This window comes from Ursus maritimus, unplaced genomic scaffold (genome assembly GCF_017311325.1).
Source record: "Ursus maritimus isolate PB19 unplaced genomic scaffold, ASM1731132v1 scaffold_26, whole genome shotgun sequence".
In the NCBI taxonomy this organism is placed as follows: domain Eukaryota; kingdom Metazoa; phylum Chordata; class Mammalia; order Carnivora; family Ursidae; genus Ursus; species Ursus maritimus.
Genome location: NW_024425119.1, coordinates 24780410 through 24899420, shown reverse-complemented (window position 1 = coordinate 24899420; position 119011 = coordinate 24780410). Strand labels below are relative to the sequence as shown.

The window sequence follows — 119011 nt, the reverse complement described above, 5'->3', positions numbered from 1 at the left end:
GTTTGTCCAACCGAAGACAAGTAAAAAGTAGTAGTATTACCTCAAGTGTTTTAGTTCTGATTAACCTGTTACGGGTTAGCTACCAGGTTGCCAAACCACAGCAGCTAACTAGTGCTGTGGACCAGTAGAGTTCTGTAGAAGGTTGGGATGAAAAATTGATTCTACCGAGGAAATTGCTAGACTGTTAGACCAGGTACAGACCTTAGAGATCATGTGATCTGACCCCTTACTTTATAACTGAGGAAATTCTTGATGACAGAGTCAATTATATGAAGTCACTATTATCAATAATGGTGCCCAGATCAAAATTTGGGATACCTGACTTCGCATCCAAGTGTGCTTTACGCTGTATCATAATGGAAATGTAAATCATTATTTTCAATTTTCTTCTGCTGGTGAATTGGTGACAACACAGTGAGACGGCAGCCTTCTGCAGGCAGAGAGGCGTCAGTGGAAACCCATCTCGATCTGGGACTTCCAGCCTCCAGAATGGTGAGAAAATAAATTTCTGTTGTTTAAGCCATCCCGTGTGCGGTATTTTATGGCAGCCCTAGCTAGAAACTAACATACTTTAGGAATCATTTTACCCTGATTGTTGATTGAAAGACTTCTGGGCAATGTGACCAGTGCGTTTGCAAGGACCACTCTATGCAAGGGAGGTAGAGACGGGCTCAAGCTAGCGGAAACTTGGACTGACCCAGGGACTACCACATAACCATTACACTGGGGAGGTTGGCAGGTCTGGATCAGGCTATATCAGCAGAAGAGGCAAACAACAACAAAACCCCCCCACATACAACCCCCCCCCCATACTTGGATCTCATCTTTACTCATTACATAAATCTGTGTTGAGTTCCTAAGTGCCAGGCTGTGCCTTGGGTACTAGGAAGAAGATGGTAACCTATACTGGCAAGGCCCCCGCTTCAGGGTTTAGAGTGCGACAGGACGGATACAGGGTAGTTAGAGGAGGTGCTGTACACGATGAAATTTAAAATGGACGAGGGCATGGAAGCCGGGATGCCAGGGAAGAATTCCCTGAAATGACACTTAAGCTGAGACTTGGAAGATGAGTAGGAGTAACCGAACCACAAGGAGGCTGAGTGCGTTCCATGTAGTGGGGTTGAAAGCCTACGGAGAAGCTTTGAGGCCTTCCCTTTTCTGTGGAGATCCCCCAGTGGAGTCTCCCCCGTGTGCCCTGCCAGTCCTTGCAGCCCTTCACTTCGGTGCTTGATGGGGTTAGTGAACCGATTCTCAGCTTTTCACGTTTTGATCCAGAAAGGATGTTGTTAGTTTTTTAAAAATTGAGATGTTGGGGCGTCTGGGTGGCTCAGTTGTTAAGCATCTGCCTTCGGCTCAGGTCATGATTCCAGGGTCCTGGGATCGAGCCCCGCATCGGGCTCCCTGCTCCGCTGGGACCCTGCTTCTTCCTCTCCCACTCCCCCTGCTTGTGTTCCCTCTCTCGCTGGCTGTCTCTCTCTCTCTCAAATAAATAAAATCTTTAAAAATAAATAAAAATAAATAAAAATTGAGATGTATTGACCTGCAACACTATGTAAGTTTAAGGTGTACAGTATGTTGATTTGATATTTATATATTACAGTATGATTACCATAGAGTGAGCTAATGCCTCTGTCGTGTCACATAATTATCATGCTTTTTGTGAAAACAGGATCTAGTCTCTTGGCAACCTTGAAGTTTATAACATAGTATTGTTGACCATAATTCCTAGTGCATTTGAGCTCCAGATTTTATCTACTAATTGTGAGTTCATTCCTTCCTTAGATAACATTTCCCCAATTCTCCCACCTCCAGCTGCTGGTAATCACCATTCCACTTTCTGTTACTAGGAATTTGGGTTTTTTAGATTCCAACATAGACGTGATATCATCCAGTGTTTGTCTTTCTCTTGACTTCTCTCACTTGGCATAATGCCCTCAAGGTCTATCCATGTTTTTGGAAATGGCAGGATTTCTTTCTTTCTCATGGCTGAATAATATTCAAATATAATTTATGTATATATATAATATATTCATTATATATATATTCATTATATATATATATTCACTATATATATATAATGAATGCCACATCTTTATCCATTCATCCATTGATGGACACTTAGGATGTTTCCCTGTCTTGGCTATTGTGAGTAATACTGCAGTAAACATGGGAATTAGCCATTTTTTTCAAGGTCTCGCTTTTCATTTCCTTTGGCTATATACCCAGAAGTGGGATTAATAGATCATATGGTTGTTCTGTTTTATTGTCTGTCTTCCTCATTAAATTTAATCTGTACTGTAAAACTACTCCGAGCATACCTTGTCTTTTTATTTACCTTTCTTTTTCATTTCCTCCCAAGCTCCTAGAATTTAGCAATTGTGCCCTGGCAGGTGGGTCAGAACACTTGAGTGATCCACAAGCTGTGGTCCTCAAATTCTTTCCTTCTGTTCCAGAGTATACAAGTATAATATACAAGCATATTCTACACAAGTAAACAAGTATACTCTATGCAAGTATAACATATCTGACTGTTGCCCCCAGGGTGAATTCCTTCCCTTGGAAGGAGGTAAAAGGATGGCCACAATAACCTTTTTACTTTGACGTTCTTAGGAGCTAGAAGGCTTATTCACCTGGCTCCTCCTGCTAATGGTATCTCTGTTGTCCGGACTGGTTTGCATGTTCTCTGGCCTGCCTGAACTTGTGGTGGGTGCACTGGGCAGGGCATGGATGCCTGTGTCTGGGAGCTTTAAGGAAGGGGGTGGAAGATCAGAGAATGATGCAGGTGGAAGAAATAGTTGAAACACATTAGGTGTGCCTTTGCTCTCCAATTCTCCAGTGTTTTCAGCAATTGAACTGGACCTCAATGATTTTGGTTTTTTAAAATTTATTTTGGGCGATGAGTGCATGAGCAGGGGGAAGGGCAGAGGGAGAAGGAAAGAATCCCAAGCAGACTCCACGCTGAGTGCTGAGCCTGGCGCGGGACTCAGTTTCATGACCCTGAGATCATGACTTGAGCTGAAACCAAGAGTCAGACACTTAACCAGCTGAGCCACGCAGGCACCCCAACACCTTTTTAAAATAAACTAGCTGCCTCATTTGGAGGAGACCATCTATCAAATTGCTTAAAACTGAAATATATGTATTTCGAGGGCTGGGCCTAGGGTTCTAGAGGACTACTCTCATGGACAGAATTAAAGGCTTTTCTCTGAAAAAAAAAAAAAAAAACAAAACCCAAAAACAAAAACAAAACCCAACTCATCTTGCTTATTGATGCCTGAAAGTTTTGGGGTGCCTAAGTGGCTCAGTTGGTGAAGTGTCTGCCTTCGGCTCAGGTCATGATCCCAGGGTCCTGGGATGGAGCCCCACGTCGGGCTCCCTGCTCAGCGGGGAGTCTGTTTCTCCCTTTGTCCATGCTCTCTTTCTCTCAAATAATTAAAATCTTTTAAAAAATGCCTGAAAGTTTTTCAACACAGGACAGTCTTCCATTTTACAAGTAGAGCTACTCTTCTTCCAAACCAGCTCTCCCTCCTGAATTCCTGTACCAGTGATTCTCTACTGAATTTTCTCCTGAATGATGTTCTTAAACCTCTTATATTCTATAGGTCTAGAGTCTGCATGACCAGGAATAAAAATCCTTATATAGAGTTTTTATTTAAATTTCAGTTAGAGATAGGTCTTAAAATGAACATATTCCAGAAGTTAACATTTGAGAAATTCATTCACTTGATCTCATCTTGCATCAACCTGTGATTTGATAGCACTGAGTACTTGACCACTGAGTGGTGCTGAAATTTGGGATGAAGCTGATAAATCCTTGGCATTTTAAAGTAGCCAAGGGCTAGCCCTATTCATCTTGAACTGTGTATACACACAGAAGCAATGTGCTGAGGCTTGAGGTTATCCACTTGACAGGGACAAGCTCTTGTAACACCGATTCTAACCAGCTTTCTTCTTCGTTTTATAGAAAGCCCAAATGTAGCTTTCCTAGCAATGTCTGACACCCAAGAAGTATATATCCTTTGCTTCAAGATCAGGATGTTTTTACTCTGGGTCCAGTTCTACCTACTGATACTGATTTCAATACAGTGAATTTTCTGAAGGCTTTAGTTATTCCAAAGCTGTGGGTTTATGCTTTTCCTTTTATGTAGGTTTACTCCTTTTGTCCTCACATGGAAAAAAAAAACTTGCAACGGATATCATTAACTGAAAAAAAAATTGATGAACCAAGGTGTATTTGAGATTCCAATTTTGTGTGTGTGTGTGTGTGCGCGCACATGTTTAAAAGCATTTATAGATTAAGTTTTTCTGATTCACAAGAAACTTGTAATTACCTCCGGGAATACATAGGTTGTAGGAAGATACTGGCCTTGAACTGTAATATTTTCTGTATGCTGGATTTTTAACAATGTACATTTATTTTTTCCTTTATGTAAAAGATGAATTGTAACAAAAAGGAACATAACCTAACAAACTTTTGAGAATTTATACACCAAAAATAGGTACAGTACATAAAATATGTACATAGATGTTAAAGGAAGCATTGTTTTATGTTAGCAAAAATTACAGTCTGAATATCAGTAGGAGAAATAGTTGAATAAATTATGACATCTATACAAAGAGAGTTTCTGTTGCCTGCAAACCAAAGATTTTTGTAACTGGCTAGTGTATGTAAAACAACAGACTTAGTTGGAAGTATACTGATGTTATTTGCTTCTGGACATTTCCCCCTATGCATTTGATTTTTACATAGTTGTAATTATATGTGCAATTTAGTATTAAGGTTTTTGTTATGTAAATTTAGGTACATATTTTTGTTCCTGTTGCTAAAATCTTTAAGCTGTAGTATATAATAAACTGTACTGGGTAGATACTGAGAGTAAATTAATGATCTGGACATAAACTATTTCCCTGTTGTATGATATTTAGGTTGAATCTAATTTGTTCACTGTAGCACCTATCATAATGTGGCTTTAACCTGGGGAAGCAGTGGAGACGGTGAGAAATGGTAGGATTCTGATCTATTTAGAAGAGGGGGTCAATAGGATTTGCTGATGATTTGGGTGTGTGATAGGAAGTAGAGTCAAAGATGCCACCAAGGTTTTTGGCCTTAGCGGCTGAAAAGATGGAGTTGTCATCAGCTGAGATAGCTGGAGAGTAAGACTGCTTTGAGCATGTTGAGTCTGAGATCTCTCTTTGATAGAGTTGAAGGAGTCTGGAGTCAATGAGAGGTTTAATGAGAGCTGTAAATTTGGGAGTCATCAGCATTACAGGTGGTATTTAAAGTCATGCGACTGGATGAGATCACCAAGGAAGTCAGTAGGAATACAGAATAGAAATAAGGACTGAGCCCTGGGGCTCTCTAATTTTAAGTCAGAAGAAAGAACAAAAGCAGCCACTGAGGTAAAAAGAGAGCCCCTTCAAATTCCAATTAGAAGTTATACTTCATTGATGTTTCACTGAAAAATGCACTCCTATTTTACTCTGACCATAAGAAAATACCGGTAGAGATCACCAAAAATTGAGTTATGGATCTATGATCTTCCAATCATTGAGACAGTTTAGAAATAAAAAATTTTGGAAGTCACCTTTATATTAAAGAATATCAATTTGAGCAGATAACAATAACACTTTATCTGTGAGGTTGTATGTAATTGGTTTTTTAGAATTGTATTTCCGATATAAAATAAAAAGTATAGTGGATAGATGATAGATACTCGTTTTCCAGGGCTGTCATAACAAATCACCACAGGCTGGGTGGCTTAGCAGAAATTTATTCTCTCACAGTTCTGAAAAATCAAGACCAGAAGTCTGAAATCAAGCAGGGTTGGCCCCTTCTGCAGGCTCTGAGGGACAATGCATTCCATACCCTTCTCCTGACTTCTGGTGGTACCATAGGGCCCTGAGGCTTGCATAACTCTCTGCCTCTGTCTTCACATGGCTTTCTCCTCATGCCTCTGTTTCAAATATCCTTCTCTCTTCTAAGGATACCAGTCACTGGAGATAGATAGGGCCCATCCTGGACTTAGGGTAATCGTATCCCAAGATCCTTAAATCTGCAAAAACTTAAAATATGGTCACATTCATAGGTGCAGGAGGTTAGAACCTGGACATACCTTTGCGGGGACACTCTCAAACCCACCACATATAATAAAAAGGCTTGCAGGATCAGGAATAAGTTGCTGGCCAATTCCTAAGAAATACAGATAGAAGTTGTTGCTAAGTACTAGTTCTATGGTAAGAGAGAAAATGCCATAAAGATAAACTATATGTAAGAATAAATATAGGCGTTGTTCTCAAATTAACTTGGAGACCATATCAATTTCAGCCATTCATCTTTATTGATAAAATAGGCTCCCATGCAGTACACACTCTCTGACATAAATTTAAGGTTTTGCTTTAAAAAAAAAAAAGTATGGATGGAAAACAGTTGCTATATAACAAAGTAAATGTCTTTAAACACCAAGATCTTAAAATTATATCCAAGTAAGACCAAGAATAAATTAACTTGGTTTATAAAAATAATTATCAAGTAACAAGTAACATTTTGAAATAGAGCTGCCTCAATGAATTGCCTCAGACTTAATCTCAACTGTGTAGCTTATTTTCTTTAATTCTGATTTGGGATTAAAACTATATGAATGAATTAACAGATACTTCCCCCAAAACCAATAGAAAAGTTTAAAAATAAAAACTGTCATTTATAAAATATCAATTAAGGCCTCTGAGGAAAGAAATCTATTCAGTGTTTGGGCCAGTAGCCCTTTGCAGTCAGCCCCATCGACCCCACTTACCCCAAACTTAAGATAGAAAAATTCCAAAGTGAAAAGCAGTTTTGAATTTTACCAATATATGAAATTATACACAAAAATTACCATGTGAATATTTCTTTAACAAATTACATACCCAAAAGCGGAATTTGCTACTGTGCTAATTTTAATATAAATCAGTATATTTATCATATGTGACATTTTTCTTTTATCCTTTTATTCTATAATCACAAAATAAATAAGAAAAATTTAGATTTCAATTGATGTTAAAGTACATTTCTATTTCTAGTGGCTTTTAAAAATTTACATACTGGATATTATTTTGTAAAAAATAAAACAAATACTTATAAATCCATAGATTCCCCCCCCATTCCCCTTTTGACTGAGAGGTTATAAGAAAAATCTTACAGGTTATGAGGGCGAGATAGAGCTTAAGAATAGATCCAGAAAACAATTTTTTTTTGAAATTTTAACTTACTTCCTGTATCTCTTAAGAATACTTTTAAAAAAGGGTTCAATGAGGCAGAGCAATTCTCAATTTACTTTGAAATGACCATACCTAGCTTGCTATATCAAACGTTTCACCTCTGTTAGCTAAAAGAGCTACATAATATCCTTAAAGATCAACCAGAGAAGAGAAAAATCTCATCTTCATTATTGATTTAGAACCAAAACTTAATCTTCCAAAGGAGTAGTTTAACCTACTAATATGTCTCTTATAAGATCTTCTTTCTTAGAAAGTAATATTCTTTCTCTTTCATTCCTGAAATGATTATTTCATATACTTAAACAACTTATGGACAATTGTTCGCTGACTATTTTAATTATGGTAAATTAGCTAAAATTAAATTACCTCTTTTGTTTATGGTGCATATAAAACATCCTTACAGCCTTGCTAACTGAATTTTCTTTGACAAAATTTATATTTATGGGAAAGTAGACAGGCAATCATTAAAGCTGAAGTCTCATTGTACATAAAGCTGTTGTTAACTCTGACACGATACAGTGAGGAGAAATAAAATTTAGTATGACAATCTTCCATTCACAAAACTGTGGCAAAATGTGTATTTTAAAATTTGGATAATTTTATGAATCCCCAAACATTTACTGGGGATATTCATGCTTATCCAGGTATCATCCAGAATGCCAACTGCACTGCTGAAAGCTCTTGACAGTTCAGCAGTCACTCAGAAAATCTTTAGTTTGTTCATCAATTAACAAAGTTTCTATTTTAAATTTATTTTGGAATAAAGTCTATGACCATTAACTATGCATTTTTTTTGTTGCTATCTCAAGAATGTCATTGCCAGTGCACTGTACATACTATAGAAAAAAATAAAGCAAAGGGTAGCTTGAAACAGATTATTCTGTTAATTCATTCACTTTAGTAGGCCAGTCCCAGTGACCATTTGGAGCCTTGTAAGAAGCTCACAGACTTACAGGCTCTTCAGCTCTTCCTCAGACTCAGGTCACTATTGGTCACTAATGCTGACAAAGATGAACTTTCAGACATATCATCCTTCCTAAGGTTCAGAAATGATTCTCGAGTTATTTGAAGGATCTCTCTCAAGCCTTTGTTTTCTTGCTAAAAGAGGGCAAAAACAAAGATGTAGTCAGCAAGATAGCCCCAAGAATACGAACATATCTTAAGCCAAACAAAGGAAGGTGTGTCAGAAGGTTCTAGCATTCAAAAACAACAACAACAACAACAAAGTTCTATCATTAGCAGACATATACTAAATCATATATGCAGTTGAAGTTGACAACTTGAATCCAGAGAATACTTCTTTTTAAAGAGATGGGAACTGTGCTCAGTGTTTTGCACCAGTGCAAAGCCTTCTTATTTATGCAGCTGTGACTGTCGATGGAACCTCCGAAACGACCTTATTTTACACTCACAGTACAGATGAAAAAGATAACATCTAGATTTATGTTTCTATAAACTCAGCAAAGCCTGAGAATAGTACCCTGGGACTAGAATGTCTTAGTACTTTAGTACTTGTACTCCTTTCCACAAGAGCATGGAATGCAGGACAAGCCATCTGGTTTGGTTTGTTGTCTTCACTGGAATTTGAAAGCAACAGGGCTGGCTGAGTGAATCGTGGTATTTTTCAAGAAGGGAAGTGACTAGATCTAGCACTGATAAACAACTTTTTTTTTTCTAAATTAGTTACTATAAGAAATTAGACATTTAAAAATAACTTTTGTAATTCTCAACCACTTTGTCTTTAGTCTTACTTTCTAAGTTTCATTGGTACAAAGCAGGGATCAGCAAACTACATACAACCTGGCTTGAGGTCTGTTGTTTGTAAATTACACGTTACAGGACTATAGGTAAGCTCAATCTTTTTTGTGTAATTGGCTGCTTTGTGTTACAATGGCAGAGTTGTGTAGTTGCAACAGAGAATGTCCGGTTTGCAAAGACTAAAATATTTTCTCTCTGGTCCTCTACTGAAAAAAGTTTGCTTACCCCTGTTGTAAAGAACGCTCAGAGACAGAAATCACTTCTGGCCCTCTATAACCAATAATATCGCCACCATGATTTCAAAATGGAGCTTTTAAAGTATAAAAGTCTATTCTACTGATTTGAATTATTCAACAATGACTTATGCTTTTGCTACCACAAAATAAAGGACGGAAAAGCTTTTACACCCCCTAGAAAAATACGAGTGCCCAAGAAATCTGTAGATTAAAAAAGTTTTTCCTGCATCATCATGATCTCCAACAGAATGGAGAAATTTTTTAAATTACTAAATTAAAAAGCATATTCACCCAATAAGAGGAAGCAACGTAGGATCAAAACATTAATTTTCTCAAATATTGCTGTAAGTTACTAATGATCCTGGACTCTTCTATTACTATGGAAATGGTCTTGCATTATATACCTGTATAACCAGTATCCAGGTTAAGAAAGAGAACATTGCCAGTTTTTCAGAGAAGTGTATACATATATTTTTCAGTAGGATGTATTTTCTGGCATAAATCTTTTTGTATGGGCAGTTTTCACGCACATTTGCAATTTAAAACTTACTTCAAGTTGAAATATTCGCTCCTGTTCCTTGCAACCCTGTTGCTCGTCAATTTCAATGGCTTTCCTCATTACTGCTGCCATTTCCGTTATCTGATCAACATGTGCTTGTAATTCCTGAAAAAAAAAGAGATGAGAGTTGCAAATCAGTGAAATACTTTATTTTTATTTTTGGATCATCTCCTTTTAAAAAAATCTGCATTGCCACTTAACATGAATGTAATATTCTCACATTGCCATTTAACATGAAACTACTACGTCAAACATATTTACAAGAAAGTTGACTGACCATGAATGTGCTTTTGAAGTCAGATTTCTGTTAGGATTACAAGTAAGGATAAGCAGCACAGTATAACTAAACCCACTAGCAAGAAGATTACTCATATTTCACATTCTTCTCACCACAAATGATCAACACTTTTTCCTTTTTTATACCTACATATACTAATCAAAGTAATGGGGACAAAAATTATTGACACATTTGATCTTTTTACCCCTAACATCTTCATGATTTACAAATCTTTTCTGTATTATCCATGCCTAAAAATTGATCTCAAACCAACCTAGAAACTTTTCCAGATTATAATCTTCCTTGAGAGCAGGAACTGTATCTTTATATTTGCCTGTGTCTGATACATAATGGATAATAAATATTGAATAAAATGAACAGAAGCCTGCTTTTGAGTATTAAAATATTAAATGGCCTTCTTTGCAAACTGTTCAAAATATCACTTACGTATAAAACAGCCATATTTATTTGGTGCAGCAGGTAGCATAAATTTCTTCCAATCTCATGCTATTATCCTTTTTTGCACACCTATGATATGTCAGGCACCATGCCAGGCAAACGGGAATATGAAACCTATCAAGACATGTTCCCTGATTTCAAGGAGCTTAGAGTCAAGTGAAAGAGACAGATAGGAGGTATAAAAACCAACAGAAACTTGAGAATAATCATTTTTTCAACAAACAGCTTCTAAGACCATTGTTCACTGGCAGTTGAGGGTGATTTTATTAAGGTCAAAACTCAAAAGCTAAAAACTCCCCCAATAAACTTGTCTCTTAAGTAATTGCATTTATCTGATTTGTAAAAATCAGAGGACCTCCAAAACCTTCAAAACTAGTAAACTGTGGAAGAAATATGTAGAACAAATAGTATCTTTAGCAAACCACACATTTAGTACGTTCTAACCAACAAAAATGCAGGTCCCTATATTATTTTAATGGGGACACCTATACAATGCCAGTATGCAGAAAGAAGGCAAAACAGAAGGACTAATCTACACCATCCAATATGATGCTATATAAATGTCAACTAAATAAAATTAAACACTTCTTAAAAAGTGAATTCAGTCCCTGAGTTGCACTAGTGACACTTCAAGCGCTCAGTAGCCACGTGGGGCTGGTGGCTTCTATGTTGAACAGCACAGATAAAGAACATTTCCATCATTTCAGGAAGTGCTATTGGACAGTCCTGGATTAGATTATGGTAGCAAGAATAACATCAAGACAAACATCTGTCATATTCTGAAATAGTTCTTTAAAAATAATTAAAATTCCTCCCCCTGGAAAGGGAGCAAATGTCTAAAAACAAGTACAGACAACTGCAGCAACAGACTGAGGATGATGAGTAAAAATTCTGAATACCAACATTTTCTTCAGTTTTTCATTTAGTGTCCTCTTAGGGTAAAAGGCTGTACAAGAAGCAAATAATTCTTTGCCTTTAAAACAGAAGAAAACGAGATTCCACTAACTTTTTCAGGACAGAGTCTGTTCTAATTAAATCATAAGAAAAAAATATCCCAAGACTTCAACACAGAATAGTATTTTTATGGCCCAGTTCATGGATGGTTCATTTATTACAATAAAATCTTTAGGGAAGTATCCTAGGTCTTTTAATGAACACAAGAGGCCAAGAGCTGTGCTTTCAAAACTGTTTGAAAGGCAAGAAGTGTCAGTAACATAATCCTTGAACTGTCAGTAATATAATCCTTGAACTTTCTTTAAGTGCCTTTCATTTGTAAATTTTGTTTAGGGTTATTTCAAATTTGCTCGATAAAGACCTGCTGCAATAATAATAACAAAAAAAAGAAAATATAGCATATATTACTAACATATACATATAGTATAAAACCTAAACAAAGGCATTTTTAAGTTATTGAGAACTCAAACTGAAGAACTACAAACTATCAAAAATCTGAATTAAAATTGTTCCTTTAGAGATGCCTGGATGGTTCAGTTGGTGAAGCGTCTGCCTTTGGCTCAGGTCAGGATCCCAGGGTCCTGGGATAGAGTCCCGCATTGCGCTCCTTGCTCAGTGGGGAGCCTGTTTCTCCCTCTGCCTGCTGTTCCCCCTGCTTGTGCTGTCTCCCCTGCTCTCTGACAGATACATAAAATTTTTAAAAAACAAAAACAAAACCAAAAACTGTTCCTTTAATAGTTCAAACAAAGTTTTTATGAAATCAGATTAAAATCGCTTCCAAGAGAACACTTTGATGTCCACAAAGAGGATAGCTGTTCATAAAATTCTGCAGCAACAAAATGAAAATCTGGCTTGAACAACCTTTAAAGCCTGCAATTATCTAACAGGCTGTGTGTGATACAATACACAGAGAATTAATGACAGATTTAAAGTTTCTACACTGAATTATTTCTGCATGGCTATCAAAAGCACAGTATATTTTTTAAAAGCAATTTCATTTATTTGCTGATTTAAACTGGCAGGAAAATTCAATGTCAAAAAATGTTTTAAATGGACCTCCCCCCCTTCCATCCACACCCCAAAAGTTGACTGTCTTATTTAGTGTACATTCTGATTTGCTTCCAAGTGCCTCCTCTCCAGTCCATGTTGAGATGCTTCAAAGATGTGTCGAGATGCATCAAGGAAGAATCCTTCGGAGCTGTTACGATGTACCAAGTCAATCTGTAGTACAGAGTCATTATAATGTTAATACGGATATTATCCGTAATTTAAAAACTGAATGAGTGTTAGTTCATGCGTGTTAGCCAACTGTTTGAAATGTTTGTTTTTTTAAGATTTCCAAAAAGGCATCTGGTCAAAAATAATGTAAAAATGAGTACTTGGACAAAAATGAGTTCTTCTCAAACTTTCTATTGATTTTTCAATCTGTGCTCAAAACCTTCTAAGTGAGGGTGAAATTCTGTACTACAGTGGTCTCAAAATGATCTCTTATGCCAAAATGCTGTTATGTGAAACTGCTTGTTACCCTTAAATGTGTTATTAGATTTTTTTGTGTTCAGGCTCATCAGAGTGTCAATACTAAACACGTCCTGGAATCTCATATTTCTGCACCTTTAGCATACTAGTTTCTCTGCTCACCCACTTCTGCTTATTGACCCTCCCCCCCCATAATTAATTCAAGGCTAGATTTAGATGACTTTGTCTTTCTTTCCTGATACTTGCCCAGATTCTCCTCATGAGAACTCATCTTGCTTCCACTAGTATTCCCGTATTAAATCATATCTCTATTTTAAGGATTCATTACATTTTACCCTATATATTATGTTCCTATTTCCCTTTATACTATAAGCTCTTATGGCAGAGTAATGGAACTTATTATTTCTTCATCTTATTATTAATAAACTAAGCCAGTGCGAGTGTTAATAAATGTTTGTTTAACTGAGTTGAAGTGTCTCCTTTTTGGGAAAAATCAAAATCACAAACATTAATATGTATTAGTTGGAATTAACAACAAGTAACTGAACAGTCATTTTATGGAAGGATCAGCACTTAGATGAATTCAGTCTACATAATAAAGGATGGTTTACAGCTACCTTAAGAAACGTTTAACTTTGCTAATTAATGAAACTGCTCTAGTGAATGGTAAAATCTGATGTGTTCTAGAAAATACTTGCTTTTGGCATAGCTGCTACCCAGTGGAACTAGCAACCCACAGTATCTTACACTAAACATTTTTTGGTAGAGCAATCTCTTTAGATCTTAACAAATTTATTTCTTAGGTTTTAAACATAAAGGCCTTTTGAAATTTCTCAAGATTATATTTATTTTACCAATAATTTAAGTCAATTCATCTTTGTATCTTTAAAAGAAACACTCAAGTTATACATTTAAATTTATGTTTTTATAATGATATCTCATTAATGATAGATAAATTTATATTCAAAAGGCCGCTACTTAAACATCCAAGGTTATTCCTTTCGGTTAGAAGATGAATAGTATAATTAGATAACATTAAACCCATATTTATTAATTATTATATAACCGACACAAGAGGTATCTATTAATAATTCTCTTAATATGTAAACTTGTCACACAAAGACCTATTTACTAGATATTTAATTTTAATAGAATAATTAATACCTTAAAAATACTTACAAGCACCAAGATGGAAGAATTATTTTAAGGACTCTAAGATGTGTTTCAGTAATTGAGAATGATAAAAACTTGTCTTAAAACAGTATTTCTTAAATAATGTTAGTTTTAACCAATAATAGTTAGCTCCCCATTATCCAATGCAAGTAATAGCTAGAAATCACAATATTCTAATATTTTTATTTCACACCAGCAGTTAAAATTCAGCTTAAAATGTAAATAGGAAAGGATTATTCTACTTGTCTTCATAGCAGTTGCTAACGAACACGGGGACAAACAAAAAGCAAACAGACACAGCGATGGTAATAAGTAAAATGAACAGAGGAAAAAACACTAATTTCTACCCAGTTCAGCTCCGTCTCTAAAAATGGTGTTAAGTGATATGTGATCGGAGAGTGGGGTGGGGTCAAATCTTAATATGTTGGTTCTTTTCCTTCCCGCCCCTCATGGTTTTTCCATCATAATCAGTATTATTTACAGTCTGGATTAATTAGCCTCATTCAGAAAACAGTCTTAAGAAAAATAAATCTACCTTTAGCTGGTTTCAGATTTCTGAAAACATTTTTCAGCATTTCAATTTTTGTTTTTGCAACAAATGTCAACACACAAATTTATTAGAAGAAATATTTCTTAAAAGCAGATAACCTTATAAAATGATTTTGAATTGAATATACTTACCTTTACTTCCCAAATAAAGTTTATTTTTGAGAATATGTTAAAGCTACTAGGGAACAACAGGAGTTAAGAGAGTAAATCAAACAAAATATGTAACAAGAAATGACAAAAATAAGGAAAAGCAGAAAATGCCAGAAAGATGAAATATTCAGTATCATGTTAGATACCTGTGATTTAAAAAAAACCCTCAACACAAGTTAACCAATTGTGCTTCTTTTTCATTTTAAATTATATTTATAAAATGGATTACCTTGGAGTGCTGCTCTTTTAACTTCGTTATTATACCTGGATCATCTTTTTTGCTAGCCATTAGTAGTCTAAACATTTGCTCTCGATACTTGCTCATAATAAGTTCCAAGGCAGACTGATGTTCTTCCAGGGATGTACGCAATTCTATCAAGAATCACAAGGATAACAGTATATTTTACTCAAACTTGAGTTAAAGATGTACAAAATATTCTCTTCCCTATTGTATTTACCAAAAAGCAACTTACAAAGAGGGTGTTTTGAAAAGAAAGCGTGTAAATCTCTTGCCATAAAGAAAGAAAGCACACCAAATGGAGTCTTTTTAAGTTTTTTAAATGACCATTTAAAGCTCATTTTAAAAAAAATCATTTCAACAAACATTTACTGAATAATTAAGTACCAGATAATGCTCTATATTAGGAATACCCAAAAGGCCAAGAAGCTCAGAGTCTAGTGGAGAAAGCAAATACACTCTAATTATATTACAATATGTAAAGTACAGAGCTCTACCTAAATATATATATAAACAAAGTCTGTGAGGAGAAACTGGTGCAAGTTTCACATTATTGAGATGAACTTGCACTCAAGCTGAAAAATAAAGGAAAGGGCATTCTACACAGGGAGGCATGAAAGCAGATGCTGTGTTCAGGAACTGGTTCAGGAGGGCAAGAACAAAGGTTTCATGAAGAGAGATACGGGAAGAAGACAGAGTAAAAGGCCTCGAGTTGATTTTGAAAGACTGGATAAGGAAGTTAAGTACACAATGAAGGTTCTAAAGCAAAAGAGTAACACGACCAGATATGTCTAGGAAAAAGGAATCTGATGCCTGTGTTGGAGACAGACTGAAGGGGGAAAAGAGACTAAAATCACAGAAGCCAATTAGGACAGATCAGGCAAGAGACTATGAAAACCAAAGCAAGGGACCAAAGCCCTGGTTCTGCAGAGAAGGAAAGTGTTACTTCACAGGTAACAACAATGGCACAAACTGGATATTGAGGGTAAGAATCTAAGATGACTCCAAGCAAGGCAGACATTCATAAGTAGGAAAGGATAACGACTAGTGCATATGATTTGGGCATATGGATCAGAAATGAGAATACCAAAAAGGAAATTTAGTTGGCCATTTCCCCATTTTTGAAAATACTAATTGGTCCTAAGTTAAGAGTCCAATTGTATATTACAGGTCTTTTAATTTTAACTAAATTCAATTTTAATTAAAATCCAATGAACTATGTCCTTCAAAAGGGTATACTTTATGGTATGTGAATTATATCTCAATAACGGTAATAAAAGATCACGGGCAAAAGAAATGAAAAATGTTTTTAAATAAATGCGAATCTAACTTTAAAGCCCACTCCTTTATTCCCAAGGCATTCTGTTGAGCCACTGAGTAACATAATTCATTATAACATTCCTGGTTCTTAATTTTAGTTGTCAAACTCCTTTGTTTTTTACAATGACATGTTCTTACATATAATCTTAAGATTATATGTCTTACCTTTGTTCTCTTGTTGCAGTTCTCGGATTTGCCTGTTTTCTTGCTGGATTCCCATAACTAATGTGGCCCGTGGTCGATGCCTTGCAACTTCATTAAGTTCTTGAATTTCTTCCTGATACTAATAGAAAGAACATGGGGGGAGAAAATACTTGAAAGTATATATCTCAGATATATATCTGATAACGGTCTAATATCCAGAATATATAAAGAATTCTTACAACTCTTAATAATAATAATAATCCTAACTTAATAATAATACATTTAATACATTAAAAAATGGGCACACACGATGGGTAAGTTCTGGGGAATCTAATGTACAGCATGGTGACTATAGTTAACAAGATTGTATTATTGCTTATAAGTTAGTAAGAGATTTTAAATGTTTTCATCACAGTAATTATGTGAGGTGATACAGGTGTTAACTACTGTGGTAATCACTTTGCAATATATATATATATGTATCAAATCATCTTGCACACCTTAAGCTTACACAATGTTATATATCAATTCTATCTCAATAGAGCTGGAAAAAAGTGGGCAAGGGTTTTGAAGAGACATTTCTTCTCTAGAGAAGGTATACAAATGGCCAGTAAGCACATAAAAAGATGTTTAATATTACTAGTCATTAGGGAAATGCAATTCAATACAGTAGTAAGATACCACTTCACAACCACTAGAATCCAGAATGTATTTTATTTTATTTATTTATTTTTTGGCTTTTTAAAAAATTAATACATAATATATTGTTTCAGGTGTACAGGTCTATGATTCATCACTCTTGCACAATACACAGCGCTCCCTACAACACATACCCTCCCCAGTGTCCATCACCAGCCACCCCATCCCTCCTACCTTCCTCCACTCCAGCAACCCTGAGATTGAGAGTTTCTTATGGTTTGTCTCCCTCTCTAGTTTCATCTTGTTCATTTTTTTCCCTCCCTTCCCCTATGATCCTCTGCCTCGTTTCTCAAATTCCACATTACTCAGCGAGATTATATGATAACTGTCTTTCTCTGATTGACTTATTTCACTTAGCATAATACCCACGTCATTGCAAATGGCAAGATTTCATTTTTGATGGCTGCATAATAATTTCATTGTATATGTGTGTATATATATACACACATCATCTTTATCCATTCATCTGTCAATGGACATCTGGGCTCTTTCCATAGTTTGGCTATTGTGGACATTGTTCCTTTGAACATTGGGGTGCAGGTGCCCCTTCAGATCACAACACTTGTATCTTTGGTGTAAATCCCTAGTAGTGCAATTGCTGGATTGTAGGGTAGATCTGTTTATAACTTTTTGAGGAACCTCCATACTATTTTTCAGAGTGGCTGCACCGACTTGCATTCCCACCAGCAGTGTAAACGGGTTCCCCTTTCTCTGTATCCTAGCCAACATCTGTCATTTCCTGACTTGTTAATTTTAGCCATTCTGACTGGTGTGAGGTGATATCTCATTGTGGTTTTGATTTGTATTTCCCTGATGCCAAGCAATGTAGAGCACTTTTTCATGTGTCTGTTGGCCATTTGGATGTCTTCTTTGCAGAAATGTCTGTTCATGTCTTCTGCCCATTTCTTGAATGCATTATTTGTTCCTTGGGTGTTGAGTTTGATAAGTTCTTTATAGATTCTGGATACTAGCCCTTTAACTGATAAGACATTTGCAAATATCTTCTCCCGTTCTGTCAGTTGTCTTTTGGTTTTGTTGACTGTTTCCTTTGCTGTGCAAAAGCTTTTTATCCTGATGAAGTTCCCAATAATTCGTTTTTGCCCTTGCTTCCCTTGCCTTTGGTGATATGTCTAGAAGTTGCTGTGGCCAAGGTCGAAGGGGTTGCTGCCTGTGTTCTCCTCAAGGATTTTGATGGATTCCTGTCTCACATTTAGGTCTTTCATCCATTTTGAGTCTATTTTTGTGTGTGGTGTAAGGAAATGGTCCAGTTTCATTCTTCTGCATGTGGCTGTCCAATTTTCCCAACACCATTTGTTGAAGAGACTGTCTTTTTCCATTGGATATTCCTTTCTGCTTTGTCGAAGATTAGCTGATCATGGAGTTGAGAGTCCATTTTCTGAGTTCTCTATTCTGTTCCATTGGTCTATGTGTCTCTTTTTGTGCCCCACTAGGATGACCTTAATCAAAAAGTCAAATAGTAAGTGTTGGACAGAATGTGGAGAAATTGTACTGTTGACTGGAATGTAAAATGGTGTAGCTGCTTTGGAAAACAGTCTGGCAGATCCTCAAAAAGTTACACACAGAGCCGATGACCCATTCATTCTACTCCCAAGTATGTGTATGTATGTAGGTATGTATGTGTATATATATATATATATATATATATATATATACACACACACACACACACACACCCAAGATAACTGAAAATATGTCTACACAGAAACTTGTACACAAATATTCATAGCAGTATTATTTATAATCGCTCCCAAATAGAGACAATCCAAATGTCTATCAACTGATGGAGAGACACAATGCACTATATCCTTATGATGGAATATTATTCAGCAATAAAAAGGAATAAAAAACTTATTAACATGCTACAACATGGATGAACCTCAAAAACATTACGTTAAAAAAATAGTTACAAAAAGCCACATACTGTATGATTCCATTCATATGAAATGTTCCAAAGAGATACATCCACAGAGATAGAAAGATTAGTTGCCAGGGGCTGAGGGAAGGGAGAGCTAGGGAACAGCTGCTAATTGGAGGTGAGCATTTGGAGTGATAAGACTGTTCCGGAATTAGATAGTGCGTATGGTTGCACAACCTGTGAATGTACTAAAATCCAATGAACTATGCCCTTCAAAAGGGCTAATTTTATCGGTATTGTGAATTATATCTCAATAACAATAGTAAAAGAACATGTGCAAGAGAAATGGAAAAAAAACTATAAATAAATGTGAATCTAACTTTAAAATTGTACTCCTTCATTTTCAAGGCATTTTGATGTGCCATTTAGTAATGTATTCATTATAACATTTCTTGTTCTTTAGTTGTCAAACACCTTTGGTTTTACAACTCAATACCATATATATGTTCCTTGGAATGCATGAGTCAAGCTGGAGAGTTAGGGAGATATATAATCTGTTTAGGGCAACAAAACAAGTAAACTTGCTCCATTATTTCCAGCAGCTTTGTTAAAAGCGATATCCCAGGGTTGCTTCCTTTTACAAAATGGATGAATTTCACAAGAGTAGGCTATGAATATACATTTCCCCCAACTGATTTCCATCATAATATAAGAAATTGTATAATTCTCTTTGAGTTGAAAATTTTTATCCTAAGAAGGTTTTTAAAATGGTAGCTAAACTCCATGGACCACTGGAAAGTTCTTAAATACAAGGTCTTATATGAGAAAGTTCTTATATATATTATAAGGATAATTAGAAGTGAAGCCCTTTTCATTTTTTAACTGGTAGCATTAAATGAAAATTAAGGTAGGAAGTACAAATTCAACAACTGTATAATGTATAAACCAGATATCGCCTTACATCGCTTTTGAAAACTACTTTGTTGTTAAATAACATCACCTAAGTACTTTTATAAAGAAAAACATAAACATTTCTACATTATAAAACTTGAGACAGAGCAAAATATGTCACTATTAGTAAAAGATATTATTTGATCTTTGTCAAATATCTCTGAACATAATATATTCATATAATTTCTAAACAATATACAACTTTGTCAGAAAAACAAGTAATCAAATAAACAGTTTTCAGAATATACATACATATATATATCACCTGGACATGACAAAATGATATGATAATCTAAAGTAAAATTAAAACCTACAGATCAAACTACTTTTCAAGTTTTATAGAACATTAAAAAATGACTAATTAAGAAGTTTATGACTCAAGCAATACATAAATGTCTGACTGCTTTTTTCAAAATGGAATCAACAAGAAAGAAAAATCAAACCTGCTTCATCGCTTCTACTCGCTTATTGAGAGCTGTGGTTTGCTCAATCAGAGATTCTGCTGCATCGTCATGATCTCTCAATCTTTCAACAAGAGCTTTAGCATCAGCAAGTGCCTTCTCAATTGTGCAACTCATTTCTAAAGGAATGCCTGTAAAATTAAGGTACATTCAGGATTGTTCACTACACAGAAAAACATGTAAGACACTTGCGGTTTTGCTTCTGTTAGGATGGCAAAAGCTTGAGAGTGAATTTATAATATTAAAAAAAAAATTAGAGCATATATAAATGATTTGCAGACATAATCAGAGTGTATTTAAAGCACCCTGAATTTATGATGGGGAAAAAAAATACAAATCAAGTGAATACATTTTATATTATATAGAAATTATACTCTTCATGAGAGCATTCCCTTATCTTGTTATTTGTGAAAAAGGTCACTTTACTAAGTCTGTACTCTGTGGTCCATGACTGTGAGCTGCTAACTATGAGATCCTTCCTAGCCTCTGCTTGGTCAGGTGACCTGAGACACCATTCACAACACACACTTACTGACCAGCCAGAGTGGTCTCTGTGTCATGCTATGTCAAAGTGTCCTTCTTTTGGAGGAACTGCTTCTTATATGAAGTACTATAATCCTAACGCCTGTGCTTCCTTAGTAAATGGTTAAAAAAAATATGACTTAGAACACCAGCCATTATGGGAAATTTTTGATATGTTAAAATCAATAAATGTTTAAGAGGAGCTCAAAAAATTAGCAGACAAAATATGAAACACTCAACAGTTAGCTTCTTTCTTCACTTAGTATGCAGAGACCTCAAAACAAAATCGTAATTTTAAAATAATCTCTCTCAAACACTTTAACCTTCTGAAATTTACTATCTTTGAATTTTTCTCTTTATACTAAGTTTTACTTTACCTTCTATATGAGCCATCCTTTCTTCAGGGCTTTCTCAAAAAGTAAAGTCACACTGTAAAATTACGAGGCCAGAACTTCTATAGAAGTTAAATTAAAACTCTGGTATAGATTCAAGCTAAGGGCTATCATTAAGGATTTCATCAACTTTAGGAAGACAGAAATTTGCTACAGAATGCAAGACAGATTCTACTGTGCTAGTTTAAACCTGCATAAGAGGATTTAATCAGAATAAATTAAAACTGCCAATTTAGAAAATACTCAATATACGACATTTCCAGAGAGCTTTAAAAATTAAACAAGCTGGAAATTAATACAATTTCTGGCTCTCCAGATAAAACAATAAAGAGATTTGTCTTCCAAGATTTGAGAGACTTAGAAAAAGGTACTTGAAAAAACGATAAGCAAAGGGGTCATTAAAGTTACAACTGTCCCGTACTGGCTAAAACACAAAAGGACGATTATCTAATATCTGTCCAAGATGCTGCTCCAAGGAAGACATTGGCATCCAACAATGCCCTGTCCTTTTTCTAAACTTCCAAGGAGAATTATCTAAAATGATAGATGAATAATATAGCCACCGTATCTCTCATTAACCCCACTAGTATGAAACACCAGATCCTTCAGAGTAAAATTTTAAAGTTATTTAAAGCCCTCTCACCAAAAGGAAACAAAAACAAAAACAAAAAAACAAAACTGGGAGGGGGAAGAGGGGGCAAACTGACTTGTAATGAGTAAAAAAGAAAAAAAATTAAAAATAAGACATATATGTCTTACTAGATAATTGGTTGTACCAGATAGTCAAAGAAAATAATAAAAAAAAATTTTTTGAAAGTCTAGAGAAAATTGTAAAAGACTTTAGAGACATGAAATTTATCTTGGCTTAATAGAACAACTCAAGTACTAAGAACCTCTAACAATCCCAGGTCCCAACCTGTAAATAATATTATTGGGACCACTATTTGAAGAATACTTCTGTATGGTCTGTAACACAACATCTACAAATATAATACACGGGATCTGTTTCCAAACAGAATACACTAAGGCTCCTACATACGATTAGATGATAGGTGATGTAGACATTAAAAAAACTATACTGTGTATATAATTCAGTAAGTTCCCCCCCCACCCCAAATAAAAGGGGGAGAAGAAAAAAAAAACAAACTAAGCTCTTAGGTTCCTCTAGGCAAAAGAATCCACAGAGACTGACAGATTAACTGGAAGACAGCCCTGAATCTAAACGAGTCTTTCTTTTTAAAATATGAAAAAGTTATGCTGTATTCTGGGGATATTAACTTCACAACATGGCACCAAAGAGCCACTGATTATTAAATCCTATGCCTTAATTGAGTAGCTAAGATATCCTTCTTCCCTCAGAGCAATCACAGGCCTAACTAAATTGGTTAAAGCATCTTCCGGACTTAAACTAGGTCTTTAAACCTAATGTTGCCATGTCGCAAATCCCTATTGCTAAAGGAAATCACTCTACATTTTCTACTAATTGAGTAATTATGAAATATTGTTACTTTCTCCTTTTCATATTACCATCCACTAGTGACATTCTTACCCCAACAACCAACCTACTGAACGAAAATCTCATGATTGTGTCTCCATTCCATAAATCAAGAAGTGTCCAAGACCCAAATAAAACTTTTGAATTCTCTAGGAACAAATCTTGACTTTACTGCTTGTTAATGGGCTTTATAGTAAGCACAAAAAGTGACAATACCAGGCATGATATACAATAGGTATATTTGATACCTATTCTGATAAAATTAATTTTCTTACTGGGAGCCAAACTGATCAAATGACTTAACTGTGGCTGTTTAAGATAGAGCAACTTGCTTAAAAAAAAAAAAAAAAAAAGTAAACTTATATAGTAATAGCTGGATCATTTTTGGGATAATTCACTTCTTTGAAATACTGCAAAAAAAAAAAGTTTCTCAGATATCCCTTAATAAACAATGACTACATTAACTATTTGATGGCTTGATACTACCTAAAATAACAGAGACAAACAATAATAAAAAAAAAAATACCATACAAGCTAGGATGCTAAGTATGTACTAGCATACATAGTATAATTAAGGAACTACCCTTGCTACAAACAGATTTCTTTGACTCAAAGTCCTTATGCAAGGACCTCACATAAAACAATAAAATCATAAATCTATGGAGAAGTTAAAGATTCCATCATAGACACGCAAAATCTGGCCTGACAAATTCCAAAAAGAAACATGAGATGATCAAGTTGTAAAATCCACAAGGATAAGAGCTGCCACAATCAGAATGGTGTCTTCACAGCACCAGATGAAACCTCAAATGGACACTAGAAACTCCAGGAAACATCTCATTCCAGTAGGAAAAAAAAATTGGCCACAATATTAGAAACACTGATGGGAAAATTTTTTGGATGGCCCAGTGCAAACTTTATTTGTATATAAATTAATCTGGAAAAATTTAAAAGATGAAGTGAGGACTAAAACCATTCCTAAAGATGTTTTTAACATCTCCCAGTGGATTTTATAGGGCTGTCTCTCTATGCTCTAGCAATAGGTAACATTCCTTAATATACTAGTATGTTTATAATATGGACAGGCTGAAAAAGTCCCCTGTTGAAAAGCCATAATAATTGCAGTAGTTAAAATACTACTGTAGTTTGTATTTCCTACCAATGACATTCTAACTTCTCAATCAAGTAATATGGAAACATACTTAACTGGCACAATTATTTATGAATTTAAATTATGAAACACTGTCTCTTCCTCAGAAATCTTCCTGTCTTCATCATTCTCAGTCCTCAGCAAAACTCAAACAGAATAAACCCAAGAAGGTCTAAACTCATACACACCATAATCAAATTTCTGAAAACTAAACACAGAGAAAAATTCTTAAAAACAGAAAGACACAAATGACACTTATGAAGAACCAACAATTTGAAGGACAGCCAGAAGCCAAACTGATTGAAATAGAAAGTAGAACACTTAAAATGCAGAAAGAACAGAACTGTCACACCAGAATTCTATATCCAGCAAAAATACTCTTTATATATGAAGGTGAAATAAAAATCACTCCCAGAAGAAAAAGAATTCATTTTTTTTTTTAAAGATTTTATGTATTTATTCGACAGAGATAGAGACAGCCAGAGAGAGAGGGAACACAAGCAGGGGGAGTGGGAGAGGAAGAAGCAGGCTCATAGCGGAGGAGCCTGATGTGGGGCTCGATCCCAGAACGCCGGGATCACACCCTGAGCCGAAGTCAGATGCTTAACTGCTGTGCCACCCAGGCGCCCCAAGAATTCATTTCTAACAGATGTTTTCTAAAGGTATCAGAAGGAAACTTAGAGCATTAGGAATAAAGGAAGCATGACATAAATAAGTAGGCATATACCATAAACTATTCTTGAATGCTTTAAAATGTCTGACATTTGAAAACAAGAACTATAACTTCCGTCTGACAGAATTTTCAGTTTATGTATATGTAATATATAACTATGACATAAAGGTGGGAGGATAAATGGACCTATATAGTGATAAGGTTTCAACATGTCCCCTGAAACTATTAAATGTCAACTGTAAGTAAAAGTTTTATATAAGTGTATATATATGTATACACACACACACACACACACACACACACACACACACATTCCTAAAGAAACTCCTAAAGAGCCTGTACAGAGATAATAGTCAAAACCACAATAGATGAATTAAAATAAAGTGAAAAGTGTTCAATAACCCAAAAGAACGAAAAGGGGGAAATAAAGGAACAAAATGTTGAAGGAACAAATTACGAGATGTTGGACCTAAATCCAAATAGATTAATAATTACACTAAATGTAAATGTTCTAAACACACTAATTAAAAGATATATTATCAGAATGAATTAAAAAACAGGACCCAGGGAGGGGCTAAGATGGTGGAGTAGGAGGATCTTCAGCTTACCCTGTCCCACAGACACACAAAAAGACAACAGTTACATCTGTACAAATAACTCTAAAAACGACCCAAAGACTGGCAGAACACACCTTCCACAGTTAATGGCAGAGATGAGGCCACATTAGAAAAGGAGAGGTAGAGACTCCTTGGGAACCAAACCCCTGGTGAGACAAACCACAAAGGGGAGGGATACCATAAGCACAGAGAATCAAGAGTATCAGGCCCCACCCCAGACACCCCAGGTACCTCAAGCCCTGGGGACTTTCACTATGAAGACAAATCCTTGTAACATTGGCTATGGAAACCAATGGGGCTTAACTTCTGGAGCTTTAAAAATCAGTGGACTTAACAAAAGAGGGGGGAGGTAATAGGAAACTGAGATCCTGACCTTAAAGAGCCAGGATAACAAATAATTCGGGCACAGAAACAGCAGTTTGAAAAGTGCCTGGGGTGTATGTGAAGCAGATTTATTTCCTAGTCTCAGAACATATGCTGGAGGAGCAGGGATCTTCAGAAGATTTCTCTAAGAAAAAAGTGATGGTGGGGGCCATTTCTCTTCCCCTCCCCTAGCCTGGATAGCCGGACAGCTGCAGGAACTAGCACTAAAATTCTCCACACTTAGCACTGCATGCCCTGCCCCCACATTCCCCTGCCACATGCCTGTTCCAACCCTGCTTGCCCACCTTGGTAGGCATCCTTCTAAAGAGGCTCCTGCTCCTCCACATCCTGCAAGCAGCCCTGGCAGGGAATGGTGCTATTCCAAAGGAACTCCTGCCTTGGGGAGGAGGCAGATAATTCTACACACCAGCTTGCCCACGGTTCCAGGAGTCAAGTCTTTTAGCAGACTGTACAGGAAGAAAGCTCTACCATAGGGTGTGCCTGCAGCTGCAGCCAGAGGCGGACTATAAATATGTAGTGTGACTGCCAGTACTGGCCCTCAACAAAAGCCTCTGTGGGCTCTGCAGGGAGAAAGCCCTTCCTTTCGATGTACCAAGAGAGAGGCTAATTGCAGACAGCTAGCCTGACTGCTGACCCTGCCCACCTCTCAGCCAACCGAGATCTCATATAGGTTCCTCAACAACTCAGGGACTAAACCCTGCCAGTGCACCCACAGGAGGCAAGGCAGGTTATGCAGCCACATGTGGGCTGAAGGCAAACATGGCTCAGCCACAACAGGAGGGCACATACAGCCCACACAGGGGATATTGCTTGAATACCTGAGCCTGGTGACCAGGAAACACTGTGCTATAGGGCACCATAGAACTCTTCTGCATAAAGTCATGAAGATACTCACTGAACTTGAGAAAAAAGTGAATGAACTCATGAGAACTTCAACAAAGAGAAAATATAAAACAGAACCAGCAAGAAATGAAGAACTCAATAACTGAAACAAAAAACACACTAGAGGGAATCAACAGAGGATTAGGGGAAGCAGAAGAATTGGTCAGCGGTCTGGAAGCCAGGGTAAGGGAAAGCAACCAAGCTGAACATCAAAAAGAAAAAAGAATTAAAAATGAGATTATTGATTAAGGGAACTCAGTGATATCATCAAGCATAATAACCTCTGCAATACAGAGATCCCAAAAGGAGGGAAAAAAAGGACAGAAAACCTGTTTGAAGAACTAATAGCTGAACACTTCTCTAATCTAGAGAAGGAAACAGACATCTGGATCCAGGAAGCACTGAGGAGCCCCCACAAGATTAGCTCAAGGAGGTGTACACGAAGACACATAATGATTAAAATAGCTAAAAGTAATGACAGAGAATTTTAAAAGGAGCAAAAGAAAAGAAAGCAATTCATACAAGGGAAACCCTACAAGGCTATGAGCTGATTTTTCAGCAGAGACTTTGCAGACCAGAAGAGAGTGACATGATATATTCAAAGTGCTGAAAGGAGAAACTAGCAAGTTATCATTGAGAATAAAAAGAAAGGTAAAGTTTCCCAGACAAAAAAAGTTCAAGGAATTCATCACCACTAAACTAGCCTTACAAGGTATGCTAAAGGGAATTCTTTGAGTAGAAAGAAAAGGCCCTTATGAAAGGAAAAAAATTCACAGGTAAAATCAAATCTATAATAAAAGTAGTAGGATATCCACTCTCACCACTTTTATTCAACACAGTACAAGAAGCTCTAGATACAACAATTAGATGAGAAAAATAAAAGGCATCCAAACTGCTAAGGAAGAAGTAAAACCATCACTATGCACAGATGACATGACACTATACATAGAAAACCCTAATGATGCCACCAAAAAACCATTAGAATAAATGAATTCAGTAAAAGTTGCAGGACACAAAATTAATATGTAGAAATCTGTTGCATTACTATACATTGATAATGGGGTAACAGAAAGAGAAATTAAAAAAATCACATTTACAATTGCACTAAAAATAATAAAATACCTAGGAATAAAGTTAACCAAGGAGGTGAAAGATATACTCTCTAACCTATAAAACATGGTGAAAGAAATTTAAGATGACACAAACAAATGAAAAGATATTCCATGCTTATGGATTGGAAGAATTAATATCATTAAAATGTCCATACTACTAAAGCAATATACAGATTCAATGCAATCCCTATCAAAATACTAACAGCATTTGTCACAGAACTAGAATAAATCCACAATTTGAATGGAACCACAAAAGACACTGAATAGCCAAAGCAATTGTGAAAAAGAAGAACAAAGTAGGAGGTATCAAAATCCCAGATTTCAAGATGTAGTAGAGAGCTGTACTAACCAAAACAGTATGGTATGGCACGCACACACACACACACACAAGACACAGAGATCAACAGAACAAAATAGAGAGCCCAGAAACAAACCCATTATTTATATGATCAATTAATCTATGGCAAAGGAGGCAAGAATACAGAATGCGGAAAAGAAAGTCTCTTCTGTAAATGGTGCTGGGAAAACTGGATAGCTACATGCAAAAGAATGAAACTGGACCATTTTCTTACACCATACATAAAAATAATATGGATTAGTGTCTTAAACATGAGACCTGAAACCATAAAACTCCTAGAAGAAAACATAGGCAGTAATCTCTTTCACATCAGCCACAGCAACATTTTTCTAGATTGGTCTCTTCAGACAAGGTAAACAAAAGCAAAAGCTATTAGGATTACACCAAACTAAAAAGCTTTTGCACACTGAAGGAAACCATTAATGAAACAAAAACCCAACCTACTAAATGGGAGAAGATATCTGTAAATGATACACCTGATAGGGGGTTAATATATCCACTATATAAAGAACTAACACAACTCAACACCAAAAAATGGCAGAGGATCCGAATAGACACTTCTCCAAAGAACATATACAGATGGCCAACAGACCCATGAAAAAGTGCTCAACACCACCAATCATCAGGACAATGCAAATCAAAGCCACAATGAGGTATCACGTGCCACGTGCCACAATGACTAGAATAAAAAAAGACAAGAAATAACAAATGTTGGCAAGAATATGGAGGAAAAGGAACCATCAGGCACTGTTGGTGGGACTGTAAATTGGTGTAGCCACTGTGGAAAATAGTTTAGAGGTTCCTCAAAAAATTAAAAATAGAACTACCACATGATCCATTAATCTCACTACTGGGTATTTACCCAAAGAAAACAAAAACACTAATTCAAAAAGATATATGCACCCCTATGTTTATAGTAGTATTGTTTTTAATAGCCAGGATATGGAGGAACCTAAGTGTCCATCAATACAGGAATGGGTAAAGATGTGGTATATACATAGAATGGAATATTACTCAGCCATAAGAATGAGATCTTGCCATTTGTGAACATCGGTGGACATACAGAATATTATGCTAAGTGAAATAAGTCAGACAGAGAATGACAAATACCATATGATTTCACTTACATGTGGAATCCCAAAAAAAAAAAAAAAAAAAAGAAAGAAAGACACAAGCAAAACAAAACAAACCCAAAACCAGATTTTAAAATACAGAGAACAAACTGGTACGGTGCCAGAGGGATGGTGGGTTGGGTGGGGGATGGGTAAATAGATAAAGGGGATTATGAGGTACAAGCTCCCAGTTATAAAATAAGTAAGTCATGAAGATGAAAAGTACAGAATAGGGAATACAGTCAATAATGCTGTAATAATATATGGTGACAGATGGTGACTATACTTTTCATGGTAAGCAATAAGTAATGTTGGAATTGCTGAACCAATCTGCTGTATACCTGAAACTAATAATATTGTAAGTTAATTATAATTCAATAAAAAGAAAAAGGGAAAAGAAAAAGCATAGAATAGAAATTTAAAAAATAGGGGTGCCTGGGTGGCTCAGTCGTTACGCGTCTGCCTTTGGCTCAGGTCATGATCTCAGCGTTCTGGGATCGAGCCCCGCATCGGGCTCCCCGCTCAGCGGGAAGCCTGCTTCTCCCTCTCTCACTCCCCCTGCTTGTGTTCCCTCTCTTGCTGCCTCTCTCTCTGTCAAATAAATAAGTAAAATCTTAAAAAATAAAAATTAAAAAAATAAAACAAGATCCATCTATAAATAATCTATGTGAAACTCCCTTCAAATATGACATAGGTAGGTTAAAAGTAAAACGATGGAAAAAGATATAGTATACAGACACTAATCAAAATAAAGTCGGAGTGTTAATAAGCATGGGAAAAGATACTCAACATGATTAGCTATCAAAACCACAATGAGATGCTTCACACCCACTAGTATGGCTATAACAGAGAAGACAGATAATAAGAACTGATTAGAATGCAGAGAATTTCTTTCTCAGGAATTGATAGAATTTGTACCCAGAAAATCAACAAGGATACAGGTGGCATGAACAAACATCTAGATGGACTGAATATCAACAACAGAATACACATTAAGTGTGGATAGGACATTCACTAGGATAGATCTTATCCTAGACAACAAAATAAACCTTAACACATTTAAAAGAATTGCAATCATACAAATTATGTCCTGTAATGACATTAAACTAAAATAGGTAACAGATAAGAAAATCTCCAAACATTTGGAAAGTAAAAAACACACAAGTAATCCGGAAGTAAAAAAAAAAGTCTTTTTGGAAATCAGAAAATATTTTCATCTAAACAAACATGAAAATACAAGATATCAAAATTTTGATATGCATATATAGCAGTACTTTGAAGAAAATTTGTAGCATTAAATTCTTTTATTAGAAAATTAAAAAGATCTTAAATCAATTACCTAAGCCTCAAACTTATGAAACCAGGAAAAGAGCAAATCAACTCCAATGTAAATAGAAAGAAGGAAATAATAAAAGAGCAGAAATCAATGAAACTGAGAACAGGAAAACAACAGAGGAAAACAAGTGAAACCAAAACCTAATTCTTTGAAAAAGCAAATGAAGTGGATAAACCTCCAGCAAAACTGATCAAGGGGGAAAAAAAAGAGAGAGAAGATATAAATTACCAATGTCAGGAATGAAAGATGGGACATCACTTCAGTCTCCTAATTCATTAAAAGAATAAGTGAATACAGTAATAAATTTCATACACAGTAATTGGATAATTTAGATGAAATGGACTAATTCTCTAAAAATCATAAACTACATAGTCACACAAGAGGAAATAATTAATAATAGACCTATAATCACTAGGTATAGTAATTATAGTTATAACTACTAATATCCTATAACTATTCCATAATAGTCCTATTAACTATTAAAGAAATTAAATTTGTAGTTAAAAATCTTCCACAAAAAATCTCTATTTGGATGATTTCAATGGCAAATTCTACCGAATACATACAGAATACCAATCTTGTACAATCTCTTTAAGAAAATAGAAGAAAATACTTCCAAACTCATAAAATGATACAAGCATTACTCTAAAACCAAAACCAGACACATTCCAGAGAGAGAGAACCACAGTCCAATATCCCTCATTAACATAAATGTAAAAATCCTCAAGAAAATATTAGCAACTCAAATTCAGCAACATATAGAAAGAATAATACACCATGACCAAGTAGGGTTTATCCCAGAACTCAAGGCTGTTTCTATTTTTAAATATCAATCAATGTAACCCACCATAAAAACAACAACAACAAACACCTCATCATACTAATTGGTGCATTTGAAAAAAAACATCCTTTCATAATAACAATTCTCTGCAAATAGCAGGCAATTGCCTCAAAACGAGAAAGGGCATCTTCAATATAGCCAATATCATACTTAAGTGAAAGACTGTATTAAAAAAAAAATGAAATTTTGGGGTATAAATCTAACAAAACATATGTAGGATATGCACACTGATAACTACAAAGTGCTAATGAAAGAAACCAAAGAGGGTTTAAATAAATGGAGACACACCGTGTTCATAAATTGGAAGACTCAACATAGTAGGGATGTCAAACATCTACAACTCATCTATAGACTTAATGCAACTTCCAATCAAAATCACAGGCCTTGTTGTAGAAATTGACCAGCCAATTCTAAGATTTCTATGAAAATGCAAAGAGACTAGAATAGCCAAAAGAATTTTGAAAACAAAGTTGGAGAAATCACACCACCAAATTTTAGGACTTACTACAAAGTTACAGCAATCAAGACAGCATGGTATTGGCAGAGACAGAAGACAATAGAGGTCAGAAATAAGCCCACAGAAACATGGTCAACTGTTTTTTGAAAAAGGTGCACAGACACTTCACAGCGGAAAAGGCAGTCTTTTTTTTTTTTTTTTTTTTTAAGATTTTTTATTTATTCATTTGAGACAGAGAGAGAGAGAGGCAGAGGGAAGGGGAGAAGCAGACTCCTCGCTGAGCCAGGAGCCCAATTCGACTCGGGGCTCCATCCTAGGACCCAGAGATCATGACCTGATCCCAAGGCAGAAGCTTAACCATCTGAGCCAACCCAGGCGCCCCAGCAAGGACAGTCTTGTCAACAAATGGTTACATGACAAAAAATTAACCCCAACATAATTCTTACACTTTATACAAAAATTAATTCAAAGTAGACCATAGATCTAAATGTAAAACGAAAAGTGAAGAAAATCCTTGTGACTTGGGATTAGGCAAAAAATTTTTTAGACATGATATCAGAAGCTTGATTCACTAAAAAATATTAATAAACTAGACTTCATCAAAACTAGAAACTTTTGCTCTGGGAAAGGTACTTTAAGACAATTTGAAAAGAAAAGCTACAGACTGGAAGGCAAAATATGCAAAACGCAGATCTGACAAAGAACTTTATTTAGAATATATAAAAAACTCTCAGAAATAACAGTAAGAAAATCATCCAATTTTTAAAATAAGCAAAAGACTTTAACACTTAACCAAAAAGATATAAAGATGGCAAATAAGCACACGAAAGTATGTTCAAAACTATTAGCTATTAGAGAAATGCAGTTAGAACAATGAGATCCACTATACCCCTATTAAGATGGCTAAAAAAAAGAAAGTCCTGACATTCCAAGCGCTGCAAGGATACAGTGTGACTGGAACTGTCATACAACGCTGGTGACAATGCAAAATGATATGGCTATTTCAGAAAATGGTTTGGCAGCTTCTTACTAAGTTAAACATCTAGCTACCATATGACCTCACAATACTACTTCTGGGCATTTACTGTAGAGAAACAAGTGGATAAGCAAACTGTAGTACAGCAATAATATGGAATGAAGTACTGATACGACAACAATATAGATGAATCTCAAGGGCATTAATGCTAAGTGAAAGAAGATAGTTTTTGGCATTGCCAAAAAGACAAAACTACAGTGCACTTCCTGTCCCCAAGGTTTTGCCTTTGTCATTAATTCATCTGCTTGCACGTATGGTATAAGGAAGCTATCTACTTGTATTTCCCTTGTCTTATTTGGACAACTAGTTTCCCCAGTCTCATTTATTGCACAGTACATTTTTCCAGCACTGAATTTTTTTCTATTGAAATATATTTGACATATAACATTATGTAAGTTTAAGGTGGACAGCATACTGATTTAGTATTTATATACTGTAATATGACTGCCATTGTAATGATAATTGGCATCTCTATCATGTCACATTATTTCTTTCTTATGGTTGGAATACCCCCCTCATTTTAATGCCACACCTGTTTTTTCAATAAATTTATGTATGGGTATGTTTTTGAGCTCTCTATTCTACCTCTGGGTCTTTTTATCTACATCAACACTATGCTGCTTCAACTGTTATAGTTGTAAAATACACCCTTACTATCTGGCATGGCAAGTAACCCTTTTCTCTTTAAAAATTGTTTACTTATTCTTAGTTTTCTCTTCAACCTAATGCAATCCAAATGGAACTCCAGGGGCACCTGGAGTTTTGGCTCAGATCATGATCTCAGGGTTTTGAGACTGAGCCCTGCGTCAGGCTTGGAGTGAAGTCTGCTTAAGAGTCTTTCTCTCCTTCATCCTCTGCCCCTCCCCTCCTCTAAAAAATAATTTAAAAACAAAAACAACAAAACAAATGGACCTCCAAAGCACTCTAGATCAAACTGCTAGGTATTAATTTTAATTAATTCAAATGTTAGTAGACTTCTGAACCCAAGGAATACTACCTTATATTCTCTTGGTCAATAGGACAAGTGTTATTCCCATTTTATCCATAAGGAAATAGACTCAGGGTTCCCAAATGTAAGGAGCTGAATGACAGTACCATGCAGTAAGGAAGGAGCCAAGCTAGTACCAGAAATAGAATTTCTGATCCTGAGTCTAGTGCTCTACTGAGAAGCCAAGGTGGATCCTCAGGACCATTTGCTTTTAGCAATGTAAAAACCGTCTGTCTCCTTGAGTGAAAGAACAAAGCAAATTCCCTGAACCAATGGGATTTCCAAGATATTAGAAAAACTGTATATCAATCCAGCAACAGAAAATGAATGGAGGTGTAAATGAAGAAAAAATTAAAAAAACCCAAATTCCAAATATTTTCCCTTATAATAAAAACCTACCCATCCACTTTAATTAGGCATCACAGTTAATTATAAAACCAATTAATGTTATTAATGTTTACTGACAGGTTTTTTGAAATTACAATTAACATCCACTTTAAAAAACCTTCTCTAGATGGCATAATGAAATACTGTCAAAATGAACTATATTTAAAATTTGCTTTGTAACTATAAAAATATACCTATTCAGAAAAAAGAATAATAAACATCAGGTAATTGAAAGCATAATTTTGTTAACACTTCAGAAAGATAGTGACACAGTTTCTAAGAATCTGCATGTTCATTTCCTATATGTGAAACAACAGAAAAGTTTAAAATATTTTATAACATGCATTTACTTTGCCACCTTTTTTGAAAATCATTGTTTTCTCCCCCTTTTTTGGCTAGTAAGTGGAGTGGGAAGAAGACTGTTTTCCTAACTCTCTAACAATTGTTAAGTATTTAAAAATAGACTCCTGTAAAAAAAGGGAGTATTTTCCATTATCTGCCTATTTTTACAGTGCCTGTCGTAACTGGTCACGGTGCACTTACATTATTTTCTATAGGTAGGCCCAAATTATAGGTGAAATTTTTCCAAAAGTTTTCCCCGGCCTGCATTAGCCACATTCTGCCCACTTTGCCACCCAAAGATATCTGCAGACTCCTGGCAGAGGATTCAGAACATTCTGCTGCTCATAAAAGAGAAACCACTACCCACTCAAGATAGCAACTGCCAGCTGTTTAGTTTTACATTTTGGTCAAGAAAAATTTAAAGACATTCAAGTCACTCTTCTTTCTCTTTTATCCACAAATCCACTATCCCATAACTGGACATACACAGAAACACTGTGACTATTGATATACCATGAGTCTGTCTTTAAATATGAAAAACCTAGTTCAGTTAAAAATTTTTATTGGATTGTTCAGGCAGGTGCCACAAATATTAATTAGTGGATAATATTAACAGATACATATGGAGGGGCGCCTGGGTGGCTCAGTCAGTTAAGCATCTGCCTTCAGCTCAGGTTGTGATCCTGAGGTCCTGGAATGGAGCCTGGCATCGGGCTCTCTGCTCAGTGGGGAGTCCGCTTCTCCTTCTCACTCTCCCTCTCTCACTCTAATAAATAAATAAATAAATAAATAAATAACATCTCAAAAAAAAAAAAAGAGATACATATGGAAACAGAAAAATAAAAAGGCATAGTTATGGCTTTCTTAGAAACTTTTAATCTAAAGAAATCAAGAATGTATGTAAATTACATATATAAGCATCTTATACAGACAATATATTACTGTATTTGAAAGCACAGAAAATTTTCACGATCTTTGAAAATGATGGAAACAACACGTTTGGAGCTTTATGAAGAGGCTTTATGAAGAAGATACATTTTTAAAGTTTGAAGGAACAGAATTTAAAAGGACACAGGAGAATTTTTTTTTTACCTTAGAATTGTAGCTAAATATAAGTTGCATATACATATAGATTCAAACGGGTATGACAGGTCAAGGAATTAACCTAATCTAAACCAGTTATTTATAACCTATGGGCCAAGGAGTCATTGGAAGAGTTACATGGATGTACACACAGCAAGTATGATCTTTAGTCTAAAATATTTTTCTTACACATTTAAATATTTCTCTACTTTTCAAATACAGATACTAGTATAATAAAATATAAAATCATTTAAAAGCACAGCAGTTTTTTCCATTATGCATAAACTCAATCAATGGATACTAAAAATACAATTACTTGTGTGTTGGGGTACAGAGTTTCTCATATTCAAAACAGGTCAGGGCCTTTAGCTAACGTACAAGGTTCCTTCTGGCTCTAAAATTCTGTGATTTTAAGAGCACTAAGGACTCCTACTATGAATCTTTAGAACTATTACATTATAAATATGTATACATATTTACAAATGTATATACAAATGATGCCTACTATGTTTATACAAATAATGCCTACTATGCCCCCAAGCACTGGACTAGCTTTTGTTACAAAGATGAACAAGCCAGAATTCCAGACTTAACCTCAAATTGACATAAGAGACAGATACATGAACAAATAAGTGCTCTGGGAGCACAACGTTATTAATATCACCTGGGGGGGGGGGTCTGAGAAGACAAGGCTCTATGAACTGGGTCTTGATAGGTGGGAAGTGGGGTAGAGAGAAAGAGTAAGTATTCTAGACAGAGGGTAAAGCACATATAAAGGCACAGAGTTGTGAAAGTGAACGACATATTTGGGCAGCCAATTCTGGTATGGCTGGATATTAAGGTATCTGGAGGAAAAGCAAGAGGGGACTAAAATATAAAATGGCCTGGAACAAGATAGTTAAAGGTCCTGAATGATATTCTTAACAATTAAGACTTAATTCCATTAGGAATAGGGTTGCTGAAAAAGTTTAAGGAAAGGAGTGATATAAACAGATTTTAGGATGATAACTCTGGAAGGATGATGGTGGAGAAACTAGTGTGTGGGGCGGGGTTGGGCAACTGCAATAATTTTGGTGAAAGAAGAAGGAATAATTTAGAGCAGAGGAAGTGGAAATGCAGAATCAAGGATAAAGGTTTCCACTTGGACAACAGGATGGATACTGGTACCATTATCAGATATGGGATACAGAAGAAAGGCAGGAAAAAAACCAGTAAGAGTAGTATTCCTTGGAGGGCAGTTTCAAGACAGAGGGAATAGTTATATACATGTAATATGCTGCAAAGCTGAAAACTGAAAACTGAAGGGTCCCTCTTTCCTCCTCTCAGTGGTAAGCTCCCAAGTGGGTTTAGGCAGGAAGAAAAGAGAAACGGAAGATGTGTCCAGACAAGGTTAGGGCCAAGGCTTCAAGAAACTTTCCGCACCTCAGACCCGGAAAGAGGAGCACACAGCTGGGGCCGTGGAAAAGGATACCGCTCCAAGGAGCGGGTAAGCAGCACAGGGAAACGGCTAGTGCCAGGCGGGCGACCAGCAGTTCGAGAGATGCAAAGCACCACAGCGGCCCAGGGAAAGGAAACTTCCAACTCCCTACGCCCGCTCTTGTCCCTCGATTTATTTCCACTTACTCTGGTCTCAATCCCTCGCAGCCGTCTGATGTGGCGTTAGGACTCAAAGCCTCTGCTAACAGGGACCTACACACCCAAGGGAAGAGACTCCTCTCGCCTGTTAAGCTTCTTCAGCTAGCAGACGCAGAACCCAGCAGAGACAGTCAGTGGTGGGGCTGCTGCAGAGGTCAGCGGAGCTCAGCCCCATCACTGGCCCGAGGAAAACCTCCACTGGTCGACTCGGACCAGAGCGCTCAGAACGCTCAAACCTCGCGAGATTTCCTGCCTCACGTTACCGTGGGGGGCAGAGCCGGGAGGTATTGGCGGCTTCTCGCAGACATGCGCGAGAGGTGGGGGCGTTCCATTCTACGTCCCTCCCCACTGATCTACTCAGGTTTTTGCTTGGCTTCTCGCAAAGTGTCGCGAGTTTTGCCGGGGGAAGCCGACCTGGGTGGAGAGACCAAGAAGGGGAGGCCGGGTGGGAGGGTCTTGCACTTAAGGGGCCGTGGCTGGTTTAGTTGGTGCTGTGGTTGGTACTTCGCTGTTGGGGAGGCTCTGAGGTCGCCCGGATCAATCTTCCCAATGGGTTATTGGGAAAATTAGCGGGTAGAAAGTCTTGAGGGTCGGAGGCATTTTTTCTTGGCTCCGCCCTCTTCCTGTTCTGCGAGCTGGGCGTCTGGCCCACCGAGGGGGAAGGGCCGCTTGGCGGGGCTGAGGAAGAGGGCTTTGCGCACGCGCGAGTCAGAGTGTGTGAGTGTTTGTGTTCACGCGCACGCGCGCGCGCTCCTGCATTTAGGAAGCCTGGGAAGGACCGGTGTGCTAGGAGATGAGCGGGGAAAGCATAGTTCCCTGTCTTTGGTACCAGACACTCCTGACTGTGCGCTGACCCTCCCCACCCAGCCAGCAGCCTTTTCCAGAGAGGCTGTGGTCCATAGCCTCTGTTCGTTTTCACTGCAGGACCAGGCACGAAAGTAAGCGAACCTCGATCCTGAGGTCTTCCCTATCCACTCACCTTGTACTTTCCACCCCCCACCCTCCAGCAGAGTGTGTTTAGGTTTCTCAAAGAAGAGTTTGCATGAAGGGGAAATGCGTTTGAAAGCAGAAGAAAATAGCTAGATCGTAAAAAGTCAGTTCGTTTTGATGAACACTTTTGCTCTGCTTACCATGTGCTTTTTGAATGTGGATTGTCTATAAAGTATAGGTTTTATTAGCGAAGCAAGGGAGTTTTTATAAGAAAAAGTTTAAAAGTTTCTCCTCCCCAGCAATGTGAATGGTAGCAACTAAGTTTTTCTATTCTACATGATAAATTACTTTGGCGTTACAAAAGCTAAGGGGGAGAGTGTGGATTTGGGGTCGTTATCCTAAAGCGAAGACCCGATATGTGTTAGGAGATGTTTATTATATTTGGGGCTTTCCTTTTGCTGTCACTCCTCTTTTCCTGTTAATTCTGGCCCACCTTAACCTTTCTCAGAAGTCTTGAGACTTTGGAGGGAAGTCCAAATTGCTTACTTGGGTTAGTGTGGGGGTTTATATGTGATTAATGTCAGTTAGCAAGAATCATCAGAAGTGTATTTTAAGAATATTTGTCATTTATTATGTTTGGTATTATGTAAGGGAATCAAGTACAATTATTTGTAAACATTTTTTTCTGACAATTTTAAGTTCATTCAAAAAGCAAAAAATATATATGGACTGTAATTTTGCCTGTAACTGATAGAGTGACAGCTTAATATGGTGTGGCTTATCCCTCCAATTGATAGTTACTTTCTGGTCATGACCTCATTAAATCTTGTCCTTTGTTGGATAAATTTCTTTGAATGCTGATTATTCATGTTCCCTACCAAATCTTTTTGAGGAAAAGACATTAATTAGGGACAATTTAAAGATATTAAATATCATGTATGAGACATTTGGCTAATATATTTTATCCCTTACAGGTTAAAAAAAATGAAGATTTTTTCTGAATCTCATAAAACAGTATTTGTTGTAGATCACTGCCCTTACATGGCAGAATCATGCAGACAGCATGTCGAATTTGATATGCTGGTGAAGAATAGGACCCAAGGAATCATCCCTTTGGCCCCCATATCTAAATCATTGTGGACTTGCTCAGTAGAATCTTCCATGGAATATTGTAGAATAATGTATGATATATTTCCTTTCAAAAAGCTGGTGAGTGTGAAGTACAAGCAAAATGACTTTGGGGGATGAACTTAAGTGCCTGGTACAGTTTTTACATAAGAATTTACTATAGATTTGACTTACAACTGTTTACTACTTTAAAAATGTGGTATGTAGAACTCTTTTTCAGAATTAACATTCTGTGTATATTTAATTGGGGCCAACAACAATAATAACAGCTAACAGTTATGGAGCATTTACACATGCCAGTTATTTCCAAAGTGCTTCATATATATTAACTTCTTTAATTCTCACAACAATTCTATAAGGTAGCTACTGTAATTACTGGGAGAATATTCAAAGTATATAATAACCAGAATAGAATAGGCACTGACCATTGAGAACTGTTACCGGCCTAAACAGAAGAGATGTTGGGTGTAAGCAATGTCAGATTATGTTGGTCTGTATCCTCTGAATATCAGCTTTGCTTATTATTGCCATGTTGGAGATCTAGAAATTGAGGTAAAGAGAAGAAACTTGTCCTGAGTCACACAGCTAGTTAGAGGCAGAGCCAGCATTTGAACCTAAGCAGCGTGGCTGCTTATAGATTTAGTGAATGCACACTAAACTGCTGCAGGATTTGGCCTTATTAGAAAGAAAAGCTCTTAAGAATGCTAAGTGGAAATTTTTTTTTTTTCACACGAAGAGAGATTGAAGATTTATAGATTCCAAATATGAAAATTATCTTCAGGTTTCATTATCTCAGCTGTTTTATTTTGGGAGTCATTTGGTTAGCCACAAGTGGATGATTTGCTTTGTCTCATTTGGAGCAGCCTAGGCTGGGACCTAGCCAGTTCTTAGACTAGCACAGGCAGGGCAGTAATAGTAAGGCTGAACATAGAGAATCTAGTACATTTAGATATATTCCAAATTAAAATGTAAGTTGTTTTTAGTCCCTCCGTGAATTGTGCATTATGTGGGGTAAAAGAACATGAAGGGGAGGATAAGTAGTAATTTGGGATGCAGGCTTTGGTTCAAATTCTGGCATCATTAGGGACCACAGTGTGACCTTGATCATATTGCTTAATTTCTTCAAGCCTCAGTTTCCTCCCATGTAAGCATAACGTCTCTTTCTATGATGTAAGATTTCAATAAGATAATATAACTGAAGTGTCTAGTAGACTATGTCCCTGTCAGAGAAGCCTTAGGAGAGAAAACTACTTATCAGATTTTTTAGGAATGCAAAACTCATATTTCATGAACAGTAGGAAAAAAGATCATGGGTTAGATCATATAGTCCAGGGGAAAGAAAGAATCTCACCCTCCTTCAAAAGGGAGTGATCATCATTTTATGTATTTTCTAATATATCCTTCCTAGCATTATCATCTTTCTCGATAGTATTTTTTTGTTTGCATATTACTTTAGAATAAAGTCCAAATGCACTATTTTGACTTTCAGTGCTTTTTGTGATATGGCTACTACCTATTTCTCTGAGCTTATCTCCCACCCCTTTGCCTGCTCTGACCTTTTCACCCTTTTGAGGGTACACATTTAGAGGCCTTCGCATTTGCTGTTTGTTGTACCAGGAATTCCCTATCCCCTGCTCCATTTATGGCTGGTCTCTTGGTCATTTGAATTCCAATCAATTGCCAGTTCTATAGAGAGCCCTTCCCTGACCACCCAACCTAAAGCAGCTAACCAATTTCGTTTTCATAGCATTTATCACTCACTGAAATTATCTTGTGCATTTGTTTGTATTCTTCCTATACTGCCCATTATCTTACCACTACCCCCAAACCCTTGACTTTCCCCGCATTGTGAGTAATATAACTTTTATTCATTGCTGTATTTCCAAATCCCCAGTGCCAAGGATAGCACCTGGCATATACTAGCATTCTTTAACTATAAAGTGAATGAATGAATCAGCAAGCCAGTGCTAGAGACTGCATATTATTTTAAATATGATGTGATTAAGTGGAATTGGATGTGAATACTAATTATGTCTTTGAAATCTATCAGGTGAATTTCATTGTGAGTGACTCTGGAGCACATGTTTTAAATTCTTGGACTCAAGAAGACCAAAATTTGCAGGAGGTATGGTTAGGTTTTGAGCTGTGGCCCTTTCTGAAAATTATCTGAATGTGGTAATACTTTCTTGAAAAATGATTTAAAGATTTTTTATCAGTATAGTATTTGCACATAGTTTTAAAACAACTAATACTAAATGAAAAACGGCTATCTTCATTACAGTCTTTTCCCACTTCTTAGAAGCAAACTTTCAACTCTAGCTCATCTAGTCTGTATTTCCATATTTCTAAGTAACAGTTTTTACTGCTATTGATAGAGTTCTCAGTTAATCTTTATTTTTTATCTTTATTAATGAAGATTTAACTTCTTTCTGTCACCCATGCCCTTATGCCTACCCTCTTACCTTCCCTCATTTTCTCGGTGTTGTTATATCAGAATTTTATTAATTTAAAATCGCATATTTGCATTATGATATCTATATAAAGTGTTGTTCATTGCTAAGCTAAGTAGTATATGTGGTTATTTCCTTTCTCTTTTTTTTTAGGTTTTATTGAGATATCATTGACATACAGCCCTGTATAAGTTTAAGGTGTACAACATAATGATTTGACTTACATAGTCTTTCCTTTTTTGTGTAACTTTTTGTTCATTCCTGCAATTTATCATTACTTTTTTTGTTAATTTGCTTAATTTTGTGTGTATCTGTTGCTGCTTTTCCTCATGTCTCCATAAAACTTGCCAATATTTTATCATAAATGTGTGAGAAATTTAGCAGCTTGTTTTTTTTTTTTTCCTTGAAAAACTTCTTGGAGCACAGTCTTCTGCACTAGTTGCTTTCAGTGAACTAGCTGCTTTCTAGGTCTGGTGCTTTTTAAACATTATCTATCTAAGGATATTGAGATTTGTGATAGATTATGTTCTTTGCTGTTGAGTGGATGGAAGACTTCAATTCACTGGGTTATTTACTGATGAATATGAATATGAGAGACAGGCATTAGTGAAGTATTTGAATACATTTTTTGAATGATTTCATGTTAAAATTTTTTTTGTTGGTGGATATCCTTCAGTGGAAATAATTTCATCTAAATGTGTTTTAAATGGAACATTTTTAAAGAAAATGTGTTTATCATAGTGTTTGGTCTTAAAATGTTGTGATTAGCGTTTTAATGTGTAAACATATCTAATCTTTTATTCTTTTGAGGTAACTTGAGCAGTAGGCTTTTATTGGTTTAGCTTTGCATTAATATTACTCCAGAGTGTTCTTTATTCTTTCTTTACTTTAAAAAATAATGTTAAGGATTCTGTACATTCTCTCTGCATTGTCTTTTTGAAAGGGCATGTATTTTGCTCTACGTCTTTTATGAGGTGCTGTGAAGGAAGCTTGAAGCCTGTCTAGTTGTGTATAAATAAAAATCAGTACAAATTTGTATAGATTGTCCTTACTTCACCTCTGCAGTGCAGTAAAAGTTGTGCATTTGATAATGGTACATGCACTAATGATAAGAGAATTGCTATTTCCCTCTGCTTTCTGAATGTGAAGGCACATCCTATCAGGCTTATTGCTTTTAAATTGTGAACAGAGGAGAAACTCTATTTGGAAGGCAACTATATAGCAGATCACTGGTTTTTAAGATTATAAAAAATAATTGGCATTTTGTATAAATTATGTGTAATCTTGTTTGGGTTAACACATTTAATGTTTAGCTTTGGTTATCCATGTCACACCTTTCCCTAGTTACTGTGAACAATCATGAGTAACAAGTGAAGTAGATTGAAGACGAATTTTTGGGCTAGAAGGATTGTAGACATCCTTTCCTTTGACTCCTTCAATGTGCAGATGAAGGAATGGAGGCCTGCTGGGGCCAGAGGTTGTTTGACTTATACCTGGGTCCTGGGTTCTTTCTGTTACAGCACATAACTCTATCCTATACATCTTAAATTTTGTCACCAAAAATTGTTGGAGTTCAGAAGTTTCGTTCTGGTTTTTGTAGGCTTAATTAAGTAAAGTTTGAAAGTATTGCACTAATGTGGGGCAGGTTATATTATTTTCACTTTCAGGTTAGGAGAGATTGACCAGGGTTACATAGTATTAAAAGGCCTAGCCAGAATTTCATTCCATCTCTTTCTGACTCCGAAAGTTAAGCTTGCTTTCTGCTACTTTCCCCAGGACCACAACATCCCTAAAAAGCTACTTTTTATTAAGTTTCTCCTATGTACCAGGGACTTTGTATGATCATTTATGCACAGTCTTTTTTTTCTTTGTTTTCTGATTACTTTTTATTAATAGGTAATACCTATGTAGTTTAGAAATTAAATTTACATATATACATACACATGTACATATGTACACTTATGCGTATGTGTAGTAAAAGGTAAACCTTAAAAACTTTACAGTTCATCCCCTGACCTAGTTAGTGGTGTGCTAGGCCCTGCTTATACCAGTTTCGGAGAGGTGAGTGTGTTCAAGTCCTACCAACTTAGTGTTCAGTGAAGCTTGAAACCTGCCGTGGTGGGAGTATTTTATTTAACCATAGATATTGGCAAACACAAATTAGGGCTCCCCTCCCCGCCCCCCCCCCACAGCCTCCGACTTTGGAGAGCTGATTTACCAGCAAATCACTGTTTATCCCCACCACTGTTAATTTTTTGTGGCTCATTCCAGGGTGTCTTTATGCATATACAAAGCAAAGTCCTTCCAGTTTGTTCTCTTTCAAGATTGTTTCAGCTATTCTCTGACCCTTGTAATTCAATATGAATTTTAGAATCACTTTGTCAGTTTCTACAAAGAAATCAGCTGTAATTCTGCATGGATTAAGTTTACTCTGTAGTTCATTTTAACAATATTAAGTCTTCCAACCCATGAATATGGGATGATTTACATTCATTTAGATCTTTAATTTCTTTCAACAATGTTTCATAGTTCTCAGAGTATAACATTTGCATTTCTTTTGTTGATTTTATTCCAAAGATTTTATTCTTTTTGGTGCTATTATAAATGGAATTGTTTTCTCCATTTTCAGATTTTTCATTGCAAGTGTGTAGCAGTACAATTTGGTTTTTTTGGTATTGATTATGTATCCGGCAAATTGCTGAACTTGCTTATCATTTTTAATAGTTACTTAGTGGATTCCTTATGATTTTCTACATACAAGATCACGTAGGGGCACCTGGGTAGCTCAGTTGGTTAAGCATCTGCCTTCATCTTGGGTCATGACCCTGGGGTCCTGGGATTGAGCCCTGCATCGGGCTCCCTGCTCTACAAGGAGTCTGCTTCTCCATCTCCCTCTGCAGCTGCCCGTTTGTGCTCTCTTTTTCAAATAAATAAAAATCTTAAAAAAAAAAAAAAAAAGCTCCAAGAAAATTAAAAAAAAAAAAAATCGCATCATCTCCAACATAGAGGTAATTTTACTTCTTCCTTTCCAATCTGGATTCCTTTTATTTCTTTTTCTTAATTACCCTGGCCAGGACCTTCAGTACAGTGTGGAATAGAAGTGATGAGACAAGACATCCTTCTTCTGTTCCTGATTTTAGTGGGAACATGTCCAGTCTTCACTATTAAGCATAATGTCATCTGTAGGTTTTTCGTAGGTACTATGTTCTGCTTGAGGAAGTTCCATTCTGCATCTAGTTTGTTGAGTGTTTTTATCATGAAAGGTCCTGGATTTCATGAAATCCTTTTTCTGTGTTTATGAAGATGATCATGTGATTTTTGAAATATTCTATTGGTATTTACGTTAATTGATTTTCAGATGTTAAATCAACTTCACGTTCCTGGGATATAAGTCCCATTTGTCATGGTGTATAATTCTTTTTGTATGTTGCTGGATTCAGTTTGCTAGTATTTTGTTGAGGATATTTGTGTCCATATTTGTAAGGTATAGTGGCTGTAGTTTTCTTGTGATGTCTTTGTCTGACTTGTACATACTCTTGTCAACATAATTATTTTCTCATTTACTTTAGCTAATGGCAGCATTAGCTGCTGTTGGGCCTCCTAATCCACGAGCAGATCCAGAATGCTGCAGCATTTTGCATGGTCTCGTTGCAGCAGTGGAAACCCTGTGTAAAATTACAGAATACCAACATGAGGCTCGAACTCTCCTAATGGAAAATGCAGAACGTGTTGGTAATAGAGGCCGAATAATTTGCATTACTAATGCAAAAAGGTGAGACATTAATCACAGTAATTCTTTCTCTGAGGGAATTTTAATGTCTTATTACAGTTTTTATTTTAAAAAACAGGGGCAGCATGTTAGCATTTAAAGTATATCTCAAGTAGCCTTTTTAATACTGAAGCCGTATTTATCCAATTCTAAAATAAAGACTCACTTCAGTGAAAGCTGTTTAGATTGTCATCATATAGGTTAATTTGACTTTTTTCTCATTAGGTTTTCAGCTGATTCTTTGATATTATGAGTGAACATGCTTAAGACAGTTCTTATTGAAGTAATTTTAACTGCCTGTAACAGGATACTACAGCTGAATAGCATGTTTGGTTTTTTTTACTGTTTATTCACATTGTTTTTAATGCCGTAGTGATAGCCATGTGCGAATGCTTGAGGACTGTGTCCAGGAAACAATTCATGAGCATAACAAGCTTGCTGCAAATTCAGATCAGTGAGTATAATCATAAGTGAAATAAATATTCCATTTTATAGTCATGTATTTCATTATAATTATTCCAGTATAGTAATAGTAATTGATGGCATTCCCTTGAATTCTCCACTGACTCTACAAATTAACCAGAAAATGTATGCTTGATCAGAAAATTTTTCCATTTTCTCTTTCACTTTAAAATTTTACTTTTTTTTTGATAGGAAAAGTGATCAGAAGGATAAAATAATACATACATTTATAAAACATTTGTTTTGATGGCTTGGTCTCATACTCTGTGTTACAAATTTGTAAAATGAACAGATTGTTGCTAGCGTTATTTAATATGTACCAAATCAAAACACAACAACTAATTGCATTGTATGAATTTTTTTAAAAGAATAAAGCTGGGGTGCCTGGGTGGCTCAAGCTCAGTTGGTTGAGTGTCTGATTCTGGATTTTGGCTCTGGTCATAATCTCAGGGTCATGAGATCAAGCCTCGTGTTGGGCTTGGTGCTGAGCGTGGAGCCTGCTTGGGATTCTGGGTTCTCTCTCTCCCTCTGCCCCTTTCTCCACCCCCCCATCTGCTCTCATAAATAAATAAATAAATAAATAAATAAATAAATAAAGCTATTAAAGACAGGTTTAGGGCAGTTGCAATGTGGAGTTTGTACTAGACTGAGCTATTACTGATTTTCTTAAGTGGAGTACTGGTATTACTGTTAATGAGTAGGATTATTTTCAATTATTATTTCCTGATTTTGTCCTTAAAAATCATTAGTAAAAGGGAAACCAATATACAATATATTTATTTTCTCTGTGGTATTTATCTATTGAAAATTATTCCTGATTACAAGACATTTTCCTTTATTTTTCAGACACACAAAGTATCATTTTTGCATTTGAACTAAATTCTTATATTCATTAAATGTTCATACTAGTATAGCAGTTATACAGTTTTTCTGAATATTTAGCTTTTGTGTTAACAGTAACATCTGATAATAGAGATACACTGTTTTGGTATAGTAAACTTTTAATAGTTTACCTATCTGGATTCTTTACAAACTATGTATTCTTATATGCTAAGTAAAAAGTTTCTCTTTAAGTCTCATGCAGATTCAGAAGTGTGAACTGGTCTTGATCCATACTTATGCAGTTGGTGAAGACAGCCTTGTATCTGATCGTCCTAAAAAGGAAGTAAGTGCAGAAGTAATAGAAGGAAAGATCACTTATATATAAAGAATAAGTGCTGAGAAGGGTTAGCATAACAATGATCATATTGCTGACATTTTTCTGCCAAGAACGTGTTTAGAGTTTTCAAAGCAATCTCTATGGCAAAACACCTAGGATGATTCTTTATAATTGTAGATGTTAAAATGTTTTCTGTTTTACTTGCCGGGTGAAGTTTAACTAAATGTGTTGCAAAACCATACATAGTCTGTATTGTTCCTAAAATTTCAATTACTGTAATGGTTTCAGTTGCTTTAATGACTTTTTATTGTATAAAAATCTTTTTTTCATTATTAGAAGGACAACACACTTTATAACAAAAATAGACTCCAGTAACAATTAATTTTACCTGTCCAGAGGACGAAAGGCTAAACCTAATTTCTAATCTTGGTTTTACTTTTTAAATATAAATTCAAACAATTTAAAGGAAAAGATGAGTCTGTTGATTTTTAAATGGATTTGCATCACATAATATTCTCCATCAGTGTGTTTAGAAATACAGATGTATGTATTTATATAATTATATTAAATGTGTATGTTGTTATGTTCTGGTTTTTCATTTAGCCTTAGTTCATATAAACATGTCTTAGTCTGAGTGTTTTATAGTTAAGTGGTATTTCTAGGTCATTAGCTCTATCACTGTGTTTTTAGGTAGTTTCCAGTGTAAGCCTTTTTTTTTTGTTAACTTTTTTCTGCCTCTTTTGATAATGTGGCTGCATGTTGGCTCTATTTTATGATAACTAAAAATTTATTTACACTAAATAGTATACCTTGGACTGAGTGAAGGTTTATGTTATCTTGTTGTAAGTAACTTTTGGCTGCTTAGTCTCATTTATTGGTGAAGAAATATGGTGTTGTGGCAATTTCCACATTCTTTATTATAATAAATTGTTTTATCTACGGGGGTTTTTCCTCTCCACAAAATTAGTTATTTTCTACAGTATTTCTGTGGGCCATTTCAAATCCACTTTGCATATAGATAAATAGAAGTAAAAATTATAAATTAAAAAATATTTAAATCAAAGACTATTCCACTGTGAGTTTGAAGAGGACAAAGACTTTGCCTATTTACTGCTATATCTTCTAATAGCTCACGTTTCTGGCACATAATATGAATGAATGGGTGTATGAAAATTTTTTGCTAAAATAACGATCATAAAGGCGCCTGGGTGGCTCAGTCGTTAAGTGTCTGCCTTTGGCTCAGGGCATGGTCCCAGAGTCCTGGGATCGAGCCCCACATCAGGCTCCTCCGCTGAGAGCCTGCTTCTTCCTCTCCCACTCCCTCTGCTTGTGTTCCCTCTCTCGCTGGCTGTCTCTCTCTCTAATAAATAAATAAAATCTTTAAAAAATAAATAAATAAAATAAAATAACAATCATAGTTAATTTATGGGCCTTTTTATTTTTCTAAATTCTAAAAAGTAAAAGTACTTATATTTTACTTCAATCTATAAATATTTTGGCACTAGGTCACACTATATTAATGTTTTATGGGGTTTTTTTTTAATACTTTTTTGTAGTTATCTCCTGTTTTAACCAGTGAAGTTCATAGTGTTCGTGCAGGACGGCATCTTGCTACCAAATTAAATATTTTAGTGCAGCAACATTTTGACTTGGCTTCAACTACTATTACAAATATTCCAATGAAGGTAGGCAGCTCTTTTTCTTGCTATTTTGAGAGCTCTGCTTTGCTTTTTAAATATTTGTTTGACATGTATTATTTATTTTAATTGAACCTTAACTTTTTCTCCCCATATCATATTTTCTATTTTGCTAGCCCACATTCAGTGTCTTTGACCAGGTCAGTACATAGTGAAAAGCAACAAGAAAGGATCACAGAACAAAATTCTGTATTTTTTTTTTTTTTTAGTAGGAGCACTGTATATCAACTTTTTTGTTTTTAACTATATTCTCATTATTTTCATCAAAATATAATCTGTATCTTAAATGATGACTTTTTCTGTGATTCTTTTTCTGACAATTATTAGATTTTACTTTGTGCATCCTAGTGGATCTTTTATTTCCTATATTTTTGTTCTTGCTCATCTAGTATGAAGGTGTTTGTAACTAATAGGTCTGACAAGGGAAAATAGCTCCTAGTTTTAAAAAGTTTATTATATGCTAGCTGAGAAACCAAAGATATAAGCCATATGATTTTACTAATGGATTTTCTTAGGAATCTATTGGTATCTGTTCATTTCCATTATTTTATCATTAAGTTGCCTAGGACCAGCACAATGCCTGGCCTATGATAAGCTTCACGTGAATTTTTATTGAGTGGCGTTGAATTTTTTATCAGTTATGTTTGCAAATATAAAGTGATCACCATCTCTAAAAATTCAAATTGGCTTTAAATTCAGTTTCATTGTTTTGCCACCACATGATCAACACTAAATTTCATGAGAAATATGATCTGTTCATTATTAATTTCCTCCTATACCAATGTCTGGCTCTTTAGTAGAAATTGTAGCCTTATCCAATAGAATGATTTGGATGCAGAAGCAATTATCAAGTAAATTAGTGTAATATATTTTAATATTTGTAATTTCATGAAGTACAAGAAAAATACTCTGAAGGTGACAGATACCTTGCTTTTTAAATTTGACCACATTTGTGTGCAACTGGTGTGACTCTTCAATCTTTGTCTTTTTCTTATAAATAGATAGTATTGAAGGTCTTATTTAATAATTAGTGCAAACAAGTTACTAAACTTGTTTATTAGTCTGTATTTGCTATTTTATATAACTGGTGTTTGCTAATTTCCTATAGGTATTTAAAGATGCTGTTTCCTCCTTTTAACAACTGTTTCACTTTTAATTTGTATGAACTATTTCAATTACATTATATTTATGTATAAAATGTATTGGCAAGACAATGCACTTGGAGTAAAAAATCTAAAGTTTTTGAGGAGTCATTTATGTTAATTCTGATATAATGTAAGAAAAATCATTAAATACTTTATTACTTACATATAGCTAGTAGTTTTTAAATAGAGTTCATATTACCTTGGAAAACTATTGCATCTTTAAATAGATCAATTACTGAGCAAACTGTCCCATTACAGCTAATTATTGTTGGGTGTATTTTACCTCAATTTAAGCAAAAAGCAAAATGAATAATAACTTAATTATTTTGAAAATAAAACCAAGTTATTTTAAATTTTGCTTTAAGGAAGAACAACATGCTAACACGTCTGCCAATTACGATGTGGAGCTGCTTCATCACAAAGATGCACATGTGGATTTCCTGAAAAGTGGTAAGTAAGAGATGCTGGAAACTAGCATTTTCTAAGATCTAACATATGAAAGCATACTAACAACTTTGAGAAGTTTGTCAGTAAACAAACCTAATGGACAGTAATTCATTTCTTTCCAGACTTGTTCCACAGTATTGTCTATGAATGACCATGGAACTGGCGTTCTGTAAAATTTTCCTCTGGGAAACACTAGGCTACTGGAATAAATACTGAGAAAGACAGCCATAACAGTCATGTCATAGTTTCTCTTTTGCAAGCAAACTACTTTGGGAAAGCAAAGACAGCAAGAACTGACTTGAAAAAGTGATAGACTTCCAGCTTGCCTGCATAAAAACCAGTTGTTTTGAAATTTAAATTTGTTTTCTTTCCTCTAAAAATTATTTGAATCAGTAGGTCTCGTTGCCAAAATCATGATTTCTGTAACTGTATCAGCATGGTTTTGGGGGGAAAGACTCTGGAGATAATAGATAAAAGTCTTAGCTAAATCTTTGCCACCAGCTAGCAAGACCCATGTTTCTGGACTTCATGTTGCACACTTTACTGAATTAAAGATGCTGATTAGATGAACTGTAGTATTCCATCCATTCCTGAAATTCAGTGACATTGCCTTTAAGTTTTGACATTTGGTTAAACCCTTTAGAATGTTTTCTGTGTAATTTGATGCTATCAGAAAATTAAATGGTTGACTTCGATCACGTTGTATGCATCTTTTCTGAAGTTAATACCTTCAACCAGTCATAACAGTTGTTACGTGTATAAGGAATCTTGAAATTAACCTAATACAAATTTCTAACATGAGAAAACCTAAGATAAATGGATATATTAATGTTTAACAAAGGAATGTAGAGAACTTGTTTTTATAGTATGTGGAAATTATTAAGAATCTGTGAGGTAATATCAACTTTTAAAATATTTATTTTTAAAACAAAAAATGTTAAGAGTGTTCTTTGTGATACAAAATATTTCTCTAAGAGTTATTGCTTGACCTGTGGTTGTATGCGTGACACATGGGCACCATGTGTAAATGCTAGAGTGGCCATAGAAACAGGGTGCTGTGGGAACACGGGTTGCGTGTGATTATGCCTCCATGAGTTAGGCAAGCTTTACAGAGATGATATCAGAGCTGGATTTTGATGAGTAAGCTTACACTTTAGCCCACATGCCTTACCTGAACTCCAGATCTACAAGATTCTGCTGGCTAGTAATATCTATTAAATGTCTCTCAGGCACCTAAAACTCAACATTCCCCAAACAACTGAGGAGCTCCCTGAATTGTTCAGGTCTTCTTCTTCTTCTTCTTTTTTTTTAAGATTTCTTTTTTAAGTAAATCATTTTTAAAGATTTATTTATTTACTAGAGAGAGAAAGAGAGAGAATGAGCATGAGTGGGGGGAGGGGCTAACGAAGAGGGAGAAGCAGTCCCGGGACTCTGAGATCATGTCCTGAGTCGAAGGCACATGCTTAACCAACTGAGCCACCCAGGTGCCCCTTGGTCTTCCAATGTTCCCTCTCTAAGTGAATGACCCTATTGTCTGTCCAGCTATTTAAGGCAGAAACCTCAGTCATCTTTGAGACAGCTTTCTGACATTCTTCATATCTAGTCCATCATCATATTTTCTTGATTTTATCTACTAAGTATCTCTAAAATACATCCATACAACTGCATCTCTACTACCATTACCATCTCTCTGATCTAGCCCATTATTTTCTTACCTAGTATCCCATAGTAGCCTGCTAAATGGTTTGTCTACTCTTGACCTGCTAGCTAGAATAGCTTTCAGAATGCTAATCCTGACCATGTTCCCCTTAGTTTACAATCCTTTATTGCTTTTCTGTTACCCTTAGGATAAAGACTCAACTGTTTAAATGTCTTACCAGGCCTTGCATTGCCTGGTCCGTCCTCCTTTCTATTCTTCTCACAATGTACTCCTCTCCTCTGTTTCAGCCACACGGACCTAAACTTTTCATGCTCCTTCCTTTCACAGTATCTTGGCATCTGCTGTTTTTCTTTCTTGCTCAAATATTCCTCATTTCCTTCACTTTATTTCTTTAGTTAATTTCTACTTATCCTTTTAGACTGAAACTAGTTTTCACTTCTCAAAGAAACCTTCCCCTAATCTCTTAGATTAGGTCAGATCTCTGTATAGATGCTCATGGTACTGTATACATCGTCTTCAAAGCTTTGTCAGCTTTATAGTTTGTGTTTGTTCAATATTACTGTTTTTTTTCATGGAGGAATACTTTATTTCAATTAATATATTGGCTTAGGAAATTAAAAATACCATCCTTTAAAGCTGGACAAAATTATTTCAGCATTTCTCCGAAATAATAGACAGTTGAGAATAGTTAGGACATTTTGACAGAAAAGATGATTTAAGGAGGATTTGCCTTACCAGATACCAAAACCAATTTAAAGACATGTTAATTAAAACACACGGTACTGACATGAGAATAAATAAACAGATCAATGGAATAGAAAAAAATGATTATAAAATGAGCCTTCGAATATTTAAGACATTTGGGTATCATATTTACTTCTTATTTTTTTACGTTTGTTTTTTAAATCACAGATCAATGAGGAAGGGATGGAGTGTGTGACAAATAGTGTTTAAGAAAAATGACTAATTATTTGGGGGGAAATCCTCCTTACCTCTTAAACAGCAAAATAAATCCCAAATGCATTAAAGAATTTAAAGTGAAAGCATTAACAGGAACTAGAAGAATATAATGGTGACTGTTTAAACACACTGAAGATAGGAAAGGGTTTTCTAGGTATAAAATGTAGGAAAAGAAACAACGGAATAAAATACTGATCAATTTTGACCCCACGAAATTTTAAGTTCCTGAATTTAAAAAATAGAACAAACAAAATTAAAAGGAAAAGAGGAAATTGAACAATATTTGTAATGTATATGTTCATTATTATTTTATTAGCATCTGTGCACTCTATTTTACTGTAGACCCCCTTAAGGCAAAACATGTTCACTGTTCCATCTTTTTATATATTTATTTTCTAGACCTCTCATTTTATGTTTCTTACAAATTCATTAGGATTCAGTATGATCAGTTGTGAATTTTAGATTCCTGAACCTTTCTTTCAGTATTTAACCATATTAATACTTATTTAATGTTGTCAGAGGGGAGCAGTTGTAGATTCTTAAATTTTTAAAGAATTTTTGCTCTTGATTTTCATTGCAGTGACTGAAATGATTAATTAATGGGAAATTTGGAGGATAATATTTTAATCAGAGCTAATATCCAAATCCACTTGGTATTTTTCTAGGAGACTTGTATAAAAATGATGTTCTCCCAGAGGTATTTTCTCTTCTAGAGTTTAAACTGTTTTTGGAAGACTTGGGTAAACAATTTTAAGTTTGTGACCTATTTAATAATGTTTTTCTGGCTTATTCTTAAAGGTGATACCCACATAGGTGGCAGCAGTAGAGAAGGCTCATTTAAAGAAACGATAACATTAAAGTGGTGCACACCCAGGACAAATAACATTGGTAGGTATTTTAAAGAAATTGGAAGAGAAGAGAATATTAGTCTTTCTTTTTGAATTTTTGTTTTTCATTGTTTTAGGGGCTCAGTGAACACTTTTTTTCCTCTTTTAATTATGGACATATTCCATTATATTCTTTCAAATCAGTGTTTTCTTCCATTTCAGAATTACACTATTGCACTGGCGCTTACCGAATTTCACCTGTAGACGTAAATAGTAGACCTTCCTCCTGCCTTACTAATTTTCTTCTAAATGGTAATTTTCAACATTTAGTTGTTTTGTCTGAGAATATTACAAGTGAAATTATTAGTAAGAAATGTGAAAATCTGAACTCTAGAAAGCTCTTTTCTTTAAGATAGTCTAAACATATTTTACCTCCCAAAAGTTATGTAATCGTAAGTACCCTTTTAGCAGTTTTACTGATGTTTAAAAATAAGATGACTTTATGCTTTTCAGATTGTTATATCTAAAAATGTTGCGTAATATATTTTTAAAGTATTTTTAATTTAAAGATTTGGTTGTTAGAGTCTAAGTTGATTTTTTTGGTAGAATAATACAGACCATTTATTTTGGCCTGTTGTATTTTAAATTGCAAAGTATACATTGACTTCTTTTTTGCACAGTTTACCTTAATCATAAGTAAACATATTTTCAATATTATGCCATATGATTCTTAACACATATGACTTTAAATTCATGGTTTCCTTGTGTGAAAATTTAAAAAAAAAATTAGAGTCCATTTACTAGATTTATTTATTTATTTTAAAGATTTTATTTATTTATTAGAGAGGCAGTGAGAGAGGGAACACAAGCAGGGGGAGTGGGAGAGGGAGAAGCAGGCTTCCCGCCAAGCAGGGAGCCCGATGCGGGGCTCGATCCCAGGACCCTGGGACCGTGACCTGAGCCCAAGGCAGATGCTTAACGACTGAGCCATTCAGGCGCCCCAGTTTACTAGATTTAAATTCTTAATAGCTTCTCCAGTGATTCTTGTGATCAACTAGGTTCGAAACCACTGATGTGGCAGGTCAAAATTAAGCAAAATTTGATTATCAGACTGTATAAAGTCCAGATTAAATAACCTTTGGTCATGTGAAATAGAAAGTAGTTATCATAGCCATGCTGATATATAGGAGGTATTGTGGAAGTGAATAGAGACTTGGCTTTCTCCCCCAAATATTGTGTAGCTTTGATAACTAGAGAGTTAGCTAACAGTTATCTCAGTTTTCTTTTCTTTTTTTTTTTATTTTATTTTATTTTATTTTATTTTTTTTTAATTTTATTTATTTATTCGACAGAGATAGAGACAGCCAGCGAGAGAGGGAACACAAGCAGGGGGAGTGGGAGAGGAAGAAGCAGGCTCATAGCAGAGGAGCCTGACATGGGGCTCGATCCCATAAAGCCGAGATCACGCCCTGAGCCGAAGGCAGACGCTTAACCGCTGTGCCACCCAGGTGCCCCTCACTTTTCTTTTTGATGTCCAGGAGAAAAATTTTATGTACTTGTAATGTATGAAGAATGTAACCAAACATTATACCAGAAACCACTATCCTTATTTTGAAAATGTAAGCTTGGAGTGACCAAGAGAAAGCTAAGACTAGAATTCAGACTTTTAGGACTGGAAATGCAGATATACTGAATTAGCCAATGCTGCTTAAAATATGAGGTTTAAGGGGCGCCTGGGTGGCACAGCGGTTAAGCGACTGCCTTCGGCTCACGGTGTGATCCCGGCATTATGGGATCGAGCCCCGCATCAGGCTCTTCCGCTATGAGCCTGCTTCTTCCTCTCCCACTCCCCCTGCTTGTGTTCCCTCTCTCGCTGGCTGTCTCTATCTATGTCGAATAAATAAATAACATCTTTAAAAAAAAATTTAAAAAAATATGAGGTTTAATGAAATGAAAAATCTAGACATAAATTTTAAGGGAAAAAATAAGAGGCTATTTTAACTTTATCACTGATAGCATAATCTTGCTTTTGACAGGTCGTTCTGTTTTGTTGGAACAACCACGAAAGTCAGGTTCCAAAGTCATTAGTCATATGCTTAGTAGCCACGGAGGAGAGATTTTTTTGCATGTCCTTAGCAGTTCTCGATCCATTCTAGAAGATCCGCCTTCAATTAGTGAAGGATGTGGAGGCAGAGTTACAGACTACCGGATCACAGTAAGATTCTAATATTTATAAATTGTGTGTTTTGACTATGTCACATTCAGCAAGTAGTTATTGAATGCCTATTACATGCTGAGACCTGTGACAAAATGGGGTTTGGAGAAGTTGATGATATATTATTATTTTGATTAGGTGACTTTTCTATAATACTTACTCACAAGAGCTATTTATCACTATATAGTCTTCCTTATGTATTCAGTGTATATCTAGAAGTATATGGATAGCAATGACACCTATAAGGAAACAATGGAAATTGATTTAAACTAGTATTTCAAGTGGAAGTTTATTTTCTAGTAACTTAATGACAAATAAAAACATTTCAATATTTGGCTGCTGCTACTTTGAAATGATACTAAATTTTGTTATTTAAAGGTATATACAAAGAAGTTGTGTCTGTTTTTGGTAGAAATTCTGTTCTGATTTTAATTTTTCAGTCCCCCTCCCCTCTTTTATGTTCGGTACTTCATGGTTGTTTACTTTGAGGTGGTTGTGAAAATTAAATGTGATTAATGTGTAGGAATGTACTTTGTAAATCATGAAATGTTACATACTGATCAGAATTTTCTTTATTATTTTTATATCTTTTTTTTAATAAGGAGAAAATAAAGTATTTGTTGTAGAAAATTTAGGGAATATAGATATCTTTTTGATCAGAGTTTTCTTTTTTATTTTTATATCTTTTTTTTAATAAGGAGAAAACAAAATATTTGTTGTAGAAAATTTAGGGAATATAGATATCTTTTTAAATCAAAAACAAGGACTAAATCACCTATAATTCCATCATTCAAAAATCACCACTGTTAACATTTTTTTGATGTTATGTCAAGGAATTTTTAAGTAAGCATTGGTATTCTAATATGATTAATCCCTTCCTTTATCTGTGTATGATATAAAAGAGTTAAATTATAGAAGTGAAGAAATATGAGTGTTCCTTGGTTTTTAAAAAGTAGAAAGAACCATGAATGCATTTGTGTTTGAGCCTTTCTTCATCTCCACTGTAATAAAGGCTGATAGGCTTCATGTTCAAAAAGAAGGGAAAAAATTAGTAAGGGGACTGTTAGAGGAAATACTTTGTTGCATATCACAGGACAGAAGACATCAGGGAAACAGACTATTACATGTAATCCATACTGAAACATTAGAAAATAGTTTCTAATTTTATTTTATTTGGTTATCATTAGGATTTTGGTGAATTTATGAGGGAAAACAGATTAACTCCTTTTCTAGACCCCAGATATAAAATCGATGGAAGTCTTGAGATCCCTTTGGAGCGAGCAAAAGATCAGTTAGAAAAACACACCCGTTACTGGCCTATGATTATTTCACAAACCACCATTTTTAACATGCAAGCGGTAAGTATTAAATAGTTTTCAACCTTTCTTCTAGATTAGTTATATGTTCTTTACAGATATCATTTCGTGAGCAAAGAATCAAATATATGAGTTTGCTACAGATAAAGAATTACTAATAGAAAATTGAAATGGTGGTTATGGGTTATCTCACCATGGTGATGTTTAAAATCAATTGAGGTTCTCCCTAGATGCTTTGATATTTGTTTTTCAAGACAGATTTTCTTTTTATTTCTTAAAAAAATTCTAACAGGTAGTTCCATTAGCCAGTGTTATTGTGAAAGAATCTTTGACAGAAGAAGATGTGTTAAACTGTCAAAAAACAATATACAACTTAGTTGATATGGAAAGGAAGAATGATCCTCTGCCTATTTCCACAGTTGGTACAAGAGGAAAAGGCCCTAAGAGGTAGTTTTTCTTACTTTCTCTCTATATCACATTACTTGATACATACTGTTTTTTAAGCTAACGCATTTCATATGTAAATTATATGGTTGGAGGTGTATATAGGTACATATATATGATTGAGATGAAATGATATAAAATACAGAATAGCAGAAATGGATATTATAACTTAGAATTACACCATGAACTAGCTAGGAAGAAAAAGTCCATGTTTAATGATTCCTTTTATTTTATTTTACCAGTAGCAAGTGACACTTCAATATTATTTAAAGAGTATTTCTAAGAACCTTATTTTAAATCTTTACTTCAGAGATGAACAATACCGTATCATGTGGAATGAATTAGAAACCCTTGTCAGAGCTCATATCAACAACTCGGAGAAACATCAGAGAGTCTTGGAATGTCTGATGGCATGTAGGAGCAAACCCCCAGAAGAAGAAGAACGAAAGAAACGAGGAAGAAAGAGGGAGGACAAAGAGGACAAATCAGAGAAAGCAGTGAAAGATTATGAACAGGAGAAATCTTGGCAAGATTCAGAAAGGTGACTTGTTGCTAATGTAGTGCCATGGTCCCTTTTGGCGTATCACATTCTGTGTATAGCACATTCGTACATTCATTTAGTATGTATTTATTTCACTTTATAACTATAATTTTATCATTTTTAAAATCTAAGATGTCTTGTTGGGGTTAAGAGTTGTAGGGACACCTGGGTGGCTCAGTTGGTTAAGCGTTTGATTTGGTTTCAGCTCAGATCATGTGATCTCAGCGTTGTGAGATGGAGCCCCAAGTCTGGCTCCTTGCTAGGCATGGAGCCTGCTTAAGATTCTCTCCCTCTCCCTCTGCCCCTACCATGCTACCCCTGTGTGTATACGCATTTGCGCGTGTTCTCTCTCTCTCTCCTCTCTCTCTCAAAAAAAAAAATGTAATTTTTTTTTACTGTTGGGGCAAAGGTAGTGTTTAATTTTTTCCTAATGAACTTCTGAAAATCATAATATACCGTGTTTGGTATCAGTCTTTGCTTTATGCATTATGAATATCAAAGATGTGGTTTTATTTCTTTGTTCGGTAAATACTAAATGCCTTGGATATGTCAGGCATTTGGTGTCAGATTTCTTGCCCTGGAAGAACATACAGTGTTGTGGTAGAGAGAGGCATGTAAGTCACTGATTATAGCAAAGTATGGAAAATGCAGTTATAAAAGTAGGCACAGGATGTCCTTGGGAGCATAGAGGAAGAGCAGTCTTTTTTTTTTTTTTTTTTTTAAAGATTTTTTATTTATTTATTCAACAGAGATAGAGACAGCCAGCGAGAGAGGGAACACAAGCAGGGGGAGTGGGAGAGGAAGAAGCAGGCTCATAGCGGAGGAGCCCGATGTGGGGCTCGATCCCATAACGCTGGGATCACGCCCTGAGCCGAAGGCAGACGCTTAACCGCTGTGCCACCCAGGCGCCCCAGAGGAAGAGCAGTCTTATTTCTGAAAACCTTCTGCAATAATGCACTCTTTTTCCTTAGTTTGTGATTTATATGATAACATCAAGGTTAAATTTAAAAAAAACATAGAAAGTAATAAAGGCTTCTAAATAAAAGTATCATAACATTTCAGCTGGCTTTGTCTTCTGCCTCCTAGCCAGAAATCAGGCAAAGAATCAGGTAAATACTATAATGGCGATGTTAGTTAAGGCCCTTAAAAACAAAATGGAACCTACTATGGAAAATTTCAAACATCTACAACAATAGAACAAATAGTTACTCATTTATTCTTAACAATTCATGGCAGATCTCATTTCATATATATCCACAGTCACTCACCTCACCACCACCACCACTATTCCTCCCACATGGGAATATTTTGAAACTAATTCTAAGAAATCATATCATTTCATCCAAAAATAAGTAGAACATTTTATTCTCTTTGACCATAGAAGTTCATTTCTTTCTTAGGCCTATTGAACTTCTGAAACAGAATTAGCTCACTTTAAGAAGAGGGGGAAAAACGTATTCTCGTTCAGACACACTGATCTTTATATATTTTGAGGTGTTTCTGTTCTCTGATGAAACTCAAAATGAGCTTAGAGGTTAGTTCTTAATTTGCGGACTGTAAATACATTTCTACAGCACATAAACTAGGACACAAGTGATGATAGATTTCTTAATCTTATTTGTAATTTGAAATAGTATTTTGTCCATATTTGTAAAAATTAAAATTGTGACATTTCTTCTAAAGATTACATTTCTGACATTTTTAACTTCTTAAATTTTCCTCCGATGTTTTCTTATTTTACAGTGAACTATATTACTGAATTATTACATTATTGTGGGAGGAAAAGGGAAATATGTTTAATTCATTAAGTTTTCTTACCCGATTCTAGGTTGAAGTTTATCTTTTGATTAGTTTCTGGGTTTCCTCTGTGAGAGCAGCTTTTATTAAAACCAATTTGCAAAGTTTAGTTTAATTATTGAACCAGTTAGGTTTTTAAAAATTTAAACTTTAAATTTTATTGTTTGTCCCTCTAAAAGATTAAAAGGAATCTTAGAACGTGGAAAGGAGGAGTTGGCTGAAGCTGAGATTATAAAAGATTCGCCTGATTCCCCAGAACCTCCAAACAAAAAGCCCCTTGTTGAGATGGATGAAACTCCACCAGTAGAAAAATCAAAAGGTAGGGTAAGAATTGTGTTGGTAACTATGTTTGTAAAAAGTTTTCTAATTTAGTTCGTTTTCTGCAGTGTCATTTAATATTGTTGTATATATGAGGAAGAGCTACTAACTGTTCCTGGATGTCCTTTGGGAGATTCTTTTTACAGCCTTGGAAAATACAGGCAGAAAATGTATTTGTGGCACTAAAGAAAAAGTAGTGTCATACCTTCATTAATGAAGCCTTTGGAAAATAAGCACTTTTATTATAAAGTCTGTGTTTTAAGAAATTTTAATTATGTAAACTTGACTTCATTTACATTACTGATTCTATACTAAGTATGCTAGGTTTATTGAAGACAAACTCTTTTCCTTAAACTCCTACTGAACTTAGGAATAGATCTAATATTACCCATCTCCAGTGTGGTGTGAATGAGTTTCAGTAAAGGAATTATAAGTAATGTTTTCATTGTAAAAAAAAAAAGCCACAATGTTTTAATTTCATTTTATCTCTTATTTATAGACTGAAATGCTTAATTCCTTCTTGAAGGAATTCTGGGTATCAGAGATATGAGTTGGGTTTGGGGGCTCCTGAAATTGTAGGCTTTAGTTGTCTTGAAGATAAATTAGATTTAGTCCTTTTGGGATAAATGGCAAGGTAATAAGACCTGGGGGCTGGCCATTATGATTTTTGGGAGCTCATCCTAGGGAGAAGCCTTGTTTGTGTTCTTATATACTTCTCCTTAGTGTATATATAATGTGATACCTGTAAATATTCTCCATTCACTGATTTCTTTGAAGTCAGAGATAAAGGTGATCTTACAATATTTGCCTTTCAGGCATTAACCAGAGTGCCTGGAAAATAAATAAATGTCTGATAAATTATTCTAGTTCTTACAGGCCAAAATATGCCGATTGATTAGGATGAGAAATTTAGGCTTAATCTAAACAATGCTTCGATGTTGCTTGGAAAATAGAACTCCAAAAATTATTTGTTAGTGACAGAATTACAAGCAACCAAACCCTATTAGTAAAAAAATAATTAAATAACAGTGTGTCTGTAGGGTGGAATTTATATAATAAGCCCAAGAATAATGATTACTGTTCCCTCTTGCTAATGTGTGTCATTCAGATCTCAACTTTAAGTCCTTTTTCAGGAATGACTTCCTGACCTCCATTCCTAATTAAGTTAGGTGCTTCCATTGCACCCCAGGATTACACTGGGGTAGCACTTAGAGTCCTGCATTGACACTGCTTATTGACTTCATGCCTCTACTACTAATCTGAAACATTTTAAAATATTGGGCTTTTTATTTTTTTAAGTAGGCTCCATGCCCAATGTGGGGCTTGAACTCGCGGCCTGGTGACTAAGAGTCTCATGTTCTACCAGCTGAGCCAGCCGGGTACCCAAAATGCTGGGACTTTTAAGAATTTATTGTTATGGGACACCTAAGTGGCTCAGTCAGTTAAGTGTCTGCCTTTGGCTCAGGTCGTGATCCCAGGGTTCTGGGATCAAGTCCCACATCAGGCTCCCTGCTCAGTGGGGAGCCTGCATCTACCTCTGCCTGCTTCGTCCTCAGCCGGTCACTCCTGCTGCTAAATAAATAAAATCTTTAGAAAGTACTAATAAGAAGAAAAAATAATAAAATAAAATTTACTCTTATATCACTACCACTCAATTTCCTGGCCCATAGTAGAAGTTCAGCTATTACTTGTTGAATGAGTGAATGAATGAATATATAAGGTAAAGAGAAAAAAAGCAGGCTACAAAACCATATACACCATGATCTCCATTTTATTTTTAAAAAGAAGTTTGTATACACACATAAACCGGCTTGTCACTTTATTTATTTATTTTTTTGTCACTTTAAATTAAATAGATCCCTGATGCTTCACACATTGGAAGCACTAAATGTAGTGGCCCATATGAGAAGCAGCTTAGTTGCAAATCGCTGTCTTCAACTCTTATAACTTTCCTTTCAAGGCTAGTACTTGAAATTTGTTTCTTCTTCCATTACAACCTAAGTCACATGTCTCTTCTAATCAGCAACTTATATGGACCTTTTATTATAGACTGTAGTTTCATCTGTTTTGGGAAATGACTTCCCAAGACTCTCCAAAGTGAATTTTGTGCCTGAGATATACTCTGCCTACAAGGTTGGGCTATTCCAAATAGGCCCTCTAGATTTGGTGAAAATCTCTTCAGCTCTCTTTGTATGATGAAATAACAGAAAAGCCAAAATGTCATTTTCTTGGCATTGAAGAAAGACCAGAATATTTATAGCTGTTAGAGCCAGGGGTATTATGATTTCATTTCTTCCTTTGTATGTTGTTTTCTAAATTTTATCTAATGAACATGTATTAGTTTTATAATAAGAAAAAGAAAAGACTTTTGTTAATTTAGTTTTGGAAAAGGTATATGCAGTAATTTTAACTTGTTTTGGTGTGCATTCTGTGAGTTAAACAGTTCCATCACCCAAAAGATTCTCTAGGACTGCCCCTTTGTAATCATCCTACACTGTTCTTACTCCCGGTCGTGTATAACCATTTATATGTTTTCTTCTCCTATAATTGTGCCTTTTTCAGAATACCATATAAATGAAATCCTAAAGTATAGTGCCTTTTGAGGTTGGCCTACTTGATATAGCATAATGCATCTGAGATTCATCTGTGTTGTGTGTTTGTCAGGTTTTTTTTTTAACCTATTGTATATAACTAGCTTTATTAGAATCCGCCAACTCATTTTTCCAAACTGGGTGTATCATTGTGCATTCCCACCAGCAGTTAATGAGAGTTCAGGTGGTTCTGCATCCTCAAGAGCACTTGTTAGATTTCTTTCTTTTTCCTCCTCTGCTAGGTATGTAGTAGTATTTCATGATGGTTTTCATTTTCTATTTCCCTCATGACTGATGATGGTGAGCCTCTTTTCATTTGCTTATTTTCCATCTGTATATATTTCTTTAATAAAGGGCTTATTCAGATATTGTGGTTATATTTAAATTGGGTTGTCAGAGTTTTTTGTTGGATTTTGAGAATTCTTTATTTATTCTGGATACACATGCTTTGTTGGATATGTGATTTGCAAATATTTTCTCCCAGTCTGGTTTGTCTTTCTCCTAACATTAGGTGACTTTTGCAGAGCTGAAATTTCTAATTTTGATGAAGTCCAGTATATCAGAAAATTTTTTATGGTTATCCTTTTGGTGTTAATCTATAAGAAATCTTTGCATTGCCCAAAGTCACAGAGGTTTATTCTAACCTACATGTTTTTTTAGGAGTTCTGTAGTTTTAGATTTTACATTCAGGCCATGATCCATTTTGAGTTTGGTTTTTTTATTTTTTCCATATGGTGTAAGATATGAGTCAGTGTTCTTTTTTTTTTTTTTAATGTAATATCCTAATTGTTCCAGCAGCATTTGTTGAAAAGACTATTTTTTTCTTCATTGAATTGCCTTTGTACCTTTATCAGATATCAGTTGATTTTATATGTGGGAGTCTATTTCTGGGTTTTCTCTTCTGTTCCATTGGTCCACGTATCTGTCCTTTTGCCAGTACAATACTGTCATGATCACTATAAGCAGAGTTTTAAAATCAGGTAGTGAGTCTTCTTTTTTCTACTTTTCAGAATTGTTTTGGCTGTGCTAGTGCTTTGCCTTTTTTTATATTGTGCAGGAAAGAGAGAACATAGTAAGCTTGAAACTATTATCATTAAGAAAGCCTCCTTACAAGTTTGGCCCATGGTTGGCATCTGGGAACTTGGCTTTTAAAACATTCCCTATATGATGAAGTTATTTTGTCTTACATCTGAACTGAACACTTGCCTTCCACCTTAGAGTCTGGACTTTTGGTAATTGTAGTTTGGCAGAGAATGCCTTTGTGTCCAGCTCTTAATAATCCAGGATTCTGAGTCTTACACAGGCTTCCTGGCAGAAATTTTGTACACACATGGCTACATTTTTGCTGCTGGAGGGACTATGCACTTGGTGTGACCCCCTCACTGCAGGGAGAGAGCATGGAAAGCCTACAGGTGGATTCTTCCGTCCTTTGCTTAGTGTATCTTTTGCTCTTACTGATCTGGCTGTGTATCCTTACTCTGTTGCTGCAGTGATTCTTAGCCTCAGATTATAACTTCATGTTTAGTTACTTGAATCCATCCAACAAATCACCAAACTAGTAGCTGGTCTTGGGAACCCCTGAACATTTGGAATAAGGAAAGATGATATTCTTTAATTATATAAAATTAACAATGGAATTAAAAGTGAATTTTTTAAATTTGAAAAATTTGAAGTAATAAATTGTTCTACCTTTTCCTCTTCTTTCACATGTAACACCAGGGCCGGTGTCCTTATTATCCCTGTGGAGTAATAGAATCAATACTGCCAATTCCAGAAAACATCAGGAGTTTGCTGGACGTTTGAACTCTGTTAATAACAGAGCTGAATTATATCAACATCTTAAAGAGGAAAATGGGTCTGTATTATTTATTGTAGAAATTGGTTTTCCTAATTGCTTTATTATAAGTTAAAGTAATAAACACTGCTTGTTTGTTGTGTTCAGCAATTTTTTTATTACTAATATAATGAGCTGATACATGTTACCTATAAAGAGAAAGAATTAACTGCTTTGATTCTTGGTACTTAAAAAAGATTTGATTATATTGATCGTAACCCTGAAAGTACTCCTTAGAGGGTGTCATTGCTCAGTAAACATCACAGAGGGAAAAATCGGGGAACAACTTAATATACAATACTGAATCTTATAAAAAATGGGGGAGAAATACTTTTCTATTAAGCAATACAGTATTAGCAATGTTGATTTTAATTGAATTAAGTCTCAGGTCTGGTTATTTTAATATCCCTTTTGGAAGACCTCTTGAAAATGTATTGGTAAAGGAGTTTCTTTAGTGGAAAAGGAAATAAATTTTTGACTAAATGGTAGAGATTTTTTTCCTTAGTTTTCAAGCTTGAGCAGGTAACATGAAAAAAGTGACTTTTGAAATGAAACCTTGGGAAAGTGACTATTTCTCTGCGCTTCAGTTTTCACTCTTATCTGTGAAAAAAGGAAGGTAGAGTAACCTGAGGGACCCTAACTGTAGTCCTTTTCTAAAGGACTGATGTTCTTTTGTCTTATGAATATATAGAGTTTAATTTCGTTTGAAAGTTGGAGAAAAAATCTGGGTAGTTACTGAATGACTTATTTTACCACTCATCTTTTCCTTCTGTTTTTCAGAATGGAGACAACAGAAAATGGCAAAGCCAGCCGGCAGTGAGCAATGACTTGAGGAACTAAAATTTACTATATTGCATACGTATTTTGGGCAGAATTTGTTATAAGTACTTTTACAGCAAGATTGTACAGTTATGTTGCCTGGACTGGTTTTTACATTTTTAAAATATTTCAACTAACTTTATCTTTTTTGTATTAATTGTAAAATTGGCACATATATCAAAAAATATACATTTGAAATTTGTCCTTCCAAATCACACAAATTTATTTTATGGTAAAAGGATGTTCCCTCTGGAAATGTTTTTTAAAAAATTCTTAGGCTTCTCTTTGCCAAATAAAACTATTAAAATTTCTGAATGCAAAATATTAGAGTGTTCTTTTAGAAGAAAGATAATTCATTTGTTGACTAACAATTTTTAAACATTAAAAAAACTATCAGGATTTAGGTGAGATTTGTAATATTTAATATAAAATCTTTTCTATTAGTCCGCATCATATACAGTGCTTTTCCAAATAAGAATGTTGTTTTGTTTATTTTATATCTTACTTTAAATTATTTTGTGTACATGTTGGCCATTTAAAAGCAGAATTTATATTTACCCATTTGAATAATGTTGCATTTTTTTTCCTGCTAAAACTGTACTGTCCATTCACTTTTCATATTGAAAAGAAGCGTGAAGTTTACTTCATAGACTTAGAAGAAAGGAAGTTACTAGGTGGTTTGTTTTTAGCCTAGAACAGAATCTTGGTCTCTTTACCTCTCAGAAATGTCATGGTTGTATGCCGTGTATTTGGTGAGACTTCTTCATCTGGAGGCTCATAACATGCTACAAGAAACATGCTGTTTCAGTGTTAAATGCGAATTCTAGGCTTGTCATTTTTCCTTGAGTGTTCATAGAGGAGGACAAAAGCTTTGCTTAAACATAGAGTCAGTATTTTCTATTAAAACTACTGGTGTTTCAACAAGGGTTTGCTGGGCTCCCTTGTCAAGCCAGTGAAATTAATATTGCTCTTTTATCAACTCCTATCTTGGTCCCAGCCCTTGCATCTGTCCTCTCCCCTAAGCTAGAGCCATTTTATTCCTTACCACCGTGTGTAAATATTCACCTACGCACAAGAATGACCAGGCCTCGTTAGTGCCTTGAAGATTTAGGGAGCTATAATCCAGTCCTGAATTATTGCATTATATATAATTCTGTTTGGGTTCTGATGTTTGTGTCTTATTCTAGATACCCAGTTTTCAACTTGTGCCCACTTGGGGTTCCTGGTTTATTTCTTCATCCAAAATGTTTCTTGCACAATGCATCTTCAAAGACTGGGATCCCTTTGTACTCTTGACTTATGCTTCTCCCTTTCCAGTGTGCTAGGACCATGCTGCCTGTTTACAGTCTTGTCTTATCTACATCACAGTCTGCATTTTTAGGTACTATTTATGAACTGTTGTTACTGTGCTCTACCAAGGGGGAGAGGAGATATTTTTATGGCTTCATTCAGAACTACTGTGCCAGTAGCCTTCTGTATTATTCCCTGTTGGTTGTCAACATCTAGCTGACTCATTCAGCTTGCTTAACTACATGTCTTTTGAGCATCTCCCAGTTCACCACCCCCACAGAGGATCAGGCTTTACTTGGCCTTATCTTGAGATACATTCCAGCCTTTTGATGAAAGCAACCATTTTAGGATGAACATAGAAGAATGACTATTAGTTGTTGGTTCTTTTGAAACAGGAACCATATTAAGGACTTACTAGTCAAGAGAAGTAGAATTTAAATTTTAAAAAGTTACCCATTCAAAACTGGAATCTAAGCTTAAGTCCAGACATTATGATTGCAGGAATCAAAGTTACCCTAGAGAGAACAGGTGCACTTTAAATTAAAAGATTCTGACAAAGCATCATGGTAGCAAAAGATGTCCCATGTTTTTGTCTCTTCCCACCCTCCAAAACAAAAATTTGGCATTCACCTAAGACAAAAGTGCCTTTGAGGGAACTGCAGAATCCAGCATCTATCATATGCCAAAGAACCTGGGAGGAGTCTCACCTACCTGTGTGTCAGGTAATAGGGAGACAAATCTTCGTTCCATCTATGGACCATGCACTAGTTTGTGAACTGGATCCAGTCCCTCTTCAGCCATGTTCCAGGAGCCCCTAGAATATACTACCTGAGACAATTACCCATGGACAAAAGAGCCTTTGTGGAAGTCCAGATTTCTAGAGAAGTTTCAACACACCACTGGAACAAAAAACAAAACAAAAAATACAAGTCTGGACACACTGAAGTGGGTACAAGAAACAGCTTGACTTTACCTGCATCACACTTTCTCCAAGGCAGCACAGCCTAAGGCCAAGAGAGACCTCAGCCCATTATTTGTCCCATGGGTGAAAGGGAGAATGTGTGTGTACCTGGCTTCCCCAGCTGTGCAGGACACTGCCAACAGGTCTCCTTTCTCTACCCATCCAGAGTACTGAATCTTGAGCTACATGAATGGGAGGCGGGAAAAGGCTGGGAGAACAACAGATAGGACTCTTGGAAGGCATTGAAGGAATGTGGATCCTACTGACTGCATTCAGATGCTTGGAAGAAACACTTACAACCTGTTGGGAATGTCTTACCCATGGCTTTCTCCAACTAGCCCATGGGCAACCTCCAGCACTCCACATGACTCAATCACACCCCCGCCACTCTGGCCACCTTGCTGTGCACATTCCTGAAGGCAGTGGTGAGAAATCAGATAGATAGCTAGTGAACACATGCAGAAAGCTGGCTCAAATCTGCAGGCCAAGTGAGATCACAAACTTCAGTACCACCTTTGGGAAAATGAGAGAGGCTGACAGCACTCTGCCTGGTGCATTGCAGGATCCAGAGAAGGCATACAAAGCTTAAAATGTTGCCACAAGGGGGAGCAAGAAGTGTGGAACAGATGTACCCAAAGATTGTCTGAGATAGTCTCAGAACCTAGGAGAGCTGATAGTATCTATCGCTCCCAAAGGCAGTTAGTATTGGAAGAGTTGACTGCTACTTGAAGAGCGAAGTCAACTATGCAAACTTCAAGGCCAAGAAAAATCAAAGTAATGACCTCACCAAGGTATCCCAGTCTTTCTGTAACTGAACCCAAAGACGTGGAGACCTATGACTTACCCAATGAAGAATTCAAAATAGCTGTTATAAGAAAACTCCATGAGCTATAACACAAGAAGACAATTCAACAATATCAGAAAAGCAATACATGAACAAAATGAAAAGTAGAACAGAAAAACCATAAAGAATGAAAAATTCTGGAGAAATGGATGAAGTGAAAAGGAAAATGCAATAGAGAGCATCAACAATAGGAGATCAATCGAAAGAATCTGTGAGATAGAAGACCGGGATTTTGAAATTATCCAGTCAGAGGAGAGCAAAGAAAAAGAATGAAAGAGTGAAGAAAGCCTAGGTGTTCTATGAAATGCCATCTAAAGAACCAATTTGTGAATTATTGGAATTTCAGAAAGACAAGAGCAGAAGGAGCAGAAAGCTTATTTAAAGAAATAATGGATGAGAACTTCCCAAATCTGGATATCTAAATTTATGAAGCTCATAAGTGACCAAGCAAAATTAAAGAGATCTTCTTCAAGATACATTATACTAAAACTCTAAAAAAAAAAAAAAGAAAGAAAGAAAGAAACTTAAAAGCAGCAAGAGAAGAAAAAGCTTCTAATTTTCAAGTTAATCCCCATAAAGCTATTAGCAGATTTCTCAGAAGAAACCTTACAGGCCAGAAGAGAGTGAGATCTAGCAGGAGTGCTAAAAGAAAAGAAAACAAAACAAAACCAAAAAAACCCTGACAAATGGGAACACTTTGTGGCTAAGCTGCCCTTCAGAAATGAAGGAGAGGTAAAGAATTTTCCCAGACAAAAGCTGAGGGAATTCATCACCACTAGAGTTGCCTTACGAGAAATGCTGAGGAAGGGGGCTAGCAAGATGGCGGAGGAGTAGGAGACCTAAATTTTGTCTGGTCCCAGGAATTCAGCTAGATAGCTACCAAAGCATTCTGAACACCTACGAACTCAACAGGAGATCGAAGAAAAGAATAGCAGCAACTCTATGAACAGAAAAGCTACCACTTTCTGGAAGGTAGGAGGTGCGGAGAAGTCAATCAGGTGATATATGGGAAGATAGACCGCGGTGGGGAGGGAGCTGCGTTAGCCCACTACGGGAAAGTGATAGAAATGCGGAGCACAAAATCAAACCTTTTAGAAACCTGCTCTGGTGAGGGATGTTGCTCCAGTATAAGCCAGGGGGTGGGACCCTCGCTGGGACAGTGTGGTCTCAGGACCCTCAGGGTCACAGAAAGACTGGGGGTGCCTGAGTGTGGCAGAGCTCCCAGGTATCGGACCGGGGAAGCCGCTGCAAAGAGTGAGCCGAGGAGTGGGCTCTCAGCTCGGGATGGTCATAAACCGGGATCCGTGGCACAGTTGGGCCCCTGCTCTTCGAGCTAGGGCCCAAAAAGCGGCAGATCTGGGGAGAACCCTCTTCCTCCCCCGGGGGAGAAGCGGCACTGAGCGTGCTGCAGGAATCTACTGGGTTTGGAGACTCTAAACAGGGTTGTGTGCCAGAGATAGAAATGCTCGGACACAGGCCAGGTGAGCACAGAGTGCGGCCAGAGACCAGGGAGACAGGAGTGATTGACTGCTTTTCTCTGAGGGCGCACTGAGGAGTGGGGTCCTGAGATCTTGCCTCCTTTGGGGCCAGAGATTGGGAGGCCGCCATTTTTATTCTCGTCCTCTAAAGCTGTACGGAAAGCCTTCAGGGAACAAAAGCTACTGAGAGCAAACCCGAGCTGTTGATTTAGCCTGCCCCTGGCAGGGGCAGTGCAATTCCACCTGGGGCAAAGACGCTGGAGAACACTGCAACAGGCTCCTCCTACAGAAGATCAGCAAGACCATCCAGCCAAGAACAAGATTACTAATCAATGAGAACTGCAAAATTCCGGCATTAGGGGAATACAGCACATAGCATTTTCCCGTGATTCTTTAGTCTTTCAAAGTTAATTTTTAAAATTTTGTATGACTTTGTTTTATTCACCCGCCTGATCGATCACATTCCCTCCTTTTTTTTTTTTTAATTTTCTTCTTTCTGTTTTCAACCAACTTCTTATATATCAATTACTTTTTAAAAATCTTTTTTAATTTTCATTTTTACAGTCATATACCATCCCTTCATTGTATTTACCCTTATTTTTGTGTGTGTGTATATATATATAAACTCTTCTTTCTTTAAAATTTTGGGAGGCAGTTTCTAATAACAGACCAAAATACACCGAAAATCTAGTGTGTGGCTCTGTTCTATTCACCAGCCTGACCATATTCTTTTTTTTTTTTTTCTCCCCCACCCCGGGTTTTGGGTCTATTCTAATTTCTTTAGTGTATATTTTTCTAGGGTCGTTGTTACCCTTTTAGCATTTTGTTCTCTCATTCATCTATTCTTCTCTAGACAAAATGACAAAACGGAAAAACTCACCTCAAAAAAAAAAAAAAAAGAGCAAGAGGCAGTACCAACTGCCAGGGACCTAATCAACACGGACATTAGTAAGATGTCAGAACTAGAGTTCAGAATGATGATTATAAAGATACTAGCTGGGCTTGAAAAAAGCATAGAAGATATTAGAGGATCCCTTTCCGGAGAAATAAAATCTAACCAAGTCAAAATCAAAAAGGCTATTAATGAGGTGCAATAGAAAATGGCCACCCTAACTGCTAGGATAAACGAGGCAGAAGAGCAGATGATACAGAAGACCAAATGATGGAGAATAAAGAAGCTGAGAAAAAGAGAGATAAACAACTACTGGATTGCAAGGGGAGAATTTGAGAGATAAGTGATACCATAAGGTGAAACAATATTAGAATAATTGGGATCCCAGAAGAAGGAGAGAGAGGGGCAGAAGGTATATTGGACTAAATTATAGCGGAGAATTTCCCTAATTTGGGGAAGGAAATAGGCATCAAAATCCAGGAGGCACAGAGAACCCTCCTCAAAATCAATAAAATAGGTCAACACTCCAACATCTAATAGTAAAACTTACAAATCTCAGAGACAAAGAGAAAATCCTGAAAGCAGCGGGGGACAAGAGATCTGTAACCTACAATGGTAGAAACATTAGATTGGCAGCAGACCTATCCACAGAGACCTGGCGGGCCAGAAAGGACTGGCATGATATATTCAGGGCACTAAATGAGAAAAATATGCAGCTGAAAATACTATATCCAGCTAGGCTGTCATTGAATATAGAAGGAGAGATAAAAAGCTTCAAGGCCAAACAAAAACTAAAAGAATTTGTGATCACCAAACCAGCCCTACAAGAAATATTGAAAGGGGTCCTCTAAGCAGAGAGAGCCTAAAAGTAACATAGACCAGAAAGGAACAGAGACAATATACAGTAACAGTAACCTTACAGGCAATACAGTGGCACTAAATTCATATCTTTCAATAGTTACCCTGAATGTAAATGGGCTAAATGCCCCAATCAAAAGACACAGGGTATCAGATTGGATAAAAAAAATAAAAAAAAAAAAACAAGACCTATCTACATGCTGTCTGCAAGAGACTCATTTTAGACCCAAAGACACCTCCAGATTGAGAGTGAGGGGGTGGAAAACCATTTACCATGCTAATGGACATCAAAAGAAAGCTGGGTGGCAATCCCTATATCAGGCAAATTAGATTTTAAACCAAAGACTCTGATTAGAGATGAGGAAGGACACTATAACATACTTAAAGTCTCTAACAAGAAGATATAACAGCTGTAAATATTTATGCCCCTAACGTGGGAGCAGCCAGTTATATAAGCCAATTAATAACAAAATCAAAGAAACACATTGACAATAATACAATAATAGTAGGCGACTTTAACACACCCCTCACTGAAATGGACAGATCATCTAACCAAAAGATCAACAAGGAAATAAGGGCTTTAAATGACACACTGGACCAGATGGACTTCACAAATATTTTCAGAACATTCCATCCCAAAGCAACAGAACACTCATTCTTCTCTAGTGCACATGGAACATACAGGAATTCAGTAAAGTGGCAGGATATAAAATCAATGCACAGAAATCAGTTGTATTTCTATACAACAATAAGACAGAAGAAAGAGAAATTAAGCAGTCTATTCCATTTAAATTGCACCCAAAACCAGAAGATACCTAGTAATAAATCTAACCAAAGAGGCAAAGAATCTGTACTTAGAAAACTATAGAATACTCATGAAAGAAATTGAGGAAGACACAAAGAAATGGAAAAATGTTCCATACTCATGGATTGGAAGAACAAATATTATGAAAATGACTATGCTACCTGGAGCAATCTATATATTTAATGCAATCCCTATCAAAATACCATCAACTTTTTTCACAGAAATGGAACGGATAATCCTAAAATTTGTATGGAACCAGAAAAGACCTCAAATAGCCAGAGGAATGTTGAAAAAGAAAAGTAAAGTTGGTGCATCACAATTCCAGACTTCAAGCTCTACTACAAAGAGGTAATCATCCAGACAGTATGGTACTGGCACAACAACAGACACATAGATCAATGGAACAGAATAGAGAACCCAGAAATGGACCCTCAACGATATAGTCAACTGATCTTAGACAAAACAGGAAAGAATATCCAATGGAAAAAAGACAGTCTCTCCAATAAATGGTGTTGGGAAAATTGGACAAGCACATGCAGAAGAATGAAAATGGATGAAAGACCTAAATGTGAGACAGGAATCCATCGAAATCCTAGAGGAGAACACAGGCAGCAACGTCTTCGACCTCGGCCACAGAAACTTCTTCCTAGACACATTGCCAAAAACAAGGGGAGAAAGGGCAAAAATGAACTATTGGGACTTCATCAAGATAAAAAGCTCTTGCACAGCAAAGGAAACAGTCAACAAAACCAAAAGACAACTTACAGAATGGGAGAAGATACCTGCAAGTGACATATCACATAAAGGGCTAGTATCCAAAATCTATAAAGAACTTATCAAACTCAACACCCAAAGAACAAATAATCCAATCAAGAAATGGGCAGAAGACGTGAACAGACATTTCTGCAAAGAAGACATCCAAATGGCCAACAGACACATGAAAATGTGCTCAACATCACTCGGCATCAGGGAAATACAAATCAAAACCACAATGAGATGCTACCTGACACCAGTCAGAATAGCTAAAATTAACAAGTCAGGAAACAGCAGATGTTGGTGAGGATGGTGAGAAAGGGGAACCCTCCTACACTGTGGGTGGGAATGCAAGCTGGTGCAGCCACTCTGGAAAAACAGTATGGAGGTTCCTCAAAAAGTTGAAAATGGAGCTACCCTATGACCCAGCAATTGCACCCCTGGGTATTTACCCCAAAGATACAAATGTAGTAATCCAAAGGGGCACCTGTACCCATGTTTATAGCAGCAATGTCCACAATAGCCAAACTATGGAAAGAGCCCAGATGTCCATCGACAGATGAATGGATAAAGAAGATGTGGTATATATTTACAATGGAATATTATGCAGCCATCAAAAATGAAATCTTGCCGTTTGCAATGATGGACGTGATTGGAACCAGAGGGTGTTAGGGTAAGCAAAATAAGTCCATCAGAGAAAGAAAATTACCATGTGATCTCACTGATATGTGGAATTTGAGAAACAAGACAGAGGATCATAGGGGAAGAGAGGAAAAAATGCAACAAGATGAAACTAGAGAGGGACACAAACCATAAGAGACTCCTAATCTCAGGAAACAAACAGGGTTGTGGAGAGGGGTAGGAGAGATGGATGGGGTAGCTGCATGATGGACATTGGGGAGGGTATATGCTATGGTGAGTGCTGTGAATTGTGTAAGACTGATGAACCACAGACCTGTACTCCTGAAACAAATAATAATTATATGTTAATAAAATAAATAAATTTAGGGGCACCTGGGTGGCTCAGTCGTTAAGCGTCTGCTTAACCATCTGAGCCACCCCGATGCACCTCACACGGGCATATTTCAATTAGTCAGCAGTACAATTACACCTATGTAAAGGACAAAAGTGTCCAGATGCTAATTTTGTTATGGACATGCTGCTAATGTGAGCAAATCTAGAAATTTCCATATTATTGTAGAGATTTGGAAACTCTGGGATCTGAATTTATACTTGTCAAATTTGATTTCATTGAGATCTCTATTTCCATAATTAAAATGAACACATTTGACTGAACCACATGAAATTGACATTTTTATGTGCAAAACATAATTGAATATTGGCAATTTCATATGGTTCAGTATATGTCTATCCTGTCTGAATATTCAGTAGAAACTATAAATGTAGGAAGTTGTGTATACTGAAACAAGTTCTTCCTAGTGAAAGGTGCGAACTTAATTTAGTGTCTGCTTAGAAGTGTTCCATTTGTGGCTGACCGAGGGTGTCCAGCACAGGGCCGGGATCCGGCCATGCGCTCCTCCCAGGCGCCGCGGAGCAACCAGGTTCCAGACGCCGGCAGTTGGCGCAGTCTTCTCCCTGGCCGGATCCTGAAGGTCGAGTTTGCGCCTCTCAACATCCCGCTGGCGGAGCGGCTGCTGATGGCCGCGGTGCTGCAAAGGGTCCTTCCCGGGGCTCGCAGAGATATGCATTGGAATCACCGTGACACACAACTATTGGTTCCTCTCTATAAGATGGCTTTATTTTGGCATACCCCAGAGCAAGGAGGCTGGAGATCCAACTGGGTCAGAAGCTGGACCGTTTGGAGGTATTTTAAGGACTATTTTCCAGTTCACCTCCTCAAAACTTGGAATTTGGATCCAAGTCACAACTATATATTTGGGTTTCACCCCCATGGAGTGCTTGTGGCTGGAGCCTTTGGAAATTTTTGTACAAATCATTCGGACTTTGAGCTGTTTCCTGGCTTCACCACAAATCTTCATGTGCACCCATTTTGGATCCACTGTCCTCTCTTTCGAGAATATCTGATGACTAGTGAGTCGGTCTCAGTTTCTAAGAAAAGTGTGTCCCGTGTGCTGAGCAAGGAGGGAGGTGGAAACATTTCAATCATTATTCTTGGGAGTGCAGAAGAATCACTGGATGCCTATCCTGGAAAATTCACTCTGTTCATCTGCCAGCAGAAAGGATTTGTTAAAATTGCTTTGACTCATGGTGCCTCCTTGGTCCCAGTGTTTTCTTTTGGAGAAAATGAACTGTTTAAACAAGTTAACAACCTGAAGGCACATGGCTTTGAACTGTGCAGGAGAAGCTACAGAAAATCATGGGGTTTGCTTTGCTGCTGTTCCATGCCGGAGGAATTTTTCAATACAATTTTGGCCTGATGCCCTATAGGAATCTTATCCACACTGTTGTTGGCTGCCCAATCCCTGTCCATCAGACTCTGCACCAAGTCCGGAGCATCAGACCTATATGAAAGAGCCAAGGAAATTACTTGAGGCACACGAAAGGAAGTACGGTATTCCCGAGCACAAAACTCTCATTTTAAAATAACTATACTCTTGAGGAGTTAAGATGGCGGAGGAGTAGGAGACACCGTTTTCAGCCGGTCCTCCGAGTCGAGCTGGATCGGTACCAGACCAGCCTAAACAACCACGGAACCAGCCTGAGACGCAGGAAGACGCATCTGGATCTCTACAAATGAACATCTCCAGTGCTGAGGAGGGACGAACCAAGCGGGGAGCCGCGAATCCGCGCACAGATATCGGAAGATAAACGGAAGGGGGAGGGAGCTGACGCGCTCAGGCGCCAGGAAGCAGTAGCAACCTGCACTGGGGAGCTGGCAGGACTCGAGGATTGGTAACCATGAGAAAGCAGACTGAAACCGGGAGCCCGGGAATGCGTGGGTGACCAGACTGAAAACAGGAGCTTCGGAGCACTCACTGGAACCGGACTGATACTGGGAGCTCAGAAGCCCATGTGTGACCAAACTGAGAGCAGGCGCTCTGGAGTGCACGCTTGAACTAGGCTGAAACGGGGAGCTTGGGGGCGCGTACGGGAACTGGGGTCAGCTGGCAGTGTTAGAAGCACAAAGGACAGAGATGTGCCAGCCCTGAAAGCGAGGGCTAGGAGAGTGACTGTGGGGCATACATCCCTGCACGCTGCGGGGTTTTTAGCAGCACCGACGGAAACAGAGTTAAAGTGTCCAGGAGAGCTCAGTGGAGAGCAGACTGCGATCTCTGTTCTGAGACAGAGGCTAGGATACGGCCATTGCTGCTCTGACTCTCAAAAGAGTCATAGAGGTAGGCAGGGAGTTAAGATGGCGGAGTAGGGGACCCCTTTTTCAGCCGGTCCCCCCCACTCCCCTGCTTCTGTTCCCTCTCTCGCTGGTTGGCTGCCACATAAATAAATAAATAAAATCTTTAAAGAAGAAGCCCACATCCCTAAGATCCCTATAAAACAAGGGGCACGGCCTGGGACCCAGTCAATAATTTGGGCTCTGGACAACCCCGCAACCTCTCCTCATCAGAATGACAAGAAGGAGAAGCCCCCCCCAGCAAAGAAAAGACAGTGAGTCTGTGGCCTCTGCCACAGAAATAATGGATATGGATGTAACCAAATTATCAGAAATGGAATTCAGAGTAACGATGGTCAAAATGATGAGTAGAATTGAAAAAACTATTAACGAAAAGGTTACTGAGAATATAGAATCCCTAAGGACGGAAATGAAAGCGAATCTGACGGAAATTAAAAATTCTATGAGCCAAATGCAGGCAAAACTAGAGGCTCTGACGGCCAGGGTCACAGAAGCAGAGGAACGGGTTAGTGAATTGGAGGATGGGTTAATAGAGGAAAAAACCAAAATAGAAGCTGCTCTTAAAAAAATCCAAGCCCACGAATGTAGGTTACGGGAGATTACTGACTCAATGAAACGATCCAATGTTAGAATCATCGGCATCCCCGAGGGGGTGGAGAAAAACAGAGGTCTAGAAGAGATATTTGAACAAATTGTAGCTGAAAACTTCCCTAATCTAGCGAGGGAAACAAACATTCGTGTCCAAGAGGCAGAGAGGACCCCTCCCAAGCTCAACCACGACAAACCTACGCCACGTCACGTCATAGTGCAATTCGCAAATATTAGATCCAAGGATACAGTATTGAAAGCGGCCAGGGCAAAGAAATTTCTCACGTACCAAGGCAAAGGCATCAGAATTACGTCAGACCTGTCTACACAGACCTGGAATGAGAGAAAGGGTTGGGGGAGCATATTTAAAGCTCTTTCAGAGAAAAACATGCAGCCAAGGATCCTTTATCCAGCAAGGCTGTCATTCAGAATTGATGGAGAAATAAAGACATTTCAGAATCGCCAGTCACTAACCAATTTCGTAACCACGAAACCAGCCCTACAGGAGATATTACGGGGGGTTCTATAAAAGTAAAAAGGCCCCAAGAGTGATACAGAACAGAAAGTCACAGCCAATACAAACAAAGACTTTACTGGCAACATGGCATCATTAAAATCATATCTCTCAGTACTCAGTCTTAATGTAAATGGTTTGAACCATCCCATAAACGCCACAGGGTTGCAGATTGGATAAAAAGAAATGACCCATCCATTTGCTGTCTACAAGAGACTCATTTCGAACCCAAAGATGCATTCAGACTGAGAGTAAGGGGATGGAGTACCATCTTTCACACAAATGGACCTCAAAAGAAAGCTGGGGTAGCAATTCTCATATCAGATAAACTGGATTTTAAACTACAGACTATAGTTAGAGACGCAGAAGGGCACTATATTATTCTTAAGGGAAGTATTCAACAAGTGGATATGACAATTATAAATATATATGCCCCCAACAGGGGAGCAGCAAGATACACAAGCCAACTCTTAACCAGAATAAAGAGACATATAAATAAAAATACATTAATAGTAGGGGACCTCAACACTCCACTCTCAGAAATAGACAGAACACCCTGGCAAAAACTAAGCAAAGAATCAAAGGCTTTGAATGCCATACTCGACGAGTTGGACCTCATAGATATATATAGAACACTACACCCCAGAACCAAAGAATACTCATTCTATTCTAATGCCCATGGAACATTCTCAAGAATAGACCATGTTCTGGGACACAAAACAGGTCTCAACCGATACCAAAAGATTGAAATTATCCCCTGCATATTCTCAGACCACAACGCTCTGAAATTGGAACTCAACCACAAGGAAAAATTTGGAAGAAACTCAAACACTTGGAGACTAAGAACCATCCTGCTCAGGAATGACTCGATAAACCAGGAAATCAAAAATCAAATTAAACAATTTATGGAGACCAATGAGAATGAAAATACAACAGTCCAAAACCTATGGGATACTGCAAAGGCAGTCCTAAGGGGGAAATACATAGCCATCCAAGCCTCACTCAAAAGAATAGAAAAATCTAAAATGCAGTTTTTATATTCTCACCTCAAGAAGCTGGAACAGCAACAGAGGGACAGGCCTAATCCACGCACGAGGAAGCAGTTGACCAAAATTAGAGCTGAAATCAATCAAGCAGAAACCAGAAGTACAGTAGAGCAGATCAACAGGACTAGAAGCTGGTTCTTTGAGAGAATCAATAAAATTGACAGACCACTGGCAAGACTTATCCAAAAGAAAAGAGAAAGGACCCAGATTATTAAAATTATGAATGAAAAAGGAGAGGTCACGACGAACACCATTGAAATTGGAAGGATTATTAGAAATTTTTATCAACAGCTATATGCCAATAAACTAAGCAATCTGGAAGAGATGGAATCCTTCCTGGAAACCTATAAACTACCAAGATTGAAACCGGAAGAAATTGATTCCTTAAACAGGCCAATTAATTATGAAGAAATTGAGTCAGTGATAAACAACCTTCCAAATAACAAAACTCCAGGCCCGGACGGTTTTCCTGGGGAATTCTACCAAACATTCAAAGAAGAAATAATACCTATTCTCCTAAAGCTATTTCAAAAAATAGAAACAGAAGGAAAGCTACCAAACTCATTCTATGAGGCCAATATTACCTTGATCCCCAAACCAGGCAAAGACCCCCTCAAAAAGGAGAATTACAGACCGATTTCCCTAATGAATATGGACGCCAAAATCCTCAACAAGATACTTGCTAATAGAATCCAACAGTACATTAAAAGGATTATCCATCACGATCAAGTGGGATTCATACCTGGGATGCAAGCGTGGTTCAATATTCGCAAATCAATCAGCGTGATACATCATATCAACAAGAAAAGACTCAGGAACCATATGATCCTCTCAATCGATGCCGAAAAAGCATTTGACAAAATACAGCATCCTTTCCTGATTAAAACCCTTCAGAGTGTAGGAATAGAAGGTACATTTCTCAATCTCATAAAAGCCATCTATGAAAAGCCTACTGCAAATATTATTCTCAATGGGGAAAAGCTGGAAGCCTTTCCCTTAAGATCAGGAACTCGACAAGGATGCCCACTCTCGCCACTATTATTCAACATAGTACTAGAAGTCCTTGCAACAGCAATCAGACGACAAAAAGGGATCAAAGGTATTCAAATTGGCAAAGAAGAAGTCAAAATGTCTCTCTTTGCAGATGACATGATACTCTATATGGAAAACCCAAAAGAAGCCACTCCCAAACTATTAGAAGTTATAGAGCAATTCAGTAACGTGGCGGGATACAAAATCAATGCTCAGAAATCAGTTGCATTTCTATACACGAATAACGAGACCGAAGAAAGAGAAATTAGGGAATCCATCCCATTTACAATAGCACCAAAAACCATACGTTACCTTGGAATTAACTTAACCAGAGACGTAAAGGACCTATATTCTAGAAACTATAAATCACTCTTGAAAGACATTGAGGAAGACATAAAAAGATGGAAAGATATTCCATGCTCATGGATTGGAAGAATTAACATAGTTAAAATGTCCATGCTACCCAGAGCAATCTACACTTTCAATGCTATCCCGATCAAAATACCGAGGACATTTTTCAAAGAACTGGAACAAATAGTCCTTAAATTTGTATGGAAACAGAAAAGGCCCCGAATCTCCAAGGAACTGTTGAAAAGGAAAAACAAAGCTGGGGGCATCACAATGCCGGATTTCGAGCTGTACTACAAAGCTGTGATCACAAAGACAGCATGGTACTGGCACAAAAACAGACACATAGACCAATGGAACAGAATAGAGAGCCCAGAAATGGACCCTCGGCTCTTTGGGCAACTAATATTTGATAAAGCAGGAAAAAACATCCGGTGGGAAAAAGACAGTCTCTTCAATAAATGGTGCTGGGAAAATTGGACAGCTACATGCAAAAGAATGAAACTTGACCACTCTCTCACACCATACACAAAAATAAACTCCAAATGGATGAAAGACCTCGATGTGAGACAGGAATCCATCAAAATTCTAGAGGAGAACATAGGCAGCAACCTCTACGACATCGGCCAAAGCAACCTTTTTCATGACACATCCCCAAAGGCAAGAGAAACAAAAGATAAAATGAATTTATGGGACTTCATCAAGATTAAAAGTTTCTGCACAGCCAAGGAAACAGTCAGAAAAACTAAGAGGCAGCCCACGGAATGGGAGAATATATTTGCAAATGACACTACAGATAAAGGACTGGTATCCAAGATCTACAAAGAACTTCTCAAACTCAATACACGAGAAACAAATAAACAAATCAAAAAATGGGCAGAAGATATGAACAGACACTTTTCCAATGAAGACATACAAATGGCTAACAGACACATGAAAAAATGTTCAAAATCATTAGCCATCAAGGAAATTCAAATCAAAACCACACTGAGATACCACCTTACGCCAGTTAGAATGGCAAAAATAGACAAGGCAAGAAACAACAATTGTTGGAGAGGATGTGGAGAAAGGGGATCCCTCCTACATTGTTGGTGGGAATGCAAGTTGGTACAGCCACTCTGGAAAACAGTGTGGAGGTCCCTTAAAAAGTTAAAAATTGAGCTACCCTATGATCCAGCCATTGCACTACTGGGTATTTACCCCAAAGATACAGACGTAGTGAAGAGAAGGGCCATATGCACCCCAATGTTCATAGCAGCAATGTCCACAATAGCTAAATCGTGGAAGGAGCCGAGATGCCCTTCAACAGATGACTGGATTAAGAAGTTGTGGTCCATATATACAATGGAATATTACTCAGCTATCAGAAAGAACGAGTTCTCAACATTTGCTACAACATGGACGGCACTGGAGGAGATAATGCTAAGTGAAATAAGTCAAGCAGAGAAAGACAACTATCATATGATTTCTCTCATCTATGGAACATAAGAACTAGGATGATCGGTAGGGGAAGAAAGGGATAAAGAAAGGGGGGTAATCAGAAGGGGGAATGAAACATGAGAGACTATGGACTATGAGAAACAAACTGAGGACTTCAGAGGGGAGGGGGGTGGGGCAATGGGATAGACCGGTGATGGGTAGTAAGGAGGGCACGTATTGCATGGTGCACTGGGTGTTATACACAACTAATGAATCATCGAGCCTTACATCGGAAACCGGGGATGTACTGTATGGTGACTAACATAATATAATAAAAAATCATTTAAAAAAATAAATAAATGAATAAAAAATAAAAATAAAATAAAATAACTATACTCTTAGAAGACATAAGAGAGGATAAGAGAATATCCCACTGGAGGATACATATTTTAAAAAAGGATTTTTTTCTTTGACTCTGGAATCAAATTTGCAACTGTAAAGTATTATTTGTGGTGACAAACATTGATGTGTATGCATAGGAAATAAAAATACAGCAGGTTTGTTTTTTGTAAAAAAAAAAAAAGCGTTCCATTTGTAGCATTTTAAATTAATTCCATGGTTGCTCTGAATCAATTGAAAATGAAAAGCTCTAAAGGAGAAAAAGTAATATTGAGTTAAAATGCCCCTGTAATTTCGTTCTTAGTAAGAAATGACGGTAATAACATACCTATTTAGATTAGAATATTAAAGGGAGAGAGAAAATATTGTTCTATTTCAAAAATGATGTCACATTATATTTATGTACTTAACACCTCCAAGGATGGTCATTGGGAGTCATGTTTAAAGGGGTAAAAAAGGGGGGCCTGGGTGGCTCAGTCAGTTACGTGCCAGACTTATGGTTTCACCACAGGTCATGATCTCATGGGCCTTAGGATTCAGCCCTTGTGGAGCTCGTGTGGAGCCTCCCATGTTGAGCCCTGAGTGGTGCCCCAAGTCGGGCACTCAGCAGGGAGTCTGTTTGAGATTCTCTCCCTCTCTGCCCTGCACCCCCCGGCACATGCTCTCTCTTATAAATCAATCAATCAAGTCTTTAATGAAATGAAGGGGTAGAAGAGAAGGAAAAATAAAGAAGTGTTATAGGACCTGTAGAGATGTTCAGAAGACTAAGTTCTAAGATAAGGCCCACCAAAGGATATGCCAACCAAGATACTGATAATTGCTTCCAAAAACTATCTCCGTGGAATGGTGAAAGTAGAAACTACGTTGCAGCTATTAAAATGTCACTTGAATGAAGTTTAAAGTAGATGTTAAGTGTGGTCAGCAATCAGAAGCACCATAACAAAAGTATCCTTGCCTGTTATGGTAGCTTGATAAGAGAGCAGAATTGAGGGGAGGTTTGTTGTTTTTTGGTAGTCTTAAAATCAGTAGGGTGAGTTTGTTAACAATCTAAAGGTAAAAATACAATGGAGAAGTAAAGATTCAATAATTCTTTGCTCATGTATAGTAGAACTTTAACTTATTATAGAATTTATTATTTAATGTTAAATTATTTGTTGTCTTCGTGCTGAAGCTCGTAATGAATAACTTGGACTGGCAGTTGATGGCATTTTCCACATCTGGAGATGCTGTTGCCTATGGGGCAATTTCTTTCCATAACTGATGAGTCATTACATGATTTGTTGATGGTAGTGGTGGCCTGGATGAGAGAAATTTATATTGACCATCCAAGCTTCCAAGGGGAAATAAGTGATTATAATTAACCGGTAGTGTGTTAATATGATTAACACAGAGGATAAATTATTGCTCGTTTTCTGACAATTTGATTCATCAGTTGTTTATTTTACCAAATTTCTAGATCACTTAGCTGTGTTTCTTATGCGGTTATTGATGCACATGGATTTCTGATAGCATTACGTATTTTTCTTTGGGTTAGTTAGATCCATTTCATCATGGAACAGGAGCTGATATTTTGGAGGCTGGGAGAATGGTGGCTCTTGTTTCTGTGGCAGGGATTACATTTTCTCTGTAAGGTTGATGTTGAGAAGACAATGGTACCCCTCTCCGTAACTGTGGTGAAGGCAGAGCTTCACACTCTAGGATAGGTGGATTTCAGGACTTGGATACGTACATTTCTTAGTCAGTATTATTTGCTGAATTTCTCCCTTGAAACACTAGGGACTGAGAATTAAGAAAAGTCTTATATTTCTTACAGGAATGGTAAGCTACACTTGTTGCTACCATAATCAATATACATATACTTACCAACAGAGACAGAAAAAGATTTCTAATCCAGGGGCTATTTTCCATGCTAGATGAGGCAAGCATGCTGTTTTCAATTAATGACCCATTGTCTGGCTCCAGAATAAGGCAGATTCCACTCTATGTGATGTTCTCAATTGTGCCAATTTTGTATTTTGATAACATAGCATATGTAAAGTTTGGATGGACATTTCCATCAGGCCTCCTTAGGTTAAACATCACTTCCTGGACTTTCCTGTTAGGACATGGTTTCTGAGAACTGCCATTGAGTAAATATAAAGCGCTGTTATACCAGGAGCTAATAGCAGACCCTGTCTCAGGGTAGTTAATACAACTTGTTCAGGGTTAGTGGAATTTAGGTAGTCTGTGAGTTTAGCAAAAAACAAACCAATCCTCTGTCTTTGCTTAACAAATGAGTAGAAACTAGTTTTGTGTGTGTGTGTGCAGAGTGTTTAACTGTGGCAAGGAGTACTTCTGGACAGCCTCAGTGCAATGGTCAAAAGCATCTGAACAGCTGGGCCCCCAGAATCTGTGGCACAAAGAATAAATCCTGAGGGGAATACTGAAAATCCAATTCTAGGGGATATCCATATAGTATTTGATGAGTTGCATTAAATTGCAGCCAGCTCTCTGGGGCTGAAGGATATTCATTTACTGATTTTATTTCAAGGGTCAAGTGAGCCGAGTTGCCTGATCATACAATGTGTCATGAGGGATTGGGAAATGAAGTCTGTGCCCAATAGTTGCTGTTATCAATTGAATTGGATTAACAACAGTTGGAAATGCTGGTCTGACCTAGAAGTAGCAAACAAGAAACAAATTTCAACAAATATCAACAAATACCACTCTTCTTTTGAATGTCGAAGGATGTCTTTCTTGATGGTTGACTTGTTTCCCCCATATTCACTTTTTGACCTGCTTTGCATAGGAAAGTGGGATGACATCTACTGATACTTACTAGACATATATTTGCCTTAGTAGGCCTTCCTGGTTTTGTGCACCATGTAAGTAGCCCCAGAGAGGAGTGAAAGGGACTGACTTTTTTCACTGTTTTTACCTTTAATTTGCAACACTTCCTCTATCTACTCAAGAGTCCTTCATCCATCTCAAGCCCTGTCTGCCTTCCTCTTCCATGTTCTTTCTCCCTCTTCTCTTCCCTCTTCTTCCCTTCTTAATCTTCCTTCATGATAAGTTGGTGGATTTTGCATTTTGGCTTGATGCTGCTTTGACATATTCATGGAATTTGTTAGTTACCAAATTTCCTAATCCTTTCAACCTTAAATTATAGTAGGAAAAAAATCTTGAAATTAGCTCATCAAATAACCTTGGTTCCTGTGTTGGAGGTTATGGGCCCAAATTGCTAAACTGTGTGTGTGTGTGTGTGTGTTTAAGAGTTCAACAGGGAAATGTTTTTAAAGTTCAGGATATTATAGTCATATAGTTGAACAAAGATGTAGAAATGAACTGGTGCTCCAATTTGAATTAAGACATTTAATTTCAAGGAGGCTGGAAAACAACTCAAGCTCAGCATAGATATGGTGTGGTATTGTCTGAGAAGGAAGATGAGGTGACTGATTATCACAGAAATGGGAATATGCTGTGAAATAACAAGGGCAGGGCCTTTAGATTCTGTGGGTAACACTAAGTTGGCAAGATGAAGAATGTCATACTACCAGACAAAGAACAATGAATCTAGAAGGCAGAACGGGGCAGTCACCTGATGAACAAAAAAAAATTTTTAATTTATTTTTATTTTTTATTTTATTTTTTTTGGAGAGAGAGAAAGTGTGTGTGCACGCACATGTATGTGCATGCGAGCGGCGGTGAGGGGGGCAGAGGCAGAGGGAGAGAGAGAATCTTAAGCAAGCTCCACACCCAGCATGGAGCCCCACCTGGGGCTTGATCTCAGGACCCTAAGATCATGAATTGAGCTGAAATCAAGAAATGGATGCTTAACTGGCTGAGCCACCCAGGTGCCCCCAAAAACTTTCTAAAAGTGAAACCTGAGCACTGTTGCATATTTCACTGATTAACAGTATATGTTCTGACTCCTAGGGAGATGAGCTTCAAACAGGCTCAGGTTCTATTAGCCTTACCAATCCTTGGTGATAGAAATGCTTACCCGTGTGTGACATGTCCTTGGGTTTCTGAGATTCAGAATGCACATGCCAGAATCTTTCTTGCTTGAAGCAATTCATATTTATTGAAAAACAAACTCGTTGCACCTTGTCTAAATAATGTTTCTGGAAATTCTGTAGTGACTCTAGATAGAATGGTGAGCATCTATTTAATTTAGATGTTAAATTCGAAGATAGGAAATCCCCCTGTGAAATTTTCCGTGAAAGTTACCATACGAGTATATTTCCATATGAAACAAGTGCTAAGAAAATCATTCTGATATGGGTTATCTAGTTCAAAGAAGAGAGGATGAGCAGGGATAACAGCTTGTATTTCATAAACATTCACCATATACCAGGCATTTTGCTAAGTGCGTATTTCATTTTATCTTCACAACAAATATATTGGGATAACTGTTATCCTCATTGTATACATGATGAAAGAGAAATAATAAAATTAAGTAACTATCCAAAGTCACACACATAGTATATTATAGAGCTAGATTTCAAACTCTAGTCTGACCGTAGAAACTGAATTCTTAATTACAATACTGCGGGTATTTACAGTTTATCATGAGACAGAAGCTACATTTAAAAAGATGGTCTTAACTTTACCAATAGAAACTGAGTTTGTTAGCAAGCATAAGGGTGCAACAGATGATTAATGTCTTTCTCAGATAATTTAGGAATAATAGTAACTAGACAGAACATGGTCTAAGTGATAACTTGAAGTTCCTTAACAAATTGTGAACCTTTGATATAGCTGAATATTGTATTTAATGTGTACAGGGCATAAGATGGTACTGTATTTTCTTGTTGACTTTTCTTGCATAGTATATTTTGTATTTCTTTCCTCTTAAAAGTCACTGTTCCTTGTAGAAGTATTGGAAAATACAGAAAATATATAGAAAAGGAAATTAAAAAACTCAAAATTTCAGTGAACATTTAGGTATTTTAATCTTAAAATTTAAACTTAAAAATTTCAACTTAAAATTTCAGTGAACACTTAGGTATTTTAATCTTAATATTTTAATGAACATTTGCTTGTTACTGCTCATTACTATAAGGATTCACTGAAAAATAGAGCAAAGAGAAAAGTAAGCAACTACCATCATCTTTCCTTGTATACTGTTAACATTATAGTCCCATATTGTGAATATGTTTTGGGAGTTACGTGGGTGACTTATCACCATTTCAGTAGATTCCGGGTTAAACAATGTGTTGCCTGGAAAAGGTTTGCTAGTTCTTAAGAATTTGCTGAAAGCTAAATGTTCTATGACTGAGTACCAGTCAGTAAGAAAGTGTATTATAATCTTTGAGCCCGTAGTTTCTGGTAGCCTAGAGGAATTTGGAATTTGGGAAACTCAGAAAGGAAGGAATCACATAAATCACATAACTGAGTAAATGATGAGGTCTTCTTAGAACAAGATTGAGTTTTCATAATCATATCACATGTTGAGTCAGATGTACTATCTCACACAAATTTTGTACTTATGCTCGTGCCAAGAGGTAAAATTGTTTCTGTAGGAATGAGGAATGAATGAATCTGTTAAGAAACTGTAGGAGTCTCTGACATATGCTTATGCTCATGAAGATGATTTTGCTTTAGCTGACTTGACAGGTGCAACTGGCTGAAGTCAAGGGGGAAATGGGAGGCTGCCAACGTCTCCCTTGCTGATTCTGAAGCTGTCAAGAAACTGCAAGGTGACTGTACAGATCTCTCCAGGTAGACTGGAACAGAGCCACTCCAGTGGCTGAGAAATGTTGTCATTGAAGATAGCCCTTCTGGAGGTGTGGCTATATTCTGTATTACTTCCTCAGAGATAGGCGACCCAAGAAAATGAGATTTCTTGGATAAGGCAAGGAAGTCTTGTGAATGCCAAGCTTGACTAATTGATTCTGAGACAAGGTCAGATAATACAGGAGGCTTTTGTATTTTTGTTCTGTGGATTAGAGTGTGTTCCTGTATTTCCCATTCTGTAGAGTCTTGTTTTTCTAAGAACATTGATACTATAGAAGTTCTACTCTGAAGGAAGTCAACATTTATGAATGAAGTAGCTGTTAATACCATAGAAGGAATGCCCTCAGGAAAGCCAAAGAGGGGCGTCTGGATGGCTCAGTCGGTTAAGCGTCTGCCTTTGGCTCAGGTCGTGATCCCAGGGTCCAGGGATGGAGCCCCGAGTTGGGATCCCTACTTAGCGGAGAGCTTGCTTCTCCCACTGTCCCTGCTTGTGCTCTCTGTCTCAAATAAATAAATAAAATCTTAAAAAAAAAAAAAGAAAGAAAGCAAAAGAGTATTCTAGGTTTGTTGTCAAGGGCATCTCCTTTAATAAACTTTGTGATACCACTGTATCTTCACACACCTTAGAGTATTTGGAATAAGGTCAGGATCAGGGTTAGGAGCGAACTGTCTTAAGGCAGCAAATAAGCTAGGAATTGATGATGCGTCATCTTTAGGGATCCAGTGAGTCACTAAGGTGGGTAATGAAACAGAGAAAAGCTTGCTTAATTTTGTTGATATTTCAGTTGACTCCATTGTTGTGATTGAGATAGCTCTTAACTGTCTGGGTCTTCTTTGAGATTTTTGAAGTAATCTCCAACCTTCAATCTTATACCCTAAACTTTGTGGAAGATACTTAAAGGCAGCTTGATATTGAAAAACTTGCATTAGCTCAGGCAGTAATGTAGAAACCTCATACTCTATAGGCCAGTGGAATTGTAGACAGTGACCTTGTAAAGGAACACCATGTCTAGGATCCTCAGCCAAGACTGGAAGATTCCACAGGTGCTTCTTTATCTTGCTTTTGAATGGGCTCATAGTCACTAAAGAAGGATCCAAGTGGAAATAATCTGCCAAAGCGTATGCCAAAAAGAGATGCTTTTGAACACCAAGACCTTCCTCCTTTGAGCCTTCTTGGGCCCTAACACTGAAGATTTAAAGGAATAACACGGCGTGGATCATTGCTTTATTAGCAATCCTTCAGTTTTATGTAGTCCTTCAGAATATACACAGTATTCTCGCATACATCATCTCATTGCTCTCTCCAATAACAAGGAGGGAGGGAACGGTGGTTATTATAATCCCTAGTTTATAGTTGAAGAAACTGATTCAAAATGGCCAAGTAAAATGACACAGAGTAAGTGCCTGATCCTAATTCAGTTGTTCTGACTTCCAACTGGAAGGTAAGGATGTCAGTGGAAAATTTGTGGGTTTTGGAGTTAGAAAGGATTGCTATGTCAACCTTCAGCTACCTACCCTACTCCATCCCCCCCCACTTCCTCTTAATAAGCTAGAACAGCTAAGTCATATTCAGGCACTCTTGAAAATGTTGAGTCATCTATGGTGCCAGTTATCAGTTTATTTCTTTTCAGCTCCTGTATCTACTTTGTGAGAATGGATTGGTTTCTTTTTTTGAGAGAGAGAGAGAGAGAGAACACACGTACACAAGCGCAGGGAAGGGGGAGGGGCAAAGGGAGAGGGAGAGAGAGAATCTTAAGCAGGCTCCACCCCAGCACGGATACAACTTGGGGCTTGATCTCACCACCCTGAAATCATGACCTGAGCCAAAGTCAAGAGTCAGAGGCTTAACCAGCTGTGCCACCCAGGCACCCCAATGGACTGCTCTTTATAGCATGTTTTCATTATGGTGAGCACTAAACTAGCAGAGGGTATGGGAGAGGCATTGCAGGAGGAAGGATGTTTGTGGTGTCGGTGTGCTGTGTTTTGCTTTATTAACTCCCGCTGAAAGGTGCATCAATGTGTGAAGGGGGATATCCAGAGACATTCTGCACCAGCCACACACCGTCCCCTGGTGACCTTGTAGCCAGGCCCAGGCCCAGTTGACCACTTCACCACAACTCTTCTTAACGGGACACTGTATTGTTCCAGACCTCCTGTCAGCAGTGACACCTGGACTCTCTCTGTGCACTATCCAACCAGCCTTGGTTCATCTGTGCCCTGGAGGGTGTTGCCTGCAGCCCGGTGACTGTGGACCAGCTTTGGCTCAGGTAACCCAGCAAACTTCCCTGCCATCCCATGGGTGGCTACCGTACTTTCCTTAATGAGGTCTAAACTCCACCCTTGGGGAATGGGCCCTCCTCCAAGTTTTCCCTTCTTTGGGCACTCTCCATCAGCCTAGATGTTCTAGAGTTCTCTTTACATCTTTTAAAATTACTCTCCTATTCTAGTTTAATAATTCTTTATATAAAACCCCCTTTGTTCAAATTAGTCTGTGTTTTCTGTTTCCTGATTGGACCCAGACTGATTTTTCTTTTTTTTTTTTTAATTTTATAAAGAGAGAGAGAGAGAGAGACGGCCAGAGAGAGGGAACACAAGCAGGGGGAATGGGAGAGGAAGAAGCAGGCTCCCAGTGGAGGAGCCCGATGTGGGGCTCGATCCCATAATGCCAGGATCATGCCCTGAGCTGAAGGCAGACGCTTAACAACTGAGCCACCCAGGCGCCCCTGGATCCAGACTGATTAACCATTCTCCTTCTCCTCCTTCTCCTCCTCCTCCTCCTTCTTCTTTTTTAAATTTTTTTGGTTAAATACAGTTGATTTTTTTTTTTTTAAGTAAGCTCTGTACCCAATGTGGGGCTTGAATTCATGACCCCGAGGTTGAGAGTCACATGCTGTACTGACTGAGCCAGCTAGGCACCCCTAACCTGTTATTCTTTTCTTTCTTCAAGATTTATTTTAAAGAGAGAGAGAAGGAGAGAGAGAGAGAGCGCACAGATGAGTGGGGGGAGGGGCAAAGGGAGAGGAGAGAAATCTGAAGCAGACTGCCTTCTGAGTGCAGAGCCTGACGTGGAGCTCAGTCCCACTACCCTGAGATCATGGTCTGAGCCTAAACCAAGAGTTGGACGCTCAGCCTACTGAGCCACCCAGGCGCACCCCACTAACCTGTTATTCTTAATCTTACTTTTAGTTTCTGTGATTGGCTTGGCTCTTTTCTTACCTCTATGTTGTTAATGTTTTTATTATTATTCTACCTCTGAAGTTCTATGTAAAATGGGAGAAGCAATGCCTGTCTTACATGTTATCATGCATAAGAGAGTATTTGTAAATTATAAGGTGGTATTTTATGTCTGTTGTATTTATTATCTAACAATGTTTTTTATTTTTCTGGATTTTCTTTCTCCTCACCCTCTGTCTGAATGTTTCTGGGTGGCTGGTTCTTGAATTTTCCCTTCTCCCTATTTCCTAGCTTTCCGTAGCTTCATCCCAATTCCTTGCTAGAACTCTGGGATCACATCTCCATTACTATCGTCAGTTATTCTTCACTGTCTAGATGCTGGAAGATAATGTCCTAAATGTTTAATTTGACATTCAAGGCCCCATTAATTCAACCTACATGAGGACCTATAATGTGCAAGGCACTGTTCTAGATGCTGGGCATACAGAAGTAAATAAGATAGACAAAACCCTTACTTTTATGGAGTTTATATTCCACATTTTAACCATAATCTATCCTTTCAGACTTATCTCCCTTCATCAACTTGTGCTCCAGGGGAAAGTGAACATCTCATTGTTATGTTCCTGCCCCTTTACCAAGTATCATACCTGAAAAGATCTTCACCTTCTCGGTCTATCCAAACCCTATCCTTTCTTCAATATCCGGTTTAAACCCACCTATGAATCCTCAGTAGACAACTCCCAAAGCACTTTTTATAGCAGTAGTTCACAACTTTTCCCCGTAACAACTTATCTGAAAGTTAAAATATGCCCTTTTGTAACAGTGGCTCAATATGCATCTATTCTCAATGGGTAAAAGAAGGGTTTTTACCAGAATCTCAGCACGTGGGTATTGGGACATGTATAATTTGAAGTCTCCCCAGCCATTGAAGACTATGGCTCCTTCCCTGTTGAGAACCACTGGTCTATACCTTATGCTTCTCAATGAAATGTGTGCTGCTTTTAAAACATTTTTATTATTGAAATTCTCATGCATCATCTCTTTAAATAAACAGGAATGCATTAGAAAGAAGTCAGTGGAGGGGGCACCTGGATGGATCAGTTGGTTGAGTGTCTGACTCGTGGTTTTGGCTTGGGTCATGATCTCAGGGTTGTGAGATCAGTCCCCAAGTCGGGCTCCAAGCTCAGTTCGGAGTTTGCTTGAGATTCTCTCTCTCCCTCTTCCTCTGCCCCTCCCCCTGCTTGCATGCTCTCCCTCTCTTTCTCTCTCAATAAACAAACAAAATCTTTAAAAAAAAGAAAAAAGAAAGAAGTCAGTGGGTCTACCACTTCTTGTCAGTCTTCTCTGCCTACAGTTCATGGTTGTACATACAAATGGCCCCCACTTTGCAATGGTTTGACTTACAGTGGTTTGACTTTATGATGGTGTGAAAATGTTTAGTAGAAACCATACTTTAAATTTTGAATTTGGATCTTTTCCCAGGTTAGGGGTATGCAGTGTGATCCCCTCTTATGATGCCAGACAGCAGCAGCCACAGCTCCAAGTCAGCCATAGGATTATGAGGGTACACAACTGTTTCACTTACATAAACACTCAGTACCCATACGAACATTTCAGTGCAGTATTCATACATTACATGAGATATTCAACCCTTTATTATAAAATGGGCTTTGTAGTAGGTAATTTTGCCCAATTGTAGGCTAATGTAAGAGTTCTGAGTATGTTTAAGGTGGGCTGGGCTAAGCTATGATGTGTGGTAGGCTAAGTGTATTAGGTGCATTTTTGACTTACAATATTTTCAATTTACAGTGGGTTTATCTGGACATACCTCCATTAAAGTCAAGGAAGATCTATGTTACACACAGAATGTTAAGAAATATTGAAATGATTATTGGTTTTATTTGTAAATTGCATATATATATATACATATATATATATGTATATATTTATATATTACTCACCTTAACAACTATTGCTAATGCTTTCCATTTTTTTCCACCAAAGGATTTCGAAGCCCATTCTTTGCTCTTGTGCACTAAATTTCAGATGGAAAAATCAATGTTACAGCTAAATATAAGAGTTAAAGCTATAAAACTTCTAGAAGAAAACTTAGGGAAAAACTTTATGACCTTGGATTAGGCAAAGAATTCTTAAATAGGATATAAAAAGCACATAATTATAAGAATGATTTAAAAAATTTAAGTTGACAATACCAAGTGCTGGCAATGATGCAGAAAAACTGGAACTCTCCTACATTGCTACTGAAGTTGCAAAATGGCACAGGCAATTTGAAAAATACACTAGCAGTTTCCTACAAAGCTAATCACATACTTACAGAATTTATCAAATGTATAGTTTATTATTATTTTTAGTGGCAATATAATAATACAGAACTCCAAATATGAAGCTACCTTAAAGAGTAACATTTTGCTTTTTAATGAGGCAATCCTTCCTTACAATATCTCTTACTGTATTTTTTTTCTGCATTTAAATCACCACCCAGCTGTCTCTGTCAGGTAGACATCCCCACCTTATTTGTCTCCTATAAAGAAACATTCCCATCCTTTAGGCTTTTTAGCTGGTTCTCTTATAGCCTCTTTGATTTCTCCAACATTCTTTCACATGAGGAGAGTAAACGTAGCCACTAATGAAGGGTTTCATCTTGTCTAAATATAAAAAGACTATTTCAATAAAATGATTACTAGGGAAAAAATGTAATAAAGTCCTAGCAACATGTTTAAAGCTGCCTTTGGAAAATTAGCCACCCCCGCCCTTACCCCATGTCTGCTGGTTCTGAGGTTCCATCTTTGAACTCCCTGTGAATACAACGATGGTGCCAAGAGGGAATGAAAGGGAGTGTGGATCTGGACAAATTGCCACTTGCTTCATTGTAGCTTCTTGGAGATAATGACCCAAGAAAGTTAGAATCCCTCATTCTGATGAGTCCTGAAAACAGAACGCTCCTGCAGTCCACAGTTTGTACCCTTCTTATAAGGCATTTTTAGGTTTTAACTTATAGAATGCGTCAAAGAAAGACAAATGCCATATGATTTCACTGATATGTGGAATTTAAGAAACAAAACAAATGAGCGAAGTGAAAAAGAGAGAGAGAAGCAAACCAAGAAACAGACTCTGACCTATAGAGAGCAAACTGCTGGTTACCAGAGAGGGGGTGGTGGGGGGATGGGGGAAATAGGTGACAGGGATGAAGGAGGGCACTTGTGATGAGCCCCGGGTGATGTATGAAAGTGTTGACTCACTGTATTGTACATCTGAAACTAATATAAGACTGAATGTTAACTAACTGGAATTAATATTTAAAAAAAATGAAGTTTGAACCACAGAATGATAAAGGGAAAGTGGTAGAATGAATAGGAAGTTCTTAGAATTGGAGGGTGTTAGACCTGGATTCTTGTTCCGTCATATGCAATTAACGAGCTGGGACACCATGGGAAAATCATTTTTCTCTGGGTCTCAGACTTGCAGTGGTTAAGTGAGGGAGGGTCAGACTCAAAGCTCCCTACATTCCCTTTTGGCCCTTGCGTTTTTTGATTTTGTAGTTATAGGTGTCATGAACATTACTAGAGTGAATTTTTCTCCCCTGTGGCAATCTTAAGGGCATTAACAGAAGTTAACTTCTCTTGCTTACTTGGCTCTCAAGAGGGAAGCACTTCAGGGACTCGAGAGGGTTGAAGAGACGGAACACTTCAAATTCCCTTTCATAATATACACTCTTAAAGAAATCTTACCAGATTACTGGATAGCTTGAGAATATGTGATTGAGTCACTTACAAAGCTACTATCCGTTTAAATATGTAGGAACTTCGGAGGGTTTTCCTCTATTCCTTGCAACAAGTGGTAGCAATTAGAATTTAAGTAAGGCAGGTTTTGCCAGAGTTTAAGATTCTGTATTCCTTTTGGTGAACAAGATGATTGAAGGAGTAAATAATAGAGGAATGATCCCATAGTTTCAAAATCTTGATTTTAAGGTATTCTTCCAAAAGAAAACGACATTTTTTATGCAAGTGCTAAAAACCATGCCAATACAAAATCTATGGCTAGAAAATTCATGAAGTTTTGAACTTATAAAGATTAGAGTTTGCTTCTTTTTCTTTCCTGAGCACTCCGCATGCAATGTTGCCTAGTAACAGCTTATTTACGGTGACTACGGGCGTCATATCTTTAATTCCAAAACTAGAAAATTCAGAGACAAGACAGTGAATGATTCGTTTCATTGATTATCGGTTTGATTGCCATTGATTTTCAATCTTTCTGTATTCTTATGTCTTAGGAGTACCAACTTTAAACAGTTGGATTTTTATTTTTATTTTTTTAAGGTAGGCTCCACGCCTAATGTAGGGCTTAAACTCATGACCCTGAGATCACGAGTTGCATGTTTTACCGACTAAACCAGCCAGGTCCCATGAACATCTGGATTTTTAAAAATCCGTTCTGACATTTGCCTTTTTTTAATGTGAAAATTTAACACATTTTCATTTATTATGATTATTGAAATATTAGGATTATAGAAATAAAGCTTATTATGTCTTTTCTCTTTGTGCTACCTTTTCTGCCTCCCCTCCTCACTATTGCTTGCCTTTCAAATTCATTAAGTTTTCCTTTCCTCTTCTTATCTGATGTTTTATATGTACTAACTTAAAAGTAATATACTCTTCTAAAAATTTTTATGCTATTCTAATGTGATTAGTTGTCAGAGTTTACAGAGTTACAGAGTTCAATGTTTTTACTTAGGAAAAAATGCTAAGCCCTTAGAGTGTTTTAATTCTGACCACCTGTCACCATTTACAAGCCACCAACCATAATAGTGTTTGAAGCCACTTATTCCCATCGACTTTTATTACGTTACAACCAATGTAATCAATTATTACAAATAATCACTGTTGCTTTCTTCTGCCCACATATTCCTGATTCCTTGAGCACCATTTCTTTTGCCATTGAGTCCTTCCTTGGAAATTCCTTCCATGAGCTCTTTTGGTAGTAAGGCCTTTCGATTTGTATTTGTCTGAAAATTATTTTCGTTCCCCCTAGTTCTTAAAGGGTATAGACCAATAGGTTGTCAGCTGTTTTATCATGGCCGATTGAAGATAGTATGCCACGATCTTCTGGCTTCCATCGTTGCTGTTGAAAAGTCAGGTGTGGGCCTAACTGTTATTTCATTGTCAGTAATTATTACTCCATTGTGGGTAATGTGCCTTCTCTCAGCATGCTTTTGGAGTCTTTTTATCTTTCAATGTTTGTGGCTGTAATTAGGTATAGATTTTTTTTCCCCTCTCATTTTGCTTTTTAGTTTGGTTCAGTTTGGTTTTCCTGGATCTGTGTCTTTTAACAATTCTGGGAAATTCCCAGCTATTATCCTGACAACTACTATTTCTTACCTATTCTATTACCTCATTCTGGAATGATAATTAGACCTCTTTACATTCTATGTCTTTCACATTTCTATTTCAGATTTTTCATCTCTGGGATATATTCTGAATTTCTTTGTATCTTTCTTCCAGTTCTCAAATTTTCTCTTCAGGTATAGTGAACCGGCTATTACTCCATTGTCCATTGATATTTTTATCAATTCAATTTTTGACTTCTAGAAAATTCTATTTGCTTCCTTTAAAAATCTTTTCATTCATCTCTAATGTCTCATGTTCTTTACTCATATTTTGAGATTTTACTTTTATTCCTTTAAGCATATTAGATATAGTTATTTCATATTCTGTGTGTAATAGCTCCAACATCAGAAAGCTTTTGGGGTCATTTTCCTCCTGTTGTTCCTGCCATCTCTTATTCACGGCCCCTTGCTTCCTTGTATTTTGTGCGATTCAACTGAGTTATTCCTTTTCCTTGGATCATAATGATGCAAACTTTTGAGGCCTGGATTCTATTTTCTTTTGCCAGACATTTAAGGGGCAATATCACCACTTTGAATACAATTTTTAGCTGAAGTTTGTGTTTTTGGGTTTTTTTTTTTTGTCATTTTGGATCACAGCGGCCATATGAGTTCAGGCTGGAAATCCCGGTGAGAGGCCAGTACCTCCTGTCAGAGAGCTCTTTTACTTGGTTTGAAGGTTTGAAGATTGCTTACTTTCCTGCTATCTCAGGAGTTTAAAAAGATATTTTTATCCAACATTTTGTTTTATTGGGAGAGTCACTTAGAGCGTCTAATCTGCCATATGGAATAGTCTGGATATGGACCACAATTTGGACCAAGCTTAGCAAGAATGAGCAAATGCGAATTTATTACAAGGTAAGTGAGACTGTAGTTCTGACTCTGTGACATCTATGGCACATAGAACATGACACTCACTAGCTTTTAGGATTCACTCTACTTAAGATCTGTATCACTGGCTTTGAAATGTGAAATGTGAGTTTTAAAAGAGACTTGGATGAAATTTCTCATAATAACTTAATGTTAGTAAACAAGTTACATTGATTTAAGTGCAAGATCTACCCTGGGAATGGTTCAGAGCTGCCGCTGGGTAGGAAGGAAGGTATAAATCCCCACTGCTGGTTGCAGCCAGGTGTGCTGTGCGGACTCCCAGAGAAAACATCCCTCTTTGCCTTCTTTTATTTTTTCTTTTGACTTGATCAGTTGCCCTGTGGTCAGAAACAGGTACTGTTTTCTGAGAACTTTTCTAGAAAATAGTTCACTTAGGAAATTCATGTGAATAAACTACTCTTAATGCCAATAGCAAGATGGTAAACACCGTGCGCTGGAGAAAGACAGATGACTCTGTCCCTGTTTCTCCCTCCAGGGAACACAATGAAACCTGCTGTAGTAAGAGTTCCTTGACCAAACCAATGACAAGAAGGAAGTTCTATACTCAGCTGCTGCTTTTTGTAGTCAATGTAGAACAAGATTTCTTCTAGCGTAAAAAAGTTTCATGTCTTTGATTCACTGAAGGCTGCTAATCGTAACTTCCATTATCTCTGGGAAAGCAATAGCTGAGTGTGGCTCCTCACTAGAGGAAGAGTAGCTCACGGTCACCCCCCCAGGTCCCCCAGGCAGTCTAGATCATTGGTCAGAGAGAGACAGTCACGCAGTTCAGAATGCGTGCGCATAAATCTCACAAACAGCAAAACGGGTGAAGGGGAGTGGGAGAGACAGGCTTCCAGTTGTGGAATGAAAACTCGCAAGAGTAAGAGGCACAGTGTAAGGAATATAGTCAATGATATTGTAATAACAATGTATTAGGACAGATGGTGGCTACACTTGTGGGGAGCACAGCATAATGTATAAACCTGTGCAATCACTATGTTGTACACCTGAAACTAATGTAACACTGTGTGTCAACTGTACTCAGAAAAAAAATCTCAAATAGCAGCTTATTCAATCATTGAGTTCCCACTGTGGTCTGGCATTGTTCTAAGTGCTAGGAGTACAATAGTGAGCAAAACAATCCCATCTGTTCCATCTGTAGGGACAGTTCACAGTCCCCTGGTGGGGGACAGACAAAAAAAAAGAGACAATTCCATTATTAGAGTTGAATGAGGGCCTGGAGAGGAGTGGTAGAAACTGCTACCTAAACCATTTCTGTGTCCATTTACTTGTTCAGCATTGAGCTTTTCAGTCAAAATTGCAATACTTGTTAGAGCATATAAAATGGTATGCTGTAAATTATCTCCCTAACAAAGAGATATGGAGGGTGGGGGAGGGTGGGGTGGGAAAGGGAGCAAAGAATGATGATGAAAATAGTATGATCATTGGACCCTTTTTGATATTGCAGAGAAGTTTTAAATATGTTATATCAAGAAAGGCTGCTTAATCAGTGAAACATTGATATATTTGTCTGACATATGTAACTCTGAGACGAGTAGGAAAAGGATGTGAAGAAAATTTTTAGTTTGGAACGAAGGAGTCAAATTTTAGTATATTTCCATGTTCACAAAAACAGTCTTATTTTAAAAATAAATTCCTTATGTAAAGAATATTTTTGGGGTGCCTGGGTGGCTCAGTGGGTTCAGTGTCTGCCTCTTGGTTTCAGCTCTGGTCATGATTTCAGGGTCCTGAGATGGAGCCCCAGGCCAGGCCAGGCTCTGAGCTCAGTGGGGAGTCTGCTGGAGATGACCTCTCCCTCTCCCTGTGCCCCCGCCCTGCTCACAGGCACGTGTGCTCTCTCTCTCTGTCTCAAATAAGTAATGAATAAATAAACTCTTTTAAAAAAAGAGTATTTTTTAGGGCAGTGAAAAGAACTCTGTATGATATCGTAATGATAAACACATGTCATTATACATTTGTCCAAACACATAGAATATACAACATCAAAAGTGAACCCTAATGTAAACTAGGGGCTTTGGGTGATGATGACACATTAGTATTGGTTCATCCGTGTAACAAATGCCACCTTCTGGTGGGGGATATTGTAATGGGGGACGCTTCGCACGTGTGGGAGCAGGGAGTATATGGGAAATCTGTACCTTCCTCCCAATTTTGCTGTAAACTTAAAACTGCTTTGAAAATAAAGTTCTGATTTTAAAAAAAGGAATACTTTCCATCTTGGTTGTGAGTTCTGAGCACACCGCCTTACAATATAGTCACGTAACGAAATCAGATACTACAGACTAAAAAGCCCCATCAACACACAGCCTCTTAAAAGAACAGGAATGGCTCTAGCCCTCTAAAGCGTTGGGAGTTGTCTTAGGAATGATAGTTAAATTAAGCTTTGCACTTTTAATGGAGCAGTAAGACCCTTTTATCTCCTTCAGGAGCCAACCTCAAGTGCTGGCTTCCTGCACCAGCGCTCCCTTTATACGCACCTTGTGATTTGGTTCTTGCTGCTTGTCAACACCTGCGCTTCTCTGGGTTCTATCCGCTTGAGCTCTGGGCATAAAAGCAGAGTTTGATAGTTAAGTATTTTGGCAACTGTCTCCCTGGTGACTGTGGTAGGAAATAAACTTTGACCTCTCCTCTATTGTTTGTTGTGAAAGCCTGACTCCGGTCTTGCAAGCTTTCTTCTGCACTTTCCTGGAAAAGCAAGGCGGCCATATTTTCTCTTGGGCCCTGGCCATCTGGCCCACTCACCATGCATTGTTTTCTTGGATCAGGAGATCAGGGCAAGCACCATTCTCCCTGAGGGGAGCAGGAGAAGGGGGGGTGTGGGAGTGGGAAAGCCTCCTTAAGGAATATTGTCAGTACCGTGCTTACCAGGATAGCCTGGCCTGATGAGAAATCTTCATATTTTCATATCTGCACCCACATTCTTCCACTCTATCTGCCTTTCTCATGGCTAGTCCTATCTGAAATTTTTCCTTATTTTCTCTTACTGAGAAAAAAAAGGCCAGATTTAGTTAAAATCATTACATCGAGAGGCATAAGTTTCAAGTACCTGGCCCTTTGCTTCACATTGTCAGGTCACAAAGATAAGTTGTGTTAACAAGTGGGACGTAAAAGGGTTTTCGTGAGTCTTAGGAAAACGAAATGTTAAGATACAGACTGTAGGTGGGATGCTGTGTGGGAGCCCTGGGTGCTGGTGATAGTTGGTGTTGGTGGAAGTGAGTCAGACGTCAAGACAAAGGAGGAATATAGCATGAAAGAAGACACTTGGCCTACCTCACACATTTTGTTTAGGGAAAATTAATACCCATCACACATACATTTACCCAAAGGTAATTTTCCTAATTACCAGCAGGGGGACCTCACTTATAGTAGTCAGGTGACCGCATTTTGAACGCTCCTTACAAAGTAGGAAAACCAATTGCCTTTTCAGCATTAATTTGGGGCCCTCGGTTTTGCATGTAGCTTTTGAATAAGATGCAGCTTTATGCAGATCTTTATCGGTAGGTTAAATAGCTTGATTAGACTGAGGTTTTTATTGCTTTTCTTTTTTTTTTTAAAGAAAACACTACACCCAAAGTGGGGCTTGAACCCATGATCCCGAGATCAAGAGTTGCATGCTCTACCCACTGAGCCAGCCAGACACCCCAAGGTTTTTATTGTTGGTGATTCCATGACAGGTTCAATTTTCACTAAGTTAAAAAGATATTCACTCAAGATTCCTTTTTTTTTTTTTTTTCCCTGTTTGGTTTCTAGTTGGTCAGTTCCGGTTTTTAAACTTACCTTCAGGCACATTTTGTCCAGTCACGGGAAATTCTAGGGAAGTGTCCAGGTTTGCACAGGAATCAAACTTGACCCTTTTCTGCAACTCATATCCTATATCCAAGTCCTATTGGTTCTTACTTTCCAAATATAGTATATTCCTAAATCAAGTATGTGTCAACATTACCATCTTAGTCCAAAACACGATTACCTAGTTCCTAGTCTACTGAACTAGCCTTGTAACAGGTTTCTTTACTTCCATTACCCCTTTGCTTCCCACCCATCCAGCTGTCGGGTTGAGCTATTGAGTCTCCAGAGGTTGAGATGACAATTTTCTTTTTCAAGGAAATCATCTTGGTGGCCACCTCCCCTCCCCCAATTTGTTTTTGCCTTATCTGGATGGTCATCCCTGGGTTATTCCCGGATAGGTGATGTACGGGAAACTAGAGGTTGCAAAAGTCAGTACAAGTTCCTGCTATGGGGTGTAGAGCCATGAAAAGAATATTCTAGTTCATTTTGGGCAGGAGGATTTTTTCAAAGAATTCAACCAATAAGTGACTCTCATCTTAAAAACTTCTGCTTCAAAATGAACAAGTTCCAGGACAAAAGTTTATGTGATCAGAGACTCCAAAGAGTATGAGCAGAAGGTCACATAACTTATGAAGAATCAGGTCCAGGATGTTTCAAGGAGAAATAAACTTGAGGCTATACAAAGAGGATGACCTCAGTAAATATGATAGCATTAAACATGGGCCAAGTTGAAAGGAACATTTATCTTAAAGGAATTTCTTTTTCCCTCTAGATTTCTATTTGCAAGCTTCAAGTACAGTTCCCTTCTCCATCTGATCTGAGGTACGACTCTATCTATCATATCTATAATGCAATTGTAGCAAAATGAATGCTGGTCCGCAAACTTCACTGTATGAGAAATCTACGTTTATCTTTTTATAACCTGATTTCTGTTTTGAGCCTTCATTCCTCCAGTGCAGCAGAAAATTGATCTCTGCTCAATTGGGCTAAATTGGTGATTTCCTCCCACACTTCCCAGAGTTGCCTCTAATTTCTGGAGAATGTTCCAAGTGACAAGAGGTGGGGCATGGGGGATATAGGGTTTGAGTCTGGCCTCTGGCCATCATCAGTCCATGCTGGCATCCACTGTGACAGCCAACAGTGGGAACATAATACCTCCTGCCACTCTGTCTCCTACAGTGACTACCCCCTCATATCTATCTGTTGGCCACACTTCAGAGTCATTTCTCTTTCAGGCCATTTTTGCTCTTTCCCTTTGACCTGAGAATCCACAAACCCATCTGGAGCTTCGGTGATCCCCTCTTCCTATCTGACAGTTGAATGGGGAGAAGAAGAAGGGGCTGCTCAGACTACATTAGCATCTATGTTCTGACTTCTTTCTAAAATACATCTCCTTCCCCCACACCTGGGAAATCTTTGTGTAATCTTGGGCGGGAACTAGTTCTTTAAATTACCAACTGAACTTCCACATCTTATTTTTGCCCTCCATAATTCCCACTCCCCTTGGGGCCTGAATTTTGGAGACTTCAATGCCAAAAGAAGTTCATTTTTTTCTCTGCTTTCTGTTAACCTAGTCTACCTGGGGGTAACAGAACTCAGAATCACCTATATGCTGTTTGAAAGAGGGTAAGGATGAAGAAGTAGAGAAAAATTTAGGGGAAAACATTGACTAATACTTTGTAAGTGTATCTACTTCATAGCTTTCTACTGATCAATTCCCTAAACAGAGGTAGCTGGAATCATGTTTGAAAGAAAGACTAAATGTTTTGTTGCATGCTAAGTGATGCATATAAGCTCTAATAAGATACATAGCTCTTAAGAAAAAATATTATTTGTAACAAATGGAAATTATTTAGGATAAAATCAGCTTATATGGGCTTCATCTCTGCTATGATCTGACTGTGGAAACCTACCTAGGCTAATCACTTCACCTTCTAAGCCCCGCTTTTCTGATTTTTAAAGTGGGAATAATAACTCCATCTGACAAGTTTTTATTTAAATTACATTAGGGGCGCCTGGTTGGGCGTCCAACTCTTGAGACTCTTGGTTTTGGCTTGGGTCATGATCTCAGGGTCATGGTATCAAGGGTTGGGGGGGTGGAGGGGTGGCCCTTGGCTCCACACTCAGCAGGAAATACGCTGGAGTTTCTCTCTCCCTTTCCTCCCCCCCCACTCCTGCTTGTGTGTGCACGTGTTCTTTCTCTCTCTCTCTCCCAAATAAATAAATAAATCTCTAAAAAAAAAAAAGATTTAAATTACATTAAATAATCAAGGTGATGCGTGATAGTCACTCAATAAATACTTGTTTATTCATTCATTCATTCATCCATGCATTCATGTGTTCATCCTTTCTTTCATTGGGTATGCATGCCTTACTCCTATAATAGCAAGACTACAGCCACTGTTAATAAATACCTTTTGGGTAACAGGTGTGACTCTTCCCTAGCCATTTATCTAGTCAATAATAGATATAAGCCTTAAGTAAGATCAGTGCAGGTAAGCCCTCTCATACTCTCATGGATACATACTCTCATGGATCTGTTGAACAATACTCATGACCAGGGTCTTCTATTGCCTTACTCGTTTCTAATAAATGAGCTTTAAGCAGAAATAGTACCTTTGATGACAGAGAGCCTTTGCTTATGCACAATGTGGACAAGAGCATCCCCCTCACCTCTTCTCTAAAGGGGTGTTATCAATGATGTTTTCCCAGCTTCACATAAAGAGTTGGATGGGATAAAATCTTAGGTGCAGAGCAGAATTCATAACAATCCTTTCTGTTTTAATTGAAGTATAATTTTCATACAATAAAATGAACAGATCTTAAGTATTCAATTCAATGAGTTTGGCAGTTCTATATAGCCATTCAACTACCACCCAAGACAAGAATTTAACATTTTCATCACCCCCCAGAGTTACCTTCATGCCCCTTTCTAGTCAATCCCCAATATGGCAGAATTTTTTTATTGTAAAATCTCCCAAATGTTCTTAGAGATGTCTTCTACTTTACTTATCATTTGAACTCTCACAACTTTCTTCTGTTGAAAGTAAACTAATGAGCAGTTAGCATGCATCATCTCAATATTCATAACTATTCTATGAGGTAGGAACTATTACTTCTTCCATTTTACAGATGAGAAAACTGAAGCTTAATGAGATAAAGTAAGTTGCCTAAAGGTCAAACAGCCCATAAGCTCTTAAGGGCTCAACAGCTCTTAATCCTAGAGCTGGGACTTGAACTCAGATTGGTCTGATTCTAGAACTGGACTTTTAAATCACTATTCTAAAGAGCAGATACATCCTGAGGTTTAGCTAACAAGTGCAATTTTCCTGGGTCTGGATTTTGTGCATCTGGTATTGTGACAAAAGCAGAAAAAGTAAGCTGGTTGATTTAATACCGTCTTATAGTATAACTTCCATTTCTTTTGTGATACCTTATAAGCACAGTTACTCTTTCATTAACTTGTGCCTGCAAGATTTTTACCAGTTGACCATTAAGAACCATGATGGAGGGGCGCCTGGGTGGCTCAGTCAGTTAAGCGTCTGCCTTTGGTTTGGGTCATGATCCCGGAATCCTGGGATCAAGCCCTGTGTTGGGCTCCCTGCTCAGCGGGGAGTCTGCTTCTCCCTTGCCCAGCTCGTGTTCTTCCTCTCTCTGTCTCAAATAAACAAACAAAATCTTAAAAAAAAAAAAAAAAAGGAACCATGATGGAGATCACCCTGATGATGACAGAAGGGCAAACATTTTTGAGCATGGACTATGTGTCAGGTGCTATGTAAAACACTGCATCGAAACTTCCTGAGTTAGTTCTCCTAACGACTTTCAGGGTAGGATCTGTTATCAACAGTTTTACAGACTAAAAATTTGAGGCTTAGAGAGCCTGAGTGACCTTGCCCGGTGCTGCCTGTGCAATGAGAACGTGGCAGAGTTCATTTTGAATCTTGTCAGGCTGTCCTGAATGCCTGTATGTCATCCCCTGCTGTAAGGAGCCTCTTAATCCTCTAGGTAGGTCCTCAGTCCTGTTAATAAAGAATGGTCTCAGTTCCTGCCTGAACTAGATTTCACCAGTATAAATATGTGAGCACGAACTCTGCCAGCTGGCAAGCTTTTAGATAAGATCCTGTTAGTCCCAAACACTTAACTCCACCTGGTCTTCAGAAAGTTGGAAAACAGCTGGCCCTTGGCCAAATCGTGAGGTACATGAAGTTTGTCTTAGACATTTGATCCTCCTCTGCTCTCCACCCATACCCTTGAAGTATCCTCTCAAACAAAGACTCTTCTTTGAGCCCAAGTCTGCCAGAATCACTGAGTCCCTCAGCCTCTTCCGTTTACATGTTCAGACCCTCTGATGCCGCTCAGGCTCCTCCCCTGCCCCTCCCTGTTGATTTTCCCACCTGTACCTAAGCCAGTTTCATTCTCGTCAGTTTCGTTCTTTCCTACCCAAGCCCGTGCTAATATCCTATTGGAGGGAAGTTGGTGAAGGACCTCCAGACGCCTGAGGCTTTCTAGAGCAAGAGCCCCACGTGTTTTGGCAACCTCAGTGGTGTGTCTCCCAGGACTGATAGGAAAGGAAGACAAGGAGGCCTTAGTGGTAACAACAACTAATATATAACCTTGAATCTGTGCCCTGTGCTGTTCTAAGTACTTTATATGTAGGAATTTATTTAATCCTTACAACAGTCCTATGAGGTGTGTTAGTCAAGGCTCCAGCAAGAAAGAGGAGACACACACAGATGGAATTCTGAAGAGAAGTTAAGGAAGAAACTATTTGCAGATGTGTAGGCAGATTTAAGGGAATCAATTAGGGATATTGAGGCACCCAGCAAACTAGCTGCAGTCGGAAGCTGTTCCCACTCACAGGCTGAAAAGGCAAGCAAGGAAATGGCAGAACTAGAATTTGATGAAGAGCTGTTCTAGGAAGAGCTGCTCTAAGAAGCCGTCTGAAGTCTTGGAGGGATGTGGCCAGAGCCCCAGGGTGTGGAGGTGGGGGTAGCAGGTGAAGAGAACAGCTTGGGGGTTGGTGAGGTGTCGGGGAACAAACACTCTAATACTCCCTTCCACCTTCCAATTTCCCTTTGACTGAAACAACTAGAAGCCTGACATCAAGGAAGTCTCGGTGATAGAAGCTTAAGTATCAGTCACTATGGGGCTCACAATGGGGCAAAAGGACAGTGAATCACCAGTCCACAAAGAAACTGAGGCACAGAGAGGTTAAGTCATGTGTCTAAAGTCACACAGTTGGAAGTGGCAGAACCAGGATCTGAACTGAGGTTGTCATATCTGGTCTAGTGTTGAGGAGTTCTCCCACACTAGGGTCTTACAGTTTTTCCAAATGCCTTCTTCAGAGAGATTTTAGAAGGTTCCTGCAAGAGGCATTTTGGAGCAGGCACCCTAATCATATTATTCCAACTGAATTGGGATAGATTCTAGGATCAGGCATTTGGGTCTCACTAATGGATGACACTGTTCGGATGAATCTGGGCCAAGCATGGAAACTCGTAGGGGTCTTAAAATTGTTCCCACTAGTGATAGAGAGGAGCCCCTATTACAGATAAAAGGTTCCATTCATCTGTTCAAGATATCCCTGAACACAGTAGCCTCCTGGCAGAAATTACTTCGTGACACATACAGGTAACACTGGTAGGCTTTGGCCAATTCAGCAGGTTAACGATAGTTAACATGGTCAAGTTTATGAAACAGAAAGATCACGAAATACTAAGTTTGTCAGAAAACCACTGACAAGATGGGGAGAATCATTTTGCCTCAAGTTAGGAGAAACGAGACTTGTGGTTTCTGTGTGAGAGAAGCCAATACTCAATTTGAACTTCTGCAAAAAAAAAAAAAAAAAAAAAAAAGGAAAGAAAGAAAAAGAAAAAGCCACCCACCTGGGTTGGACCCAATGAAGGAAGACCAACTGATAGAACATATAATCATTGTGTGGAGACATTTCCTGTGAAATGAGAAGATGTACAGAAAAACACTCTTTTTTGAAAAAGAAAATTCAAGAGAAATGAAGTGATTAGCCTATGTTTTCTTTTTGGATTAAAGAAGGAGAGTGCTAATGAGAGCCTTTTAGAGTTTGTTATTTTATTTCTAATTAAGTTTTTTGTTTTCTCTTTTGTTAAATTAGGCAGTGAGCTGGCATTTTTTATATAAATCAGGGCTTCTATAAAAAAAAAAGAAAGCGTAAGGCTGGGAAAGAGAGAAGCGGCCCAAGATGATGCACAAGAGAGTAAGAAAAATCAACATTTCTTATGTAATTTAGCAACAAAAATGTGTAGCATGTAATAAGATACCAAGGCTTGGCATTATCGCTGTAATCTGAGAAAGGAAAGCAGTCTTACCGACCTAGCAATCCTACGATACAACTCTGAATAGTAAATGAAACGTACTCAGCTTATGATCAACCGAATGTTATACCCCTAGAGAACGCTCTTTTGTACTAGACATTTTTTCTCTCCCATTATTTGTTCAAAAAGTGTTCCTTTAAAATTTTATCTTATTAAACTACTGGAAATGTGGATGTTGGCTTTAGGGAAGCAATCTTCATTATTTGTCATGAGGGTGATATTTAATTGGCTTAACTGTTCTTCTTTCCACAAGTTAGCCATTTCTAGGAGTTGGTTATTTACAACGTTTATTATACCGCAGGATTTCACATTACGGCTGGTTCATTTCAAGCCACAAATACTGGAGGCGTACTCCATATAAATAGTCATGCATACGTGAGAAATGCACTCCCCGTCTTCCTTTCCTCTTGACTCCAGATTTATTAGGATGCTATAGGATTGACCCTGTGGGGATAGGGAGCGTAAAAGGTTGTCAGAGGGGGCTCCATTTGAGCAATGATCTCAGGAAAAGAGAGTAAAAACGTAAACAGCCTAATCTAAGTGCATCCAATCCTCCTAAGGGCCTGCAGCTTATACTTGCATTTAAAAGTAAAAATTAAAGGGGGCCTGGGTGGCTCAACTGATTGAGCATCCAACTCTTGATTTTGGCTCAGGACATGGTCTTAGGGTCATGGTCTCAGGGCTGTGGGATCCAGCCCGTGTAGGGCTAGACTCCACGCTCTGCAGGGAGTCCGCTTGAGATTCTTTCCCTCCTTCTCTCCCTCTGCCTCTCCTCCCGCTTATGCACATGTGAGCTCTCTTTCTGTCTCTAAAATAAAAATTAAAAAAAAACTTAAAAAAAAAGTAAAAATTAAGGAAGTGCAAGGAGCCAAAATGAAGTTCAATCCCTTTGTGACTTCTGACCATGGCAAGAACTGTAAAAGGCATTTCAATGCACTTTCCCACATTTGCAGGAAGATTATGCCTTCCCCTCTTTCCAAAGAGCTGAGACAGAACTAGGTTTTATCCATGCCCATCCGAAAGGATGACGAACTACAGGTTGTGCAAGGACACTACAAAGGTCAGCAAATTGGCAAAGTAGTCCAGGTTTACAGGAGGAAATACGTCATCTACATTGAACAAGTACAGCAAGAGAAGGCAAATGGCGCAACCGTCCATGTGGGCATTCATCCTAGCAAGGTGGTTAGCACTAGACTGTAACTGGACAAAGTCTGCAAAAGGTCCTGAATATGAAGCCAAATTTCACCAAGTAGGAAAGGAAAAGGGCAAATCGAAGGAAGAAACAATTGAGAAAATGCAGGTATAAAGTAATCTTACATACGACTTTAAATAAAAACTGTTAAAAAGAAAAAAAAATAAAAACTGTTAAAAAGAAAAAAAAAGAAAGAATGAAATAGGAATACCATCATCTAATCTATAAAATAAAAGATAAAATTGAGTAATGTCCTTAAGAATTCTAGAAATGGTTTACCTTTAAAATACTATTTAAACCAAGGACATTTATTTGTAATTAATACATACAGGAGGGGTGCCTGGGTGGCTCAGTCGATTAAGTGTCTGACTCTTGATCTCAGCTCAGGTCTTGATCTCAGGGTCATGAGTTCAAGCCCAGCATTGGACTCCACACTGGGCGTGGAGCCTACTTAAAAAAGATATAGGAAGTGGACGTGTTATGGTCTGTAACCAATTAGAAATAAAGTATGATCAACATTGTTTTTCAATCAGATTTATAGATGTAGCGATTTGATTAATAGGATAGAGAAGAAAAAGGGGATTAGAAGTATGCTTTGTCTCTCCTCTTTCATACTTTGCGAAGTAGGGAAAGCCATGTTTGCTGAGCTGTGACAGTACATCATCATCTCCCTGTTAACTCTCCTTTAGTTAGGGTGGAAAGACAAACTTATCCTTAATGGGGGAGGGGTGGATAATTGCTAACCCACAGGCTGTAATTTTACAATAGCATTCCCGTCTACAACTTGTGTGCTTGCTGATAACACACAGCTTCTATAACACACATCCACCCTTTTCATTCGCCTGGTGTCTTTCCCTAGAATCTGGGACCCATCATTGGGAACCATGTGTCCCCTGGCCCCAACACATCCTCAACTGATAGCTGCCTTCCCACTGTGCAGTCCACACTCCTTGCTATGCTCTCCTTGCTCTGCTTGCCTGAGCCCTTCCTGCCCTAGAAAACTGGTGTCCGTGTGGAGAAGACGACAGCCAGCATGAGGGATGAATGTTGCCAAAGGTAGGCAATTTAAAAACATAGGCAGTTTTAGGGGCGCCTGGGTGGCTCAGTCGTTAGGCGTCTGCCTTCGGCTCAGGGCGTGATCCCGGCGTTCTGGGATCGAGCCCCACATCAGGCTTCTCTGCTGGGAGCCTGCTTCTTCCTCTCCCACTCCCCCTGCTTGTGTTCTCTCTCTCGCTGGCTGTCTCTGTCTCTGTCAAATAAGTAAATAAAATCTTTAAAAAAAAAAAACATAGGCAGTTTTAGATTAGATACAGACACTAATATTAGGCAATCAGTATTTCATTTCTCAGTTCAGGATTAATTTCTCATTTATCTCTGCACATCATGATTTCAATGAATGTAACTTCAACCAAGTTAGTATGATGAGCAACTGACGTATTTAACAGAGAATAAAATGGTATAAGCAGTTGCAGGACTGTCTCAATATTGAATCTTATGCATCTAATGAAAATATTGTGATTACATTTGAAAGGCATTGTATTTCGCTTTATCTAGTCATCTCCTTATTGCTCTCTACTTTCCCTTTCACCCCCACAAACCTTTGAAAAATATGATGACTTTCACTGACTCTCTTATTTGCCAGAAGCTATGCACAGACTTTGTACACGTACTGACTCATTTAATCCCCACGACAACCCTGTGAGATGATAACTCTTTTCCTCCCAGTTTATAGGTGACAAAAACAAGTCAAGAAGTTCCTTTCCCAAGGGCATACAACTAGTAAGAAGAGAACGGGCATTAGATCTCACAGGGGGAGGTCCTAGGGCCTGGGCCCTCATCCACTACCTGAAGTGTCTGTCCCTGCATATTGTTCACGGGTTTGTACTGCGAGAATCGTTTGACTTGTTCTCGTCTTTGCTCTCATGCGTGCTGATTTATAAATAGGATTGTTGGCCTAAGGGTTCATACCTGTGTTCTCTTCCCTTTCCTGCTCTATGTCCTGATTCCTGTCTCTATCCCTTATGTTCTCCCTGTGGTCACACTGTCTGATTCCACAGTATTCTGAGCCCCATATGAGGGGAAGCCCAGCCCAGAGTACACTGCTGACCATCCCCACTGTTCAGATATTTGAATCCATAGGAAATATCATGTCAACAAGAGTTACAGAAACAAAAGGATAGACTGGGTTCTGGATCCAAGCATTCTCTATAGATCTTGGAAAAGGGGCTAACCCTCTAAGATATAAGGCCCCTTTGGAATGTGTATGGTATGTGGCTTTCAAAATTCTTGACTACAACTTATTATAAGGGATGTGTTTCTGTTGCAACTCACAACACATATATTTACGTACGGAGAACTGAAACAGAATGTAGTAAAACACTTTACTATGTGGGATGACTTTGAAAGTTTCTATTCTATTTCATTTATTTTTTGAAAAGATGCTGGTCCAGATCCAGTAAACTGATCTAATAACCCACTAATAAGTCATCACTGGCAGATTGAAACATACCACAATAAAGAAATATTTTTAACTCAACATATAATGAATTTTCACTAGTAATAGATTTAGGCTAAAAATGGTTAATTCCTTGATTATCCACAAAAAATTTTGCAAATTATTTACGTTCTCTGCTGTTTCAGATCCTTGTTGGAGATCAAAATGCCAGTAAGGGGAACATCATGGGAGAGATATGTAAGATAAGACATACGGGCATCGAGAAGGTATTCGTACACAAAAAAAGATTATGGCCTTTCCTGAATGCCAGCTAAGATTGCCTCTGCAAAGTTACCATCCTCTAGGGCGCCTAGGTGGCTCAGTCATTAAGCGTCTACCTTTAGCTCAGGTCATGATCCCAGGGTTCTGGGATTGAGCCCCGCGTTGGGCTCCCTGCTCAGCAGGAGGCCTGCTTCTCCCTCTCGCACTCCCACTGCTTGTGTTCCCTCTCTCGCTGCGTCTCTCTCTGTCAAATAAACAAAATCTTTTAAAAAAAAGTTACCATCTTCTAAAATATTAAGATTTGGTCAGTTGCATATTGGGGACAACTGAAAAAATTAGAATGTAATCTAAGTCTTAGGGAATTATTTTTAATTATATTAGGGTGTGGTAATGGTATCGCGGTCATGTAGAAAAGCATCCTCTCTAAATGTTTATAGTGAAGTATTTATGGGTGGTATGTCATGATGTCTATCATTTGTTTTAAAATACACTGGAACACCAAACAAAGACTGGGATGGGCAGGTAGAGAAGCAGCACCATACCTCAGCCTCAGCGACAGCAGATGCTACCATGTCTTACTGCCACTTCCCCAGTCCCCTCTGTAATTATAACTCCAGGTGCCAAGAGGATGAGTAAGAAAGAGGAGGTGGGGAGAAAAGGTCACTGACCCTACTGAGAGTTAGATGTGTTTTTTTTTCTTATAATATTTTTTATTATATCATGTTAGTCACCGTACAGTATATCCCTGGTTTTTGATGTAAAGTTCGATGATTCATTAGTTGCGTATAACACCCAGCGCACCATGCAATACGTGCCCTCCTTACTACCCATCACCAGCCTATCCCATTCCCCCACCCCCTTCCCCTCTGAAGCCCTCAGTTTGTTTCTCAGAGTCCATAGTCTCTCATGCTTCATTCCCTCTTCTGATTACCCCCCTTTCTTTATCCCTTTCTTCTCCTACCGATCTTCCTAGTTCTTATGTTCCATAGGTGAGAGAAACCATATGATAATTGTCTTTCTCTGCTTGACTTATTTCACTTAGCATTATCTCCTCCAGTGCTGTCCATGTTGCAGCAAATGTTGAGAACTCGTTCTTTTTGATGGCTGAGTAATATTCCATTGTATATATGGACCACATCTTCTTAATCCAGTCATCTGTTGAAGGGCATCTCGGCTCCTTCCACGATTTAGCTATTGTGGACAATGCTGCTATGAACATTGGGGTGCATATGGCCCTTCTCTTCACTACGTCTGTACCTTTGGGGTAAACACCCAGTAGTGCAATGGCTGGGTCATAGGGTAGCTCAATTTTTAACTTTTTAAGGGACCTCCACACTGTTTTCTAGAGTGGCTGTACCAACTTGCATTCCCACCAACAATGTAGGAGGGATCCCCTTTCTCCACATCCTCTCCAACAATTTTTGTTTCTTGCCTTGTCAATTTTTGCCATTCTAACTGGCGTAAGGTGGTATCTTAGTGTGGTTTTGATTTGAATTTCCCTGATGGCTAAATCTGAGTGTATTTGTTTCCTATTTCTTCTATATAAAAATGGTCACAAGTTGAATGGCTTTAAAGATAGGAATTCATTCTCTCACAGTGATGGAGGTCAGCAGTCCAAAATGATTCAGTAGGGCTACATTTCTTTTGGGGGCTCTCGGGGAGAATATGTTCCCTTGCCTGTTCCAGCTCCTAGAGGCTGCCACGCATCTTGTTCTGTGGCCCTGCATCACTCTGACCCCTTTTCCTGTTGTCATAGCTCCCTCTCGGACTCTGGCCCTCCCGCCTCCTTCTTGTAAGATCCCTTGAGATTACATTGAACCACCCAGATAATTCAGAATAATTTCCCGTTTTCAAGATCCTTCACTTAATGGCATCTGCAAAGTTCTTTTTACCATATAAGGTAACATACTCACAGGCTCCAGGGATGAGGACATGGATATCTTTAAAGGACTATTATTCAGCATGCCACAATGAGTCAACAGTGTGACGTTATCACCAAAAGCTATCGAATCATTGGATGCATTAATATTTTGAATGAAATATCATTTTGATAACATGTAATAACTATATTAATCATATAGCAAGCCATAAATAGAATACTTCAAAGGAAAAGTTATAGTTTCACTCTACTCTTTCTTATCAGACACAATACATGGACAATTGTGTCCAAGTACAGGGGTACAATCAAAGAAATATTCTGAAAAAAAATAAGAAAGAGGAAATAAAATTAACAAGAAGAATTGTCTATTAGAGAAAAGAAGCCCAGAGAGCGTATGATCACTATCTTCCCTCTTTGAAGGGTTAGTGTATGGAATAAGCATTAGAATTGCGAAAACCTATAAAAAGGCAAACTGGGAAAGGAGGTACACATCATAGAAATGAGTTCAGTTCAATGGAAGGAAGAGCTGTCCAACCTGCAGTGGGTGCCCTACAGAGCTAGGGGTTCTCTTTCACGGGATTAACTCCTTATGCATTAACTCCTTATGATTTAAAAAAAAAATTAAATTTAAATTCAATTAATTAACATATAGTGTATTATTAGTTTCAGAAATAGAGTTCAGTGATTCATCAGTTGCATATAACACCCAGTGTTCTTCACATCACGAGCTTTCCTTAATGCCTATCAACCAATTACCCCATCCCCTCCCCTCTTCCTCCCAAGAACCCTCAGTTTGTTCCCCAGAGTTAAGAGTCTCTTATGACTTGCCTTCCTTATGATTTATGTAAAAGCAATGCGAACATATGGAGAGTCCTAAGCCAGATGAATTTCAGTGCCCCTCCCACATTTCAACTTCCTGTGATTCCAATGAGTAAATGTCTGTCCCTTCTTGAGGAAAGGAAAGAGAAATAGCCAGATCAGGAGAGCCAGTGAGCAGATAAGGGCTTTGTAAGGGGTCTGAATGGGCTGTTTTCATGACTGACAGATTTATGATGGAATAATTTCCTCTGTTTGTCCTGTAATGAGTGTTTGTACCTTGGGTTTGCAGCAAACTCCTTGCCCTGTGAACATTTCCAGCTGGATTTCAAAGAAAGGAAATGGTTTTGCTTAAGTGACAATTAACAGAATTCCTGTTGATTAATTTTTTTCCTTATTGTTTTCAGCGCAGCTAATATAGGTAGCTATTTATTTCAAAGTAATAAACCTAAAGTCTTATAATTTTAGGATAAAAGTTTACATTGAGTTTATGTACACAGCATATGACTCCCTCAATGCCTAAACTTTCCATAGATCCTTTTATTCTAAACACAGAAATATAAAATATGAACCCAGCAGCGTCCTAGCACTCTCTCATAGCAAGTGGTACTTCCCGTCAATCTAGTCATTTTCCATTCTACAAATAAGAATTTTCTTAATAAGTTTCTCTCTCACCCTCTCACTCTCTTTACTTGTTTCACACATTTCCCTCTCTCTTTTAGCCTTTTCTCTTTCTCCCACTTCTCCGTCTCCATCACCCTAGTTTGTTAAGAAAAAAAGGAATCAGATGGTGCGCCCTCATTTTCCCATGAGCAATCCCACGACACGCCTATTTCTGTGCCCATCACCTTCCTCTTTCCTTCTGTTTCAATGAAAGAAGTGTTCCTCCTCCTCCTTCTTTTTTTTGAAAAGCACTTTTTGTAAAGATCAATGAAGAGCTAAGTTCTATGTTTATGAAGAATTAGGGGATGTCATGGTAGAAAGGAACAGGCCACAAATGAGCAATAAATGTGAGCTAGACTTGTTTTTGTCCCCATAAAAAGAAAAAAATAAAATGATTTCAGAATTCCTGCTGCACCATCTAAAATGTGGTTGCATTCAGCTTGAGACAGTCAGTCTATAAGTGTTTACCATCCTTTTACCTCGTACACAGGAAAGAGTTCTATGTTTAGAGGCAGATGTATTGAAACTCTGGTGGAGTGATCACTGCTCTGGATTCTGCCTTCATTACAGGCGTGAGCTTATTATCCATTTCCCGAGTCTTCCCAGAGTTCTTTTCATTTTTCATCAGATATTCACATATTTGTATGCGAGACGTTTCTACTGAGATGAAGTTTTGCATCTGCTACTGGCTGGATAAGCAATTAGTGAGCATTACATGAAAAAGAGAACTTTGTCAGGAAATTAATTGTGAGAAAATAATTGGCCTTAGAAAGTTAGTATCATTTCACTACAGTTCTGACCTATCTTCCCATAAGATAATTTGGTTCATTTTTCTAAGAGTTTGTCATGACTTTGAACACGCGGAGATAATGTCTTTTACAATAATTTTTCTCTTCCTCACCACCTCCATCCAATCTGTCTTCAAGTCCTTTCGCTCAACCTTTGAGATAATTTTAAATGAATCCGCTCATTTTCAGCTCTGTCGCCACCACTAGAGTTCACACAAATATTACTTTTTACCTGGACTACTACCTTAACTTTCTCACTAGTGCCCCTCTGTCATTTCTTGTTCCCCTTGAGCCCTTTTTTCCCACAGCAGCTAGAGCAATTTTGTGTCAAATGCTGCTGACCAGTCAGACTGAGGGTTCTCTATTATAGACAATCAGGTTTGGATGTCTAGGCAGATGGGCGTAGACAATCTTTGGAATTCAAGTTGGAGTGGAAAACTTGTGAGTAAAGGTAGATTGATAAGAGAAGTGCCTGATCCCTGGGGTCCTCCTTTGTTTAGATGTTGGGGATATGAGAAGGAACCAGTAAAGTCTGAGAAGTGGTCAGTGAAGTACAAGGTGAACCAGGAGAGTATGGTGTCCTGGAAAGGAAGTGATAAAAATATTTCGAACAGAAGAGAGTGGTTAACTGTGTACAGTGCTGCTGAGAGCAAGTAAGAGGAAGATGGAAGACCGCTGATTTAGCATCATGGAGGTCACAGGGGACTTTGACAAGAGTAGCTTCAGTGGATTCATGGGGCAAAGCCAAAGGATAAATAGGATAATGGGAGGAGGAAAATTTGAGGCAGCAAATGGGCACAACTCAGTTCAGAATATTTTCTGTAAGGGAACGAGTTCCTAACAAGAGGACAGAAGGCACAGGAAATGACATAGAGGCGTTGGCAGGTTCTTTCACAAGCTCTGTTTAACTTGCTTCTGTTCTCTCAGTGAAATAGGAGGCAAGGCTATCAGCAGAATGAAAGTAAGGATTGGGCAGGAGCTGTTGGCATTTGAAGAGGGAGCAGAAGGTTTGAAGGAGTCATCTAGAACACTGGAGGAATGAACGGATTAAAGAGGACATGTTATGACTGCCACATTCCCTTGAGGTCCAGTAGTTTTTAGAATGAGATGGGTCAGTGTGGTTTTACATCTTTCTCTAGTACCGTAAGTTAGCGCAGGTAGAGAGCAAGCTGAGCGTTGGCTTTGCCCAGGGTTGGAGCTTACTAGGTGAGTAACACCGAGAGACAGGATGAAGAGATTTGAGAATAGTGCATGGAAGGATTATAATGATCAATTCTAATCCAACTGAGTAAGACAGGAAAATAGGACATGGGAAAGGCAGGTTGCCATGGAATCGTGGTGGATCAGTGCAATTATAGGGATTTAAAGCTGTAGGAGTGAGGGTAGTTAGGAAGTAGGCAGCAGTAAGTGAGTGAGCTGATGGAAAATGACATTGCGGAATGTAATTAGTGGTAACGATAGGATCGATGGCATGCTCATAGAGTGAGCAGCTGAAGCAGAGAGGAGGACTTGCAGTGAATTATGTTGGAGACCAGGACGTGAGAAAGACCATTTACATAGATTTTGAAAGTATTATGAGTTATATCCGGAAAAGTGTTGGCAAGAGTAACAGTGAGCCCAGAGGTAAATCTGCAAGGAATGATTCAGGGGTCTGGTGATGACTGCGACAAAGATGATTAATGCATATATATAGTCTGATGATATAAAATATTCCAACCTGGGAGCCACAGAACAGTAAAACTAAAACCTTAATGCTGGACTGTAATAGATTTCGTAAAGAGGTACAAAGTTCTATGACAGCGGTTCTCAAATTTGAGCATGTATTCTGATACGTGTTAAGTGATTTGTTAAAATATAGATTGCTGCCTCTGCTCCCCAAGTTCCTGCTAGATAGGTCTGAGATAGAGCCCAACAATTTGCATTTTTTTTCTTTCCTTTTTTTTAGAGAGAGACACAGAGAGAGTGCTTGTGTACATGCGAGGGGGTTGGGAGGCTGGAGGGAGAGGGACAGAGGGAGAGGGAAAGAGAGAATCTTAAGCAGTTTCCATGCTCAGCACAGAGCCCGCTTTCGGGCTCAGTCTCACGACACTGAGATCATGACCTGAGCCAAAATTAAGAGTCAGACACTTAACTGACTGAGCCACCCAGGCACCCCAACAATTTACATTTCTATCAAGTTCTGAGGTGGCACTGATTCTGATGGTCTAGGGGCCGTGTTTCAAGAACTGATGTGCTAGGAAAATTCAGGAGAGAGGTGAATTGCTTCTGGCTGCAGAGATCAAGGAAGGTGCAAGGAGAATATTCTTTATTTTGCTGCAAATGCTTAGAAACAGCAGTTTGACATCATCAAATACCATATATTGACTAATAAGAGAAGTCATACTTCGTGGGGTCCCATATTTACTTACTCTGCAAGTCAGAGATGCAGAAGAAATGTAGTTCCTTTATTTCTCTAAAATTCATTGTATCCAATCAACACATTGTACACCTTCAACTCTTGCAATGTCATGTGCCAATTATATCTCAAAAAGCTAAAAAGAAAAATAAAACTTAATTGTCTAAAGAGGATCTGATCTTCATCAAGGCTCCACCTGCTGGATGACCAGGAAAAAGCTACTTCTGTCCATTTCGTTTAAAATTTGATCCATTACTTAAATTTAAACCATCTCTTTAGGTAAATGTCGAATGTTTGGTCTTTTAGATTTCACCTGGCAGGATGTGGTTTTGCGACCTTGTGGCTTTGGTGGGGGATGGTTTCCTTGTTCTGTATTCTGGTTTCTCTGTTCTCTGTGGTAATGTCTCTTGTCTGCCAGGTTGCTGCTCGCTCTGCTGGCATTCTTGGCTGTCTGCACTGCAGTAACTCATGGTCTGGTCATTTGGCTTGACTGGAGCTCAGTGGTTCTCCTTGACTGACTTGGCATTATCTTGTTTACTATGGTTCCCTCCAAGTTTCTGCCCTGTTCTCTCTCTGGCCTCTAGCCTACTGGATCATGGATCATCTCACCCTTCATCAGAGCGCAAAGTGATTTGTATAGCGGCCCTGTGGCAACACAACTGGGTCTTCAGTTCACATGCCTTCCCATTCTTACCCTTAGAATCAGCACTTTTGGGTCCCATCTACACCACAATGAGGAGAAACAAACTCTGGGGACTTGGTCTTAAACTTCCTTCTCTGTCCGTTAACACGGGGTCACTGTTTTTTCTCTGATGTGACATCCTGCCTCTCCCATTAGT

General features: G+C 37.7%; 2 protein-coding genes and 2 pseudogenes across 7 annotated transcripts; 3 read left to right on the top strand and 1 right to left on the bottom strand.

Moving 5' to 3' along the window:
- Positions 1-5754: 5754 nt before the first annotated feature.
- Positions 5755-37580, bottom strand: FGFR1OP2 (FGFR1 oncogene partner 2). 3 transcript variants are annotated; one of them, XM_008693152.2, is made up of 8 exons: positions 37325-37580; positions 20517-20665; positions 16569-16686; positions 15075-15217; positions 12605-12718; positions 9799-9912; positions 8208-8352; positions 5755-6190 (listed from the first exon to the last, which is right to left on the bottom strand). In XM_008693152.2, exons 2-7 carry the CDS (start codon positions 20649-20651, stop codon positions 8215-8217), a joined length of 762 nt encoding a protein of 253 aa, XP_008691374.1. In that variant the 5' UTR covers positions 20652-20665; positions 37325-37580; the 3' UTR covers positions 5755-6190; positions 8208-8214. The 3 variants fall into 3 exon arrangements, with proteins under 3 accessions (XP_008691374.1, XP_008691373.1, XP_008691375.1); XM_008693151.2 differs by lacking the exon at positions 5755-6190 and having other exon boundaries at positions 6316-8352; XM_008693153.2 differs by lacking the exons at positions 5755-6190; positions 12605-12718 and having other exon boundaries at positions 6316-8352; positions 37325-37579.
- Positions 37581-37768: 188 nt separating this feature from the next.
- On the top strand, positions 37769-66232 carry INTS13 (integrator complex subunit 13). Of its 4 annotated transcripts, none has more exons than XM_008693148.2 (17): positions 37769-38274; positions 39241-39475; positions 41445-41519; positions 45414-45616; positions 45987-46067; positions 47150-47240; positions 48791-48919; positions 50442-50526; positions 53942-54031; positions 54193-54282; positions 56007-56185; positions 57373-57543; positions 57794-57948; positions 58256-58486; positions 60463-60602; positions 64912-65047; positions 65807-66228. In XM_008693148.2, exons 2-17 carry the CDS (start codon positions 39251-39253, stop codon positions 65844-65846), a joined length of 2121 nt encoding a protein of 706 aa, XP_008691370.1. In that variant the 5' UTR covers positions 37769-38274; positions 39241-39250; the 3' UTR covers positions 65847-66228. The 4 variants fall into 4 exon arrangements, with proteins under 4 accessions (XP_008691370.1, XP_008691371.1, XP_008691372.1 ...); XM_008693146.2 differs by having other exon boundaries at positions 37924-38274; positions 54175-54282; positions 65807-66232; XM_008693149.2 differs by lacking the exon at positions 54193-54282 and having other exon boundaries at positions 65807-66229.
- Positions 66233-75255: 9023 nt separating this feature from the next.
- Positions 75256-76294, top strand: LOC103665276 (annotated as a pseudogene).
- A 32101-nt stretch (positions 76295-108395) lies between these two features.
- LOC103665253 lies at positions 108396-109088 on the top strand (annotated as a pseudogene).
- The last annotated feature ends 9923 nt before the right edge of the window (positions 109089-119011 follow it).

Excerpts from the sequence above, each read along its gene's own strand:
- FGFR1OP2 (XM_008693152.2), bottom strand. The coding sequence starts at position 20,651 with ATGAGTTGCACAATTGAGAAGGCACTTGCTGATGCTAAAGCTCTTGTT. Across the intron at positions 15,218-16,568 it reads ACTGCAACAAGAGAACAAAG|AATTGCGTACATCCCTGGAA; the intron begins GTAAGACATATA and ends GATTCTTGATAG. Across the intron at positions 12,719-15,074 it reads TAAAAGAGCAGCACTCCAAG|ATTGACTTGGTACATCGTAA; the intron begins GTAATCCATTTT and ends TCTGTACTACAG.
- INTS13 (XM_008693146.2), top strand. The coding sequence starts at position 39,251 with ATGAAGATTTTTTCTGAATCTCATAAAACAGTATTTGTTGTAGATCAC. Across the intron at positions 46,068-47,149 it reads CTTGCTGCAAATTCAGATCA|TCTCATGCAGATTCAGAAGT; the intron begins GTGAGTATAATC and ends TTTCTCTTTAAG. Across the intron at positions 56,186-57,372 it reads TTACAGACTACCGGATCACA|GATTTTGGTGAATTTATGAG; the intron begins GTAAGATTCTAA and ends GGTTATCATTAG.